At 51.1% G+C, this 116,160-nt stretch overlaps 2 protein-coding genes across 2 annotated transcripts; both read right to left on the bottom strand.

Moving 5' to 3' along the window:
- Positions 1-7,783: 7,783 nt before the first annotated feature.
- Positions 7,784-20,265, bottom strand: LOC144948890 (PDZ domain-containing protein 8-like). Its single transcript, XM_078878599.1, has 6 exons — positions 19,656-20,265; positions 18,273-18,616; positions 16,605-16,715; positions 14,928-15,030; positions 14,116-14,278; positions 7,784-12,657 (listed from the first exon to the last, which is right to left on the bottom strand). Exons 1-6 carry the CDS (start codon positions 20,241-20,243, stop codon positions 10,295-10,297), a joined length of 3,672 nt encoding a protein of 1,223 aa, XP_078734725.1. The 5' UTR covers positions 20,244-20,265; the 3' UTR covers positions 7,784-10,294.
- Positions 20,266-29,046: 8,781 nt separating this feature from the next.
- LOC144948791 (plastin-3-like) lies at positions 29,047-56,258 on the bottom strand. Its single transcript, XM_078878442.1, has 16 exons — positions 56,147-56,258; positions 54,276-54,439; positions 53,692-53,821; positions 52,073-52,205; positions 51,393-51,474; positions 48,067-48,232; positions 46,902-47,044; positions 45,094-45,189; positions 43,814-44,006; positions 36,449-36,577; positions 32,798-32,876; positions 31,955-32,069; positions 31,028-31,158; positions 30,624-30,747; positions 30,235-30,359; positions 29,047-29,182 (listed from the first exon to the last, which is right to left on the bottom strand). The coding sequence occupies exons 1-16, from the start codon at positions 56,211-56,213 to the stop codon at positions 29,047-29,049; spliced, it is 2,013 nt and encodes a 670-aa protein (XP_078734568.1). The 5' UTR covers positions 56,214-56,258.
- Positions 56,259-116,160: the final 59,902 nt, after the last annotated feature.

Below are 116,160 nucleotides of genomic sequence, written 5' to 3'. Positions count from 1 at the left end.
GCCACCCTTGATAACCAACGAAAAATGTTTAATCGCGTGCGCACAGTGAGATCGCATGTTGCATCACACACACACACCGCGCGCACACCGTTCTGAACTTTGGAATTTCGACATTATTCACCACTTCGCACACGCACCACGAAGGGGCCCACGTTGAGTAACGCGACATGAAGTTAGGTGCGGAAGGGTTTATTTTTAGGAGGTGTTCGTGAAACTTTAGGATATTAAATCTTGATTTGAAGCTTTCGTGACTGCAGGAATTCATACTCTTTGCGTCTTTCGGTAAGGTCACGTAGGTAGAAAAATAATAGATCACGACGTTTCGATCGCAACACAGGCAATCGTCTTCAGGTGAGAGAGAGACGGAGAGACTTTTGACTTTTAAACAACTTTTATTGCCGCCAGCAGCAACAGCACTGAAGGCGACTTCGGTATGAAATACACAAAGTCACCAGCAAACAAATGCAAAATAAACGCTACAGATCCACGCGCGAGAGAGAAAGATATTTACGTGACTTTACCTAAAGACTCAAAGAGTATGCAGTCAATAAGTTTCGGCGGGGGGGGGGGGGAGTGGTGGCGCAGTGGTTGGGGCACTGCGGCTCTGCACCTGGCCACCCACGTGACACACAGCGCGTGCCATCTTCCTCGGGCAGCATTCGTTCGAACCAAAACAACAACAAGATACATTTTCTGTTGGTATTCGGTTAAAATCAAAACAAGAACAACAACTTCTCAATATTTTAAGAGCCACACTGCAAGGTGGTGAACGCGAGACAGTCATATTCGAGATTGGAACCAACTCCACCCCCCTCCCACATTCAGCAATCACCTTCACTCACTAAAAATTCCACTCCGCACTCAAAACTCACTTATTTCGCCGAGCTCCACGCCCGACAACCCCTCAATCTCCACCTCAGACCCACCACCGTCACTTTCCCATCTTCACATTCGCACGAGACGTCTCTCGCTCATCAACCCCATTCATTCGCCCCCATTCATCATCACTTACCATCGTCGATTTCGCATCCGCGACGCCGGCGTGTTCCTAAGAGGAAGCAGTAACCAGACTCAACACTCGGGCGAATTTTTCGTTTATTTTCACCTTCCGTGGTTGGGTGTACGCTGTGCGATTTGTTAACCGGGCAAGAGGTTGCTAGGTTATTTAATTTTAGTGTGTCTTTCTCCTAAATTTCAAGCTTGCGTACCGTACCACGTCGTCGTCCACTCATTGACATGCTAATTTTTTATCTGCCCCTCCCTCTCTCCGCCCCCGCCCCCTCTCTATATTTAAGCCCTCGTCACAGAGACGATCCCTCTCTCTTTGTGTCGATACGTGTTCTCTCTCTGTGTATGTTTGTGATATCTGTCTGCTTATATGTCTGTCTATAGTTTTCTGGTTAGATTTTTGTTGCTATTTCTTTTATACCTGATGATGATTGCTTGTGTTGCAATCGAAACGTCGTAGTATGCTATTATTTAATTTATTATTTTATCTTTATACGTGACTTTACCGAAAGAACCAAAGAATAAAATAATCAAGTTACAATGACGGACTTGCGTTGCCCCCGTATCCTGTCAGCCCGTGCGGACGGCACGTGTAAGACACACGCGCACGAAGACCCCCTTCTTTGTGTATAAGAAGAATTTTTTGGGAGGTTAGATTGCGTGAATATAAATGCGTCGCTAAACCCGCCACCACCCGACACGGCCAATTAGTAAGGTTTGTCACGTAAACAAAACGTGGCAATTCGTTACGAGTACAGCACACCGCTTGTGTGTTGGAGATTAAACCCACTACCGTTTTTGTGGGTACACGAATTGACTGAGTCGACTTAGGGGAGGCCCAGGACCGGTTCAGATAATAATCGTCACTGGTTTGGGCCGTCAGCAGGAATCGAACTCACACTCACATACACACATCACACTCACATGACACACACATGACACACCCACCCACACATCACGCACACACCCACACATCACACATGACACACACGTAACACACATCCACACATCACGCACACACCCACACATCACACACAGAACCCACACATGACGCACACATCACATACACACATCACACTCACATCACACGTAACACACACGTAACACACACATCACGCACACACCCACACATCACGCACACATCACACACGCACACAAACATCACACACAAAATGGCTTCACTGTGAACATTTACAACTTTATTTTTTATTATGCAGAAATACTAATAAAGTTTAATATGCCACTGTTAATGACTTTTTTTGCAATCATGCTACAGAGCAGCATCTGGAAGTTGACATTACAGAACTATTATGGGACCTTTTTGCCAGTATCAAAGTACAAAAAGTAAGAATAATTTTTACCTTTTTATTAGCAGACAGGGTAAAACCTATTCTTATTTTTCATTACAAAAGTACTACTCCCGGAGGTTCATCCACTGCATCTTTGCTCGCATTCTATATGGGAACGTGGGTACATGTTGATGTTTTGGATACATTGTAAACACCTGCACGGTGGCATGTCTAAATGTGGCTTTAGAAGGAAGCGTAGTGCGTGTAGTCATTCACAGATCCTCGAGTGTAGCTTCGACTGTGGGCGCCACGGTGGCTGGGAGATGTTATCTCTCTCGCCTGCGGTGCAAGAGGGCCGTGGGTTCGATCCTGTATGTATGTTGAACTCCTTTTGCGCTGTACATAACCAACCGTGCAAATCGGAGGGTGATGTTGAGTAACGCGACGTGAATGTGATATGCCACGTGGACGCTGACGATGCCTGCTGTATATTTGGAGTTTGCGTGTCTCTCTCCCCGTGGTCGCGTGGATTTTTCTCCGGGTCCTCTGGGTTCCCCCCCTCCACATTTGGAATCAACATCACGCGTTTCGAGTGTTTGGCTGCTGTTATAAATTGACACACGTGACAAGCCACTTCGTTGAGCTTTCATTTGTGGCCAGCTCGCTTCTGCAAATACAGCTGGACAGCTTGGTGGGTGATCCCTGGCAAAATAAAATAAAGTTTAGTGTTTTTGTTTAGTTTAGAGATGCAGTCTGGTCAGCATTGCCGACACAAACATCCCATAGTAGCAATTTAAAAATAAGATAAAGTTCAAAGTTCATTTATTAGGTATAGCCCTGTGAGCCATTCGGCTCTTGAATTGGGTGCAACCGCAACAAACAAAAAAAACATGAACAAGAAAACATCTTAAAGTGACTCTGTGCAAACAGAAAATCCAAGAAAAGACAGCAAAATATTGCAGAAAAATCACCGTACACCAGCGCTGTGCAAATATCCCAGTGGGATGCAAGTCAGTTGATTTGCATTCTGTGAAAAATAGAAACATCAAGTCGACTTTCAGCAGGGGGCCTTGTGGCAAAAGCACGTCCCGCCGCCGCTGTGTGAAATAAATCGACAAGGTCACTTAAATTAATCTCAGAAAAAAAACAATCTGCCTCAATGGCCCAATCTATAACACAACGGGGGTTGCGAATGGGGTGTTACAATGCCAGGCGTGCGTTGCAGATCAATACAATTTCATCCCATAAATTCCACGAATAGCACAATTGTGCTGTAGTAACATTGCGACAGCAGCAATAACAATAAAATATTTTAAAATACTTTTTTTAAAAGCACGCTTTCATGAAATGTACTGCCCGAGCTGCCCCTCCCCCTGCCCCCTTCCCCCATCGCCCCTCCCCTCCTGCCACACCCCCCGCCCCTGGGCGTGGCTCCCTGAGGCTTGTCGTGACGTAAGGGACCACGTGGAGATTTACAGGCAACGTGAGTTGAGCGTGGACAATTACAGCCGTTAAAAAGATTGTTTAAAATATTTTTATTAATTTTTTTATGATAGAATATAGTATTGTCATCAGTATGACATAGCTATACGAAGTTTGCAGTCGATACGACATTGGGAATACGGTTTAAATTTAGTTACAAGATTTTTGGGTACAACACACAGCAATTAAAATAAAAGCGTGTCAAATGTTAAAAAATATGTTTTGGATTTTTTATGATAGAATATCGTGTTGTCATCAGTATGACATAGCTATTTCAAGTTTGCAGTCGATAGCACATTGGGAAAGTGTGTACAATTTAGTTACAATATTTCTTTTTTGAGGATACAACAGACGAATTGAGTGAAATAAAAAAAAATTAACCCGTAAAAACAAAGTTTTTCACTATAAATCCTTTATATGCGTGGCGGCTAGCGTCCTCTCGTCCTCTGGCTTGAGATGGCTGCCACCTATGGGTCAGATGATTGTCTGCCACCATTAAGCAATTGGTAATTAAATATAAAAAAAATTCCTAAAAAGTGTAAAGTTATGGAAAAAAATTTTCACGAAAATAAATTGTCACGCACAACGAGTCTGTGTGCAAAATGTCAGCTCGATTGGATCACGGGAAGTGGGTTAAAAAACGACCGAAAGATTTACACGGTCGTAAGCGCGCAAGTTAGCAAGCAAGTGAACTTAACATAAAGGATTTAAAAAATAAAAGCGTGTAAATAAAAACAAGAACACAGCAGTAGCGGCACACGTGTAAACGTGTCACAGACCAGCCCCTCCCCTCCCCACCCGGCCCCACCCCTCCCACCCCCCACCCAGCCCCACCCTCCCCACCCATACAACAGACGAATTGAGTTGAAAAAAATAAGAAAAGAAAATAAAAGCGTGTAAATAAAAACAAGAACACAGCAGTAGCGGCACACTTGTAAACGTTTCGCAGGCCAGCCTCTGCACCGGCGGCGGACGTTCCACCACAAGACACGCGTGACGCTGGGTTTGTCGTCCTTTGCAGGCTTCCTCCTCCATCCAAGGGGTCGACCGTTGACAGGATGGAACTTTCCTCCATCACGAGATGGGGAAGCTCCCGCTCTCGTCTTCGGCAGTTCTCATGCAGCGGCGTTGCTGCTGCTGCTGGGTCTGCGTGCCACGGTTGTGGAATTCCCGATCGTTGGAAATTTGTCCATCCGACAGCGTGGATACTTTTAAAGTCTCGTCTTAAACATCTTCTTAGGTCGGTTTATTGTATTTAGCTTCTCCGTCTCCGGTGGCCCTTTCCTTGTCCTTATTCTTACCAGGCGCCTTGAGACATGAGTGGTAGGCTCCTTACAAAACACATTCCTGCGGAGGGAGCTGGTAGGAACGTTGGGTTGCTCGGTCAATGGCCAGGGTCAACGTGGTGTATTCCGCAAATATGGCCGACTGTGAGGGCGGGCACAAGCCGGCGTGAGTAGGTTAAACGTTGAGTGTTATAAGGGCACCACGGGGTGACCAGCCCCTCCCCACCCAGCCCCACCCTCCCCACTCTCCCCTCTCCACCAGAGGTCGCAAACGGGTTTTGATTCCTTACCCGTACCCGGCCGCACCAGGGTCGCAAATGGGTACCCGTACCCTACCCGATACCCGGCTACCCGTACCCAGCCGGGTACGGGTAGGGTATCGGGTACCCAATTGCGACCTCTGGGATGAAGCCATGTTGCAGGCGCGGGTGGGTTGATTCTAGGAACTTGAATTGTGAGAAGAGACAAGACGTTGGGAAATGAGTGACAAACGGTGACTCACCAGTGACTCACGGCTTACCCGTACCCGGCCGCACCAGGGTCGCAAACGGGTACGGGTAGCCGGGTATCGGGTAGGGTACGGGTATCGGGTACCCGGTTGCGACCTCTGCTCTCCACCCAGCCCCACCCCTCCCATTTTTGAATGCACGACAGACGGACGGACAGAATAATCCCCTGTGGGCTGGTGTAACCAGGAGGTTCCTACCAGTATAAATGATTATTCTTGTTACCGCAACGAGCCACGTCCAATGGGCCGCAGCTCGGTCAGCCAGCGGCTCTCTTCCAGTTCGCTCGAGACCGCCGCCTCCTCTGGGGCAGTCTCCGGGTTTTGCGGAGGATGTGTTCCCCACGAAGCGATCATCAATCTCAAGGAAATTCCCTCTTGGGTACGGACGTTCCATCGAGGATTGTCGTATATTTGTCCAGCGGGGACGTCCGGGGTGTAAGTCCTTACACCTCAAAACGGCCTTTCCTAAGTGACCCTTCAACTAACGCAATCCGTGCGAAGCTAACGGGTCACACGAAACTGAATTGCAAGACCGAAAAAAAACCCCCAACCGAGACATTTATTACTCGTGGTTTATTGATACTGGTCGTATTGACCACGACAAAGGGATGACCACCAACGATGCTCACACCCAGAAAAAAAAATTGAGTCGGCAAAACAAATGGCTACATACGTACAATCACCGTTTTAAGATAGCCGGTGGGGGTGGGGGGGGCGGAATGAAATAAATTGAAGCAGAGTGTGTTCATCCTCGGGGAAACGTTCAAGCGAAGAGGTTCACCGCTTGCGGGTTTCCGAATGACTTCGACGGCATCGGTCGACGCGACGGCCGTGGGACTCCCGCCCCGAACGATTCCCGCAGATACCGCGATTATCCCGCGGGCGAATCCCACGTTGGTTCGTTCGCACGCGTCCACACGGGGAGAGCATCGGTCAGTCTGTGTGTCCGTCCGACCGTCTGGTAGTACTGGTGGTCCACGTGGCAGTACTGACAGACAAAGTGGTCCGTGTTGTAGTCTTAAGTAGTGATTCTGGTGGGTCACGGTGGTAGCCACAGTGGTATACACGAGTGGGCTTGGGAAGGGTGGGGGGGGGAGTTCAGTGCTTCGGGTGGTAGTTCTACTGGTCCCAGAGGTAGTCCAGGTGGTCCAGGTAGTAGTCAGGAGTGGCTCGCTGTGATAGTCCCAGCAGTCTGATTCATAGCGGTGTCTGTAGTCCGAGTGATAGACCAAGAGCCTCCCATGAGAGTACTGCTGGTGGTTCTTATCGGAAAGGACCAAGTGGTCGACCCGGGTACGAGCCGGCTACCGTCAACCAGAATTGCCATTGCAACGTATGGCCATTGCACGGGTCATACATTTGGCAAGGCCAGTCAAGACTCCCCAGACCACCACCACCCTCCCCCCCAATTTTTTAGCCACGATTTTCCCGAACCCCGTTAGGAATGGGATCACAATTGCAGTGGAGGAGTCGCACAATACCGCTCACCACGTGACATTTGAACACATTTCGGCACGTTTAACCGCAGCGTATACAGGCATATATTTGAAATGGGGAGTTTATGCTTGCATAACATATAAACAGCTAAACTAAAAAAAAACCACAAGACTTAAACATACCACAGTTTAAAATCATACGTTGGTGGCCAGCTTAGCCACAGTTTAAATCATATTACACGTCTTATGGACTTTGACAACAGCGATTCAACACCAATCGGATGCATTCAGAATGTACGTTGCATTTCTCTCGCACCGTACATAGTCAACCCTGCTAAATCGGTGGTGCGGTGGAAGGACAACAAACCAAACATAAAAATCAAGATTTAAAAAGTGCATAGCTCCAGTGGCTTCCTAATATCGGAAGGGAAGAGCGTTCCAGACGGCCGCAGAAGCACGTTCGAAAGCGCCGCGCGATGACAGCAACCGTCTCTGCGCGATGGCCAGCCAAAAGCTGCCGGTCATCACAGATCGATAGTACTGGTAGGAACCCTCCTGGTTACACCAGCCCACAGGGGATTATTGTGTCCGTCCGTCCGTCGTGTAGGGAGGGGCTGGGTGGGGAGGGTGGGGAGGGGCTGGGTGGGAAGGGTCTGGGTGGGGAGGGTGGGGCTGGGTGGGGCTGGGTGGGGGGTGGGAGGGGTGGGGCTGGGTGGAGAGGGAAGGGTGGGGAGGGGCTGGGTGGGGAGGGGCTGGGTGGGGAGGGGCTGGGTGGGGAGGGTGGGGCTGGGTGGGGGGTGGGAGGGGAGGGGCTGAAAGGGGCGGAGCTGGTCACCCCGTGGTGCCCTTATAAAACTCAACGTTTAACCTACTCACGCCGGCTTGTGCCCGCCCTCACAGTCAAGCCATATTTGCGGAATACCCCACGCCGCCGTTGACCCTGGCCATTGACCGAGCAACCCAACGTTCCTACCAGCTCCCTCTGCAGGAATGTGTTTTAACTCCCACCGAGGCCACCAAATGGATTTCCCCACACTCGCCACCAACCACAGCGAATCGTCCGCTCACCGGGCGGACTCGTAAAATCCCTGCGGCGTCGTCTTCTGACAAAAGCCCACGTCGTCGCGTGCCAATTGCCCGCTCACGCCACTGCCGGCGGAAGGGGCATCTGCGAGAGGCACCTCTCTAAGGAGAAGCACTCTAGGAGGGTATTCTTCCACGCTGGCTGGACATCTTGGGAAGAGTACCCAACACTTCCCACCCCTCGCAACGCGACCGACCTGCCGATCCGACTGTGGCGTATTGCCCACTTTCTACTTTCTGTTTTGTATTGAATTTGTACCGAATTTCAGCTCTGAGAAGATAAATAATATGCATCGGGTTTGATCGCCACACAGCGGAATGTCTGGGAAAGTGCCACCCACACTGCATGAAGGTTTACTCGGCCACTCGAGAGAAATACGGGAGAACTGTGATCTCTTCTGCAGCTTGTGGCGGCGAGATGCCATCTCCCGTATCTGTCGCTGCATTGATATGACACATTCAAAAAGTCAGTTCATCTTGAACCATTCATTTCTACTGAATTTACCTTCATTTTCCTGCAGCCCGTGTGGTTTGTATGAATGTACGTTGAGGGGAGAGGGGGGGGGGGATAACAGCACTAAACGCAAAAAGCAGTTCTGAAGAAATTAATTATCTGTAATTTCGGACTAAAGTGCAAAGTGTCCTTGGAATGATGCAGAGTGAAGAGAGTTCCCACGTGTGTAGAAGTAAAGCTTCTACACACGTTTGGGACTATTGAACGATCATACAGTGTTGTCCACAACATTCTGGGGTGGGGCTATCACCCCCCCCAACTCTATATATATTAACTATTTTTAAATCCTTTATATTAAGTTCACTTGCTTGCTTGCGTGCTTGCTTGCTTACGACCGTGCAAATCTTTCGGTCGTTTTGTAACCCACTTCCCGTGATCCAATCGAGCTGACATTTTGCACACAGACTCGTTGTGCGTGACAATTAATTGTGAAATTTTTTTTCCAAAATTTTACACTGTTTAAGGAAATGTTTTTAAATATTTAATTACCAATTGCTTAATGGTGGCAGACAATCATCTGACCCATAGGTGGCAGCAATCTCAAGGATTTATAGTGAAAAACTTTGTTTTTACGGGTTAATTTTTATTTTACCTGGAAAGGCCCACCCACCACTATACAGCTATTTTTCCGTTTCCTCAACAAAACTAAGTTAATTATAGTCACGCCGAACTTAGCGCGCTTACGGCTTGTAAATGTTATATATAGCTTTCTAATATTATAATAATTATACAAAAAACATAAACATTTAAACAAAACACTTCTGGAATCTGCAAGCCAATGCTATGGTATGGTACTAGACTGGGAGTGCGCACTGGTGCTTGAAGTTTCTGCGCTGGCAAGAGAAGCAGCTAGCCGGCAAATTCCACAAGGCTTTTGCTCACCGTTCAGCAGAGGTTGCAACCGGGTACCCGATACCCGTACCCTACCCAATATCTGGCTACACACTGGTGCTTGAAGTTTCTGCGCTGGCAAGAGAAGCAGCTTGCGGGCAAATTCCACAAGGCTTTTGCTCACCGTTCAGCAGAGGTTGCAACCGGGTACCCGATACCCGTACCCTACCCAATACCTGGCTACCCGTACCCGGCTGGGTACGGGTACGGGTACCCGTACCCTACCCGGGCGGGTACCCGTTTGCGACCCTGGTGCGGCCAGGTACGGGTACAGGTAAGGAATCAAAACCCGTTTGCGACCTCTGCCGTTCAGCATCTTAACTTTGTGCGATATTAAAATAAAAATTCCCAATTACATTTGTAAGCAATCGACCGAAATAAACCTCGTTGTTTCCATTCCAAATATAGTGACTCTTCTACTTACAAACGAGTTCGGTTCCAGAGGTCTGTTCGTAAGTCAATTTGTTCGCAAGTCCAACTTTACTCCTGTCGATTCCAAACACGCTGTACGGCGTGTACTATACAAACACGGGAAATGGCTTTAAAAGTTGTATCATCTTTTGTAGATGTAGATGCCACTGGTTATTCACGTTCTGCAGATGGAGATGCCACCACCGCCATCTATTGCGCGGCGGTTGAACTTACGGCTCTCGGTCCGCACAGACCACTGGTTTATTTGTATCTCTGAAAATTTGTAAGTAGAGGAGTTCCTGTACACAGAATCTGAAATTATTTAAACCCTTGTTTTACAAGTGAACCGGATAAGCCTACGATAGATTCGTCTCCCACGTTGACTTTCAAGTTTTCTCGCAGTCGGTATCATCGCCGACCTCCAACTCGGATGCCTCTTCTTCGGTTCCTTCAAGTCTTTGATCCGCGGCGGATGTTTCAACATCCGCTTCGACATCAACGCGCTCCAACGAAATCTGATCGTCGTCACCACCACCACCACCTTCTTCTTGCTCGGTCGCAGCAGCAGCAGCAGTAGCGCACGCGACGTCCGCACACGGGCCCTGCGGAAGCGCGTCGCTGGCTTCTGCGCAACGGGCCTTGCCGCCGAGATCACCGCAACGGGCCGACTCACGCCCGCCGCCTTCTTCCGCCTTGCCGTCCGAGAGCCGCGGGTTTCCCCCCCGCCGCTCCTCCCGCTCCTCCGAGTGAGCCGCGAGCTCCGGCGCCGCCTCTGGGGGGTCAACCTGCGCCAGCTCCAGGTCTTCGAGGCCCGCGCGGTAGTGCAGCATGAGCAGGGTGAGCGCCTGCAGCCGCTCGTTGGACTTCCTCACTTCTACGGCGATCAGCTCGGCCGTGGCGCGAGCCGGCTCGGCCGAAGCCGCCGCCGCCAGGTCTTGCTTGAGCGCGCTGTTCCTCTCCAGCTCGGCCTCGATCTCGCACTGCAGCTTCTCCAGCATCAGCTCGAGCTTCTGCTGCCGCTCGGTGCTCGGGAGGTCCCGGTAGAGCGCCCGCCCGATTTCCTTCACCGCCACGAAGACGCTGTCGTGCAGGCCGCCGCGGTTGGCGCCCGCCGACCCCCGGCACGTCCTGTCCGCCGCGTCGCAACCCTCATCCGCGCCGCCGCCGGCGCCGTCGGTTTCGCAGACGACGCCGTGAGCCGTCTCGGGCGGCCCGTCATCACCGGTCCGCTTGGCTCCCGGGCGCAGCTGCAGGCGTTTGCGGGCGTAGGGGATGAGGTTGCGAGCGAGCGCCGCCGCCTTGTGCATGCTCTGGGGCCGCTGCCGGTCCGCCTGCCGGGCCCTCGGGCCCGCGCCGTCGCGCGAGCACCGCGGCTTCTCCGTCTGGTACTTCTCGCGGCATTTCTTGTGGCAGACGTAGGCGCAGCTGCTGCACCTGGATGCCGAATTGGTCCAGATTTGGTTCTTGCAGTAGTCGCAGTTGGTCGGATTTTGAAAGAGCGCGTCCTTGAAGTCGTGCTTCGACGCCTCCCTCGTTCGCAAGGCGCCGTCGTCCCTCTCCGAATCCGAGGCGTCGTTGTCCGGCGATCCCGTCCTGCGCGTCTTCGACACCGCCTTTGGCCCCGCCGACGCCCCTTTGAAGTCATCGGTGTAGGTGTGCGAAAAGTGCAGAGTGACCTCGCCGAAGCACAGCTCCTCGTTGAACCCCTTGTGCGACGCCAGCTGCTTGAACTGCGGCCGACAGAGCAGGGCGGCCGGCTTGGGGTCCGGCGGACGCAGCAGGTAAGTGCGATAGAACTGCAGTGAGCCCGTGTCGAGGCACTCGGACACGATCTCGTCCACGCCGACGCTCGCGTGGCCCGCGCACGTGGCGGTGGCGCAGGCTGGCCGGGCCCCCGGGGCCGCCGCGCGCTCCTGGCACCACACCAGCACGTTCAGGTACTTGTGGTGGCCCTCCACCTGCAACTCGGCGCAGTCGGCGGCTTCGTCGGTCCAGGCGCAGGCGTTGTTGCCGTAGGCCGCCTTGGTGGACGTCCACTCGTCCGCCCTGCCGGTCGCCCTGGCCGACTGCGCTCCGTCTGCGCCGGCGGCGTCCGCCTTGGCCGCCGCCGCTTTCGCCGCCTGCTCCGCGAAGCCTTTCGTCGGCCTTGCCGCCGAGGGACCGCCGGCGTCGGCGTCGGGGGCGGATTCCGGCTTGTCCTTGGGCCTCGGCGGCACGGGCGGTTTGACGGGGCCGCTCGCGCCGCTTGCGTCTTGAGACTCGGACGTGTTTGCGTCCGCAGGAGCCCTCGGGCACTCGGCAGCGCAGCCGTCGCTCGCTTTGGCGGCCTTCGAGCAGTAGGCCGCCGCTCCTTCCCTCGGTTTAGCGGAATGCGACGGAGATCCTCCCGGGGAGGCGTTCTTTGCGGCGGCAACGGCGGCGGCGGCGGCACCGGCAGGAGCCGGAGGAGCCGGCGACTGTTTGAAGCCGCCCGCAGCCAAACGCGGAGCCTCGTCTGCCGCCTGCGCTTCGTTCGTCGCCGCCAAGCAGAGGTCCTCGAAGTCCGAATCGGGGTTGGCAGGGTCGTCGACCGGGAGGTTTTTTGTCGCGGATGCCGACGCCACCGGCGGCGCCGACAGCGAAGCTCCCGCTGGCGGGTGGCTCGAGTAGACGGCGCCGGTGGGCAGTTCTTCCCGTTGCAACACGATCCGGACAGGGTCGGCCGAAGCGAGCAGCTTTCCGGCGTGCACCAGGGAGTAGACGTTGTGACCTGCAGAAGCACGTCGGGAGGCAAGGTGTTCGTGTTTCACGGGAGCAACGTTTTGGCAGCGTGGAAAGTTATTACGAATAATAAAATATAATAATAGGGGTTTTTCCCCTTTTTTCTGGCAACAAAACCGAAACTTTTTTACGAGGATTCATGTCTGCATTAACCGCAATATTCTTGGTTCTTTCGGTAAAGTCACGTAGAAGGGAAATAATAAAATAATAAAAATATTAAACAATTAAATTCTCACGTTTCGACTGCAACGCAAGCAATCGTCATCAGGTGTGAAATCTACAGCAAGAAAACCCAATTGGGTCGAGGCTCAAAAGAAAGCCGTCCCTTGGTATGGACCAATCGGTTTCAAGGACAATGCATATATTATCATAGAGTGTTTTTTGTTTGCATTTGACTGCAAGTGTTGTGGTTAATGCAGACACGAATTCTTGTAAAAAGGTTTCAATTTTTTTGCCAGAAAAAAGGGGAAAAACCCTATTAATATATTTTGGTACTGCAAAGGAGGTCTATGGATGAAGTTATTAATAATTAATTGTTAACTAAAAAAACGAAAACATTCAACTACGTTGTATTTTACCAGGTAAGGCCCACTTAGCTATGCGCAGCTCTTTTATCAGAAACCACCTGGGTATCACAAATGAGCGCTTGACGAAGTAGCATATCGTCGCGTGGACATTTATCGCAGCCAATTGCTCTACACGCGTGGCGACGGTGAGTCTACATGGAGGGAAAAACCGGAGGGCACGGAGAAAATTCCACACGACCACAGGGATTGGAGACACCGCAAACTCCACGTATACGGCTGTCACAGTTGGGAACAAGCCCGCGGCCTTCGACATACCAGGCGGGGGAGTTAACATCTCGCCACCCGTAAACACTGCCATGTCCATAACACAGGTGTTTTTGGGTGAGATCGCGTAAATATATAAAAGTGTTATTAAACCCGCCACCACCCGACACAGCCGATTAGTAAGGTTTGTCACGATTTAAAGCTTTCGTGACTGCAGGGATTCATCTTCTTGGTTCTTTCGGTAAAATCACGTAGAATGGAAATAATAAAATGATAAAAATAAAACATATTTTATTATTTTATTATTTCCATTCTACGTGACTTTACCGAAAGAACCAAGAAAAATGTTTGTCACGTAAACAGAACATGCCAATTTGTTACTAGTACAGCACACCGGTGTGTTGGAGAGCAAAGCCACAACGTTCCGACACAAATCTGTCTGTCCACCTTATGATGCTAGTTGTAATTACTTGCGAAACGTCATACTCAGATTGTAAATGACAGAGCGACGATGAGAGAGCGGCCGTAGCGCTGAGGCCGCGGCGGCCACGTTCACGACAATGACGCCGTCGGAGAGATGATGTCAACAACGGGGGAGCGGCTGGTCGCGAATGAATTGAAGGGCGGTACCCGACAGAGCGACAAAAACACCGGACCTGCGATGGACACGACGCGATCGTCCTTGCGAACGTCGGCGCCCGCGGCCGGCGTGTTGGGAACCACCGTGGAGACCACCACAAGGTCCGGATCTCCGTCCGGCACGGAGATCTGGCGGAACGTGAGCCCTATGAGCGGCGAGGTCCCTTTCGATATTTGTATCTGCGTGAACGTGAGAAAAAGGAGAGAAAAAAAGCCACAGACACGTCCTTGTACACGCGCTCAATTATTGCCGGCAACCTAAACAGTCGCAGCACCGACTTTTGCGTAATTCCCGTACGGAGTTGACTCAGGGCTCAAGTTGCCTGCAAGGAACCAGAGACCTATGGTATTGATGGTGAGCGTTGTATAAACTACGTATTTTCAACTAGATAAAAATTAAAAGACAGAATAGATTATGCACACACCTGTGCTCCCCGCATGTGCCAATCTACGCCAACCGGCGTGGTGAAATATGGTCAAATAACCCCCATGACCTGCATGGCATGGGGAGGCCCTCATCCAAAAGGCTGTACAGATAAATAGATTTACAAGATGTACATATACTTCAGAGAGAGACCCACACATGTTAGAGAGCGGGCCTTTGCCGTTGACATTTGCCAGTTCACCAGAAATGGTTCAAGCAAGTGTGGCTGATGAGACAATGATGATCAAAACCGGTCCAGACTTTTGTTTGTGTCGAACCAATGCTACTGAACCTTATGCACTCCCAGAAGGCCTTGTGGTTCAATAGGAAGTGGAATTTTATATCTATAGATAGATATCCATATATATGTGGAAGGTTTCGAGATAAACGAAAGCGAATACACACCTCAATGAAGAGGAACCTCACACCTCCTGTACACTTGGTGGTCGCCAGCTCCAGGCTGCAGTAAACGTCGGTCTCTTTGTCTGGCGCGGTCGGCAAGAGGAGTCTGGAGCAAAGGGAGAAAAGGGGGCGATCAATTCTAGATTTTAAGTTTTCGTGACTGCAAGGATCCATAACTCTTTGGTTCTTTCGGTAAAGTCACGTAGGTGAAAATAAAGAATGAAAATAAAGAATAAAAATAACTTTATTAAATCACGACGTTTCGGACGCAACACAAGCTTCCGTCATCAGGTGGGACAACCACAGCAAAAAACTGAATTACAATAATTCTGTTTTTTGCTGTGTGGACAGTAATTCTGTTTTTGCTGTGTGTACAGTAATTCAGTTTTTTGCTGTGGTTGTCCCACCTGATGACGGAAGCTTGCGTTGCCTCCGAAACGTCGTGATTTAATCTAGTTATTTTAATCTTTATTTTTTATTTTCACCTACGTGACTTTACCGAAAGAACCCAAGAGTAGGGGGTGATCAGCCACACTGAACTATTTTTTTATTTAGATTTTTTCGGTAAAGTCACATCGGTAAAAAAAATATCACGACGTTTCGGAGGCAACACAAGCTTCCGTGTTCAGGTGGAGGTGAAATTTCTCCCCGTAGAGGGTATTAATTCTAGATCTGAAGCTTTCGTGACTGCAAGAATTCATACTCTTAAATTTTTTCGGTAAAGTCACACCTGAAGACGGAAGCTTGTGTTGCCTCCGAAACGTCGTGATATTTTTTACCTAAGTGACTTTCCAGAAAAAACCCTAAGAGTATGAATTCTTGCAGTCACGAAAGCTTCAAATCTAGAAACTAGTTTTTATTTCACCAGGTAAGGCCCACTTAGCTACGCAGCTATTTTTCAGAAGCGACCTGGTTATCACAAATAATAGCCCAACGAAGTGGGCTTATCATTGCGTGGAAATTTATAGCAGCCAAATAGTCTAAACGTGCGATGTTGATTCTAAAATGTGGTGTGAAAAAAACGGAGGACCCGGAGAAAAATCCACGCAACCACGAGGAGAACACGCATACCCTCCAGATATACAATAGGCGTCAGGGTGGGATCGAACCCACAACCTCCTGCATAACCGACTGTTCCTTGTCGGCAGCCATGCCACTTCCTTCACTTTAAGATGTTTTTTTGTTCATGTTTTTGTTTTTTTAAATCCTTTATATTAAGTTCGCTTGCTTGCTTACGACCGTGCAAATCTTTCGGTCGTTTTTTAACCCACTTCCCGTGATCCAATCGAGCTGACATTTTCCACACAGACTCGTTGTGCGTGACAATTAATGTTGGTGAACATTTTTTTTCCAAAATGTTACACTTTTTAGGACTAAAATATTATATTTAATTACCAATTGCTTAATGGTGCAATGCAATCATCTGACCCATAGGTGGCAGCCATCTCAAGCCAGAGGACGAGAGGACTCTAGCCGCCACGCATATAAAGGATTTATAGTGAAAAACTTTGTTTTTACGGGTTATACTTGTTGTTTGTTGCGGTTGCACCCAATTCAAAAGCCGAATGGCTCACAGGGCTATACCTAATAAATTAACTTGAACTTCCTATGACGTTGAAGCGTGTTAAATAAACGAAGCGGGTTGCCGATTTTTTTTTTTTACATCCCCAAAGTGGTTACCTGCTGCATCCTACGAGTTGAACTTTCAGAGTCCCTCGTTTGAGCTCGGCCATCGGGAGACTCGCACCGACGCCGTCGCCCTGAACATGCGATGGGAAGAACGGCTTGTACCTACGCAGAAAATGCGAAAGAAAAATGTGTCAAGCGTAAACTAGTTTCACATCGGTACGAATGTTGTCGATCCGAGATTGATTCCTGGACGGTGCTCACACCATCATCGGCGAGCAAGATAGATCTGAAACCAGTCCTCGGCACCTCGTCCCCATCAACATTTACCAGCACCAACGTGGTGAAGTATGGTCAGTTTTGTTGCCAGAAAAAAGGGTAAAAAAACAACTACTGGCAAAGGAGGTTCCAATGGTGTAAATGCTTACCCCGAGCTCTCATACTCTGATGGTGTATTGTCTTTGAGTTGTGCGCCTTTTGGCGTCATCTGGTCCAACACCATGTGAGACTAGGCTCTAAGGAAAGCGGTCTCGGGTGTGGACCAATCAATTTCAAGGACAGTGTATACATTATCAGAGTTGTGTTTTTTGTTTGCATTCCGACTTCAGGTATTGTGGTCAATGCAAACATGACTCCTTGTAAAAAAAAGGTGTCAGTTTTGTTGCCAGATAAAAGGGTAAAAAAAAACAATTATCAGCATTCATCCAGTAGTGGGCTATACCGTCATTAGCATGCATGACCAGCAGTGCACGTAGTCAGCGCACTTGGAATCGGAGTAATTCATATCACACAAGACGCTATCGCACAGGCGCTATGTTTTCCGCCTTTGGATTATTTACGGGACGCATCCACCGCAGAGTTGGCCGACAGCCGATGACAAATCCCGGCACACGGTGTAAAGCCGTACGCAGATTGTCCCAGCTTACACGTGGGCGTGGTGACGCGCACCCACGATCCAACCTTCATGGAGGTGGGGGGTTGGGGAATCACGCAGAGATCACTGCGTGCGAAACTCCTTACCCGCTGGGGCGAGAAGTATCCTAACAGACGGCGGTAAAAACACGTGGGTTGCTAACCGAACTCCTCCTCTGTACATACGTCGGATTGGTAAACAACCCACTTGCTTTTTTTTCGATTCAAAGCTTCCGTGACTGCAGGGATTCATCTGCTTGGTTCTTTCGGTAAAGTCACGTAGAAGGGAAATTATAAAACTAAAACGTAATAAAATAAAATTCTCACGACTTTCCGACAGACCTGTTCTTCACCCGAGGACGGCTGCTTGCGTTGTGGGTGGGGGGTGGGAGGGGTGGGGTTGGGTGAGGAGGGTGGGGCTGGGTGGGGGGGTGGGAGGGGTGGGGCTGGGTGGGGAGGGGCTGGGTGGGGAGGGGCTGGATGGGGAGGGTGGGGCTGGGTGGGGGGTGGGAGGGGTGGGGCTGGGTGGGGAGGGGCTGGTCACCCCGTGGTGCCCTTATAAAACTCAACGTTTAACCTACTCACGCCGGCTTGTGCCCGCCCTCACAGTCGGCCATATTTGCGGAATACACCACGCCGCCGTTGACCTTGGCCATTGACCGAGCAACCCAACGTTCCTACCAGCTCCCTCCGCAGGAATGTGTTTATTATTTTATTATTTCCCTTCAACGTGGCTTTACCGAAAGAACCAAGAAGTTGAACCCACTTGCTTTCCTGCCCTCCTCCCTCCTATGTAGGCACTGCACGCACCTGATCTTGTAGCTGGGCAGCGTGTGCTTTCGCCGCAGCACCTTCTTGATCTGGTTAACGATGACGGTGGTGAGCTGCGGCATGGGGCGGCCCTCGTAGCGGGATCGCACCTCGAGCTCGGCCCGCGGGTCACGCGTGAACGCGAAGCTCCAGTGGGCGAGGGGCGGCGCGCGCGTCACCCGCACCCGCAGGGGTCCGCGGACGCGCGCGATTCGCACGAACAGCTCGGCGCGTTTGCCGAACACCAGCTCGGCGTGGACGCAGACGTAGCAGCCGCCCGTGTACTCCACGTCCGCCTCCAGTTCGAGCTCGTCCGGTAGTTCGGCTGCGGTCTCGTCGCCCGCCTTGGTTCGTACCCCCCCACACACACAACCCCCGTAACGGACGGACAAACGGAAGGGGCAGCTCCTTCATGCGTTGTTCGTTTTGCTTTATACACCGGTTCTCTTTAAGACATCGGCGGTTATTCGCAGACCAGCCAGGCTCAGCGTGGAGTCGGTACCCAACTTAACAGACAAGAAGCTTCATCCTGCACCCACTTGCCCTGGAAAAAGTCCAAACTCATGGCGAGGGGCAGGTGACGGCAACAGCAGCAACAACAGCAGCTACAACAACAGTAGCAGCAACAACAGCACCAACAGCAACAACAGCAGCAACAGCAACAACAACAGCAGCAACAACAGCAGCTACAACAGCAACAACAGCACCACCAACAACACCACCCCTCACCTGCTGCCCAGCTGCGTTCCCTCTGCACGAGGGCAGCACGGTGCGCACGCCGTGGAAGACGGGCAGCACGCAACAACATCAACAACACCAACAACAACATCATCAACAACAACACCACCAACATCACCCCTCACCTGCTGCCCAGCTGCGTTCCCCCTGCACGAGGGCAGCACGGTGCGCACGCCGTGGAAGACGGGCAGCACGCAACAACAACAACATCATCATCAACAACATCAACATCACCCCTCACCTGCTGCCCAGCTGCGTTCCCCCTGCATGAGGGCAGCACGGTGCGCACGCCGTGGAACACGGGCAGCGCGCAACAACATCATCAACAACAACAACACCACCACCAACATCAACAACACCACCAACATCAACACCACCATCACCCCTCACCTGCTGCCCAGCTGCGTTTCCCCTGGACGAGGAGGGCAGCACGGTGCGCACGCCGTGGAAGACGGGCAGCGCGCAACAACATCATCAACAACAACAACACCACCACCAACAACAACACCACCCCTCACCTGCCCAGCGGCGTTTCCCCTGGACGAGGAGGGCAGCACGGTGCGCACGCCGTGGAAGACGGGCAGCGCGCAACAACATCATCAACAACAACATCACCACCACCAACAACAACACCACCCCCCTCACCTGCCCAGCGGCGTTCCCCCTGCACGAGGAGGGCAGCACGGTGCGCACGCCGTGGAACACGGGCAGCGCGTCTCCGAGGGAGACGTCCCTGAGACTGAGTCCCTCCACCACGCGTCCCGCGGTGCGCGACTGCAGCAGCTCGAGCATCTCCACGTGGATCTTGCGCGTGACCCACGCGCGCAGATCGGCAGAGCCGCGCAGCTCGGAGAAGACGCTGAGCAACAGCGCGTTCAAGCAGCGGCACGCCTCGTACGGGGATGGTGCTGATGATGCTGATGATGATGCTGATGCTGCTGATGATGTGGAAGTGGAGGATGAGGTGGTGGTGGTGGAGGAGGTTGATGAGAGCGGGGTGGAGGTGGAGGTGGTGGATGGGGAAGTGCCCGCGCCGCGGAGTAAGGAAAGCAATCGCGGGTGACGAGTGGTGACGGCACCACGTGGTGGGTAGGTGGATGATGATGAGGTGGATGATGATGATGAGGTGGATGATGATGATGAGGTGGAGAGGAAGCGCAGCAGCAGGAGGAACTGGATGGCGACGGTCGCGATGCTGGCGAGCAGCGCGGTGAGGATGGCGACTCCCAACATCGCCTCCTGCTGCGTGGGAGCCGGGGCGTGGAGGGAGCCAGAGGCAGGAGATGGGGACGAGGGGGAGGTGAGGGGGGGGGAGGTGAGGGGGGTGAGGGGGGGAGGTGAGGGGGGGGGAGGTGAGGGGGGGGGGAGAGGGGGGGAGGTGAGGGGGGGTGGCGGGGGGGGGAGACGGGGGGGAGGTGAGGGGGGGGTGAGGGGGGGGGGCGAGGGGAAAGACGGGGGGGGGAGGTGAGGGGGAGGTGAGGGGGGGGTGAGGGGGGGGGCGAGGGGGGAGACGGGTGAGGTGAGGGGGTGAGGTGAGGGGGGTGAGGTGAGGGGGGTGAGGTGAGGGGGGGGTGAGGTGAGGGGGGGGGTGAGGTGAGGGGGGGGTGAGGTGCGAGGGGGGAGACGGGGGGGGGGAGGGGGTGAGGTGAGGGGGTGAGGTGAGGGGGTGAGGTGAGGGGGTGAGGTGAGGGGGGTGAGGTGAGGGGGGGGTGAGGTGAGGGGGGGGGTGAGGTGAGGGGGGGGTGAGGTGCGAGGGGGGAGACGGGGGGGGGAGACGGGGGGGGGGAGAAGTGAGGAGACGAGGGGACGAGTGCAGAGAACGAGAGGAGGAGGGGATGACGAGGGGAGATGTGGCTACGAGTGTGAGGTGCGTGCGAGAGTGAGGAGGCGAGAGTGAAGGGGAGTGAGGGGGACGAGGTGAGGAGGGTGACGAGGTGAGGAGGGTGACGAGGTGAGGAGGGTGACGAGGTGAGGAGGGTGACGAGGTGAGGAGGGTGACGAGGTGAGGAGGGTGACGAGGTGAGGAGGGTGACGAGGTGAGGAGGGTGACGCGCCCCGCGTTCACTCGGCACGCTCCTCCGGCTGATGTTACGACGCCTTGATGGCGATTCCAATTCATAGAAAAGATAATTTTGGATCGATTCCTCATTAGACTATTGCGGTGAATGCAGAATTGATAGTGGTTGGGAATCGAACGCAGCGTATCGAATCATTCGTTCGCCATCAAATTCGATTCCAAAATCGATCTTATTCAATTCGATAAAATCGATTTTAACTAAACCCATTGCGGCTACTCTCACACACGATCATCCATAAGAAGTTTTTACTGGTGGGAACCTCCTGGTTACACCAGCCCACAGGGGATTATTGTGTCCGTCGTGCAGGGAGGGGCTGGGTGGGGAGGGGCTGGGTGGGGAGGGGCTGGGTGGGAGGAGTGGGGAGGGGCTGGGTGGGGAGGGTGGGGAGAGGCTCGGTGGGGAGGGTGGGGAGGGCCTGGTTGGGCTGGGTGGGAGGAGAGGCTGGGTGGGGTGGGTGGGGAGGGGCTGGGTGGTGAGGGTGGGGAGAGGCTGGGTGGGCTGGGTAGGGCTGGGTGAGGAGGGGCTGGTCACCCCGTGGTGCCCTTATAAAGCTCAACGTTTAACCTACTCACGCCGGCTTGTGCCCGCCCTCACAGTCGGGCATATTTGCGGAATACACCACGCCGCCGTTGACCCTGGCCATTGACCGAGCAACTCAACGTTCCTACCAGCTCCCTCCGCAGGAATGTGCTTATTATTTTATTATTTCCCTTCAACGTGGCTTTACCGAAAGAACCAAGAATATGAATCCTATGCAGTCACGAAAGCTTCAACTCAACATTTACAAGTCTGAGCTACGACGTTTCGTCAGTAATTGCAACCAGCTTCATCAGGCGGACGGCCACATTTGTGGAGAAGTCCACCCGTCTCGTCCCTTAAGATTAGAGGTGGAGATGCGACGGCAAAAACTCTTGTGAGCGCTTCTTGTGCGGGGAGATTCATGAATCAAAGTTAATTGTTGCTGGGCTCATCCGTGTAATCGATTATCGCAACTACCATTCGATTAGTGTCAATCGAGGAATCGTAACGTCCCTCATTGAAACCAAGCAGGACCCATCGATTCCACAAACCTCTGGAACCGATGGGGAAGCAGGAATCGTGATCGAAATCGGAATCGAATCGCGACACCTGCTGAACGAGGGATCGTGTTGAATTACCGCCGCTCGCTACCCGGATTCGTTCTGCAAGAGTCCGCGTCGATTTACCCCTCTCAGCTTCTGTTTACTCTCAGGAGTCTCAGGGAAACCCCTTGCTTGCGGATACCGTACCCCCACCAGCCCTATCCCTTATCTGTGTGGTTGATGAGTTCTAGGTCTGGGCTATAGAGTGGGTTGAATTGTGCGTTTGGGCTCTAGAGTGGGTGATGATTTATGGTTCTGGGCTATAGAGTGGGTGATGATTTATGTTTCTGGGCTATAGAGTGGGTGCTGAATTGTGGGTCTGGGCTCTAGAGTGGGTGCTGAGTTGTGGGTCTGGGCTATAGAGTGGGTGCTGAGTTCTGGGTCTGGGCTATAGAGTGGGTGCTGAGTTCTGGGTCTGGGCTCTAGAGTGGGTGCTGAATTGTGGGTCTGGGCTATAGAGTGGGTGCTGAATTGTGGGTCTGGGCTCTAGAGTGGGTGCTGAGTTCTGGGTCTGGGCTATAGAGTGGATGCTGAGTTCTGGGTCTGGGCTATAGAGTGGGTGTTGAATTGTGGGTCTGGGCTCTAGAGTGGGTGCTGAATTGTGGGTCTGGGCTCTAGAGTGGGTGCTGAATTGTGGGTCTGGGCTCTAGAGTGGGTGCTGAGTTCTGGGTCTGGGCTCTAGAGTGGGTGCTGAGTTCTGGGTCTGGGTTATAGAGTGGATGCTGAATTGTGGGTCTGGGCTATAGAGTGGGTGTTGAATTGTGGGTCTGGGCTATAGAGTGGGTGCTGAATTGTTGGTCTGGGCTATAGAGTGGATGCTGAATTGTGGGTCTGGGCTCTAGAGTGGGTGCTGAATTGTTGGTCTGGGCTATAGAGTGGGTGTTGAATTGTGGGTCTGGGCTATAGAGTGGGTGTTGAATTGTGGGTCTGGGCTATAGAGTGGGTGTTGAATTGTGGGTCTGGGCTATAGAGTGGATGCTGAATTGTGGGTCTGGGCTATAGAGTGGGTGTTGAATTGTTGGTCTGGGCTCTAGAGTGGGTGCTGAGTTGTGGGTCTGGGCTATAGAGTGGGTGCTGAATTGTTGGTCTGGGCTATAGAGTGGGTGCTGAATTGTGGGTCTGGGCTATAGAGTGGGTGTTGAATTGTGGGTCTGGGCTATAGAGTGGGTGCTGAATTGTTGGTCTGGGCTATAGAGTGGGTGTTGAATTGTGGGTCTGGGCTATAGAGTGGGTGCTGAATTGTGGGTCTGGGCTATAGAGTGGGTGCTGAATTGTTGGTCTGGGCTATAGAGTGGGTGCTGAATTGTGGGTCTGGGCTATAGAGTGGATGCTGAATTGTGGGTCTGGGCTCTAGAGTGGGTGCTGAATTGTTGGTCTGGGCTATAGAGTGGGTGTTGAATTGTGGGTCTGGGCTATAGAGTGGGTGTTGAATTGTGGGTCTGGGCTATAGAGTGGGTGTTGAATTGTGGGTCTGGGCTATAGAGTGGATGCTGAATTGTGGGTCTGGGCTATAGAGTGGGTGTTGAATTGTGGGTCTGGGCTCTAGAGTGGGTGCTGAATTGTTGGTCTGGGCTATAGAGTGGATGCTGAATTGTGGGTCTGGGCTCTAGAGTGGGTGCTGAATTGTTGGTCTGGGCTATAGAGTGGATGCTGAATTGTTGGTCTGGGCTCTAGAGTGGGTTCTGAATTGTGGGTCTGGGCTGTAGAGTGGGTTCTGAATTGTGGGTCTGGGCTGTAGAGTGGGTGCTGAATTGTGGGTCTGGGCTGTAGAGTGGGTTCTGAATTGTGGGTCTGGGCTATAGAGTGGGTGCTGAATTGTGGGTCTGGGCTATAGAGTGGGTGCTGAATTGTGGGTCTGGGCTATAGAGTGGGTTCTGAATTGTGGGTCTGGGCTATAGAGTGGGTTCTGAATTGTGGTTCTGGGCTGTAGAGTGGGTTCTGAATTGTGGGTCTGGGCTATAGAGTGGGTTCTGAATTGTGGGTCTGGGCTATAGAGTGGGTGCTGAATTGTGGGTCTGGGCTATAGAGTGGGTGCTGAATTGTAATTCTCAATAATCAGTCATTATTAAGTCATCAAAAAGTCATCATCATTCACCAGTCAATACTAATCGATAATAATAGTCGAGTCATCATCAATAAGTTATCATCAATAAGTCATCATCAATAAGTCCCTATACCAGGAAATGACACTTGACATTATATATATAAAAATAACAATTATCGTACCTTTCTCAAAATCACCTTCCGATTGAGTTGTATAGTTAAGAGGAGTGAGAATAATCACACAGGAGGTGCTTCATCTCATCCTGAGACGGTCAAACCTTAGCCCCGTTTCTAGATTCCGCGCACCTGAGATTTCGACATGAATTCACGAACTCGTGAATTTTCCCTTGAGCCGAAAAAAAAAATCTATGAACAGTTGGACATTGTTATTCTTGTAAATGTTTATTACAAGTCACATGCTTAAACCGAAGAAATATGTTGCTCCGGTTAATCCGAAATCCACGTGATCGCCCCTACAGTACAGTAGTTGCCAGATCTTTACAACAGTGGGCGGAGTTTGTTTGGCGTTGATTGACGTGGCTCTGCTGCTGTCCACTTACTGGGCCGAGTCTTCTGCTGGGCGGGAGCCGGGGAAGTCTTATCATCATCGATCAAATGTTTGCTTTGTTGATTAACAAACTCTAATTTCTTAACATAAACATGATCTATACCTATATCAGTGGTTTTTAGCATAGAGATCCGCGGAAAATGGTGACATTTTTGGATCATTCTCGAATTTGAATTATCACCGTCATTAGCGCAGATAATCGAGATGCTGCTGTGCGTTCAAAATCACCAGTAGCCCAACACCACACTGGGCACAGACCGTCATCAATACTTCAAATTTTGAAAAGTTTTTTGGTTTTGTTAAATACTTATTTCCCTCATTAAAATGCATAATCAATTTATAACATTTTTGACATGCGTTTTTCTGGATTTTTGTTGTTGTTATTCTGTCTCTCACTGTTCAAATAAACCTACCATTAAAATTATAGAATGATCATTTCTTTGTCAGTGGGCAAACGTACAAAATCAGCAGGGGATCAAATACTTTTTAAATCCTTTATATTAAATTCACTTGCTTGCGCGCTTACGACCGTGCAAATATTTCGGTCGTTTTTTAACCCACTTCCCGTGATCCAATCGAGCTGACATTTTGCACACAGACTCGTTGTGCGTGACAATTTATTTTCGTGAAAATTTTTTTCCATAACTTTACACTTTTTAGGGAATTTTTTTAAATATTTAATTACCAATTGCTTAATGGTGGCAGGCAATCATCTGACCCATTGGTGGCAGCCATCTCAAGCCAGAGGACGAGAGGACTCTAGCCGCCACGCATATAAAGGATTTATAGTGAAAAACTTTGTTTTTACGGGTTAATTTTTTTCCCCTCACTGTAGGCCGTGGCTGGATCGAAAAACTGAAGACCTCAGCGTGGCTGCCGGCTCGGCCACTCTGCGATTCCTTCCTTCGGAGCCGCTTGACCACCTCCTATGCTGAAAAGTTATTGTGAACAAAAAAGTTATACTGGCAGTAACCGCCTGGTTACACCAGCCCACAGGGGATTATTCTGTCCGTCCGTCGTGCATCCAAAAATGGGAGGGGTGGGGCTGGGTGGAAAGGGGAGGGTGGGGAGGGTTGGGCTGGGTGGGGAGGGAGAGGGTGGGGAGGGTTGGGCTGGGTGGGGAGGGGAGGGTGGGGAGGGGCTGGGTGGGGAGGGGGAGGGTGGGGAGGGTTGGGCTGGGTGGGGGGTGGGAGGGGTGGGGCTGGGTGGGGAGGGGCTGGTCACCCGTGGTGCCCTTATAATACTCAACGTTTAACCTACTCACGCCGGCTTGTGCCCGCCCTCACAGTCGGCCATATTTGCGGAATACACCACGCCGCCGTTGACCCTGGCCATTGACCGAGCAACCCAACGTTCCTACCAGCTCCCTCCGCAGGAATGTGTTAAAGGCGCAGCCCTGCAATTGCTGGCTCACGCCACTATGTATGTAGGTTATGTGGTCTGTATGTTGAACTTCTTTCGCACCGTACGTAGCCAACCGTGCTAATTGGAGGTGCCGGGAAGGGGGAGGAGGGGCGAAAGAGAACAAACTAAACACACAAAAAGCGATTCTAAAGAAATGAGTTTTTAATCACTGCTGGCGGAAGGAGAGTCACACAGATGTCACGCCTAAAATATTATTTTATTTTTGAAAGCATTTCCCCTTTTTATCGTGATTCACGTAAGAAAACAAAAAGCACAGGGACAGACAGCCGTTTCCGTGGAATGTGACACGATCGGCCCGTCGAGACGCGCGTGCGGGGACCGAAGAGGTTTTATCCAACGAAGAAGAAAAAGAGACTTTCACCCGATTGCAAATGAAATTAGCGGCTCGCACGCGACTTCGAGGCTGCGACGGAGGGCGGCATCTTTCCCGCCACGGAGAAAAGTGAATTTTGTAATGGGTAATGCGGCTTTTTTTTTTGGGTTGGATCGCGTAAATATATGAACGTGTCGTTAAAACCCGCCAAACACCCGACACAGCCAAGTACACGCGTATTTACGCAATCTAATCCGAGATGTTTACACGTTCCTACCCAAAAAAAACACCCGCATTATGGATTATTTGTCGCGAAAGCCTCCTGCGTGTTAAATTTGTCGTAATTAAATAATTGCACGCGCTTAAATATATATTTCATGAGTGGTACGTGTAAATATGCTAACGGAGAGGAGGGGGGGTCATGATAGAGGTTTTTGGTGTTAGAATATAAATGTGTCGTTAAACCTGCCACCACCCGACATGGCCAATCAGTGTGGTTTGTCACGGTAGACGCAAAATGTAGCGAATTCGTGACGAGTATAGCTCACACCGGTTGCGTGTTGGAGAGTAAACCCACGACAACATTTACAATTATAGTGTAGTGTATAGTGTAGTGTATAGTGTGGTGTATAGTAGTGTAGTGTATAGTAGTGTATAGTGTCATGTATAATGTAGTATACCAGTTCAGCACACCGGTTGCGTGTTGGAACGTAAACCCACGACAACATTTACAATTATAGTGTAGTGTATAGTGTAGTGTATAGTGTGGTGTACAGTAGTGTATAGTAGTGTATAGTGTCATGTATAATGTAGTATACTAGTTCAGCACACCGGTTGTGTTTTTGAGAGTAAACCCACTACAACATTTACAATGATAGTGTAGAGTATAGTAGTGTAGTGTATAGTAGCGTATAGTGGCATGTATAATGTAGTATACTAGTTCAGCACACCGGTTGTGTGTTTGGGAGTAAACCCACTACAACATTTACAATTATAGTGTAGTGCATAGTGTAGTGTATAGTGTGGTGTTTAGTAGTGTAGTGTATAGTGTCGTATACTAGTTCAGCACACCGGTTGTGTGTTGGCGAATAAATCCACGACAACATTTGTGGGCTTACGATTGCCTGATCTGAAAACGTTTAGGGCATTTTTTTATGGTTGTTTCTGCAACCGATTTCAAGCAAAGAGCGACACGCGGAGCAACTTATAACAACAACTGTGTTTGCGTGTTACTTCATTAATAACACTGGTCAATAAAAAAAAAATGTCTGGCCTGGACTTTTGCAGCTGTTATAGACTAATTTTAGGGTGCTGATTCCAAATCTGATCTCAGATTTGCTTTATCACATCTCATTTTTATGCTATCGGCATACCCCATTTTCATTGATTTTACCCGAAATTAACTCTGTCACTTACGATTGCAAGTTGTCGCGAGTCAGTGACTGCTTTAGTGTTAAAATATGGTGCTGTAATTTTAGGATAGTGTGTTTATAATATCATTTTATGTAGATATCCACATTTATTTAATATTTTTCTTCTGCAGTTTTTATTGAAAATGCAATATTTGATATCTCAAACCCCGATGTGATAGACAAAAACTGATTTGCCAGATTTGGAATCAGCACCCCAAAATTACCTTAAAACCGTTGGAATACCTTATGCCAGAAAAAGTGTGTTGACCAGTGATATTTAACGTTTACAGCACACGATGTCAATGTCGTATTTGACGAGACGTAGGCAACTTTGGTTTCGAATTCGTCGGCGTTGAACGTAACGCATCCTCGTCATCTCATGCCAGACAAAGTGTGTCGACCAGTGTTATAATCACAGATCCGCCGCAGGGCAAGAGATCCACACGTCGCACCGGGAGAAGCGAAAGCCGGGAGCGCGGGCAATTCGCCGCGACACCCCCGGCGCTGTGACGGGAGCCACGGTGAGGGACGTTCTTCTTTGCGCTCCGTCGCTAGAGAAAAGCCTTTGGTACAGGTTCACAGATTTGAAGCTTTCGTGACTGCAAGGATTCATACTCTTAGGTTTTTTCGGTAAAGTCACGTAGGTAATTTTTTTATTTATTTATTTTTTTACCTACGTGACTTTACCCGAAAAAAAACCTAAGAGCACAGGTTGACAGCTTGAGGGGGGCGCTTCGCTCGGAGGCATCGTGGTCGTCGTCGTCGGCGTTCGAGCGATTGGATGGATCTCAACGGCGCTGTTTCAGTGTCGGTTGGGGTCCCGTTAGCATTAGAACCCCCCCTCCCTCCCCCCGCTGTCACCCGGGGAAGGCCATTTAAAGAACAAAAAAACACGTGACGTGCGATGATGTGACACCCCCCCCCCCCCCCCAGGACATTCGTTTCCGACTTATTCTTTTTATGTTTGGCTAGGCTGCAGGGGCGGCTGCGGCGGTCACAGCCGTCGGGACCGCCCACAACTCCCCCCCCCCTCTCCCCTCCACCATCCCCCCCCCACCACCCCCCACCACCCCACTTCACTTGACGCGCTTCATGCCGCGGCCCATGAGACACGCGAACACGGTCATGACCATGCGCGGCTTCACTTCGACGAGGTCGTCGGGAAGCGCGTAGACTCGCGCGCCGATCTTCCGCGCCATCGAGATGGCGTACCTGCCGGCGACGAGGGAGGGAGACGAGAAGGGAGAGAAGGGGGGGGGGCACGGTTAAACATATTTTTTGGAGTTTCTGTTCCCACTCTGCCCCCCCCCCCTCTTCTGTTTTGTGATCGGCGTTTTGTGCCTGTATAAAATAAATACGGGTGCTTAAACACGTTTTTGAACACTTCTGATAATTTGCAACAACCATACCACATTTCCATTGAAAGCTTTCGTGACTGCAGGGATTCATCTTCTTGGTTCTTTCGGTAAAGTCACGTAGAAGGAAAATAATAAAATAATAAAAATAAAACATAATAAAATAATAGACAGACTCTGTCTACTTGACAGACCTGTTCTCCACCTGAGGACGGCTGCTTGCGTTGTGGCCGAAACGTCGTGAGAATTCTTTTGTAATGTTTTATTTTTATTATTTTATTATTTCCCTTCTACGTGACTTTACCAAAAGAACCAAGAATATTAAACTGTTCTTTATTTTACCAGGTAAGGCCCACCGTGCTACGTAGCTCTTTGTCAGAAGTGACCTGGCCACAAACGATATCCCAATGAAGTGTATCATCACGTGGAAATGTATAGCAGCCAAATAATCTAAACGCGTGATGGTGATTTCTCAATGTGGGGGGAAAAACCGGAGGACCCGGAGAAAAATCCACGCGACCACGGGGAGAGAGACACGCAAACTACAGCAGGAGTCAGGGTCGGTATCGAAGCCACGACCTCCTGTACACCAGGCAAGGGAGTTAACATCTCATAGCCACCGTGATGATGATGAGAGAGAGAGACACGCAAACTCCAAATATTCAGCAGCAGGCGTCAGGGTCGGGATCGAAGCCACGACCTCCTGTATACCAGACGAGGGAGTTAACATCTCATAGCCACCGTGATGATGATGATGATGAGAGAGAGAGACACGCAAACTCCAAATATTCAGCAGCAGGCGTCAGGGTCGGGATCGAAGCCACGACCTCCTGTATACCAGACGAGGGAGTTAACATCTCATAGCCACCACTTGGCCCGCCCTGGGAAGCCTGGAGTGTGGTCTCTCACTTGGCATTGTCCTGCTTCTCCTTGAGGTCGAGAAAGCCGGTCTTGATGATGTCGTAATTGATGGAGCCCGGTTGGATGGCATCGATGAGGTCCAGCACCGCATGGCTGCTGCTTATGCTGGTGTCCTGCAAAAGACAAAGATCCACCACACCACACGACCCCCACGTGTAGCCTTGAACGGTCTGTCACCACGGCGCCCGTGCCAGACGGGGTGCACCTTGAGGTCACGCGAAGTGTCGAAGGCTCGCCGGAAGGTGACCGAACCGGGGTGACATGGGTGAACTGTCTGAGATGGCGTTGCAGATGCACCACCGAGAGACACGGATACACAAAGGCAAACGACGGCGATGGTGATTCCGGGGATGGTGATGGCAGCGTTAGCGACGCACCCTGAAGCTGGAGATGAAAGACTTCTTCCTGGCCTCCTCCAGGCTCTCGTTCACCCAGCCGATGATGATCTCGTCGTTCACCTTCTGCCCATCACCCAGGTCCTCCAGAACAATCAGCGTGTACCTGGAGACACGCACGCGGCCAACTCAATCAATCAAACTTGATTTCTACGAAGCGCTATTCGTGCAAAAGCACATTCCTTGCGGAGGGAGCTGGTAGGAACGTTGGGTTGCTCGGTCAATGGCCAGGGTCAACGGCGGCGTGGTGTATTCCGCAAATATGGCCGACTGTGAGGGTGGGCACAAGCCGGCGTGAGTAGGTTAAACGTTGAGTTTTATAAGGGCACCACGGGGTGACCAGCCCCTCTCCACCCAGATTCTGACCGTTCACGCTGAGGCCTCACCGTCTCATGATCTGCCACACAAGCGCCAGGGTCAGCGTGGGGTTGCCTTCGTACAGGTCCTGCCCCGCGATACCAACCAGGGAGAAGCCCGAATCCTTGCCCAACGTCACCGCGTAGTTGCAGTTCTCAAGCTGCGGACAAAAGACAAAGAAGAAAAAATGATGATGATGATGATGAAAATATGTATAATAAAGTAATGTAAAAATGTGTAATAATAAAGTATTCTTGGTTCTTTCGGTAAAGTCACGTAGAAGGGAAATAATAAAATAATACAAATTAAACAATAAAATTCTCACGACGTTTCGATTGCAACACAAGCAATCATTATAATTCCGGTTGTTGAGGCTGAAGCACTTTTAAAATAAATCTAAAAACTTAATTTTTTTATACTCTTTGGTTCATTCGGTTCCTTTTTTTAAAATTGCTTTTTTAACTTGCTTGATGATGATTGTTTGTGTTGCAATCGAAACGTCGTGAGAATTGTATCGTTTAATTTTTATTATTTTATTATTTCCCTTCTACGTGACTTTACCGAAAGGACCAAGAATATGAATCCCTGCAGTCACGAAAGCTTTAAATCGAATAATAATAAAGTAATGAATGTATATTTAAAATATTTTTAACCATAAAAAAAAAATAAAAAACAAAAAAATTACACTAAATATATTATGTTTAAAAAACAATAGGGCCCTCTCTTTTTTTTCCACCAGCACACGTGACCCGAGCCAGCACAGGGCGCCCTCTCGCTACGCGGCGGGGACGGGTTCCCTCCGCTTATTTGCCGTGACCGTGACCTCACGAATTATGAATCCTCAATCTCAGGGCCAAGGGGGTGGGGACTATTGAAGCGATGTTGGTGGGGGGGTTTTGGGGGGGAGGGGGGAGTTTGGGGGGGGGGGGGGTGGCGATGACGTCACTGGGGCTCACCTTCTTCATGTGGGCACTCAGCTTGGCGTACGGCGCCTTGTTCACCTTGTCCCAGTTCACCTTCGCCTGGATCCTCTCGTACAGCTGGAAGATGACCTGCGCGTCCGTGAGGTCACTGCGGGGCACAACAAAGACAAAGATCCCCCGTGTGGCCTCAACGGACCGTTGGGGCAAGTGCTGTTGTGAAGGCCGGCGCCACCCCCAGTGGCGATGTTGTTCACACACCGCACCAGGTACTCATTTGAGGTTGAGTCGACCTAGGGGAGGCCCAGGGCCGAGTGTTGGTCGTGAATGAAACCCGGGTCGCCGGGTTCGAAGCGCAGCGTAGCGCTAACCGCTGCGCTACCGCTCCCCACACACACACACATACAAAGACAAAGATCCCCCGTATAGCCTTAAGAGACTGTAGGGGCAAGTGCTGTTAGCGAGCACCTATGAAGGCCGGCACGGCACACGAGGGGGTGGGTGGTCAGCACCACGCCCGTCCGCCTTTGTCTCCCTAGCGGCGATGTTTACACACCGCACCAGGTACTCATTTGAGGCTGAGTCGACCTAGGGGAGGCCCGGGACCGGTTCAGATAATCGTCACCGGTGTTGGAACGTGAGCGGGAATCGAACCCGTGTCGCCGGGTTCATCGCGCAGCGCGCTAACCACTACACTATCGCTCGCACACACACACGCACACATACTCGCACACATACACGCACACATACACACACATGCACACATACACGCACACATACACACACACACACACGCACACACACGCACACATACATACACGTACACACGCGCGCGTTGTGTCGCATCCAACCCGTGACCCAACAACGCCCGCGGCTCACCTGTACAGGTGGTTGACGAAGGGAATGACCCCGAGGGAGTTCATCCAATTGCGGAACTGCCGCTCCTCCCTCGTCTCGCCTGGCGACACGGCACACGCGCTCGGGGTTAGCGGGGCGAGGTGGCGGCTGCGTGGGTTGTCACTCCCACGCGTCACCCTCGCTCACCTGCTCACCCTCACCTCACCGCCGCTCACCCCATGCCCGCGCCGCATGCGTCCGTCACGCACAGAGAGAGCTGAGAGCGAAGAGCGAAGCCCCATGCCATCACCAGCAAGCATCTGCCACTGCCACATCCACAACTGTCGCCACTAATAAGCACTTGCCCCAACAGTTTGTTGAAGGCTATACGGAGCGGGGGGGATCTTTGTCTTTATCTTTGTGAGTGTGCGAGTGATGAGTGTGTCTGTGTGTGATTGTAGAACACTAGGGGGGAGCGGTGGTGTAGCGGTTAGCGCACTGCGCTACAAACCTAACGACCCGAGTTCGATTCCCGCTCACGGTCAGTGACGATTATCTGGGCCTCCTCCTAGGCCGACTCAGCCTCAAATGAGTACCTGGTGCGGTATGTGAACATTGCCACTGGGGAGGCAAAGGCGGCTGGGCGTGGTGCTGACTACATGTACTCGCTAATGGCACTTGCCCCAACAGTCTGGTAAGGGTATACGGGGGATCTTTGTCTTTGTAGAACACTGGGTGTCAAGACGCGTGACTTCCGTGGCAATTTGGATTCGTTTAACTCATCAATGTTACCACATTATTATGAATAATGTCATTATTGCAATCCTTGCGATCATTGCCATATTTAAAGTGTACACACGTGTTTCTGTTTAGTCTTTGTGTGCCGAGTCCAAATGTTAATTGAAGACAACGATAGCGTTCAGAGAGGCTGCGATGCCATGAACGTGCGAAGGTGGTTGGACATTGCTGCTGCTTCGTCTTCTGTTGTTGTAGCACAAATCCCCGAAAAGCCCATTTGAGACCACACGACATGGAAGAACATCTTCTTGGTTCTTTCGGTAAAGTCACGTAGAAGGGAAGTAATAAAATAATAAAAATAAAATATAATAAAATATTATTATTACTTCCCTTCTACGTGACTTTACCGAAAGAACCAAGAAGATGAATCCCTGCAGTCACGAAAGCTTTAAATCAAAATTTCATAATTTTATTATGTTTTCTTTTTATTATTTTATTACTTCCCTTCTACGTGACTTTACCGAAAGAACCAAGAAGATGAATCCCTGCAGTCACGAAAGCTTTAAATAAAAAAAAAATTGGAATAACATCTTCCCCGTGGCAACGACAGCAAGGGACCACCTCACCAGACTCGAGAGATCGAGAGGCGCCAGGAGGTGGCAGCGCAGACGAGGAGCGGTCCTCAGCAACAGCCACGTGGCGGTTGGTGGTGAGCCGGCGCTACCCAACAACTGCCCCGAGCTCTGCGATCCTGTATATATATGTCGGACCAATTAACGGGGATTTATATGTGCGTGTTACATGAAGAGCCACTTTATTTAGGGTTTTACAAAATAAGGAACCCTACTAAGGATTTCCACAATGAGGGACCCGAGGCTTCTTGACTGACTTCCAGCTTGTATCTTCCTCCGAACGTTCCCACTCCGCTACGTGAGTCTATGGCTCTCTGTGTGAGTTTATAGCTCTCTGTGTGAGTCTATGGCTCTCTGTGTGAGTCTATAGCTCTCTGTGTGAGTCTATGGCTCTCTGTGTGAGTCTATGGCTCTCTGTGTGAGTCTATGGCTCTCTGTGTGAGTCTATGGCTCTCTGTGTGAGTCCATGGCTCTCTGTGTGAGTCTATAGCTCTCTGTGTGAGTCTATGGCTCTCTGTGTGAGTCTATGGCTCTCTGTGTGAGTCTATGGCTCTCTGTGTGAGTCTATAGCTCTATGTGTGAGTCAATGGGTCTCTGTGTGAGTCTTTGAGTGATGGGAGCGGTAGGCGCGCTGCACTACGAACCCGGCGACCCGAGTTCGATTCCCGCTCACGACCAACGCCAGTGACGATTATCTGTACCGGTCCTGGTCCTCCCCTAGGTCGACTCAGCTTAAAAAAATTAGTATCTGGTGCGTAGTGTAATCATTGCCACTTGGGAGACAAAGGCGGTCGGGCGTGGTGCTGGCCACCCACCCCCTCGTGTGCTGTTCTGGCCTTCATAGTTGCTTGCTAGCAGCACTTGACCCAACATTCTTTTAAGGCTATACGGGGGATCTTTGTCTTTGTTCGCCTCCTAATGTTGGCGTCCAGTGGAACAATCTGTCAGTCGCCTCGCTTGCAAGGCCTTCTCTGGGGCGAGCAGCAGAGGAAACGCGACGTCCCATCTTCGAGTGCGGACGTTTGGGCATCCCGAATGTTCCAGGGCATTTAAAAAAAATTAACCCTTAAAAACAAAGTTTTTCACTATAAATCCTTTATATGCGTGGCGGCTAGAGTCCCCTCGTCCTCTGGCTTGAGATGGCTGCCACCTATGGGTCAGATGCTTGCATTGCACCATTAAGCAATTGGTAATTAAATATAATATTTTTGTCCTAAAAAGTGTAAAATTTTGGACATTTTTTTTTTTTTTGGACACGAACATTAATTGTCACGCACAACGAGTCTGTGTGCAAAATGTCAGCTCGATTGGATCACGGGAAGTGGGTTAAAAAACGACCGAAAGATTTGCACGGTCCTAAGCAAGCAAGCAAGCGAACTTAATATGAAGGATTTAAAAATAAGTGGCGGCCGAGTCTTCAGACTCTGCCTTCTCGACAGACCTGTTCTCCACTTGAAGACGGCTGCTTGCGTTGTGGCCGAAACGTCGTGAGAATTATTTTGTTATGTTTTATTTTGTATTATTTTATTACTTCCCTTCTACATGACTTTACCGAAAAAACCAAGAAGATGAATCCCTGCAGTCACGAAAGCTTTAAATCGAAATTTAGCGGCCGAGTGCTTTCACCGCCGCCACCACCACCATCACCGACGACAAAAAATAATAACTCCTGAGTTCCCACCACCCAAGCCTCACCGCCGTGCACAAGAAGCAACGGACCGATAAGCGCCCAAAGGCAGTCTGGCATCTGCATGCAGGGCAACGGTGGAGAGAGCAGAGGGCAAGTGGGCGAAACGTGAAGGCAGTAACCGGGTGACGAGGGACGCGGTCGCCACGTTGATATTCTTTTCTCGCAGAGATCCTATTTCCCCTGTCGCCTGTGAAATCTCAAAATGCTTATTGTCGGATGTGTCGAATATTTTTTAATTTTTTGAACTGTTTATTTTATTTACCGGCTTAAAAAAACCCACCGAGCTATGTAGCTCTTTCACAGGAGCGACATGACCACAAATGACAGCTCAACGAAGTGGCTTATCATCACGAGGGACAATATAGCAGCAGCAAACTACTCGAAACGTGCGATGTTGATTCTGAAAGTCGAGGGGGGAAACCAGAGGAACCGGAGAAACATCCACGCGACCACGGGGAGATGAGAGACATGCAAAACTCCAAATATACAGCAGCAGGCGTCAGGGTCGGGATTGAACCCACGACCTCCTGTATACCAGGCGAGGTAATTAACATCTTGCCACCGTAGCGCCCCCGAAACTTCACCAGGCGAGCCACCATAACCACCACCACCACCACCACCGCCGATTCCCACCTCGGATCCCAGCAAGGATCCCACTTCCCCGGGAACGAGCCCGAGACCCGGGCTTTTTCGTTTCATCACCATCATCACCATCATCACCATCATCACCAACATCACCAACATCACCGTCACCACATCCGCCTTGACAAAGAAGGCCCAACGCGTTAAACACAAAATGCAGGCACGCACGTTAATCCCGGCACGGGGGTCAAAAACAAGTCGCAGTTCGTACGGAGTGCGCTTGCACAACAACGTCTGGGTAATCCCGGCAGCGTTCGTCCAACGAGCCCTCGCTCCGCCGATGAGACCCGGGAGGTCGAAACCGATTCCAGAGTTCGTTCGCCGAAGCAAAGTGCCGCTTGGTAATGTTGGTCCTGAATGCCAGTAGGTCGATGGACTGCTCACCCACCGCTCTTATCCACGGTCACGGTCAAGGCAATTTCCCAAACAAAGCGACGGGTACGGGTCGGCGGATCGCGTCAGATCTGTAGCCTTGAGCCAGCGGTGGAAGATCCTGTGACGGTTCCACCTGAAGACGGAAGCTTGTGTTGCCTCCGAAACGTCGTGATTTTTATTTTATTTTTTATTTTACTTTTATTAATTTAAATTTAAAAAATTTTACCTACGTGACTTTACCGAAAAAACCCAAGAATATGAAGTTCCACGTCCCTAATGGATGGATCGAGTCCATCCGCACAAACCGGTGATCGAATTGTATAGGCTCTGGAGGGCCCACGACCGTGCCGAGTGGCGAGAACCCACGTCACGTGCCAATCAGGTGCAAAGCGTTGCCGGCGTTAGCACCGGATAGGCACGGGGCGGGCAGGAAACAAAGCTCCTCGTGAATGTGCGATTGTTCATTTACGTGACAAAGTGGCCGGGCGAGCATGATGGTGTGGCGGGTGTGAATGCGTTAATCGCGGGCGTGGGGCGTCTGGTGCATCGCTGTCATCTTCAGGGCTGCCACAAAGTCAACTTTTGCATGAAATGCCGATGTCCTTTGGCCACATTCTGCCCAAGCAATTCTGGAATTATTAAAATAATAATTCAGTGGACGATTGATGCATGGATTGGGAGGTGATCTGATCTGTGGTTGGTGGATTGGGAGGTGATCTGATCTGTGGTTGGTGGATTGGGAGGTGATCTGATCTGTGGTTGGTGGATTGGGAGGTGATCTGATCTGTGGTTGGTGGATTGGGAGGTGATCTGATCTGTGGTTGGTGGATTGGGAGGTGATCTGATCTGTGGTTGGTGGATTGGGAGGTGATCTGATCTGTGGTTGGTGGATTGGGAGGTGATCTGATCTGTGGTTGGTGGATTGGGAGGTGATCTGATCTGTGGTTGGTGGATTGGGAGGTGATCTGATCTCTGATTGGGGGATTGGGCGGTGATCTGATCTCTGATTGGTGGATTGGGAGGTGATCTGATCTGTGGTTGGTGGATTGGGAGGTGATCTGATCTGTGGTTGGTGGATTGGGAGGTGATCTGATCTGTCATTGGTGGATTGTTGGAATAGAGGGTAACGATATCCTTTTATCATGCAAAGGGACTTCGAGGTCATCCTGTACCGCCTCTGGGGTTGCCGGTTTAGTCATCGTCAAAGGTCATCTTTGCTTTCTTTCTCCACGTTCCAGATTTTCTTCTGCCATCTCCTTTCCAAAAAAGCGACGTGAACCGTTGCCTCGAGAAAATTAAGTGGGGGAGGAGGGGGGGGGGAAGCATCGGTAAAATCACGAGACATCTGACAGCGGGGAATGGGTACATGGTTATAACCGACGGAGCCGATGGAGATTTCCAAGGTACGCGATGAACGTTACTCGGGAGGACATTGCATAACCCAAGTGTCACCCTGGAACGACACCGACGGCGGTCGGCGTCGAATTGGGGCTCTTCCGTGAGGTGCCGCAGTGGCGAGATGCCAACTCCCTCGCCTTGTATGCAGGGGGTAGTGGGTTCGATCGAACCATGACGATGTCTGCTGTATATTTGGAGTGTGCGTATCTCTCTCCCTGTGGTCACGCGGAATTTTGTCTGGGATCCTCCGTTTTTTCCCCTCCACATTTAGAATCGACAACACCACGTGTTCAGAGTCTTTGGCCGCTGCTGTGAATTCCCACGTGATGATGACGAGCCCACTTTCGTTGAGCTATCATTTGTGATCGCCAGGTCGCTTATAAAAATAACTACGTAGCTTCGTGGGCCTTACTGGGTAAGATACAAGTCGTAATGAAGTACAAAAATATAAAAAGAACTTAGATTTAAAGCGTTCGTGACTGCAGGGATTCATCTTCTTGGTTCTTTTTTTTAAGTGACGTAGAAGCAACCATCCTCAGGTGAGGACGGCTGCTTGCGTTGTGGCCGAAACATCGTGAGAAGTATTTTATAATGTTTTATTTTTATTATTTTATTATTTCCCTTCTACGTGACTTTACCGAAAGAACCAAGAAGATTACTAGGTTTTGTTTTCATTCGTACCTGATGATGGGTTTAATGTATTATTTTCTCTTTCTACGTGACTTTACCGAAAGAACCAAGAAGATATAAAAAGAAGTGAAGAAAATTAATGATTGTTATTTAGTTTTAGTTATTAAACCGCGGGTCAGGGCGCGAGATTTCCGCAGGAAAACTTCTGCGACGGCGGTCCTCCCGAGGATCACTCGGCACTGCCGTGCTGTTCGGAGGAAGAGGTCAGAGGTCACGACGGCAACGCGGCCCAAAAAGAGTGCCCGCGGCCAGCGGCTCATAGGGCCAGGCAGCCTTGTGCCAGGCACTCATTTAAGGCTGAGTCGACCTTAAGGAAGGCCCAAGGGACCGGATCAGATGCTCTTCGCCAATGTTGCTCGTGAGCCGGGAGTCGAACTCGTGCCGCCGGTTTCGAAGCGGGCGGCGCTAACCGCTGCACCGCTGCTCCCCGCCAAGCCAACCCACTGCACTGGGCGATCTCTGCTGGACATCTGTGAAATAAACAGCCGCGTAGCTCATCGGATTCCTCCGGTCTAAATAAACATTCTGACCGCCACTGGCCCGCTCGCTGCCGAGCACGTGGGTTCACCACTGGCCTGCAGGGTTCACAAAATGGGATTCGTCGAAGTCTGGACACGACACCGATGGCGTGCGAGGAAATTCGCCGGGCATGCGACCGAGAAAAAAAGAGCAGAAAGACAACTTTTTAAATGATGGAGCTCGCACGACAAAGACGATAGTCACCGCATTCGCGAGGCGCTTTCAGATGCGCTCCTGCGGCCGTCTGGAACGCTCTTCCTTCCGATATTAGGATGCCGCTGGGAGCTATGCATTTTAAAATCATCTCAATTGAAAACTAATTTCTTTCGAACTCCTTTTTGTGTTTAGTTTTTCGTCGTCCCTCCTCCCCCCCTCCGAGCGGACACCTTCGATTAGCCTGGTTGGCTACGTATGGCGCGAAAGAAATTCAACGTACGTTACACGCACACGCACATTCTTGAACAGCGCGATCAGAAAACAAGAGGCTGAGCCACAAGGGTTGTTGCGACTGGGAAAATGGGAGGTTGGACGCAATTTGGGGGGAGGTGAATCCAATGTGATGCCCTCGAGCGGAGCTGCACCGTGGAGAAGAAAGGCCGACGATCGGCGCACTGCAGCCGGCGGTCGTGGACGTTTATGAAGTGGGGGACCCTCAAAGGAATGGCTCCACCCTCCCTGTGATCGCCCCCACCACCCCCCTCGCCACTAGCGAGACGCCGGTGTACGGCAGCTGTGAGCAGTGCGACGCGCGACGAGAGAGGTCACGCGTTCCGGCAGAGCAACGGTCCTTCGCTTGACTGTGCGCGACGGACGAAGGGTGAATGGATTTGAGTGGGGTACGCGACGCACGCGCAGAGAGAGAGAGACGCGTGGGCTGCGTGACGTCCCTAGGGATTAAACAGGCGACAACGCAGCGCATATTCTCACACCATTTACGGAAACAACAACAACAAACAACAACGGGTGGAACAACTGCAATAGAGCAGCACTCGGGGTTTGCAATCGCACGACGGATTTCTGGAGCCACTATAAATCACAAACACCCCGCGTGTTCCCCCCGTTGACGGGGGGGGGGCGGGGGGAGGGGAATGGTAACGACTCGTGCTGCTGCTGAGATTTACCGTCCCGGGAAAACATCCCACAAAGAATTCGCCACTTAACGGTCCAGGGTCTGCGTTGGTTGGCGCCCTGCGTGCGTGGTTTAGCTTACGTGAGCGTATTGTCCCTGGCTCTCTCCCAGGCTCGCCTTCTTCCCTGCTGCCAATGCCTGGGGGGGATGTTATCTCCCCCGCCTGGTATACGGGCGGTCGTGGGTTCGATGTCGTTAAACCCCAAGGACACTCGAGCAGACGGCTGGTACAATACACCGGTTTGGAGCCAACTCCTTTCCCAGCGCGTGTTGCGTACCCCAGGTACCAGGGGCCGACCGGTGTGACGACACCGGTCTCGGCACGTGTGGGAAAAGTCAACCTTCTCGCCATCGGGCGATTGCAAGTAGAGAATAGCGGTGGCCCAGTGGGCAGCCCACTCCCCCCCCCCACTCCCCCCCCCCCCCCATCTGCGTGAGCGGTTATGGGTAAGAGCAGGGTTCTTCAATTATATTTAATGGCGGGCCACGCAACAATAATAATAAAAGAGTGTGCTGGTCGGGGCTGGTCACGTGATACACGCTACGCGTGCTGGCGGGGCGGGTCACGTGATATATGCCACGCGACTGAAACCCCCCGTCCAGTTTCCGATGACGTACATCTACGTGTCCGTACATGCACGTCATCGAAAGTAAAACAACTTGATCGGTGCCGAGGCTCACCACGCAAGGCCACGCGCGCGCGGGAGGGCGGTGTGGCACAGTCTTGGCGCCGGCCATCGTATAGTGGCGGCGGTCGTGTCGCTACAGTTCTCTGCGGTGAGTAGCGACGTCCTTAAAAACAACGCCGCTACCGCACCTAACGCCTCTCTGGATAACGTCAATGCTGAGCCGCTCGCGCGTTCCAAGATTCGCCGGTGAACGGGACCCCCCCAACCCTGCAACTTGCGGTCATCTCGGAATGGTGAGAGGGTTATTAACGCCACGGGCATCAAACGCTACGGCCGTCGTGTTGCAATGTCGCAAATTCCGTGCACGCGACCTCATTTCTCTCCGGGTCTCTCATCTCTAGGCCTGGTGTATTTCGCCTCCATCTCACCGATCTTTTATCTCTTTTCGACGACTCTCACTCTCATCTCATCTCTGACCTCTACCACCATACGGGCCGGTGTGGCTACCTCATCCTGCCCTCCCTCCATACGTGGGAGATCGAACGAGTCACAGCCTAAGTGTGACTTCGGTGAAGGGCAACCCGTTGCTCACATCGCAACCCGTTGCTCACATTGCCTGTCGATCGCCAAAATGCACGCCTTTTGCAGGAGGCACAAATGGAATCCACGTGGCAACTGCAGATGCCATCGAATGGCTTTCCAAACTGAACATCTCGCTATAAACTCTGTCGACTGGTGTCACATTACAACTAACGATGCCTTTCAAGTCCCGCGTGAGATAAGATGACTTCTAACCCCCCCAGCCCCCCGTTGTTGATCTCTCTCCATGTTCTACGCCTCGCTCATCTGCCTCTCTCCTGTTTGTCGCTGATGAAACCCGATTTGAGAGCTTCTCGGCTCACGGGGTACTTCAAGATAAACTGAAGTGTCTCGCTCAGCCGACAATCTCCTCAGAAGGCCGCAGCTCGCAGGACCACGCTGAGGGGGAGACATCTCAACCGGTCCCTTGGGTCCCACGTGGGCCACCGCACGGGCCACCACGTGGTCCCCATGTGGGCCACCACGTGGGCCACCACGTGGACACCACGTGGACACCACGCAGGGCCACCACGCATGCCACCACGTGGGACACCACGTGGGACACCACGTGGGCCCCACGCAGGGCCACCACGTGGACACCACATAGACACCACGTGGACACTACGCAGGGCCACCACGTGAGCCACCACGTGGGACACCACGTGGGACACCACGTGGGCCACCACGTGGGACACCACGTGGATACCCCACGCAGGGCCACCATGCGTGCCACCACGTGGGCCACCACGTGGGCCACCACTTGGACCCCATGTGGGTCACCACGTGGGCCACCACGTGGGCCACCACTTGGACCCCACGTGGGCCACCACGTAGGCCACCACGTGGGCCACCGCGCAGGGCCGCCAAAAAACGAGTTGAAGAACCCTGACGCAGAGGAGGAAGCACGGGAGAGCCGCCACTCAAGGGGGAGACGCAGGCACGCGGCACAGTACCTACATTGCGAAGGCCAGCCTCGTCGCTCTCTATCTCTGAGAGGATGGAGCGGGGGGGTGGGGGGGGTTTAGAGAGAGAGAGAGACAAGCTCGCCGGGGGGGGGGGGGGGGGGGGCGCGCACCGTCAATGACAACGACGACGACCGTCTCAACCCACCGCGGTTGAGGCAACAGCAACAACAACAACAACCACTGCGGGGTGTCTTCTCTTCTTTTCCCGGCGGGGACGCGAGCAGAAATTGACAAATGCTCGCGACGCACGTTCGTCAAAACGTGTCATAAAGCGTGTAGCAGTAATAATTATAACACGTGTAGTAGTGTAATCATAAACCCCCCCCCCCCCCCCCGTCTTCAGTAGCTGGTGACGTTGCGGCTGACGGACTAAAACCCCGGGGGTCAATCCGTCCCCGACTGGACGCCCGCTGCGGCCCTGGGGTGTAGGCACGTGCATGCGCGGAACTTCTTTCGCACTCTACGCAGCCGACCGGAGGTGCGGGTCACTCAAAGCCCGTAAGCCTCTGGGTTGGGGGCCTTGGTTCACGCACACAGCCGGAGCAAAAGGGCCTGGCTTTGCTACTATGGCCCAGCGAGGCCCTGGGTGGGATGCTGACTTATTGGGCCAATACGCAGGGGTCTCGACGTCCTTGATTTGACTCTTTTTTTCACTTCCCCCGAGGCCATTATCGCTGATCCTCTGGGGCGCGGCCAAAAGCTGCGGTGTGCGGGGACATCAAGCCCAGGTCTTGGTGCATCCGTCTAAGGCCGGCCGGGTACGGGTACGGGTAGCCGTTTGCGACCCTGGTGCGGCCGGGTACGGGTACGGGTAAGCCGTGAGTCACTGGTGAGTAACCGTTTGTCACTCATTTCGGGTAGGGTACGGGTACGGGTAGGGAACGGCTACCCGTACCTGGCCGGGTACGGGTACGGGTACCCATTTGCGACCCTGGTGCGGCCGGGTACGGGTATGGGTAAGGAATCAAAACCCGTTTGCGACCTCTGCCACGGTGTCTATTGCCGTCTTCTCTCCGACGACCACCCCCACCCAGGCCACCGCCCGCTCCACACACACAGCGCAAGCTGTTACCTTCCAGCTGGCTCCAGTCGATGCCGCTCTCGGGCCGGCTGAGCGCCGGGTGCTTGCTGAAGAGGTTCGCCACGAAGGCCAGGTTGAGCTTGTAGTTGCCCCGCACCACGTCGGTGGGCGTCACGAACTGCCGGCAGTCCAGCCGGTCGGCCTGCTGCAGCATCTGCTCGGCGCGCTTCGTCTCGTCTTGCTCCTTGTGGTGGGGGGAGTGGCGGGGGGGGGGGTGGGGGGACAGCGGCCGCGGGCAACAGCGGTGGCGGGTAATCAGCGTCATTGTCGTCGTCGTACGCGCGTACGTGCGCGTTGTACGTCATCGGAGAGGAACGATGGTTGCGTACGCGCGAAAATAAAATAACTTCTCCTTGGTTATTTCGATAAAGTCACGTAGAAGGGAAGTAATAAAATAATAAAAATAAAACATAATAAAATAATTCTCACGACTTTTCGGCCACAACGCAAGCAGCCGTCCTCAGGTGAAGACCAGGTCTGTCAGGGAGACAGCGTCAGACGCTGTCTCCAAAACGTCGTTAGAATTATTTTATTATGTTTTATTTTTATTATTTTATTACTTCCCTTCTACGTGAATTTACCAAAAGAACCAAGAAGATGAATCCCTGCAGTCACGAAAGCTTTAAATCGAAATAAAATAACTTAATCGGTACCGAGGATACCCACAAAGCCATGCCGGAGGTCGTGTGGCACAGTTTGGTGCCAGCCTTCATAGAGTGCCCACTTCCTCTTTCGGCTCGGCGCCTTTCCTTTTTTGGACCCGCCCCTCATTTTCTAGGCCCCGCCGCTTTCATTTCTAGGCCCCGCCCCTTCCCCCCCCCGACACGGGTGTTGGGCCGGTTTGGGTAGTGTGTTGATGGGAGCATGGGGTGGAGTTGAACCAGCAACCTCTGAAATCTTCAGCTCACTAACCATTACACCACGCCAGTCTCTGTTACACCACCACCACGTACCTCCCCCCGCTAGAACCACGTCCCCCCCTCCACCCCATCCCCCTCCTCCACCACGTCCCCCCTTCCCTGTCCCCTCTCCACCACATCCCCCTCTGCGTGCATGTGTGTGTGCATGCGTGCGTGTGCGCGTGTGCATGCGTGCGTGCATGTGTGCATGCGTGCGTGCCTGTGTGTGTGCATGCGTGCGTGTGCTTGTGTGCGTGCGTGTGCGCGTGTGCATACGTGCGTGCATGTGTGCATGCGTGCATGTGCGTGCGCGTGTGCATGTGTGCGCACGCGTGTGCGTGTGTGCATGCGTGCGTATTCCCGCGGGCTCACGGTGAAGCCGGCCATGTCGATGTCGATCTTCTCCTCTCCCTCCACGTCGCCCTTGGGCGCGATCTGGTTGATGAGGTGGAAGTACGCCTTCGAGTCCTGGGGACGCGGTGGGGGGAGGGGGGTCGGTGGGGAGAGGCGCAGCGGCATGTTTAGTTGGGGGTCCCCAGCGTCGCGCTCGAGAGAGAGAGAGACAGCCGCGTTGATGATACATGTGTCGTCATTTAACTGTAAAAAAAACTATTAAACTATAATATATCTACATCATGGGACCTCCTTTGCCAGTACCAAAATGTGAGAATAGGTTTTCCCCTTTTGACGTCCTCTGGTCTCACACCGTTTTGAGACGAGGCTCAAAAGAAAGCTGTCTCTGGTGTGGACCAATCAGTTTAAAAGTCAATGCATTTATTATCAGAGTACGTTTTTTGTTTGCATTCTTACCACAAGCATTGTGGTTAATGCAGACATGATTCCTTGTAAAAGGTTTCAGTTTGGTGTTTTAACATCTTAACACCTGTTTTGTTGCCAGAAAATAGGGGAAAACCTCTTCATATATATATATAAATTTTACTAGGTAAGGCCCCACTGAACTGACCTGACCACAATTGATAGCTCAACGAAGTGGGCTGATCACGTGGAAAGTTATAGCAGCCAAATACTCAACATTCTAATCATGTTCAGAAACCGGAGGATCTGGAGAAAAATCCTCGCCACCACGGGCAGAATATGCAAACTCACATATACAGGCCTCAGTGTCGGGATTAAACCCACGACCTCCTGTACACCAGGCGAGGTAGTTAACAGAGGTGTGGACTCGAGTCATATGACTTGGACTCGAGTCAGACTCGAGTCATGAATTTGATGACTTGCGACTCGACTTGGACTTGCATAACAATGACTTTGTCCCACCTATGAGATGTGGACTCGAGTCATGTGACTTGGACTCGAGTCAGACTCGAGTCATGAATTTGATGACTTGCGACTCGACTTGGACTTGCATAACAATGACTTTGTCCCACCTCTGGTAGTTAACATCTCACCACCGTGGCATCCGCATATTATAACGGAACAAGATGACGGTAATGTCCACCTGTGCGTGCAGAATCTGGTGACAATGCGAAGAGTACTCAATATTAATACTGTAATCGAAACGTTCAATGCATGTATGTATGTTGAACTTCTTTCGCACCGTACGTAGCCAACCATTATAATTGGAGGTTCGGAATGATGATGATGATGATGTATGTTGAACTTCTTTCGCACCGTACGTAGCCAACCATTGTAATTGCAGGTTCGGGATGATGATGATGATGATGTATGTTGAACTTCTTTCGCACCGTACGTAGCCAACCATTATAATCGGAGGTTCAGGATGATGATGATGATGATGTATGTTGAAATTCTTTCGCACCGTACGTAGCCAACTATTCTAATTGCAGGTTCGGGATGATGATGATGATGTATGTATGTTGGACTTCTTTTGCTAGTTGGAGGTGCGGGGTCCCGAGCTAAATGGTGGGTCCAAGTTGTAAACCCCCAAAAAAACTAAACCATCCTATTAACCATGTAAAAGGCCCCCTGAGCGACTCATTCTCTTCCCAGAGGCGACCTGGCCGTCATCGCACGTGCGAATTCACAGCAGCAGCAGCAGCAGCCAAACGGTCGAAACGCGTGTTGATTGTAAATGTGGAGGTGGAGGAGGGTCGGGATGGCAAAACCGGACGACCTGGAGAAAAATTCACAACGATCGTGGGGTGGGGGTGAAGGGGTGGGTGGATTTGGGGGGGGAGGCGGGGGGGGGTGTGGTGCACCTGGATGTCGGTGGTGAAGTTGTTGATCTTCTGCCAGCCGGCTTTATCCAAGTGGTAGTTGACCCAGCGGAGGAGCAGCTCCTCTGGCGAGAGCTTCATCAGCTCCTCCAGACTCTCGCCGTCCATCAGCAGGGCCACCAGGGCTGCCATGAGGGAGGGGAGGCAGCGGGGAGCGGTGGGGGTGGGGGGCGAGGGGTGAGTTACGTGCACACACGCACACACGCACACGCACACACACACGCACACATGCACAAACACACACGCACACATGCACAAACACACACGCAAACGCACACACACACACACAAACGCACACACACACGCACACACACACGCACACACAAACGCACGCACACACACACGCACACACACACACACACGCGCACACACAAATGCACACAACCGGCGTGGTCATCGTTATGAGCGGTCGGTCCACGGGACCAGGACGCGACGGCAGCGAGCGACGGTGAGCGACGTTGCTATGAGATGGTGGGTGGCGATGAGCGACAGTGAGCGACGATGGTGAGCGACGTTGCTATGAGATGGTGGGTGGCGATGAGCGACGGCGAGCGGCGGTGAGCGACGTTGCTATGAGATGGTGGGTGGCGATGAGCGACGGCGAGCGACGATGGTGAGCGACGATGGTGAGCGACGATGGTGAGCGACGATGGTGAGCGACGATGGTGAGCGACGATGCTATGAGATGGTGGGTGGCGGTGAGCGACGGCGAGCGACGGTGAGCGACGATGGTGAGCGACGATGCTATGAGATGGTGGGTGGCGATGAGCGACGGCGAGCGACGGTGAGCGACGATGGTGAGCGACGATGCTATGAGATGGTGGGTGGCGGTGAGCGACGGTGAGCGACGATGCTATGAGATGGTGGGTGGCGGTGAGCGACGGCGAGCGATGGTGAGCGATGATGGTGAGCGACGATGCTATGAGATGGTGGGTGGCGGTGAGCGACGGTGAGCGACGGTGAGCGACGATGGTAAGTGGCGGTGAGCGACGGCGAGCGGCGGTGAGCGACGATGGTGAGCGACGTTGCTATGAGATGGTGGGTGGCGATGAGCGACGGCGAGCGACGGCGGCGAGCGACGATGGAGAGCGACGGTGAGCGATGGCGAGCGACGGTGAGCGAGCGACGAGGGCGTGCGCTCGCTCACCCTCGTTGCGCGTGAGCTCGATGTCGGCGAAGAGGCCGATCTTGATGATCTGCCACAGCAGGCCGAGCGCCAGGTGCGGCTTGCCCTCGCGGATGTCTCCGGCGCCGATGTTCACCACCTGGCAGCCGATGGCCGACGCCGAGTTGAGGGCCAGGTTCAGGTTCTCCTGCGGGGGGCGAGAAGGCCGTGGGGGGGGGGGGGGAGGTCAAGACGGGGTGAACCCCGGTTGACGTGGCCGACCAAGGGGGCCCACGGGAGACACGGTGACACGGAGAGCCGGTGACACGGAGAGCCGGTGACACAGAGAGCCGGTGACACGGAGAGCCGGTGACACGGAGAGCCGGTGACACGGAGAGCCGGTGACACGGTTAGCCGGTGACACGGAGAGCCGGTGACACGGTGAGCCGGTGACACGGTGAGCCGGTGACACGGTGAGCCGGTGACACGGTGAGCCGGTGACACGGTGAGCCGGTGACACGGAGAGCCGGTGACATGGAGAGCCGGTGACATGGAGAGCCGGTGACATGGAGAGCCGGTGACACGGTGAGCCGGTGACACGGAGAGCCGGTGACACGGTGAGCCGGTGACACGGAGAGCCGGTGACACGGAGAGGCGGTGACACGGTGAGCCGGTGACACGGAGAGCCGGTGACACGGTGAGCCGGTGACACGGAGAGCCAGTGACACGGAGAGCCGGTGACACGGAGAGCCGGTGACACGGAGAGCCGGTGACACGGAGAGCTGGTGACACGGTTAGCCGGTGACACGGAGAGCCGGTGACACGGTGAGCCGGTGACATGGTGAGCCGGTGACACGGTGAGCCGGTGACACGGTGAGCCGGTGACACGGTGAGCCGGTGACACAGTGAGCCGGTGACACGGAGAGCCGGTGACATGGAGAGCCGGTGACATGGAGAGCCGGTGACATGGAGAGCCGGTGACACGGTGAGCCGGTGACACGGAGAGCCGGTGACACGGTGAGCCGGTGACACGGAGAGCCGGTGAAACGGTGAGCCGGTGACACGGAGAGCCAGTGACACGGAGAGCCGGTGACACGGAGAGCCGGTGACACGGAGAGCCGGTGACACGGAGAGCTGGTGACACGGTTAGCCGGTGACACGGAGAGCCGGTGACACGGTGAGCCGGTGACATGGTGAGCCGGTGACACGGTGAGCCGGTGACACGGTGAGCCGGTGACACGGAGAGCCGGTGAAACGGTGAGCCGGTGACACGGAGAGCCAGTGACACGGAGAGCCGGTGACACGGAGAGCCGGTGACACGGAGAGCCGGTGACACGGAGAGCTGGTGACACGGTTAGCCGGTGACACGGAGAGCCGGTGACACGGTGAGCCGGTGACATGGTGAGCCGGTGACACGGTGAGCCGGTGACACGGTGAGCCGGTGACACGGTGAGCCGGTGACACGGTGAGCCGGTGACACGGTGAGCCGGTGACACGGAGAGCCGGTGACATGGAGAGCCGGTGACATGGAGAGCCGGTGACATGGAGAGCTGGTGACACGGTGAGCCGGTGACACGGTGAGCCGGTGACATGGAGAGCCGGTGACACGGTGAGCCGGTGACACGGAGAGCCGGTGACACGGAGAGCCGGTGACATGGAGAGCCGGTGACATGGAGAGCCGGTGACACGGTGAGCCGGTGACACGGTGAGCCGGTGACATGGAGAGCCGGTGACATGGAGAGCCGGTGACACTGTGAGCCGGTGACATGGAGAGCCAGTGACACGGAGAGCCGGTGACATGGAGAGCCGGTGACACGGTGAGCCGGTGACACGGAGAGCCGGTGACATGGTGAGCCGGTGACACAGAGAGCCGGTGACATGGTGAGCCGGTGACACGGTGAGCCGGTGACATGGTGAGCCGGTGACACGGTGAGCCGGTGACACGGAAAGCCGGTGACATGGTGAGCCGGTGACACAGAGAGCCGGTGACATGGTGAGCCGGTGACACGGTGAGCCGGTGACACGGTGAGCTGGTGACACGGAGAGCCGGTGACACGGTGAGCCGGTGACATGGAGAGCCGGTGACACGGTGAGCCGGTGACACGGTGAGCCGGTGACACGGTGAGCCGGTGACATGGAGAGCCGGTGACACGGTGAGCCGGTGACACAGAGAGCCGGTGACATGGTGAGCCGGTGACACGGAGAGCCAGTGACATGGTGAGCCAGTGACACAGTGAGCCGGTGACACGGAGAGCCGATGACACGGTGAGCCGGTGACACGGTGAGCCGGTGACACGGTGAGCCGGTGACACGGTGAGCCGGTGACACGGAGAGCCGGGCTACGGCAAAGGGTGGTACAGCGTGGAGGGGGTGGGGGGGGGCGGTTGATGGTGCTGGTGGGTGGCGTTGCCGGCTTGAGACGTGGCTTGTAAGTGAAACTAAAATGTTTTCAAGTTTTTATTTCGCCAGGTGAAGGCCTCGCTGAGCTTCGCGTAGTTTTTTTGGCAGAAGTGGCCACACCACGAAGTGAGAGGCCAAGGAAGTGACGGCTCATCGCCGTCGCGTCGATATTCATAGCAGAAGCCAAACACTCTCAACGCGTAGCGGCGTCGATTCTAAATGTGGAGGGAAAAACATGAGGACCCGGAGAAAAATCCACGTGACCACGGGGAGAGAGAGAGAGACACGCAGACTCCAATTATACAGCAGCAGGCGTCAGGGTCGAGATCGAACCCACGACCTCCTGTATACCAGGCGAGGTAGTTAACATCTCCAAGCCACCGTGGCAGGATGTGTGTTGAACTTCTTTTGCACCGTACGTAGCCAACCGTGCTAATCGGAGGTGCGGGCGGGGGGGGGGGGGGGGGGGGGGGGAAGGCCAACTAACTAAACACAAAAAGCAATTCGAAAGAAATTAGTTTTCAGATTTAAAAGTGCCCAGCCCCAGTGGCTTCCGAACATCGGAAGGGAAGAGCGTTGCGGACGGCCGCGGTGACAGCGACCGTCTCTGTTCGGTGGTTTCAGCAAGACGAGGGAAGTGATTAGAGGGCATCCACCGGGCAGGAGAGAGGTGAAGACGCAGGACAGGAGATCAGAGGGGGCAGAGGTGAGACCAGCGGGATAAGTCGACTAAAGGAAAGGTGAAGAGGGCAGACGTTGGTTGTGCGGTTGTGCGGATGTGTGGTTGTGTGGTTGTGCGGTTGTGTGGATGTGTGGTTGTGCAGTTGTGCGGTTGTGTGGTTGTGTAGGCGTGCGGTTGGGCGGCTGTGTGGTTGTGCGGTTGTGCGGTTGCTGCTCCGCTTGTTGTCGCCAGGAGAGCCTCGCCGAGCCTCGTGACCCGTTCCCAGCAGGGTCCTGCCACTCCTCACCTGGATGGTGAAAGCGGTGAGCTTCTTCTTGTTGATGGCTCTCTCGTCGATGGTGTCTGGACTGGAAATGTTGATCATTTTGCTGCGACGGACAAAAAAAATCAAAAAGAGGTCCCCTTGATCAGAGCCGCACGACACACAAAGTGAAATGTGGTCGACTAGCCGGACCGTTACCACCGTCTCATCCACACTGTGGTCACCCACCACACTGTAGGTGACAACAACACAGTCACCCACTCACCTACCCACCCACTCACCCAGCCACTCACTCACCTACCCACCCACTCACCCACCCACCCACCCACTCACTCACCTACCCACCCACTCACCCACCCACCCACTCACTCACCTACCCACCCACTCACCCACCCACCCACTCACCCACCCACTGACCCACTCACTCACCCCCCCGCCACCCACAAACTCACCCACTCCCTGACTCAACCACCACACTGCAGGTCACAACAACACAGTCACACACTCACCTACCCACCCTATCACCCACCCACTCACTCACCTACGCACCCACAAACTCACCCACTCCCCGACCCAACCACCAAACTGCAGGTCACATCAATTCCCTTCCCTGCTCCTTTCCAACGCACCCCCAGAGTGGTATCTGGCTAAGCAAGTCCTCCCCCACTGGCTCCACCACCAGGTTCTCTCTCTCTGTATCTCACCAGAGGATGATGCCGTCCCCCAAGGACCTGAAGAGCGACTCGTTGTCGGGGTTGACGGGCAACACGTGCTTGCAGTCGGGGTCAGGCTCCAGCGCCTTGTTGACCCAGCCGGCGAATGCCACGCGCTCCTCCACTGTGGACGCGCGCACACACACACGCACACACGCACTTACACACACGCACTTACACACACGCACTTACACACGCACTTACACACACACACTCACACACACACACTCACTCATACTCACTCACACTTACACTCACACACTTACACTCACACATATACACACACACACACTTACACACACACGCACACACGCACTTACACACACACACTTACACACACACACTTACACACATACACTTACACACACACACACTCACTCACACACACACACTCACTCATACTCACTCACACACTTACACTCACACATATACACACACACACACACTTACACACACACACTTACACTCACACATATACACACACACACACTTACACACACACGCACACACGCACTTACACACACACACTTACACACTCACACACACTCACACACACACTCACACACACACACTCATACTCACACTCACTCACACACACACTCACTCGCACACTTACACTCACACATACACACACACACACACTTACACACACTCACTTACACTCAACAACACACTCTCCGACTTACACATACACACACACACTTACACACACACACTCACACACACACTCACACACACACACACACACTCACTCACACACACACACACACTCACTCATATACATACACACACTTACACACACTCACTTACACTCAACAACACACTCTCACACTTACACATTCGCACACACTTACACACACACTTACACATACACACTTACACACACACTCACACACACACTTACACACACACTTACACACACACACTTACACACTCACACACATACTCACACACACTCACACCCTCACACACACATACTTACACACACACACTCACACACACACACTTACACTCACACACAATAACAACAATCGCCATTCGCCACTAAGTGGCGGTGACGTCACCACGACGCTTGTGCCAGGCCATGTGCACCTTGAGGCCACGTGAAGTGTCGAACGCCCGCTGGCAGGAGGTCACGGGGCAGACGCAGGTGCCACAGGTCGACTGACTGAGATGACCGAGATGACCGTGCGTGTGTGCGTGCGTGTGTGCGTGTGTGTGTGCGTGCGTGCGTGCGTGCGTGTGCGTGCGTGTGTGTGCGAGCGTATGCGAGCGTGTGCGCGCGTGTGTGTGTGCGCGTGTGTGTGTGCGTGTGTGTGGCTGCGTTTTCTTGCTGTGTGTGTGTCTGTGTGTGTGGTACAGCTGTGTGTGTGTGTGTGGCTGTGTGTGTGGCTGTGTGTGGGTGGTTGTGTGTGTGGCTGTGTGTGTGTGCCTGCGTGTGTGGCTGTGTGTGTGTGCGCCTGTGTGTGTGTCTCTGTGTGTGTGGCTGTGTGTGTGTGTGCCTGTGTGTGTGTCTCTGTGTGTGTGGTTGTGTGTGTGTGCGCCTGTGTGTGTGTCTCTGTGTGTGTCGCTGTGTGTGTGTACCAGCTGTGTGTGTGTGGCTGCGCTACCCGAATACGAGTGCTGGGTCCCTTCGCTGGAGATGTTGGAGGTGCCACCAATGGCCAGGATGCCATCCTTCTTGCTGATCGTCTTCCTGAACGTCTTGCCGATCTCCGTGCTCTTCAGCTCATGGTAAACCTGCAGGCACGTCGTCATCATCACCATCACCACCACAACCACAAAAACAACGGTCCCCCATATAGCCTCAACAGACTGTTGGGGCAAGTGCTGTTCGCGAGCACCTCTGAATGCTGGCAACGGCACACGAGGGGCTGGGTGGCCAGCACCACGCCCGGTCGCCTTTGTCTCTCCGGTGGCGATATTTACGCACCACACCAGGTACGGATTTGAGGCTGAGTCGACCTAGGGGAGGCCCAGGACCCGTTCGGATAATCGTCACGGGTGTTGGTGGTCCCCGAGCGGGAATCGAACCCGGGTCGCACGAGGTGTCGTAGCGCAGCGTGCTAACTGCTATGCAAAGACCCACCGTATAGCCTTCACAGATCGTTGGGGCAAGTGCAACACACGCGCACACACACGCGCACGCAGGCAGACACACGGACAGAGAGGCAAGAGAGGCAAGAGAGCCTACCGAGATGAACTCGTCGAAGCTGATGCGCCCATCCTGATCGGTGTCGCTCACGACCATGAGCTTCTGCACGATCTCGCGCACGCGGAAGCCCGGCATGGGCAGGTTGGCTTCGCGGAACAGGTCCTGCAGCTCGAAGTCCTGCACGTAGCCGCTGTTGTTCACATCTACGGGGGGGGGGGGGGGGGGGGGGGGGTCAGGGTGGTTAGGGTGGCGTGCAGAGTCGAGGTGAGGGGAAGGTCACGGGCGAGTCCGTGGGTGACCTCGATCGCCACCCTGAGGTTGATCCAGGAATATACAGGGTGTTTTAAAAAGATGGACCCGATTTGAAATCGCGAAATCTCTGCAACCACGAACCGCCCATGAATGAAACTGTTACCACTTGAAAGGGCGGGGCATAGAGAAGGCGGGGCATAGAGAGGGCGGGGCATAGAGAGGGAGGGGCATAGAGAGGACGGGGCATAGAGTGGGAGGGGCATAGAGAAGGCGGGGCATAGAGAGGGCGGGGCATAGAGGGGGCGGGGCATAGAGGGGGCGGGGCATAGAGAGGGCGGGGCATAGAGTTTCACATGATTACCGCTCGATGCCTCTCCCAGCGCACAAACAGCCCCTAGCCTCAGTCATTCGCAAGACGCGCTGCCTCAACGTTGGATAGGTCGCACGTGACCCCAAGACTTGGCCCTACACTCTTGGCCCCCAAGATCTCCAGACGTCACCACAGTCTGCGACTTTTTGTTGTGGGGATACGTCAAAGACCTGCCACCATTAGCGACTAATCTGGATGACCTCAAAAACAGAATCACGGCAGCGGTGACTTCAGTGGAAGAAGACACTTTGAGAGGCGTTTGGGACGAATTTAACCATCGTCTCGATGTTGTCCGTACAGCAGGCGGAGGGCACATAGAGCATTTATGAAATGGCTAGTAAAACTTGATAACTCATTAAACCGTTTGTAACTGTTTGTGTAATTGTAACATGTTTCCATCGTGAAATATACTTCGTTTAAATTGGGTCTATCTTTTTACAACACCCTGTATATATACGTATGCAACGGAGCCGTAATTCTGGCGAATCGCCTGATGGTGCTGTTTGCGTAACGTGAGCCCTCCTAACCACCAGCGTGGATCTTACGACAACAATTCCTGTAGCGACGTTGTCGATGGTGATCGTGCAAATGACAGTGATGATGATGATGACAGGTGATGATGATATACAGTATTTGACGATTGTTCATGGTAATAATCGATGATGGCGGTTGATGTTGTTGACGCGAATGATGATGACAGCGATGATTTTGGATGACGATGGTCGTGGTGATGATGATGGCATTGAAGGTGATGATGACAATGTTTTAATGATGACAATAATTGTAACCTTCTTGGTTCTTTCGGTAAAGTCACGTAGAAGGGAAGTAATAAAATAATAAAAATAAAACATAATACAATTTTATTATGTTTTATTTTATTACGTGACTTTACCGAAATAACCAAGAAGATGAATCCCTGCAGTCACGAAAGCTTTAAATCAAAATAATTGTAACGTTTTATTTTTCTACATTTGCGTCGTCGTTTCAGCAAAATGCATCTCACATTCGCCGAGGCACCACAGAGGGGCCGGAAGGCATCAGTCAGGCCGGTAGCCGGCGCAACCGGCGATTTCCCAAGCTCTGCAGTCCTCTATATATTAAGATATTTTCAGCCAATAAATTAGTGTATTTATGACGACGGTGACTATCACATTTATTTTGCTTGACAATCATGCCGCTGCTGCTGATGATGATTGTGTTTGTTGATGTCGACGCTGACGATGATGACGACGATGATTACTGGCGGTGATAATGACGACGACGATGACGACAGACGGTGACGAGTTACCGATCTTGTCGAAGGCCTCTCTGATCTCCAGCAGCTCCTCCTTGGAGATGTGCGCCGTGTTGGACATCTTCGTCTCTCTCGGTGAGCAGAGTAGCCGGCACCGCTCGTCACAACCAAGCCTCTGCGATGGAGATCACGAGACACGCGGGAGATTGAACACTTCATTGGTTTAGAACTGCCTTGCGTGTTTAGGTGTCCTTCCCCCACACCTCCGATTAGCACGGTTCGCTGCACACAGTGCGAAAGCAGTTCAACATACATACATAGACTCACACAGAGACTCATAGACTCATCACAATGAGACCCATAGACTCATCACACAGAGATCCATGGACTCACATGCAGAGACTCATAGACCCCTAACACAGAGACTCATAGACTCACACAGAAACCCATTGACTCATCACACAGAGATCCATGGACTCACCACACAGACACCCATAGACCCATCACACAGAGACCCATAGACTCATCACACAGAGACCCATAGGCTCATCACACAGAGATCCATGGACTCACACAGAGACTCATAGACTCATCACAATGACACCCATAGACTCATCACACAGAGATCCATGGACTCACATGCAGAGACTCATAGACTCATCACACAGAGACTCATAGACTCACACAGAAACCCATTGACTCATCACACAGAGACTCATACACTCATCACACAGAGATCCATGGACTCACCACACAGACACCCATAGACCCATCACACAGAGACCCATAGACTCATCACACAGAGACCCATAGGCTCATCACACAGAGATCCATGGACTCACACAGAGACTCATAGACTCATCACAATGACACCCATAGACTCATCACACAGAGATCCATGGACTCACATGCAGAGACTCATAGACCCATCACACAGAGACTCATAGACTCACACAGAAACCCATTGACTCATTACACAGAGACTCATACACTCATCACACAGATACCCATAGGCTCATCACACAAAGATCCATGGACTCACACAGAGACTCATAGACTCATCACAATGACACCCATAGACTCATCACACAGAGATCCATGGACTCACATGCAGAGACTCATAGACCCATCACACAGAGACTCATAGACTCACACAGAAACCCATTGACTCATTACACAGAGACTCATACACTCATCACACAGATACCCATAGGCTCATCACACAAAGATCCATGGACTCACACAGAGACTCATAGACTCATCACAATGACACCCATAGACTCATCACACAGAGATCCATGGACTCACATGCAGAGACTCATAGACCCCTAACACAGAGACTCATAGACTCACACAGAAACCCATTGACTCATCACACAGAGATCCATGGACTCACCACACAGACACCCATAGACCCATCACACAGAGACCCATAGACTCATCACACAGAGACCCATAGGCTCATCACACAGAGATCCATGGACTCACACAGAGACTCATAGACTCATCACAATGACACCCATAGACTCATCACACAGAGATCCATGGACTCACATGCAGAGACTCATAGACTCATCACACATAGACTCATAGACTCACACAGAAACCCATTGACTCATCACACAGAGACTCATACACTCATCACACAGAGATCCATGGACTCACCACACAGACAACCATAGACCCATCACACAGAGACCCATAGACTCATCACACAGAGACCCATAGGCTCATCACACAGAGATCCATGGACTCACACAGAGACTCATAGACTCATCACAATGACACCCATAGACTCATCACACAGAGATCCATGGACTCACATGCAGAGACTCATAGACCCATAACACAGAGACTCATAGACTCACACAGAAACCCATTGACTCATCACACAGAGATCCATGGACTCACCACACAGACACCCATAGACCCATCACACAGAGACCCATAGACTCATCACACAGAGACCCATAGGCTCATCACACAGAGATCCATGGACTCACACAGAGACTCATAGACTCATCACAATGACACCCATAGACTCATCACACAGAGATCCATGGACTCACATGCAGAGACTCATAGACCCATCACACAGAGACTCATAGACTCACACAGAAACCCATAGACCCACCACACAGAGACCCATGGACTCACCACACAGACACCCATAGACCCATCACACAGAGACCCATAGACTCATCATAATGAGACCCATAGACTCATCACACAGGGATCCATGGACTCACATGCAGAGACTCATAGACCCATCACACAGAGACTCATAGACTCACACAGAAACCCATTGACTCATCACACAGAGACTCATACACTCATCGCACAGAGATCCATGGACTCACTACACAGACACCCATAGACCCATCACACAGAGACCCATAGACTCATCACACAGAGACCCATAGACTCATCACATAGAGATCCATGGACTCACACAGATACTCATAGACCCATCACACAGAGACCCATAGACTCGTCACACATTTAAAGTTGTGCATTTTGATGTGACGTCACATTTCTAAACCCCTCGTAACACTGTCTGACCCCCTCAAGTGCGTGACGTCATTTATGGACCATCCCCAACCCAAAAAAACACTTCGATTATGTATAAAAACGATGCTACCATCCGTTAGCTGAGGTTGAACGAGTTAAATTTTTGTTTCTTAAATTTACGAACAGCAAAGAATTTAAACTGCCGGTTTTCCAAGAACCCGCGTGGGTCTTTATCGCGTTCCGCACGATACGAATCGAATCGCATTCGCTGGAGTTGCACATTCTGCTAAGAAGAAAATACCGCTTCGGGGCAACTTTACAGTGGAGCAAGGTCCACTGGCGGATGGACTTGTTGAGTGTTTCAGGGACCTATCAATGCGACTCGGGCAGCGCCTCCTGGTTACATCGCAACCGCCCGCAAACAGGCAGGATAAACACAAAGTCGTCTTCGTTTCGCCTTAGCAGTAAACTTGGTGGGCATTCCGATGATTACGTGCAAGTAAATAAGTGCGGATTTTTGTCGTTGTAAAAATGTTAGTCCAAGAATGACTTCCCCCCCCCCCCCCTGGTTTAAATTGTTGAGCAAACAGTTGGTGTCAGAGTCACAGGCGGATCAGCGAGACGGACCGGGCATATTCGTGCACACATAAAACACATTCCTTGCGGAGGGAGCTGGTAGGAACGTTGGGTTGCTCGGTCAATGGCCAGGGTCAACGGCGGCGTGGTGTATTCCGCAAATATGCCCGACTGTGAGGGCGGGCACAAGCTGGCGTGAGTAAGTTAAACGTTGAGCTTTATAAGGGCACCACGGGGTGATCAGCCCCTCCTCACCCAGCCCCACCCTCCACCCAGCCCACCCTCCCTACCAAGCCCCACCCCCCACCCAGCCCCTCCCCACCATCCCCACCCAGCCCTTCCCCACCCTACCCTCCCAGCCCCTCTCCACCCTCCCCTCTCCACCCAGCCCCACCCCTCCCATTTTTGGATGCACAACGGACGGACACAATAATCCCCTGTGGGCTCGTGGAACCAGGTGGTTCCTACCAGTAACAGAGATCTTTACAGACCTCTTATCCGCAGCCCTGCTATCCGCAACTCATAGCATCCACGGCAGCTGTTAGGTCAGCAGAAACTCCTATTATCCGCAGCTATATGTCTTCCTGTTACCCACGGTTAGCAGTGATTTTTACCTGCGATGTTTAGCGAATTGGCTTCCTCATAGAGACCCAGAGACTCATCACACAGACACCCATAGACTCACCATACAGAGACCCATAGACTCACCACACAGACACCCATAGACTCATCTTCTCCACACAGAGACCCATAAACCCACCACACAGAGACCCATAGACTCATCACACAGAGACCCATAGACTCATCACACAGAGACCCATAGACTCATCACACAGAGACCCATAGACTCATCACACAGAGACCCATAGACTCACCACACAGAGAGTCATAGACTCACCACACAGACACCCACAGACTCACCACACAGAGACCCACAGACTCATCGCGCAGAGACCCATAGACTTACCACACAGAGACCCACAGACTCACCACACAGAGAGTCATAGACTCATCACACAGACACCCATAGACTTACCACACAGAGAGTCATAGACTCACCACACAGACACCCACAGACTCACCACACAGACACCCATAGACTCACTACACAGAGACACAGAGACTCACCACACAGAGACCCATAGACTCACCACACTGATACCCATAGACTCACCACACAGAGACCCATAGACTCATCACACAGAGACCCATAGACTCACCACACAGACACCCATAGACTCATCTTCTCCACACAGAGACCCATAAACCCACCACACAGAGACCCATAGACTCATCACACAGAGACACACAGACTCACCACACAGATACCCACAGACTCACCACACAGAGACCCATAGACTCACCACACAGAGACCCATAAACTCACCACACAGAGACCCATAAACTCACCACACAGAGACCCATAGACTCATCACACAGAGACCCATAGACTCATCACACAGAGACCCATAGACTCATCACACAGAGACCCATAGACTCACCACACAGAGACCCACAGACTCACCACACAGAGAGTCATAGACTCATCACACAGACACCCATAGACTTACCACACAGAGATTCATAGACTCACCACACAGACACCAACAGACTCACCACACAGACACCCATAGACTCACTACACAGAGACACAGAGACTCACCACACAGAGACCCATAGACTCACCACACTGATACCCATAGACTCACCACACAGAGACCCATAGACTCATCACACAGAGACCCATAGACTCACCACACAGACACCCATAGACTCATCTTCTCCACACAGAGACCCATAAACCCACCACACAGAGACCCATAGACTCACCACACAGAGACCCATAAACTCACCACACAGAGACCCATAGACTCACCACACAGAGAGTCAAAGACTCACCACACAGACACCCGTAGACTCACCATACAGAGACCCATAGACTCATCACACAGAGACCCATAGACTCACCACACAGAGAGTCATAGACTCATCACACAGACACCCATAGACTTACCACACAGAGATTCATAGACTCACCACACAGAGAGTCATAGACTCACCACACAGACACCCACAGACTCACCACACAGAGACCCACAGACTCATCGCGCAGAGACCCATAGACTCATCGCGCAGAGACCCATAGACTTACCACACAGAGACCCACAGACTCACCACACAGAGAGTCATAGACTCACCACACAGACACCCACAGACTCACCACACAGAGACCCACAGACTCATCGCGCAGAGACCCATAGACTTACCACACAGAGACCCACAGACTCACCACACAGAGAGTCATAGACTCATCACACAGACACCCATAGACTTACCACACAGAGATTCATAGACTCACCACACAGACACCAACAGACTCACCACACAGACACCCATAGACTCACTACACAGAGACACAGAGACTCACCACACAGAGACCCATAGACTCACCACACTGATACCCATAGACTCACCACACAGAGACCCATAGACTCATCACACAGAGACCCATAGACTCACCACACAGACACCCATAGACTCATCTTCTCCACACAGAGACCCATAAACCCACCACACAGAGACCCATAGACTCACCACACAGAGACCCATAAACTCACCACACAGAGACCCATAGACTCACCACACAGAAAGTCAAAGACTCACCACACAGACACCCGTAGACTCACCATACAGAGACCCATAGACTCACCACACAGAAACCCGTAGACTCACCATACAGAGACCCATAGACTTACCACACAGAGACCCATAAACTCACCACACAGAGACCCATAGACTCACCACACAGAGACCCATAGACTCACCACACAGAGACCCATAAACTCACCACACAGAGACCCATAAACTCACCACACAGAGACCCATAAACTCACCACACAGAGACCCATAGACTCATCACGCAGAGACCCATAGACTCACCACACAGAGACCCATAGACTCACCACACAGAGATCCATAGAGTCACCACACAAGTTATATCCTAAACACATATTTGGACACACGTGTAGGATGGACGACGACAACGGGACAATTGCAAGTGTGTTGTTCGGAAAACAATGGAAGGAAGCGGACCGTGGGATGAGCATCACGAAGTTTAGCATCGTGTATCCTTGGTAGTATGATTTGACTTTTTGTCGAGAAGAGGGAAATTATGTCGAAGAGAGGAGATGGAACAGGGCCTATGTGCGGAGGCTCGTGAAGGACGCTGCTGCTACTGGGCAGTTGGAGGCAGTCGCCCTCCAGCAACAACGGAGGGCGGAGGAGCGACGCTCACAACAACGAGCGGAGCGTAGCAAGTTGGCACGGTAGGGGGGCACAGGTGGCGCATTGGCCAGTCGTCTCAGTCGACTCAGTCAGTCGACTCATGGGCACCCGGGTCTGCCCCGTGACTTCCTGCCAGCTGGCGTTCGATACTTCACGTGGCCTCACGGTGCACATAGCCTGGCACAGGCGTCGTGGTGACGCCACCGCTACTTAGCATCAGGGTCGAGATCGAACCCACGATCTCCTGTATACCAGGCGTGGTAGTTAACATCTCCTAGCCACCGTGATGATGATGATGATGATGATAAGAGAGAGAGACACGCAAACTCCAAATATACAGCAGGCGTCAGGGTCGGCATCGAACCCACGATCTCCTGTATACCAGGCGAGGTAGTTAACATCTCCTAGCCACCGTGATGATGATGATGATGAGAGAGAGACACGCAAACTCCAAATATACAACAGGCGTCAGGGTCGGCATCGAACCCACGACCTCCTGTATACCAGGCGAGGTAGTTAACATCTCCTAGCCACCGTGATGATGATGATGAGAGAGAGACACGCAAACTCCAAATATACAACAGGCGTCAGGGTCGGCATCGAACACACGACCTCCTGTATACCAGGCGAGGTAGTTAACATCTCGGTACCACCGCCGCTCCGATAGAATGCCAGGGCGACCGTTCTAGGCTCTCCGCACCCCTCCCCACCACCCCCCAATTCAAAACGCGGCTCTGAAACCCAAACTCCCAAGCGCCACGCGCTCTCCCGTAAAGCGATACGCCCTGGAACTTGGCGTCCAACACAACGGCCGGTTCGTCGCTCCCGGCCGTGTATATTTCATCAGCGCTTTGCTCGCAGGGCCACAGAAAACCCCTCCCCCCAACTCCACCACCCCCCACTCCACCACCCCCCCACTCCACCCTTCCTCACTCTCCCACCCCCCACCACTCCACCCCCCCCTCACTCCCCCCCCCACTCCACCTCCCCTCACTCTACCCCCCCCAACTCCACCACCCCCCACTCCACCACCCCCCCAACTCCACCACCCCCCACTCCACCCTTCCTCACTCCCCCACCCTCCCCACTCCACCCACCCTCACTCCACCCCCCCTCACTCCACCCCCCCCACTCCACCCTTCCTCACTCCCTCACCCCCTACCACCCCCCCCCAACTCCACCACCCCCCCACTCCACCCTTCCTCACTCCCCCACCCTCCCCACTCCACCCCGCCTCACTCCACCCCCCTTCACTCCCTCCCTATTCCACCTCCCCTCACTCCACCCCCCCCGCCACTCAACTACGACGTTTCAATCGCAACACAAGCGGTCACCAGGAAAAGGGGGTTAGCTTCTAAAGGCAACCTATTAATGAAGGTTACAAATGGGCGTAGCCCAAATGTCAGCAGCATGGACGGGGCAGCTAAAGTTAACGTAAGTGGAATGTTGAGCGTTCAGTGTTTTAAATAAAATCCGACACGCGTCCACCAGATTTTCCCCGCACAATGCAGACGGCTGGGCGAAGGCTGACCTTGGCTGGCCTGGGGGCGAATGGGAATTCCCTAGGAGTGTGTGCGTAGCAGTGTATCGTGTAGTAGTATATTTAGTATTGGTTGGAACTACCTGGTTTAAAGCTTTCGTGACTGCAGGGATTCATATTCTTGGTTCTTTCGGTAAAGTCACGTAGAAGGGAAATAATAAAATAATATAAATATAAAACAATAAAAAATTATAAATATAAAACAAATAAATTATTTTTAATTGTTTTATATATATATTATTTTATTATTTCCCTTCTACGTGATTTACCGAAAGAACCAAGAATATAGGAACCACCTGGTTCCACCCGCCCACAGGGGATTATTGTGTCCGTCCGTCCGTCTGTCGTGCATCCAAAAATGGGAGGGGTGGGGCTGGGTGAAGAGGGGAGGGTGGGGAGGGGCTGGGTGGGGAGGGTGGGTGGGGAGGGGCTGGGTGGGGAGGGTGGGGAGGGGATGGTCACCCCGTGGTGCCCTTATAAAACTCAACGTTTAACCTACTCACGCCGGATTGCGCCCGCCCTCACAGTCGGCCATATTTGCGGAATACACCACGCCGCCGTTGACCTTGGCCATTGACTGCGCAACCCAACGTTCCTACCAGCTCCCTCCGCAGGAATGTGTTAGTGTATAGTCGTGTATAATAGTGTATAGTGTAGTAGTGTATAGTAGTGTGTAGTGTATAGTGTAGTAGTGTATAGTAGTGTATAGTGTAGTAGTGTATAGTAGTGTATAGTGTATAGTAGTGTACAGTGTAGTAGTGTACAGTGTAGTGTATAATCGTGTATAGTAGTGTATAGTGTAGTGTAGTAGTGTATAGTGTAGTGTATAATCGTGTATAGTAGTATATAGTGTAGCGTATAATCGTGTATAGTGTAGTAGTGTATAGTGTAGTAGTGTATAGTAGTGTATAGTAGTGTATAGTGTAGTAGTGTATAGTAATGTATAGTAGTGTATAGTGTAGTGTATATTAATGTATAGTAGTGTATAGTGTAGTAATGTATAGTGTAGTGTATAGTAGTGTATAGTGTAGTGTATAGTTTAGTCATGTATAGTGTAGTGTATAGTAGTGTATAGTGTAGTGTATAGTGTAGTAGTGTATAGTGTAGTGTATAGTGTAGTAGTGTATAGTGTAGTGTATAGTGTAGTAGTGTATAGTGTAGTAGTGTATAGTGTAGTAGTGTATAGTGTAGTGTATAGTAGTATATAGTGTAGTATAGTGTAGTGTATAGTGTATAGTGTAGTGTATAGTGTAGTGTGGTAGTGTAGTAGTGTATAGTGTAGTAGTATATAGTGTAGTGTATAGTGTATAGAAATATATAGTGTAGTAGTGTATAGTTTAGTAGTGTATAGTGTAGTGTATAGTGTAGTGTATAGTGTAGTATATAGTGTAGTAGTGCTAGAGTCTGTCGCCAGGGAAAGGGAGGTGTGGACCGTCACTACTCAACACGCTGCCACCACGACCCTCACCAGGACAAGCGGACTGAGAAACGAACGAATCCAGATGGCGATCGCCGGGTGACAGGCTGAGTTTGTGACTCGACACGAAGCACAAACTCCCCCGGCCCCCCCCCTCCACATTGATCGAGACTCGGCACCAACATCGGGCACTGTCAAAACATTGCTTGAGTGGAAGGGTTGGACGCGACGTCGGTGTTTAAGTGGAGGACAAAGGACCCTTCGGATAAATTATGCACCGGTGGTGGTGGTGGGCGGGGGAGGCGAGGGGCGGGAGGGTGATCAATCCCGAGATGGGGGATGGAATCGAGCGCTCCAGTGTTGGCTGGGAACGCCTCTTCGTGGCTCTCCGCGCCTGGGCTCGGAGCCAGCAAGCAGCGGGCACACGCCTCGTCCTGTGGACTGCCGCAGGGCTGGGCGTGAGTTTCCGACTTGGGTATTAACCTCATGAACAGAACCGGCCCTAGACCTTTGGGGGCCCTAAGCAAAATGTGGTTGGAGGCCCCTTTGATGTATGATTTTTTTCACCCACTAGCTAGCAGTGACTCTAGGGGGCCCTCTGCTGGCCACGGGGCCCTTTGCAATTGCAAGGGTCGCTTAGTGGCTGGGCCGGCTCTGCTCATGAACCACCACCACCTCCACCACCCGCCCAAAATTATTTTTTATATTTTTTTAGCATCATCCAAAACGGCGCTAACTTTGTATATTAATTGTCATTGCCATTGTCATGGTAATTACCATTATCATGTTATTATAATAATTTCCCTTCTACGTGACTTTACCGAAAGAACCAAGAATATGAATCCCTGCAGTCACGAAAGCTTTAAATCAAAATTTATATTATTATACTAATATTATTGCGCTGGTTTAACGAGGGAATGCCTCACTGAGTCTGTTGACTCTTTTTCAGGAGCGTCCTGTCATGATCTCGCAGGACAAGGAAAGGAGGGGGGCGGGGGGTGATGATCGCTTGGTAGAATCCCAAATTGAGTAATTTGTCCAGTAATGTCTTCGTCAAATGCAACAAATTCTGTACCATGACGTCAGCGCACGATGGCCTGCTCTTGCTGCCGATGAGGGACGTCACGGCATCTTTCACGTCCGCGGCAACGAGTGAAGTAAGACGGGCTTAAGTTTTAGGACGGCTTCACGAGACCCGCAGTATTAATCAGGGCGGCCGCTGGGATTCGAACCGCGCGCATATCTGCTTTCAGCAATGACATCATCAATTCGGTACGTAAAAAAAAATACCTAGTCAATGGAACTTGGTTTAAACACGCAGAAGGCTTTCGCGACCAATACTATGGTGCTGGGTTAGATCGCGTAAATATAAATGCGTCGCTAAACCCGCCACCACCCAACACAGCCAATCAGTCAGCTGTGTCACGTGAACAGAAAGTGACAATTCGTTACGAACTCAACACACCGGTGTGTTCGAGAGTAAAACCCACAACATTCACAATTCGAGTACGACGTTTCGCCAGCAGATACAACCAGCATCATCATGCGGACTGCCGGAATTGTGGAGAAGTCCTCCTGCTTCGGTCTTCAACCTTACTGATAGGCTGCGTCGGGTGGTGGCGGCTTTGACGACACATTTATATTTACGCAATCTAACACTCCACCCCCCACCGAAAAAAAACCTCGATCATGAATTGAAACTCAGCTTTGCACAGTTTATCTAAACAATGACGTAAACACACACACACACACGCACGCAAACACACGAGCCGTATTTGTCAGCGTATCCCATACTCCCCGGCACCCCCCCTACCACCCCCCCCCCCCATTGCTATTGTGTAAACCCAGCTGCTTCGTGCATTGTTAAAGGTGCCCGAGTGTGTGTGTGAGTGTGTGTGAGTGTGTGTGAGTGTGTGAGTGTGCGTGTGTGTGTGAGTGTGACGTGCGAAAGTTTAAACTTGAGACGCCGGGTGCCGCTCGCTGATGCCTTTTAAGGACCACGGACAGCAGCTGGCGGCAGGTGGTGGCGGTGGTGGCAGTGGTGGTGGCAGTGGTGGTGGCAGTGGTGGCAGTGGTGGCGGCAGTGGTGGCAGCAGTGGTGGTGGTGGTGGTAGTGGTGGTGGCAGTGGTGGTGGCGGTGGTAGTGGTGGTGGTGGCAGTGTTGGTGGCAGTGGTGGCAGTGGTGGCAGTGGTGGCAGCAGTGGTGGCAGCGGTGGTGGCAGTGGTGGTGGCAGTGGTGGCGGCAGTGGTGGCGGCAGTGGTGGTGGCAGTGGTGGTGGCAGTGGTGGTGGCAGTGGTGGTGGCAGTGGTGGTGGCGGTGGTGGTGGCAGTGGTGGTGGCAGTGGTGGCGGTGGCAGCTTCTAAAGCTATCGCGGAAATGAAGATGCAGTGTCCACACAGGCAACGACGGGGATGTTTGCGTGTCGCGAGACCCAATTAGATCACAAACAGAGCGCCCAGGGATATAACAACCTAGACAATGAGGCTGCGTCCGTGGCAGGGTAAACAGAATTTACGTCCTTCACTGGAATAAAATAAACGTCGTCGGTGTCCTTTCAGAGTGGATTGCATGCCGCAAAAATTGAATTACAATGTGACCAACAAAAAAGGTGTCACTGTTCTCGTTTGATTTTACTTGGAACTAGAAGCCGTATCTCAAAGAGAAGACGCCCTAACGTGTGCAAACATTCGACAGCTCGCTAGCAATTGGATTCAAGCGAGCCTGAGGCTGCGGACGAGACGCTGGATGATGTCGAAACCGGTCCAGAGTGTTGCTTGTGCTGAACCGATCCGATCCTGCTGATGGAGCTTTCGCTCCCAGGTGTTCCTTGCTTTTGACTCGAAGAGTCAAACGATACTTTGCATATTTTTTTGTCAATTATTTGTACGTGGAGGGACAGATAGAAGGAGATAATATTAAGTCTTGCACGGTCATTCCCTCCACTCAATTGGTTCATATGAAAGAGATTTTTGTTGTTGTTGGGTTATATCGCGTAATGTGTTGTCAACCTGCCACCACCCGACACAGCCAACACAGTAAGGGCTCGTCACGTACACACAACGCGCCAATTGGTTGCTTACTTTAGCCCACCGGTGTGTTGGAGAGTAAAGCCCACAACACTTGACAATTCGAGTACCGTGACGCTTCGCTGGTGACTATATCCAGCCTCATCGGCCGATTTTTTTTGTTGCTGCCAAGAATTGTGTCGGGTGGTGGCGGGTTAACGACACACATTGATACTTACGCGATTTAACCCAACCCCAACCCTCCCCGCCAACCCACCCAAACCTTTGCGATGAATAATGCTGGTCGCGAAAGTCCACGTGTCAATCGGTTCAGTTGCCGATTGTGACACGCGCACGCAGACGGTGGCTGAACACGCCTGGGCCGCCGGTGGCAAGTCGAGTGCACCGCTAAACCATTGCACCATCGATTTAAAGCTTTCGTGACTGCAGGGATTCATCTTCTTGGTTCTTTCGGTAAAGTCACGTAGGAGGGAAATAATAAAATAATAAAAATAAAACATAATAAAATATTTTATGTTTTTTATTATTAAATATTTTATTATGTTTTATTTTTATTATTGTATTATTTCCCTTCTACGTGACTTTACCGAAAGAACCAAGAAGATGACATTGCATCATCACTCTGGCAGCATGCCTCCTCCGTCGTTATAACGGTGTCGTTATAACGGCGTCGTTATAACGGCGTCGTTATAATTGCGTCGTTATAACGGCGCCGTTATAACAGCGCGTGGTCCCCGTTATAACGGGCGGGCGTTCTGTGTTATAACGGGGCACGTCCCGCGTTATAATGGGCCGGCTCGCTGTCTTATCTTCCAAGATACGCGCCTCGTTCTATCGTAAATACGAGCACGAGAAAATGGCGCCACCATGACGTCACTCCCATGACGTCTCCGCGATGCCACGCCCATGTCTTTGTTTTAAAGTACAAAGGTGCTGCTGAAAAATGAGTCGTTTCATAAAATGTCTCCCGTTACATACACACACACATGTATCGTTCCTTTTTAAGGTCACAGTGTTATCGTGACGATTGTGTTGAGTTTGCTGTTGTTAATTGCGCGCCACTGCCAAACGCAGCAGAAGCATCGGCATCATGGTAAGATTATGATTATTTGAATACAAAGTCACTTTTCGGGAGCATTCAACAAGATGGCTATGAACAGAGCACCTGGCTATGAGTTTAAAGCAAGGCCGTAGCCATGGAGTCAACATTGGGGGGGACCAAATCTTCCAGGGGGTGTGGGGGTCCCCCCCAGAAAAAAAAATCTAAATTTGAAAAGAATTTCCTGCCTAAAATATTAAAAAATTCACTCAGACATAGGATGGACTTTTTTTTAAACAATAACATCTAATAGTGTATTGTATTACATTGCTCTGTTTTTTTCTTTTCTTGTTTCATTGTATGTAATGGCAGAGATTAGGGATTAAAAAAGTACAACCGTAACCACAATCATATAAACATAAATCTATTTTACAGCAATATATTGGGGGGGACATTTTGAGCATATTTGAATATTGGGGGGGGGGGGGAGGATGTGTCTCCCCCAATATATATTAAAGTAATTTCTTTCACACGACCAAAGTCTTAAGCTCTTGCCGACCTGCTGTGCGGTCCAGGTATCTAAAGGATAACAAAAACAAACCTACTTTAGGTGGCTTTCTCCCTTAGCGGAAATGATAGTGGCACTCACGGTTCACAATGATAGGATCATTATCAGGATCGCCAGTATCAAGTACCACTCAACACTTCGCCTGCATCAGTAAGCCCTTTCTTTGATCAGCGTTCTGGGAGTGAGCCTCGCGGCGAGCTCGCTAGCTTTGGGGGGAGGTGGGTGAGGGGAGTTCCAGACAGTGGGGGGCAGCAGAGGGAAAGGAGCGACCCGCTCAACCGGGCGGTCGGTTGATTGGCAACGTTGAGGGAAGACCTCAGTTGTCGGAGAGGAGAGTTCCTGCGTGAGGGGGGGAACGGTGGGTGGTTTGTGAAGTTGGGCTGCTGGGGAGAGCGTGGGCAACTTGACAATGAGGATCAGAAAGGGGCCGTCCATAAATGACGTCACGCGATTTTGGACGATTTTTGACCCCCCCCCCCCCTTCGTCACACGGCGTCACAAAAAGTCAGACCCCCCCCCCCTCAAATATGACGTCACAAAGCTCTGCCCCCCCCCCTAAAAATAAATAAAACATGCTTCAAATCGCTTTAAACTATTGTGCGTATTTAATGTGGCGCTGGACTCTGATTTTGTAGGAGGAAACATTTATTAATAAATATATTTAATTAAGTAGAACGTGTTGTCTATATTCATTTAAAGTTGTGCATTTTGATGTGACGTCACATTTCTCAACCCCCCCCCCCCCATCGTCACACATCGTCACAAATGTCTGCCCCCCCCCCAAGGTGCATGACGTCATTTATGGACGGCCCCTAATCTTGATTTATTACCGGAGGAATCCGATGAGATATGAAGCTCTGTTTTCCCACAGATGTCCAGTTGAGGCAGGCCAGAACGTGGCAGCAACAAACAATACAAAAAACACGAAATGGGTGCAAAGTATGAGAAATGTAAACAAATTATTTAAAATATATATACAAATAAAATTAAACTGTGCATATATACTTGTTTTTATCTTACCAGGTAAAGCCCACTGAGCTATTAGCTTCTTTTCAAAAGTGACATGGTCTGCAAATAATAGTTCAACGAAGCGGCTTATCACGTGGAAATTGATATCAGAGAGTTAAGCTGAGATGATGCACGAATGAGGTTCACTTATAGGAGGCAACAACTGCACGCATGTTGAACTTCTTTCGCACCGTACGTAGCCAACGGAGCTAATCGGAGGTGCGGATGCACTCGCCTGTCCCCCCCCCCCTCTCTCTAAAAGCAATTCAACAACAGAGCCATCTCCCAACTCCCGTCCACCCTGGCGTCGATCTTGCGCGAAGCTTAACGGACAAACCATGGCAGTAGCCAGATGCGGATACTGTGACGACGACGATGATGACGATGATGGTGAAGCACAAATGTGGAAATTGAACTCTTCGGTCAGCGTGTCACCAGCCAGAGCAGAAGCGCGGAGCAGATGACGTCAACTCCACGGGGCAATTCACAAATACGACGACGGAATGAGGATGGAGGATGACATCAGAACGGCGACGATTCACCACCCCGCTACGCCCGACTGCCGATAATTTAGCTCAAAAGCACCTCGATGTCAAAAAGTGACGGTTGATAAATAATGAAATGACGTAACATAAAAAAAGGCTTTACCCATCTTTCTTGGCAACGAAATTCCGAGTTGTGTTAAGATGTGTTCAAGAAGCTAATGGACACCTATTACGATGTACTAAGTCTGCATTGACCACACGTGCTTTGCGGTAAAACATGCAAACACGTTTTGATAATATACCTATCCGTCCTTGAAACTGATTGACCTGTACCAGAGACAGCCTCTTCTATGGCTTTGTCTCACCAGCGCTCAAGGCCAAAAGATACCAGAACGGGGAACAGTTCAAGGACGATTGCAAACGCCAAATAATTACGAGCTCGGGTGAAGCAGTGCCATCTACGTCCAGGAGATTCATCGATAGTTGTTGCCCCGCATCTGAAATTATTTTAAGAACTATTGTATTTATTTCACCAGGTAAGCCCCCTCTGAGCTATGCAGCTAATTTTCAGAATCGACCTGGCCGGTTGGCTCTGTACGGTGCAAAAGAAAGTTCAGCATGAGTACATTTGCAAATATATTTCACCGCTCGCTGTCTCTCAGTGGAATTGTAAAAGCTCTTGCCCCACAGTGGAGCAGGGTAACACCGCATTTTATTTACGAGATGTTTGTATTTTATTTTGCCAGGTAAAGGCCCCCTCTGAGCTAAGCAGCTATTTTTCAGAGGAGGCCTGTCCGTCACAAATGATGGCTCAACGAAGCGGCTTACCATCACGTGGAAACTAATCGCGGCCAAATGTTCTAAACGCGTGATGTCGATTCTAAATGTGGAGGGGAAAAACGGGAGGACCCGGACAAAAATCCACGCGAACACGGGGAGAACATTAACTGCGGCGATGGGCGCCACGGTGGCTATGAGATGTTAGCTATCTCTTCTGGTACACAGGAGGTCGTGGGTTCGTTCCCGACCCTGACGTCTGCTGTATATGCGAAGTTTGCGTGTCTCTCTCTCATCATCATCATCACGGTGGCTAGGAGATTTTAACCACCTCGCCTGGTACACAGGAGTTCGTGGGTTCGATCCCGACCCTGACGCCTGCTGTATATTTGGAGTTTGCGTGTCTCTCATCATTATCATCACGGTGGCTAGGAGATGTTAACTACCTCGCCTGGTACACAGGAGGTCGTGGGTTCAATCCCGACCCTGACGCCTGCTGTATATGTTGAGTTTGCGTGTCTCTCTCTCGCTGTGGTCGTGTGAATGTTATCTCGGGGTCCTCCGGTTTTTCCCCTCCACGTTTAGAATCAACATCACGCCTTTCGATTGTTTTTGGCTGCTATAAATTTCCACACACAACGATAAGCCCACTTCGTCGAGATGTCATAATTTGTGGCCGGGTCACATCTGGAAAAAAGAAAGAAAGCGACAGCAGCTTTGTGGAGCCTTACCCGGTGAAATAAAAAAAATAGTTTGGTTTTAGATTTTAATCTTTCGAGCTCGGGTTAAAGTCCGACTAGGACTCGAGAGAGAGAGAGAGGCACTCTGACTTGTGACAAGGGTGGAGGCGTCAAACCTTTCCGTAAGAGCGTCTGCTCCGGGCGCCAGACTTTAGACCTTGTCCGGGCAATGGCAGCAGTAAACGATCCCCACCTATTCTAACAACGACGGCGGGGGGAGCAGTCTTTCTCTCTCTCATCTCTCATCTCTCTCGCTCTTTCTCTCTCGACTCTCTCGCTCTTTCTTCCAGTTGGCAATTACAGAGAGCAAACCATGGACCGTTTCAAAATGAGCTTTTGAAGGACGACGGGGTGGGGATGGTGTTCAGGGTGTTTATGGGACGCGTGGCCGTCATAGGTGCTGCTACTCGCTAACAGCACTTGCCCCAACAGTGTGTTAAGGCTATAATAAGGAGGGAGGGTTCTTTGTCTTTGCATGGGCGTGGTACTGCTCACCCACCTCGTGTGCCGTGCCGGCCTTGGTAGGTGCTGCTTGCTAACAGCACTTGCCCCAACGTTCGTTTATGCTATACGGGGGATCTTTGTCTTTGTGTATGGGGAGAGGTGGTGTGGCGGTCAGCGCGCTGCGCTACGAACCCGGCCACCCGAGTTCGATTCCCGCTCACGACCCAAAAACGAATATTTGAACCGGTCCCGGGCCTCCCCTAGGTCGACTCAGCCTCAAATGAGTACCTGGTGCGGCGCGTAAACATCGCCACCCACACACGTTCGCGTGCGGTGGCTGCCTACTCGCTAACAGCACTTGCCCCAACAGTCTTTTGAGGCTATACCGCGGATGGTGGAGGGAGGCAGGGAGGGCGGGGGTGAGCTTTGGCTTTGGTGTGCACGCACAATTAATAATTAACCCGCAGGGTTGACGCCACGGCACCAGATAGCGAGACGCAATGAAGGAAGGAGCCCGTTGCAGATTTCACCACCACCTCCACCCCGCCTCCCTCCCTCCCTCCTCCACACCCTCACCCGCCACCGCTCCCCCGTGGACTCTGGCAGTAATAATTGCCCTTGAGTGGTGCCTACGTTGCTGCCTTATATGGGCAAAAGTTAGGCATTTGTAACACGACAAGAAAAAAAGAAGCTGCCGTTTGGGGAGAATTCGTCGGACTTTAGCCGGAGCCGCTCGCTGCTGCGATGTAGAGCCACAGCCGAGGTCACGTCTTCGACCTTTTGCGTCGTTTGGCAAATACGTCATCGCTTCATTGTCAACGTTAATCGCTGCCGTGGCTTCCCCCCCCCCCCCTCTTCGCATTCCCGTGGCATTCAATTCGCTCATTAAACCACCACCACCCGTGTTGTTGTTGTTGTTTTTTGACACTGTTGTTGAAGACAAATCTCACGGTGGTTGTCAAGGGCCCCCATCCCCCCAACTCGTAGCTTTGGCCACCAGGGTGGGAGAGGAGGGGGGGGGGCAAAGGACCCCCCCCTGCCTCCCACGGAGAACAATCCACGTGACCACGGGGAGAACACGCAAACTCCAAATTCACAACAGCATAACAATTATATATTAAGTACATTATAAAAAAAATAATTTACTAAAATAACAGGCGTATGAAAAGGGTTTAAGGCGCATTTTTAAAATGTCCACAAACTCAGAGTTCTCTGACGTGTCCGGTCATCGTTGTGATTCACCGTCGTCGAATTTCGCTCTCACTGATGTCACTCGTCGTCGCAGATTTGCCCCCGTCGCTTCCCCCCCCCCCTCGTCAACTTCATTCGCCTCGTCTCCACCGTCTCACCGTGCGCGTCTGCCGTTGTCAATTTCCGTGCGAAGCGTCTTGGTTGAGGCGCCTTACAAATTCCTTTCAGATAAGATAACGCCGTTCCCCGATTCGCTGTCGCATCAACCCCACGCTCACGTCGCTGACAACGTCATCCGTCCTGTCTCGATATCCATCGCCTCTCAGCCTTCGCCTCCACCTCCACCACCACCACCACCATCTACTACCGTAACAATTCTAGATTGGAAGTTTTCGCGACTGCAAGGATCCATACTCTTTGTTTTTTTCGGTAAAGTCACGTAGGTAAAAAATAAAATAGATCAAAAATGAAAACAACTAAATTACCGTAACAATTCAAATATCTAAATCAAATGTCGAATCCAGTCCCCATCGTGCACCATTGGCCGCTCGACAATGAGAGCTGAGCTAAGCCGGGGCCACCCCTAGGTTGACTCAGCCGAAACAGTGTGTGCGGTGGGCAGGTGTGGTTCTGGCCCAACTTTACCCATAATGCACCGCGTGCGTCAGCCTTAATGGGTACTTTCTGACATCACTTGTTATCTATACAGTTGAAGAGGGGGGTGTGTGGGTTGGGGGGATCTTAGGACATTTATTTAATTGTTATGTTGTGGTTCTTGACCTCTCGTGGTATCTTACTGGCAGGGTTGCATCGTGGTTTGAAGATTGTGGGTTCACATTCCTGGCAGTGATGAGCTCGGCCTATATTATTGTCATCATCATCATCATCATATCTCTCGAGGTCGGATATAAATAGCAACCACCTTGTGGCAGTCAACAATGGTTCTCTTATGGAAAAAAAACACGTGACTCATGCCATAGTAACGTGGAGTGTACAACTACGAGCTCAGCGTACACCAGCATAGATGCTCGCTGCTGTGTTCCTGTTTGGAGGAAGACGCTACATCACCTTGTGCCTTTCATTTGCTAGTCCTGAATGAAACGCGCGAGAACTTTGGCGCAATGATTAGCGGCACTGCGGCAATGAGCCCGGCGGACCCGAGTTCAATTCCTGACTAACGTCTGTGGCGAGCGATGTCTGGACAAGCTGTCTGCGATATCCCGACTCCGCCAACCCGCACAGAGGCAGCTTGGGTCTCGCTCAGCCATCCACAGAGTCGCCCTGCACTAGCCCGTCGTGTCTGATGTATGCTCACCAGTACACAGGGTGGTCCAAAAGTCAGGACGCATGTGGTTATTATCATACAAGGTGGGCCAAAAGTCAGGAGACACAGGGTTATTATTATATAAGGTGGGCCAAAAGTCAGGACACATAGGCGAGATGTTAACGACCTCGCCTGGTAGGCAGGAGGTCATGGGCTCGATTGCTTGCTGTGAATTTGGAGTTTGCATGTTCTCCCCGTGGTCACGTGGATTGTTCTCCGGTTTTCCCCTCCACATTTAGAGACACGTTTTTAAAGTATTTGGCTGCTATAAATGTCCATGTGATAAGCCACTCCGTTGAGCTAAGCATTTGCGCTATTAACCAGGTGGCTTCTTCAAAAGAGCTTAATATAGCTCATGTGGGCCTTACTTGGTAAAACAACAAAATAGTATTTTTTAAAAAAGATTTGGTTATTGGCTACGCACATTCATACTCCATCGCGGTTCATCGTGCGTACTGCAACGGAAGTCGTGATTGTTTTTGCCGCGTGAAAATAAATACACAAATGCCTCTTGACTTTTCTCGTCTTGGATGTCTCTTTCACTTTTACTGTCCGCCCGTGGGATTCTTTTTTCTTGCGTTATGGGCGCCGATTCACCTTCGAGTCAGATTTACCGCAGTGCTCAGAGAGGGAATCCAATCCGGGTTGTGTGTTGTAAACCGGCTAAAAGGCGGACGAGTGCGCAAAAGGCCATTAAAAGCCATCTGGGCCAAGCTCATCCATTTCAAGTAAAAAATAGCCACCTTATTTAGTTATTTACCGATGAAAGCTTCACTTAAGACCCTCTTGCTTGCACGATGGGGCCTGATAGATATTGGGATGTTTGTAAGGAGTTAAACCTACAAATCAAATGGGGCGGGAGGTGTCTTAAAAAATAACTCCGCACGGATAGATTCAATAATCCATTGTCCTCTGTTGGCCACCTCGCAGCCAACACGTTACAACACCTGGTATTCCAAGGAAGTCCGTCACCATTCACGGTCTAACCACGCTCGAACCTGTTTGGTTCACGATATTTTGACAACATCGGGTGCATTTAGGATGATGTTTGTGACAGCAATTGTCCAATTTTTGAAATGTATTAACAATTATGATATTCTACCTCTCGTACGGTGTATCGTCAGCGTGGAAGAACAAGCTAAAATATCCTCCGGAGGAGCTCTCTAGCATTCCCTTTAGTTGGAGGCTCTTCTACCAGTGGTGGCGTGAGTGAGCAATTGCTGCTCGCCTCTAGCTTCACATGTGCTATCGGTCACGTGGGAGGAGTCACGTGAGGCGAGATGACCAATGCCCTTCTGGAATGCCCGCAAAATCCCAGCATCACGTGGGTTTTGTGGCAAGGTACCTGCGGAAGATGACACCGCAGAACTACTTCGGGAGTCAAATTGACACCAGACACACGACAACACCCCTCCACTCGTAAAAATCCGAATAAATATATATTTCTGATAAAATTCTAGTATTCAAAGCTTCACATTCTATGCGCTTGTTTCCCTTTCACGTCGGCGTTAACCAGGCCGAGGCCTACCGATTTTAACAATAAGACTTGAACGGACATATATATATATTCTTAGGTTTTTTGCGGTAAAGTCACGTAGGTAAAAAATTTAAATTAATAAAAGTAAAAAAAAATCACGACGTTTCGGAACCAACACAAGCGTCCGTCTTCTTTTTTTTTTACTTGACACAGCTGTCGTGGCGGTGACGGTTCCACCTGAAGACGGTGGCTTGTGTTGCTTCCGAAACGTCGTGAATTTTTATTTTATTTTACTTTTATTAATTAAACTTTTTTACCTACGTGACTTTACCGAAAAAACCTAAGAATATGAATCCTTGCAGTAACGAAAGCTTCAAATCTAGGACATATATATATATTACGATGTTACAAAGGCGTCAGTGTCAGGGGCCCTCAAAACAAATCAGTAAACTTTTTACGGCCAACGTAGAGTCGGCTAGAACACCGCTCACCGCTATTATCGTCCAGTGTTCATAGGGGGGGAGGGGTTAAAGGTCGGCACTGCGGGCCAGGTACAAGCACTATATCCTGCCACCACCCTATCCTCGCACTCTCGCTTCCGCCTCGAGGGTGGGTTATCAAAGTCTAAAGGCACCACCCATTTCAAGGAATACGCTTTAAACAACGAGAAATCATCTCCTGGTTCGGTGAAGGCTTCAATTGCTCGATTGATCGTCCCGTTGATCGATCGAGCAATTCAGTCCATTGCCACGTGGATTTTCAGGCTTGGCACGGATGATTGGGTCTGGTGCTTGAGACTGTAAGAAATCAGAGTTGGAAGTCGGAAGATTGATTTTGCTTAACCAGGTGAAAACTCAGGAGGTTGTTATGCCAGAGTGACCTGGGGCATTCGTGGTGGCTATGAGATGTTAACTACCTCGCCTGGTATGCAGGAGTTCGTGGGTTCGATCCTGACCCTGACGCCTGCTGCTGTATATTTGGAGTTTGCGTGTCTGTCCCCGTGGTCGCGTGGATTTTTCTCCGGGTCCTCCGGTTTTTCCCTCCACGTTCATAATCAACATCACACGTTCAGAGTATTTGGCTGTGATACAATTCCAATTGAGGATGAGCCCACTTCGTTGAACTATCATCTGCGATAAAAAGCGCTACGTAGCTCAGTGGGGCCTTAGCTGGTCAAGTAACAAAATAGTGTCATTGTTTATTGTATCGTCCCAACTGAGTAATGTCCACGTTTGGAAAATGTTAACCCTGACACCGGCACATAATGGCCTCCTCTTGGCCATGACATCAGGCAATCTTTAACGCCTGCTGTAAAGCGCACATAGTTACGGTCATTACACCCGCAGTCAACAAGCAAGAAATGTGGTTTTGACATCAGAGGCGCTGCCACAAGCCGGGAGCGATGGGGGGCAGTGGGGGAAGACGGCGAATGAAGTTGCACCACCACGTGCGATTCCAACGATCGGGATGCAACCGGGAGGCGGGAATCCAATGCGGAGTCGTTGAGTAAACGTCGCAAGAGCTGAGGTCAGGGCCACGAAGGCCACCGACGTCTTTGGGAAAGGACGCGGCTCGATCGTAAATCAAGCGACGTCGAATCGAGACCGTCAAGGCGCGTGCCGTGAGCGGTGGCGAGGGTGGGAACCAGAGCGAAGCGAGCGTGGGGGGCCGGGGGGGGTCCTTTGCCCCCACCCTCCTCTCCCATCCTGGTGGCCAAAGCTACGAGTTGGGGGGATGGGGGCCCTTGACAACCACCGTGAGATTTGTGTTCAACGTCAGTGTCAAAGAACAACAACAACAACAACAACGTGGTTTAAATTTAATCTTATGCAAAGGCTTTCGTTTACCCTTTGGCGACAGTCCGAGCTAAAATAAAAATAGCGGGGGGCCCCGCGTGACCGATTACCGTACCCCCCCCCAAGCTTTTTCCCGTGTAGTCCCCAGGCTATGGAACGCTCTTCCACGACACGTCAGAAAACTCTGAGTTTGTGGACATTTTAAAAATGCGCATTAAACCCTATTTATACGCCTGTTATTTTAGTAAATTATTTTCATATAATGTACTTAATATATAATTTTTATGCTGAGTGTCTGCTGCTGCTGCTGTGTCCCGTACAGCGCTTTGAGATCCTTGATAAAGAAAGTGCAATATAAATGTCATAATAATGTAATCAATAATAGCAGCATCATCATCATTAGCAGCAACAGCATCAGCAGTATTATCAGCAGGATCATCATGAGCAAACAACATTATTATATGTATATATATTATAATAATTATTATTATAACGAGGCTACTGCTGACAATGGCAACCGGTGGGACCTATCGCTGGCAGGACTTGGTGGCCGGTGGGACAGCGACGGGGGCGAGCTTCGTGTCAGCGCCATGTGTACCCCTTCGAACACAAAGATCCCCCGTGTAGCCTTAACAGACTGTAGGGGCAAGTGCTGTTAGCGAGCACCTATGAAGGCCGGAACGGTACACGAGGGGGTGGGTGGCCAGCACCACGCCCGACCGCCTTTGTCTCCCCAGTGGCGATGTTTACACACCGCACCAGGTACTCATTTCAGGCTGAGTCGACCTAGAGGAGGCCCAGGACCGGTTCAGATAATCGTCACCGGTGTTGGCCGTGAGCGGGAATCGAACCCGGTTCGCTAGGTTCATAGCGCAGTGTAGCGCTAACCGCTACACTACCGCTCCCCTCTAACACGAGCACAGAGTCACACTCGAAGTTTTAGAGTTATCAAAGTCTAAAGGTAAACAACAACACCTCTCCGGGGTAATCTATATATATAAAATCGCAAATCTGTCTGTCTGTGTGTGTGTCTGTGTGTCGCCGGACCATATGCAGTTTCATTGGACGGCGGTTGCCCCTGGCAACGGGTAGCGACGCATTCGCTGCGGGGTGGACGCCATTTTTAATTCCCGTTAAAAATATGCGCACGCATTAACACGCGACTCTGAGGTAAATTCATCAAAGTTTCACGTCCTCTTCACTCCCCTCCCACCCCAATGTGTGCAATTACTATCATAGGGTCGGTAGATAATAAAATTATAGCGATTACACAGTATTATTGTAGCGCGGGGGGGGGGGGGGGGAACGGCACCCATACCCAGCCTCAGCCGGGTGGGCAATTTAGGCGAGGCCGGAGGCTCTGCACGGTACTAGGCCTCGACACCCACCACGCGACTCTGAGGTAAATTCATCAAAGTTTAACGTCCTCTTCACTCCCCCCCCCACCACAATGTGTGCAATTACTATTATAGGGTCGGTAGATAATAAAATTATAGCGATTACACAGTATTATTGTAGCGCGGGGGGGGGGGGGGATAACGGCCCCGGTACCCAGCCTCAGCCGGGTCGGCAATCTAGGCGAGGCCGGAGGCTCTGCACGGTACTAGGCCTCGACACCCCACCCGTGTCAAGCGACGACTTTGTGGTATAAACTCGATATACCCAGCGTTGCCCGGGGGGAAGATACATTTAAAATCTTATGAAAACTTTCAAACTTTACATACCAATGAAAAAACAACTGTCTAATTAGTTTTCAACCCGACGCGCCAAGAATCGATTCTTTAAATGTTGACTGTACAAATAGTCATTAAGCTGGGTGAGCGTACTGCCAGTCTATAATGTAGACTGTTGCCTGCTTATTAAATTGGGTGAGTGTACTGCCAGTCTATAATGTAGACTGTAGCCTGGTTATTAAGCTGGGTGAGCATACTGCCAGTCTATAATGTAGACTGTAGCCTGGTTATTAAGCTGGGTGGGTGTACTGGCAGTCTATAATGTAGACTGTAGCCTGGTTATTAAGTAAAGTTAGTCAATTTGTAACACGTAGCCTTTCGCGACCATTATTCATAAACAACGTTATTGGGTTTAGATCGCCTTATTTATTAATGTTGTAACCCTCCACCACCCGACACGGCCAATCAGTAAAAAAGTGTCACGTTGATAAAAGACTAATAGTTGGTAGTGAGGGGAACATTTTATTTTGCGTGAAAATGCTTTAAAATTACACTAAACGCTCAGGTAAATGCTTCACTGCGTGATGTCCCCCCCACCCCGATGCGTGCAGTGATTACTACTATACATTTGCTAGATGCTACCACTATAGGCCGTAGATTTTACTGCACAGCGGCCGAGGAGATCGTGGCTGGGGGGGGGGGGTAGCAGCCCATCTGTGTATATATGTAAGGTTATTAAGAAATATATTTTTCACCCGGGCAACGCCGGTACTTCTGCTAGTATTATATATATACACACACAGTATATTTGTTTTAAAGAGACACTCTTTCCAGGTTGAACGAAGCTCGTGTACAATTCATTGAACAGAAGAAGAGATGTCACGGTCTAAAGGTCACGGGACCACACCTAGTGAGCGCCCCTATTAATAAAATAAACCCCCGTAGCTTTGACACAACGATTTACCGGAACGAACCCTGGGCCAAGGACCATCTGCTCGACCACTTGCAATAGCCCGGAGCTTGTGGGCAAGCCCTTCTTCATTAGCGTGCACGTGTTTACAACGTGGACGCACCGTTAAACAATTACCGCATTACATCCGTGCCAATGAAGAAATGCCAAACGACAGTTCGTAATGATAACTGGCAGCCCGATTACAATGGTCAACACACTTTTTCTGGCATAAGGTATTCCAACGGTTTTAAGGTAATTTTGGGGTGCTGATTCCAAATCTGGCATCGGTTTTTGTCTATCACATCATGTTTTTGAGATATCAAATATTGCATTTTCAATAAAAACTGCAGAAGAAAAATATTAAATAAATGTGGATATCTACATAAAACGATATTATAAACACACTATCCTAAAAATACAGCACCATATTTTAACACTAAAGCAGTCACGTGGCGGCGTCAAATGATCGCCGCGCCGGCCGGATGAAAGTAATGTGTGTATGTGTGTGTATATGTGTATGTATGTGTGTATGTGTGTGTATATGTGTATGTATGTGTATCTTTGTGTATGTGTGTGTATATGTGTATGTATGTGTATCTTTGTGTATGTGTGTGTATATGTGTATGTATGTGTGTATGTGTGTGTATATGTGTATGTATGTGTATCTTTGTGTATGTGTGTGTATATGTGTATGTATGTGTATCTTTGTGTATGTGTGTGTATATGTGTATGTGTGTGTATATGTGTATGTATGTGTATCTTTGTGTATGTATGTGTATATGTGTATGTATGTGTATATTTGTGTATGTGTGTGTATATGTGTATGTATGTGTATCTTTGTGTATGTATGTGTATCTTTGTGTATGTGTGTGTATATGTGTATGTATGTGTATCTTTGTGTATGTGTTTGTGTCCGGCAAAAAAACAACCCCCTACCTCCTCGTGGTGCCGGACGGCAACGCTGTGGTGGGCAGTGCCGTGGGAGGAGGGCCAATTTAGATCGGCCTTTCCCTTCATGACAGTTGTAACCACCACAGTGGCCAAATGGGGGCTCTGGACGGGTGGGGTGCGAAGGGTTGGTAACCCCTCCACTTTCAATGAACTACCACCAAACTACAATGAAAACAAATAATAATTAAGCTTATGCCGGAGCGCAGCGCGGTGACCGCCGCCTTTGCTCGATGGCCAAGCCAAAAATAGCAAAAAGGTTAAGACTGAAAACTTCCCCAGGATGTTGGGACCCCCCCCCCCCCCAACGACACCCCGCAACGACCCCCTCCACGACCCCCACTTCCATACCCCCCCCCCCCGCCGCACCTCTACGCTGAAGGAATCTGTCAACTCTCATTAAAAGTTTTCCACCTGCGTGCCGCAGTTGAATAATTTACAACGACGAGGCGTCGTGCCGTTCGCTCCCTTCTCTTCTTCAAACGATCGGCGTCTCTGACCCCCCCACACTCCCCCCCCCCGCACGCAGTACTTGAACCTCAGACCTCACTAGTTCTGGTTCAACACCCAGACATACGCCCGCCGCCTTTCTCTCTCTCTCTCTTTTTCTGTGTCACGTTGGCCACTTGGAACGCTTTCCGCGACTGTATTGAAGCTTCGTTCGTACATTGAAGCGTCGTATATCGAGTAACTTCTAACATCAGTATGGTGGGGATGCGTTCCCAGCTGTTGTAACGTACCATTGCATTCCATAAATACTGCGTAGTTTACCATTCAATATTTAAACAAAGACAATTAATATTTTAAATAATATTACATTTTAGACTGTAAAGTATTAAAATTAAAGCTGAAGTTAATAAAATTAACAGAGTTCTTCTTAATCTATATCCTATTATTTTATTATTTAGATATTATTGTAAATCGCTTAAGGTATTTTTTAAAATCTCACTTTACTATTTAACTTGCTGTGTAAAATAATGGTTATAAAAACAAAGTTTGTGATACTGAAAATTCGTTAATTGAACATACGCACTCTACCCCCTTTAGGGCCGCAAAGACAAAGATGACCCGTAAAGCCTTAGCAGGCTGTTGGGGAAAGTGCTGTTAGCGAGCCGGAACGGTACACGAGGGGGTGGGTGGCCAGCACCACGCCCGACTGCCCGCCTTTGTCTCCCCAGTGGCGATGTCTACACACCGCACCAGGTACTCATTCGAGGCTGAGTCGACCTAGGGCCGAACAAACACACACAAACACGGTGTTGTTCTTCACATACGTGTTGAGGTTGTTGTTGTTGTTGTTGATGATGTTAATTGTGCCTGTGCATCACTGCCAATGCACGAGACATCACGCGGGCACGATACAAGAATCCGCTGCTCCTAACGCCGTTATATCTGGGCTCGACAACCAGCTGAATGTGAGATCTTGTTTGCTGTCTCTGCGTCTACATCAGCAGCCGTACAAAACAAGAAGGCACATTGGGGGGTCAAGAGTCCAGGCGAGCCGAGTTCAACCCCCGGCCACGGCTAAAGTCGCCGGCAAGTGATGCCACGTGCTCATGTGATGTTGCCACCGAGTTACTATGCAGATTGTGTTCACTCGAGTTTCAATCGTTTTAACGTTCAGCTTAACCGGGTGGCGGAACTCCAGGGGACAGGACAGAGTCTCAGGGGGCATCAGCATCGATGGAAGTTAAAATTACTGAGTACACAATTTAACACGTGGCAGACTTTCGCGACCAATATCATCCGTAATAGAGGGGGTTTTATTGGGGGGTTAGATCGTGTAAATATATAAATGTGTCGTTAAACCCGCCACCACCCGATACTGCCAATTGTAAATGTTGTGGAGTTGCTCTCCGGCGTAACGAATTGGCACGTTCGGTTTACGTGACAAACCTTGCCGATTGGCTGTGTCGGGTGGTGGCGGGTTTAACGACACATTTATATCTTTACACGCTCTAACCCCCAAAAACCTCTATTATGGATGAGTACACAAGCTCTTCTTCCCGAAGGTGTTCGTTGATTGTTGCCTGCTCTTGGAAGGAACGCAGGCAACAACATTAGCAACGACAACAGCAGCAGCAACAACAACAGCAGCAGCAACAACAACAACAACAGCAGCAGAAGCGACTCTCCACACTATAGACAAAGGTCCCCCGTAAAGCCTGAACATACTTTTTGGGGCAAGTACTGTTAGCGAGCAGCACCTGTGAAGGCCGGCACGACACACGAGGGGGTGGGTGGTCATCACCACTCTTACACCAAAGATAAAGATCCCCCGTATAGCCTGTACAGAACGTTGGGGCAAGTGCTGTTAGCGAGCAGCACCTATGAAGGCCGGCACGGCACACGAGGGGGTGGGTGGCCAGCACCACTTTTACACCAAAGACAAAGATCCCCCGTATAACCTGTACAGAACGTTGGGGCAAGTGCCGTTAGCGAGCAGCACCTGTGAAGGCCGGCACGGCACACGAGGGGGTGGGTGGTCATCACCACTTTTACACCAAAGATAAAGATCCCCCGTATAGCCTGTACAGAACGTTGGGGCAAGTGCCGTTAGCGAACAGCACCTGTGAAGGCCGGCACGGCACACGAGGGGGTGGGTGGCCAGCACCACGCTCGCACCACCACCACTGTAACCGCAACGGCGGCTGATGGTGACACAATGGGGAAACGTCAGTGGCGTCTTTAAATATTAATCCGGACTGTAGGGGCACGCTCGCCTTTGCGACGACACACAAGTCGCCCAGTGCTGAGTGCAACGCAAAGACAAAGATCCCCCGTATAGCCTCAACGGACTGTTGGGACAAGTGCTGTTAGCGAGCAACTTTCAAGGCCTAGAACGGTACACGAGGGGGTGGGTGGCCAGCACCACGCCCAACCGCCTTGGTCTCCCCAGTGGCGATGTTTACACACCGCACCAGGTACTCATTTAAGGTGGAGTCAACATAGGGGAGGCCCAGGACCGGTTCAGATAATCGTCACCGGTGTTGGCCGTGAGCGGGAATCGAACTCGGGTCGCCGGGTTCGTAGCGCAACGTAGCGCTAACCGTTGCACCACCGCTCCCCGCTGTGAGCAACACACACGCGCAGCCACACGACACACAAAGACAACGATCCCCCGTGTAGCCTTCAACATAATGTTGGGGCAAGTGCCGTTAGCGAGCAGCACGTGTGAAGGCCGGCACGGCGCACGAGGGTGAGCTCCCGTGCCGATGCTGCCTTGCACACCGCATATATAAACGGAGTGGTAGCTTTTGTAATCTCTCATTTACTTGATACAGCTGTCGTGGCTGTGACGGTTCCACCTGAAGACGGAAGCTTGTGTTGCCTCCGAAACGTCGTGATTTTTATTTTATTTTACTTTTATTGATTTTAATGTTTTACCTACGTGACTTTACCGAATAAAACCTAAGAATATGAATCCTTGCAGTCACGAAAGCTTCAAATCTAGAATGGATTACAAAGGTCGTGCTGCGTCGATGCGATCTCCAGGCGCGGCGGTTGGAACAACGCTGCAGGTTTATTAAACATGCCACTCTCTCCGCACCGCCTCTGTCCCGCCTAGCAGTGTAATGATACACCCAGCAGTATCATACACCTAGCAGTGTGATGATGCACCCAGCAGAGTGATACACCCAGTAGTATCATACACCTAGCAGTGTGATGATACACCCAGCAGAGTGATACACCCAGTAGTATCATACACCTAGCAGTGTGATGATACACCCAGCAGGCCTTCCGATGCTGTATCGGTCACAATCAGACGCTATGTACGTTCAATACAAACACCCGTGTGAATCGAACCGAGGCCATATTTTAAATACACGCAATATCAATAATAATAATAATGCACAATCCTCTGTTCGAATCAGAAGCAGAATATTTTATACTGGAGGAATCCGATTAGTTTTGAAGACCCATAGATTCACACAGAGACCCATAGACTCACACAGAGACCCAGAGACGCACACAGAGACCCATAGACTTACACAGAGACCCATAGACTCACACAGAGACCCATAGACTCACACAAAGACCCATGGACTCACACAGAGAGCCATAGTCTCACACCGAGGCCCATAGACCCACACGGAGACCCATAGACTCACGCAGATACCCATAGACTCACACAGAGACCCATAGACTCACACAGAGACTCATAGACTCACACAGAGACCCACAGACTCACACGGAGACCCACAGACTCACACAGAGACCCAAAGACGCACACAGAGACACATAGACTCACACAGAGACCCATAGACTCACACAGAGACCCACAAACTCACACAGAGACCCATAGACTCACACAGAGACCATAGACTCACAACGAGACCCATAGACTCACACAGAGACCCATAGACTCACAACGAGACCCATAGACTCACAACGAGACCCATAGACTCACACAGAGACCCATAGACTCACACATAGACCCATAGACTCACACAGAGACCCATAGACTCACACCGAGACCCATAGACTCACACAGAGACCCATTAACTCACACACAGACCCATAGACTCACACAGAGACCCATAGACTCACACAGAAACCCATAGACTCACACAGAGACCCATAGACTCACACACAGACCCATAAACTCACACACAGACACATAGACTCACACACAGATCCATAGACTCACACAGAGACCCATAGACTCACACCGAGACCCACAAGCTTACACAGAGACCCAGAGACGCACACCGAGACCCACAGACTCACACAGAGACCCACAGACTCACACAGAGACCCACAGACTCACACAGAGACCCACAAACTCACACAGAGACCCACAGACTCACACAGAGACCCACAGACTCACACAGAGACCCACAGACTCACACAGAGACCCATAGTAGGGCTACTCACGGCGCGACAGTACGTCAACATACATACACAGAGACACACTGCACGGGTCTGTAGAGCAGTGTGTCAAAGCAGGTTGCGTCCAGAGAGAGAGAGAGCGACTCGTACCTGTGCTGTTAGCCTGCAGCCGGGTGTACAGGTGTAGAGTGCGCGTGGACCAGGTGAGCCCAGGGGAGTCGGGGGGTGGGTGGGTGAGGGCGGGGCGGTGTGGGGGAGGTGAAAGGCAGGTGAGGGGGGTGGGCTGGCCGCAGGGTAGGGAGTGGTGAGCGGGCGAGCGAATGAGTGGGGCGTGTCGAGATGGTTCCCGGGGAGACGGAAGAGAGACTTTTGACTTTTAAACAACTTTTTATTGCCGCCAGCAGCAACAGCACTGGAGGCGATTTCGATTCGAAATACACAAAGTCACCAGCAGAACAGATGAAAAGAAACGCTACGAATCCACGCGCTGTGGCGTTAAATGCACCGCGCACAACACGAAATAAAAGTCACGTGGTGGTGGTGGTTGTGGTGGTGGTGGTCATCGCGCACGCCACGGTGACGAGCGAGCGCTTCAGAAGGTGAACACGAGGGTGCCGTGCACGCTGGTACAGAGAGGGGCTTGTCCGGCTCCCCAGCGTTCGAAGAAGATGTGAGAGAGAGAGCTGCTACCATTGCCGGATTATCCAAGTAGCAAAAGTAGCTACACATGAAGTCGCTACAGGCCTCGCACTTTTAAGGGCCCTGCGCTAAATGCTTTCAAGCTATCAATTCCGGTTCAGTGATTCTGCACTTGCTCTATTACTATAGTACTATACCGCCTTCAACTTTTATGAACGACTGGGTGTTCAAGGTTAGCGATTTGTCGTATTATCTGGCTGTATAGCAAATGGAAAAATACAATTACTTCACTATGCATGTTAAACATGTGCGTTTTTCATATTTCCGTGTTTGTTTTTAATTTAGGGACCCTTTCTAACATATGCTGCAAGCCCAGCACTCGCTTATTCCGGCACTGCCGGGAGCAATGGGTGTGTGTCGTGATCGCGCCCGGGAGCTGTCCAACACTCACACGAAGAGAGAAAAGGCGATCTATGCAAACATATCACGTGCAATGAAGATGACTCATTTACCAAAACGTCGCCAATGTTTTCTTTAAGGCCACAAAGACAAAGCTCCCCCCGTGTAGCCTGTAACAGACTGATGGGGCAAGTGCTGTTAGCGAGTAGCACCTATGAAGGCCGGCACGGTACACAAGGGGGTGGGTGGTCATCACCACTCTTACACCAAAGATAAAGATCCCCCGTGTAGCCTGTAACAGACTGATGGGGCAAGTGCTGTTAGCGAGTAGCACTTGTGAAGGCCGGCACGGCACACGAGGGGGTGGGGGCCCAGCAACCACGCCCGGCCGCCTTTGTCTCCCCAGTGGCGATGTTTACACACCGCACCAGGTACTCATTTGAGGCTGAGTCGACCTAGGGGAGTAGGAGGCTCAGGACCGCTTCAGGTCATCGTCACTGGTGTTGACCTTGACCGGGAATCGAATTCGGGTCGCCGGGTTCGTAGCGCGTCGCGATTAGTGCGATCTGGCAATTCCGAGTGGTCAGTTGGCTTGCCAGATCTTGCTGGCATGAGCAACTCCATATTACACGTCAGCTGGTGTGTCATCTCAAGACGACTCATTGAAGATAAAGGGGGCTGAAGGCGGACACGCTTCATCTGGGTACAAAAGTTGCATCGACGGGGATCGTGTGAGGAGCGGTGGTGCAGCGGTCAGCGCGCTGCGCTACGGATCCCGAGGGCCCGAGTTCGAATCTTGCTCAAGGCCAGCACCGGTGACGATTATCTGAAGCGGTCCTGGGCCTCCCCCTAGCTTCACTCAGCCTCAATTGAGTACCTGGTGCGATTGTCATTGGGGAGACAAAGGCGGCCGGGCGTGGTGCTGGCCAACCCACTCTCTCGTGTGGCGTTGCGGCCTTCGTAGGTGCTCGCTAACAGCACTTGCCCCAATAGTCTGTTGAGGCTATGAGGGGTATTTTTGTCTTTGTGCAGTGTGTTTCCCTACAAACCTGAGTGCGATTCCTGGCCAAGGCTAACATCAGCTGGCGGTGCAATATCGGAATTTCCCCCAGGGTTTTTTCTTGTTTCCAATGGGGTGGGAGAGGTAACGGCGCAGCACTGCAATTCCTCACGCACGCCACTTGCTGGCGGAAGGGCAACTTCTAGAGAGAGCGCTGGAGAGGAACCCTCTGGAGTGGACAAACAAGAAGGGACATTTAAAGCAAAAATTCGATGATAAAAAAACCCCTAAATATTTCAAAAGAGCCGCAATGCAAGTTGGTGAATACGAGACGGCGGTGGTTCTTAATAATTAACTTCAGGAAATAGTCCCGTGGTAAACTGGACTTCCACGGTGAACTGGACTTTCGTGGTAAACTGAACTCCCACGGTGAACTGGACTTCCATGGTAAACTGGACTCCCATGGTAAACTGGACTTCCATGGTGAACTGGACTCCCATGGTGAACTGCACTCCCATGGTGAACTGGACTCCCATGGTGAACTGGACTTCCACGGTGAACTGGACTTCCACGGTGAACTGGACTTCCATGGTGAACTGGACTTCCACGGTGAACTGGACTTCCACGGTGAACTGGACTTCCATGGTGAACTGGACTCCCATGGTGAACTGGACTTCCATGGTGAACTAGACTTCCATGGTAAACTGGACTCCCACGGTGAACTGGACTCCCACGGTGAACTGGACTCCCATGGTGAACTGGACTCCCATGGTGAACTAGACTCCCATGGTGAACTGGACTCCCATGGTAAACTGGACTCCCACGGTGAACTGGACTCCCATGGTAAACTGGACTCCCACGGTGAACTGGACTCCCATGGTGAACTGGACTTCCACGGTGAACTGGACTTCCACGGTGAACTGGACTTCCATGGTGAACTGGACTCCCATGGTGAACTGGACTTCCATGGTGAACTAGACTTCCATGGTAAACTGGACTCCCACGGTGAACTGGACTCCCACGGTGAACTGGACTCCCATGGTGAACTGGACTCCCATGGTAAACTGGACTCCCACGGTGAACTGGACTCCCATGGTAAACTGGACTCCCACGGTGAACTGGACTCCCATGGTGAACTGGACTTCCATGGTGAACTGGACTCCCACGGTGAACTGGACTCCCATGGTGAACTGGACTCCCATGGTGAACTGGACTCCCACGGTGAACTGGACTCCCATGGTGAACTGGACTTCCATGGTGAACTGGACTCCCATGGTGAACTGGACTCCCACGGTGAACTGGACTCCCATGGTGAACTGGACTTCCATGGTGAACTGGACTCCCACGGTGAACTGGACTCTCATGGTGAACTGGACTCCCATGGTGAACTGGACTCCCACGGTGAACTGGACCCCCATGGTGAACTGGACTTCCATGGTGAACTGGACTCCCACGGTGAACTGGACTTCCATGGTAAACTGGACTCCCATGGTGAACTGGACTCCCATGGTGAACTGGACTTCCATGGTGAACTGGACTCCCACGGTGAACTGGACTCCCACGGTGAACTAGACTCCCATGGTGAACTAGACTTCCATGGTGAACTGGACTCCCACGGTGAACTGGACTCCCATGGTAAACTGGACTCCCATGGTGAACTGGACTCCCATGGTGATCTGGACTTCCACGCTGAAATGAACTCCCATGGTAAACTGGACTCCCATGGTAAACTGTACCCCTAGAGCCGCAGGCTGCCGACCCCCCCCCCCCCCCCCCCTTTGCTCTGGAGGGCCCGTGGCCTCACTTTCTCCACGCTGGGTGAGGCGAGCGTTACCCACGCCTTGCCTCACCCGCATGGGATGTGCCTATAGGCCGCTGGGTGAACCGAGACAGGGGGGGGGGGGTGTAAATCCAAGGCGGGTTTTCAAGATCGTTTTCACTGCCACGCCTCGAGATTTGATTAAGCCAACGAGTCACGCGCACCACAAGCCACTGATTACACGGTGACGGCCGTCCCTCTCCTAGGCTGACTCGGCCTTAAATTCTCAGGTTTCTGTGGAATCAACGGAAGAGCCTCGGGCTAAAGTGGGTCACACCCAAAAGGCAACCGGACAATTTGCAAGGCACACAGACCGCGTTACGGGAGACGAGACACCCACCGCCTTACATGGTGAGGTGTGTTCATTTGTGTGTTTCACAGGCTCGCGCGCGTGTACACGATCAGGGATCACAAAATTGAGCAAACGAAAACACGCCCTTCAAGATGAGAAGAGGTTCTACCCTTAGCTGGCAATGAAACAGGAGGTAGAATAAAAGAATAATAGATCACGACGTTTCGATCGCAACACGATCAATCGTCATCAGGTGAGACAACCACAGTAAGCCAACTGCTGAACCAAACTGCTGAAGTCACGTAGGTAGTAAGCACATTCCTCCTGCGGAGGGAGCTGGTAGGAACGTTGGGTTGCTCAGTCAATGGCCAGGGTCAACGGCGGCGTGGTGTATTCCGCAAATATGGCCGACTGTGAGGGCGGGCACAAGCCGGCGTGAGTAGGTTAAACGTTGAGTTTTATAAGGGCACCACGGGGTGACCAGCCCCTCCCCACCCAGCCCCACCCCTCCCACCCCCCACCCAGCCCCACCCTCCCCATCCAGCCCCTCCCCACCCAGCCCCTCCCCACCCAGCCGCACCCCTCCCACCCCCCACCCAGCCCCACCCTCCCCACCCAGCCCCTCCCCAACCTCCCCTCTCCACCCAGCCCGACCCCTCCCATTTTTGGATGCACGACAGACGGACGGACACAATAATCCCCTGTGGGCTGGTGGAACTTGAGGTTCCTACCAGTAAAATAATATATCACAACGTCAGCAGTGTCCTTGCTGCGGTTGTCCCACCTGATGACGATTGATCGTGTTGCGATCGAAACGTCGTGATCTATTATCTTTTCTACCCACGTGACTTTACTCAAAGAACCAAAGAGTATGGATTCCTGCAGTCACGAAAGCTTCAAATCAAGATTAAAAATAGGAGTTGTTAAGATGTTCAAACACCAAACAGAAACCTTTTAGCAAGGAATCATGTACTCCATTAACCACATGCGGGACTTGCGGTGAACATACAAACTAACAACAACGCTCTGATAATAATGTGTGAATTGTCTTTGGAACTGATTGGCCTACACTAGGAACATCCTTCTTCATGGCCCAGTCTCACTATCAGTGTTAGTCCAGAGAACGCCAAAAGGCGAACAGGACCAGGACAATGCCACACGTATCAGAGCATTCATAGCTCGGGAGGAGCAGCTCTATCATGGGGCCTTTTTTGTGTGCCAAGTGTTGTTTAAAGATCCACCTATTCTAACTTTGCGTACTTTGATACTGGCTAAAAATAAAGGCCCCAGGATACAACTCACGTCCGTTTACTGGCGCTCATCAGCGCTGGGGAGACAAAGGTGGTTGGGTGTGGTCTCAGCGCCATACCGGGCTTTATTGGTGAGTCTTCAAACCACACTTGGCCCGTACTCTTAGTTTTTTCGGTAAAGTCACGTAGGTAAAACGGCATCTGTTGATAAAGGCCAGCGTCTCGAGAAGCTGTGACTTCTTGTCTCGTTGTCTGTTAAAAATTCTAACAGATAGGTGAAATTCCTCCCCGTAGAGGGCATTAGCTAAGAGTATGAATCCTTGCAGTCACGAAAGCTTCACATCTAGAATCAAGATTTCACCACCACCACCACCACAACAACCAACACCACTATTATCTGGGTCTTTCAGTAAAGTCACATAGATAGGTTCAAAGAAAATAACACATTTTTTTTTATTTGGAACCTACCACCGTGGACTTTACCGAAAAAATCTAAGAGTATGAATCCTTGCAGTCACGAAAGCTTCACATCTAGAATTAAAACCCTCTGCGGGGAGGAATTTAACCTATCTGTTAGAATTTTTAACAGACAACGAGACAAGAAGTCACAGCTTCTCGAGACGCTGGCCTTCCTCAAGAGATGCCGTTTTACCTACGTGACTTTACCGAAAAAACTAAGAGTATGAATCATTGCAGTCACGAAAGCTTCAAATCCACACTTGGCCCGTCACTCTGTAAAGGCGATATAGGGCATGTTTGTCGTTATTTTTGTGTGGAATTGGTGGCAAAGTGGTTTACGCACCGTGCTCACAACATCCCGTCGTAACCTGGGTTCAATTCCCCGCTCAACAAGTACCGGCTATGGTGCTACGGTGGCGAGATGTTAACCGCCTCGCCTGGTATACAGGAGGTCGTGGGTTCGAACCCGACCCTGACGCCTGCTGTATATTTAGAGTTTGCGTGTCTCTCTCCATGGTGAGATGCTAACTGCCTCGCCTGGTATACAGGAGGTCGTGGGTTCGATCCAGACCCTGACGCCTGCTGTATATTTGGAGTTTGCGTGTCTCTCTCCGTGGTGAGATGCTAACTGCCTCGCCTGGTATACAGGAAGGTCGTGGGTTCGATCCCGACCCTGACGCCTGCTGTATATTTGGAGTTTGCGTGTCTCTCTCTCCCCGTAGTGAGATGTTAACTACCTCGCCTGGTATACAGGAGGACGTGGGTTCGATCTCGACCCTGACGCCTGCTGCTGTATATTTGGAGTTTGCATGTTCCTCCCCGTGGTCGCGTAGATTTTTCTCCGGGTCCTCCGGTTTTTCCGCCCACATTTAGAAACATGCGCTTCCAGTATTTGGCGACTGCTCTACATTTCCCCGCGACGATAAGCCGCCTCGTTGAGTTATCATTTGTGGCCAGGTCGCTTCTGAGAAAAGAGCTCAATGGGCCTTGCCTGGTAAAATAAACAAAGTTGAAATAACATATACACCTGAAGCAGCCCCCTGAGCATTGCCTCGGTCAACTCGGACATTAAATGCTTACACGCATACGGTGTGCACACATCGGTCACAAAGGTGGCAGGGCGTGGTGCTGGCTCCATCACTGTCGCTCGTCGCTTTTGGCCTTAATAGGTGTTCAACAGCACTTGGCTTCGTCGCAGCCTGTAAAGTGTTCATATTCTTAGGTTTTTTCGGTAAAGTCACGTAGGTAAAACATTAAAATTAATAAAAGTAAAATAAAATAAAAATCACGACGTTTCGGAGGCAACACAAGCTTCCGTCTTCAGGTGGAACCGTCACAGCCACCACAGCTGTATCAAGTAAATGAGAGATTGCAGGAGCTACCACTCCGTTTATATAATGGTTGGAGAAGGTGGTGGGGCAAGGGCCAAGTACAGCACACTGTTTATTAATATGGTAAGGTGAGGCTTAAGAGGGTGAGCCTTTGTTATGGAGAGGTACGGTTTGTGACTCAACCTGTGACAAGGAGAAAACCACTAAACATGGTAAACCTGTAATAGTTGTCCGTCAAATAAGATTGGCAAATAAGTGTAGTTAAATCTTTTTTGCATGGTTAATCACATCTTTCCAATGATTACTCAGTTTGTAACCGTCATCACGGTTGAAATTATGTCTGTGTTTGTATATTTGTATGGCTTCGTGTACAAACCTTTTATCTAGAACTGTAAAGTGTTTTTTTTGTCGACCTGCGTGGGGGAGTTGTGGTTGCGAGCGTCTATCTCACCGTTTTAACGATCTCCATTGTCCATGTTAAACACCGGGCCAAAGATGCGCTAACCGAGCATTGTACTGCGGCGATCTGACCTTTGCAACCCCTGGTTCTCGCCCTCAGATTGAAATGAGCACGTGGTGGACATGGCCCTGCAGAGGTGTGGTCAATGGAGACGTGATGCCTTGTAATAGGCGCCTACATTTGGTATTTGAACATCTTAACACCGCCTGTATTTACGACAGAAAAGATACAACTTAAAAAAATATATATAAATAATAATAGAAATATTAATGAGTGTACGTGTGATAATTGTTTTTTTACACTTCTATCTGGCAACAAAACTGACACCTTTTTACAAGGAGTCATGTTTGCATAGACCACAATACCTGCAGTCATAATGCAAACAAAAAACACAAAACACATTATGACTCCTTGTAACAAAGGTGTCAGTTTTGTTGCCAGATAGAAGGTTTAAAAAACAATTATCATATTTTTTACTGGCAAATGAGGTTCCAATGGAGTGTACGTGTGATGTGAAACCGGAACACACGGATCAAAGCCCATGCGTGCGAGCGAGGGAACAACACTCTATCCCCACACACAAGGGACAGGTCAATATTAACTTTCACTTTGCCGTACCGCCTTCTTCTGGCGAGCCAGGGTACGGAACCTCCTCGTCCTCCTCCTCGACTCCCCCAACCCCTACGGGAAGGGAAGTTTTTAAATCCTTTATATTAAGTTTACTTGCTTGCTTGCGCGCTTACGACCGTGTAAATCTTTCGGTCGTTTTTTAACCCACTTCCCGTGATCCAATCGAGCTGACATTTTGCACACAGACTCGATGTGCGTGACAATTTATTTTCGTGAATTTTTTTTCCCTAAATTTTCCACATTTTAGGAAAAAATAAATTCATATTCAATTTAAAATACCAATGTGATAAAAATGAAACTCTTACTCAAGAAAAACAGAAATGAATAATAAAATCAAACCGATGCCACGCATATAAAGGATCTATAGTGAAAAACTTTGTTTTTACGGGTTAATTTTTTTACACGCTTTTATTTATTCCAAATTTCCAACGATCTGGAATTCCACAACAATGGCACGCAGACCCAGCAGCAGCAGCAACGCCGCTGCACGAGAACTGCCGAAGACGAGAGCGGGAGCCTCCCCATCTCGTGATGGAGGAAAGTTCCATCCTGTCCACGGTCGACCCCTTGGATGGAGGAGGAAGCCTGCAAAGGACGACAAACCCAGCGTCACGCGTGTCTTGTGGTGGAACGTCCGTCGCCGGTGCAGAGGCTGGCCTGCGAAACGTTTACAAGTGTGCCGCTACTGCTGTGTTCTTGTTTTTATTTACACGCTTTTCTTTTCTTTTCTTATTTTTTTAAACTCAATTCGTCTGTTGTATGGGTGGGGAGGGTGGGGCTGGGTGGGGGGTGGGAGGGGTGGGGCCGGGTGGGGAGGGGCTGGTCACCCCGTGGTGCCCTTATAAAACTCAACGTTTAACCTGCTCACGCCGGCTTGTGCCCGCCCTCACAGTCGGGCATATTTGCGGAATACACCACGCCGCCGTTGACCCTGGCCATTGACCGAGCAACCCAACGTTCCTACCAGCTCCCTCCGCAGGAATGTGTTATGGATAATATTGGTCACAAAAGGCGACTACGGGATAAACTGGTGCCCCCCTTTTCCTGATGACGACTGCTGGCGTGGCGATCGAAACGTCGTGATATTTTTATGCACTTTATTTTTATTTTTTGTCTGCGTGACTTTACCGACAGAACCAACGAATATGGTGCCATCTGCTGGTGCGACGTCTCTCTACAACGACGAGGGATGGATTCTGATGATAAATGCCTCCTGTAATTTGTATTTTGTTAACCTGTCCAGTACATAGCACTGGGTCTCACAAGCCACTGTCTTGTTCAAATAAACGATGTTTACTCAACGAACGCTTGTCTCGAAGATCGATCGATAGGACGATTACAAATGTATCGGTCCTCGAAAAAGGGACTAACCCCGTTTGCCAACAGGTTAAACGTTCGCGCGACATGCCAATGTAGTTTCGCTCACTTGTCAACCCCTTATCAGTGCCCCACCTTATTACAGACCAATTCAGACCGTATTGGTCACCCCGTGCCATTATAAATCTCCAAGTTCATCCTACAGAGTCCCATCACACGGGAGAAACGCAAACTAATAGACCACACATGTGTTTTGCCCGTATTGAAACGGCTGCATGCCGGAATGGACCTTAAAACTCAATTTCCCTGTACAAGGATAAACCGTATGGGTTGACACGGTATGGTTTGGATTGATCGCGTTTTGACAGACGGTGACCAGATATTTAATTGAAGCGACGCGACACGTGATAGGTCCACGTGTAGTGTAAAACACGTGTTAATAAAACACACTTTTTTTATTGCCAGAAAGGGTTCAACTTTTTCTTTTTTTTTACCTAATTTTTACTACCGGCAAAAAAGTCCCGTAGATATAACTGCACGACCCGAGCTACAAGTGCCCTGGCATTGTCTTTGGGGCCGTCCATAAATGACGTCACGCGATTTTGGACGATTTTTGCCCCTCCCCCCCTCGTCACACGGCGTCACAAAAAGTCAGACTCCCCCCCTCAAATATGACGTCACAAAGCTCTGCCCCCACCCGCCCCCCCCAAAACCATATTTCCATTATGAAAATAAAACATGCTTCAAATCGCTTTAAACTATTGTCATTGTAGTGCGTATTTAATGTGGCGCTGCACTCTGATGTTGTAGCAGTGTTGTTATAACAACAATTAGTGTTGCTATAACAGAATAAAACATAATAAAATAATAGATAGACTCTGTCTACTTGACAGACCTGTTCTCTCCACCTGAGGACGGCTGCTTGCGTTGTGGCCGAAACGTCGTGAGAATTATTTTATTATGTTTTATTTTTATTATGTTATTATTTCCCTTCTACGTGACTTTACCGAAAGAACCAAGAAGATGAATCCCTGCAGTCACGACAGCTTTAAATCGAAAAATAATATTGTTATTAGTATGCTCAAGCATTGAACTCGTTTACCCACGAAAGCCTCACCGAGTCTCATTGCTGCTCTTCAAGAGGGCCCTGCCACGCACTTGGGGGTGATGATCGCAGCGAATGGGCAGCATGGTCCAGATGTCTTGTGACCCCTCCACTTGATTTCCAAGTATTGTTCTATACTTGGGTTGATTTTAAACAGAGATGAATTTGCAAAGAAAAAGAAAATAAAAACCCCGTCAGGGTTCAATTAATTGTGTATGGGTGGGTGGAGGTGGGTCACAAGGCGCGTTACATCAATGACAAGGGGGGTTCAAGTTCAAGTTCATGTATTAGGTGTAGCCCTGTGAGCCATTCGGCTCTTGAATCGGGTGCAACCGCAACAAACAAAAAACAAAAACATGAACAAGAAAACATCTTAAAGTGAATATGTGACTATGTGCAAACAGAAAATCCAAGAAAAGACAGCAAAATATTGCAGAAAAAGCACCGTACACCAACGCTGTGTGCAAAAATCCCAGTGGGATGCAAGTCAAACAACAACAACAACCACAAGACAACTTAGATTAAGGCCATCAGTCTTTCTCCGTACTACAACAAACAAACATGGCCAAACCAAATTTTTTTTCGAAATCACCAAAATAAAGCCATGAAAGCAATGAAACAGTGATCATAGGACTGTGACGGAATTTTCACAATAAACGACATAAACAACATGCACTACCAAAACCCTGCAGCCATAGCTGGCTGCATGAGTCACTCCACAACAGCAGCAGGTGCATCAGTCGGAGTGTCATAATTTTTCAATGCACCTTTAAGAAGTGGTTCTTAAAAGAGGAAACGCCTCCTTCTGAAAGACACATCTTTTTTCATATGGACGGACTTGAAGATCCCTGCCGAACCGGTCTCCGTGACAGCCTTCGGGAGAGAGTTCCGCAGTCCAGGGGTCACGGGAGCGAAAGCCCGATCGCCCATATATAATGCAATCCCAAGCGAGAAACTTGGCCTCCTTTTGCCGAACGACGTCAAGGAATTATTGATTTGAAGTTTTCGTGAGTGCAGGGATCAACACTCTTTGGTAGGTAGAAAATGCCGAGAATTTGAGCATTTTCTTGCTGTGCGTGTTGCACCTGATGAGGATCGCTTGTGTTGCGATCGAAACGTCGTGATTTGTTTTAATTTCATTTCTACCTTCGTGACTTTATCGAATGACGTCAAGGCATCTTTCACGTCCACCGCGAGTGGCGCACTAGAGGGTGCGCTTCGTGTTCGTGCGGGATGACCACTCCCGCAGTGTTAACCAGGGCGTCCTCGCGAGTCGAACCGCGAACCCCTGCAACGAGGGCCGAGCGTGCTGCGTGAGCCCCCCATATGCCTCGTGAACCCACTGACATTGAATCGCCAAAACCACGGTATTTATTGCACGACGTAACGTGGTCAAAGTGTACGGAATTCATACACAAATATTTTTTCCCGTAAGTACGATGTGGGAGGGGGTGAGCATTGCATTTTTGGTTTTTAATAAGCGCTTATAAATTAATGTCTCCCCATGTGTAAGCACGCAGTGAGTTCACGCGATGAGGATGGGAAGCCTCATATGGTCTTGTTGATACTCGCCACTGAGTCATCTTGCTAAGAGCAGAGCGGCTCACTTCTGATCCTATTTTATAGCAACCGTTTAAACGAAAAACGTAAACTATTTTATTTTTTTATTTTAACCAGGTAAGGCTTCACTGAGCTCTGTAGCTCTTTTTCAGAAGAGACTTGGCCACAAATGACGGCTCAGCGAAGTGGGCTTATCGCGTGGACATTCACAGCAGCGAAAACATCAAGAGCAGCAGCCAAACACTGATGTTGATTCTAGAGAGTGAAGGGAAAAACCCGAGGACCAGGAGATGAATCCACGCGACCACGGGGAGAACACGCAAACTCCAAATAAATAGCAGGCGTTATTAGAGTCGCGATCGCACTCACGACCTGCTGTGTACCAGGCGAGGCAGTGAACATCTCGCCACCGCGGCACCCACATTAAGTTTATGAAGCGGTAAGGGGCCATCCATTTAGTAGGTACGCACAAATTTGTCCAAACTTGACCCCTCCCCCCCCCTCCCTGTACGCACGCGAATTTTCTACCCCCTACCTGCGTACGTACCCCTGACGCACCCCCCCCCCCGAATCCTATAGAACGGCCGATATTTAATCCACGCAGAAACGATCAAGGATGAATAATATTAACTTGTTTAAGCAAGCAGATTGTCCACCGCCGGACTATCTAACTCATTTGAAGGCCAATGTAGACAAATTATTATCGAGGCTTCACCCCCCTCTCCTGTTTCCTATGCGTATGTACATTGTCAATTGACCCCCCCATACGCAAGCGTACACATTTGGGTTAACCCCCCCCCCCTCTCACTACATGCGTACGGACTAAACGGATGGCCCCTAACAACAAGAGAGTGTACAATTTCGATTTAAATATTTCGTGACTGCAGGGATTCATCTTCTTGGTTCTGTCGGTAAAGTCACGTGGAAGGGAAATCATAAAATAATAAAAAATAAAACATGATATTTAATATTTTATCACGTCTTATTTTTTACATAATACAATATTTTATTATGTTTTATTTTTATGATTTTATTACTTCCCTTCTACGTGACTTTACCGAAAGAACCAAGACGAAGAACAAGAGAGTGTTTTAGGTGGCAGGGCCAGACGCAAGGGCCGAGCAGCGAGTGACCACAACAGAGAGGTCACTTGGGGGTCACGGGAAGGGCAGGGGAGGGACGAGTGGAGGGACAGCGAGGGGAGAGAAGAGGAAGCGAATGTGCGATGGAGACAAGGCCGATGGCTTTACGGGGGATTATCAGACACGGGAAGAACGGTAACCAGGCCACGGATAGGATGGATGGTGAAATGGTGGAGGTGGGGGGAGTGGGTTGGGGGGTGAGGATGGGGGGGGGGGTCAACACTGGAAGGTGCCCGGTGAAGACGAACGTGCCGATCAGCGTTGAGCCCAAAACGTCGAACACCGGACGTGATGGAAGGGCCTTCTCGGTTGAAGGACGCAGCTGCGAGCACGGCGCAGGTGGAGAGAGACCAGTATTCGTATTTTTTATTTTTATTTTTAAATTTTTATTTTTTTTCACCTACGTGACTTTACCGAAAGAACCAAAGAGTATGGATCCTTGCAGTCACGAAAACTTCAAATCTAGAAGGCACAAAGAGGTGAAAACACTCCCCCGTCACCATCATCATCGTCGTCGTGTTGCTGTAAAACCCAACAGTGGTTTCAAATGGTGTGACGGCTCTCTCGCACTGATGATGTCTTATGGACGCAAGTGGCCCTGCCACCCTCTGAAAATGAGTGAAGAACACACTGGTCTCGAGGTGGGGGTGGGTTTATTGTAATGGCAGAGACAATTAGCCAGGATCTTGGGTTCAAATCTGAGTTCTCAGCCATCCGCGAGTACAATTGTGAATGCAAAAATAAAAAAAAACAAGATCTCTGCTACAAACCCCACGTACAGTATGCGTCAGCAACACTCTGTGCGCGCGCGTGTGTGTGGTCTTAGAACGAAAACGTCTATACGAGGCGACGTTTCGGGCAATGCCCCTCATTCACGGCTCGTGTAGATGCCAGGGAAGCAGAGTGATCAATAATATCGTGGAAGATAGCGCGCGACAGAGTGTCAATGCCAGGGTTTTGAAATCGTGGTGCTCTTGATACCTATCTTAAAAGAATACAAATATTCATATTACTTGAGACAGAGATTTATTTCATCACAAGCCTTTCGTAAACACCGAACGCTCCACGCACATAATCCCCGTGTCTTAGGAACGAGGCGGTTGAGGAAATTAGATTCAAATAGACGGGCGCCTGACGGATCAAGGCATGGGTCTCGGGAGTGAACCACTCAAATCCCCACGCCGCTGTTGTCTTGACTTCACGAGATCTCTCACAGGGTCCCATGCCATCGCTGTAGCCGAAAAGATCTAAAGGGAGACTGTGCGTGCCTCTGTGTCTGTGCGTGTGTATCCATGTGTGTGTGTCATCGTGTGTGTCCGTGTGTGTGTGTCACTGTGTGTGTCTCTCTAGCGGTTAGCGCGCTGCGCTATGAACCCGGCGACACAGGTTGGATTCCCGCTCACGGCCAACACCAGTGACGATTATCTGAACCGGTCCCGGGCCTCCCCTAAGTCGACTCAGCCTCAAATGAGTACCTGGTGCGGTGTGTAAACATTGCCACTAGGGAGACAAAGGCGGTCGGGCGTGGTGCTGGCCACCCACCCCCTCGTGTACCGTTCCGGCCTTCAAAGGTGCTCGCTAACAGCACTTGCCCCAACAGTCTGTTAAGGCTATATGGGGATCTTTGTCTTTGTCTTTTGTGTCTCTGTGAGTCTGCATGTGTTTTCGTCTGTGTGTACGGGTTTTCGTGTGAGTCTATGGGTCTCCACATGAGTCTATGGGTCTCCTTGTGAGTCTATGGGTATCCATAGAGTCTGTACATGTATAGAGACCCATAGGCTCACACAGAGACTCATTGACTCATCAGACAGAGACCCGTGGACTCACACAATGCATCGTGCGCTTTTATACGCGCTTCTGCGGCCGTCTGGAATACTCGGAAGCCATCAGAGCTATGCACTTTTGAGTCATCTAAATATAAAAACTAATTTATTTAGAACAGTGTTTTTTTGTGTTTAGTTTGTTGACCTTCGCCCCCCGCCGCACCTCCATTTAGCACAGTTGGCTACGTACGGTGTGAAAGAAGTTCAACACATAGATTAATCACGGTTGGCTACGTACGGTCTAAAATAAGTTAAACACACATAGACGAACACGGTTGGCTATGTGAGGTGCAAAAGAAGTTCAACATACACGCGTACTTTGGTGTGCCGGACTCATCATACTTTCCAGTAAATTTTTTTAGGAATGTGGAATTTCCGCCACTGGCTCGCTGGGAGCTCTTTAACGGGAGTCAAAGCACTGCCCACCCATCCACCCACACACCCATCCACCCACCCCCCCACACACACACCCACCTACACACCCACCTACACACCCACCCACACACACACACCCACCCACCCACACACACACACCCACCCACCCACACACACACCCACCCACACACACACACACCCACCCACCCACCCACACACCCACCCACCCACACACACACCCACCCACCCACACACACACCCACACACACACCCACCCACACACACACACACCCACACACCCACCCACACACACACCCATCCACCCACACACCCACCCACACACACACCCACCCACCCACCCACACACCCACCCACCCACCCACCCACACACACAGCCACCCACCCACACAACCACCCACCCACACACACACCCACCCACACACACACCCACACACTCACCCACCCACTCACACACCCACCCACACACACACCCACACACCCACCCACACACCCACCCACACACCCACCCACACACCCACACACCCACCCACACACACACCCACCCACACACCCACCCACACACACACCCACACACACACCCACCCACACACACACCCACCCACACACCCACCCACCCACACACACACCCACCCACACACACACCCACACACACACCCACCCACACACGCACCCACACACGCACCCACACACACACCCACCCACACACGCACCCACACACGCACCCACCCACCCACCCACACACACACCCACCCACACACCCACCCACACACACACCCACACACCCACCCACCCACACACCCACCCACACACACACCCACACACCCACCCACACACCCACATACCCACACACCCACCCACACACACACCCACCCACACACACACCCACCCACACACACACCCACCCACACACACACCTACACACCCACCCACCCACCCCCCACACACCCACCCACCCACACACCCACACACCCCCACACTCACACACCCACCCACACACACACCCACCTACACACCCACCAACCCCCCCACACACCCACCCACACACCCACCCACACACCCACACACTCACACACCCACCCACACACCCACCCACACACACACCCACACACCCACATACCCACACACCCACCCACACACCCACCCACCCACACACACACCTACACACCCACCCACACACCCACCCACCCACCCACACACCCACCCACACACCCACACACCCCCACGCTCACACACCCACCCACACACCCACCCACACACACCCCCACACACCCCCACACACACACACCCACCCACACACCCACCCACACACCACCCACCCACCCCCCCACATACCCACCCCCCCGTGCTCATCTGGAGGAGGAAACCACATAAACATAAACTAATTCCACCCGGACGCAGACTTTGACTAAAACACAACAAGAGAACTTGCAATTGGACCCGGATGTGGTCTTCCACAGAGAGACAAAGATCACCCCCCACCACCCACCCACCCACGCGTATAGCCTCGGCAGACTGTTGACGCAAGCGCTGTTAGCCAGCATCGCCTGCGAATTCACAACACGGCACGCGACAGGATGGGTGGTTGGCCAGCACCACGTCTGTTCGTCTCTCTAGTGACGATGTTTTTACTCGAGCGCACCGTGGACTCATTCGAGGCTGAGTCGACCAAGGCGAGGCCCAGGACCGGCTCGGATAATCGTCACTGGGGTTGCGTCGGCGGTGGCCGTGAGCGGGAATCTAACTCGGGTCGCCGGCTTCGTGAGAACGCGGCGTTGTGCGGAACCGCCACAATGCCGCTCCCAGCGAGGAGAGTCAAACACGCAGACGCACGTATGGATTCAGTTTTTTCATTTCATGTATTAGGTATGACCCTGTGGGCCATGCGGCTCTTGACTCGGGTGCAACCGCAATAAACAAAAACTTGAACAAGAAACATCTTCAAGGGACTACACGCAACAAAAAAATCCAGGAAAAAACAGCAAAGTCAACAGTGGTGCCGTTTGGCCCTTAAGGGCCCTAGCAAACCATACATTTATTTTGGGAGGGGCGGGGGTGGTGGTGGCATTTTTCCATTTCAATTCATCAAATACTCGTGAGATGACAGAAGAGACATAGGCAAGGAGGCAGGAGATTATTGTGAGATGAGAGAAAGCAACAAAACTGGACGTACTCTTAGGTTTTTTCGGTAAAGTCACGTAGGTAAAAAATTAAATTAAAAATTAATAAAAGTACTTGATACATCAATCGTGCTGTGACGGTTCCACCTGAAGACGGAAGCTTGTGTTGCCTCCGAAACGTCGTGATTTTTTATTTTACTTTTTATTAACTTTTACATTTTTATTTTTTACCTACGTGACTTTACCGAAAAAACCTAAACGTATGAATTCTTGCAGTCACGAAAGCTTCAAATCTAGAATTAAAAGTGGACGTATGGTTAAGATGCTTTCGAGGTCCAAAATCTCACGGAGTATTAAATCCGGGGCTGCTGGGAAACCGCGCGGTGGCACGCGACTCGTTGTGGCCACAGCGACGGGCATACTGGACGTGGTGTGCCGGGCGAAGGGGGAATATTAACCGGACGGCTGAAACACGCGCACGGGGAGATGCAGTGAGTTGAGAGGAGAGAGATGCAGACAAGGTGAAAGATAATCGGTGAATCAGGTGGCTTTGTAATGTTGGGGCGCCACTGTGGCCGTATGTCAACTCCCTCGCCTGATATATAGGACGTTTGGGTTCGATCCCGACCCTAACGCCTTGCTGCTGTATATTTGAAGTTTGCGTGTGTCTCTCTACACGTGGTCGCGTAGATTTTTCCCAGGGTTCTCCGGTGTTATCCACCACATTTAGAATCGACATCACGCGTTTAGAATATTTGTTTTCTATACATTTCCACGTAATAAGTCACTTCGCTGGGCTAATAAACTTGATGCAGCAAATCTGGCTGTGACGGTCCCACCTGATGACGGAGACTTGTGTTGCCTCCGAAACGTCGTGATTTTATTATTTTAATTTTTATTAATTTTAATTTCATTTTTTACCTACGTCACTTTACCGAAAGAACTAAGAGTATGAATCATTGCAGTCACGAAAGCTTCAAATCTAGAATTAATGAACATGCTCTGATAATATACAAGCATTGACTTTGAAACTGATTGGCCTACATCAGAGGCAGCCTTATTTAGGGCCCAGTCTCACCAGTGTCAGATCAAAGAACGCCAACAGGTGAATGCTACAATGACAATGCACGATCCGAGCATTTATAGACATTCATATAAGGCTGTCTCTGGTGTGGGCCAATTAGTTTTCAAAGACAATGCAGATATTATAATCAGAACGTGTTTGTTTGCATGTTCACCATAAGTACGTGTGGTTAATGCAGACTTGATTCCTTGCAAAATCTATTTGGTGTTTCGTCATCTTAACACCTGTTTTATTGGCAGAAAGGGTAAAACCTATTCTTATTTTTTTTTTCAAATAAAATAACGAGAAGAGAAGTTTACTTCGAATTAGGTAAAAATAAAAAAATAAAACCCACCTCAATATTTCAAGAGGAGCCGCAAGGCCACGTGGTAAATACGAGGCGGTGGTGGCCCTTTAATGAATGACGTCAAGAGCTGCACGCGGCTCCCGGAGTCGTAGAGCCACTGTGTCTGGGCTGGCTGGCTCTTAGCAGGAGCCACTGTGTCTGGGCTGTCTGGCTCTTAGCATTAACTACTATGGCTGGGCTGGCTGGCTCTTAGCAGGAGCCACTGTGGCTGGGCTGGCTCTTAGCAGGAGCCACTGTGTCTGGGCTGGCTGGCTCTTAGCAGTAGTCACTGTGGCTGGGCTGGCTGGCTCTTAGCAGGAGCCACTGTGGCTGCGCTGGCTGGCTCTTAGCAGTAGTCACTGTGGTTGGGCTGGCTGGCTCTTAGCAGGAGCCACTGTGTCTGGGCTGGCTGGCTCTTAGCAGGAGCCACGGTGTCTGGGTTGTCTGGCTCTTAGCAGGAGCCACTGTGTCTGGGCTGGCTGGCTCTTAGCAGGACCCACTGTGTCTGGGCTGGCTGGCTCTTAGCAGGAGCCACGGTGTCTGGGTTGTCTGGCTCTTAGCAGGAGCCACTGTGGCTGGGCTGGCTGGCTCTTAGCAGGAGCCACTGTGTCTGGGCTGGCTGGCTCTTAGCAGCAGCCACTGTGTCTGGACTGGCTGGCTCTAAGCAGGAGCCACTGCGTCTGGGCTGGCTGGCTCTTAGCAGCAGCCACAGTGTCTGGGCTGTCTGGCTCTTAGCAGGAGCCACTGTGTCTGGGCTGGCTGGCTCTTAGCAGCAGCCACTGTGTCTGGACTGGCTGGCTCTTAGCAGGAGCCACTGTGTCTGGGCTGGCTGGCTCTTTACAGGAGCCACTGTGTCTGGGCTGGGCTGGCTGGCTCTAAGCCACAATCACTGTGTCTGGGCTGGCTCTTAGCAGGAGCCACTGTGTCTGGGCTGGGCTGGCTCTTGGCCGTAACCACGGTGTCTGGGCTGGATTACTCAACCGTACCCACTGTGGCTGGGCTGGCTGAGTCTCGGCCAGCCTTGGGTCGCTGGTGGCGATCCATTCCCAGACGGGATCAAGGAATGCAGCCCGCTGCGACGAGGGGGCCTTTGCGAGGGCAAGAGAACAGCGCCAGTGGCGTGTTCCCACACTGCACCAAAGACAAAGGTCCCCCGTGTAGCCTTTAAGATAACTGCGCTATGCCACTCGGCGACCCGAGTTCGATTCCCGCTCATGGCCACCAACACCAGTGGCGATTATATGAATCGGTTTTGGGCCCCCTCCCCCCTAGGTCGACTCAGCCTCAAATGAGTACCTGGTGCGATGTGTAAATATCGCCACTGGGGAGACAAAGGCGGCCGCGCGTGGTGCCGGTCACCCGTCCCTCATGTGCCGTCCCGGCCTTCATAGGTGCTCGCTAACAGCACTTGCCCAAACATGTTGTCTTTGTATGTGTGCGAGTTTATCTGGCCGTACATTCGTTGAAGTGCACTGTGCTCTTGAGAGATGTAACCTGGGTTCAATTCCGGGCAACGGCTGACACCAACGATTGTGGTGTGTTGTGTGATATGCAACATGGTTCTGGTCCTCCCCTAAGTTGACTCGGCAGGTGTTCGCTCACAGCACTTGCCTCAACAGCATACTCAAGGCTATACGGGGGACATTTGTGTCCGTAGGGGTTGCCAACCGTGCCAGATTGGCAGGGAGTCTCGACTGGATTGGCATCGATCCTCCCGGGGAACTATCGAAAGCCATCCGGGAGATTTTAATGATCGAGGATACTTTGAAGAAAGTGAATCAATGCGTTGAATGAGTATACTTCATACAGAAGTTCGTTTTAATGAATGGCACGTGTTACATCCGCGCACTATAAAACGATGGCTCTATGGGTCCAGTGACAGTCTATGGGTCCGGTGATAGTCTATGGGTGCAGTGGTAGTCTATGGGTCCAGTGACAGTCTATGGGTCCGGTGATAGTCTATGGCCCGGTGATAGTCTATGGATCCAGTGATAGTGTAATAAAGGACTCGATCCTGGGTCTGTCTCCGTTGTCCTTTATTCGGGTTCTTACACTTTTCCCACACGGCCCTCGCTCAGAGCTCTCCCCTTGGCAGCTCCATAGCTGCCCTCGCTCCCGTAGCCTCCACACCTCTGCAGCACCGCTGCAGACTCCTGTACAGTCCTCCGGCTGCACTCACTGCTGCTCCACCGCTGCCCTCACTGCAGCTCCACCGCTGCCCGTCGTTCCTCCGTGCTTGGTCACCGCTGGCCGACGGTGCCAAGTCTTACTGTGTGTGGCGATCTCGCCACTCCCCAACCTCAGCCCTGCGTGGCCTCTGTGGCGATCTCGCCACTCTCCAACCTCTGCCCTGCGTGGCCTCTGTGGCGATCTCGCCACTCTCTGTCTCTATCCCCAACTCTCTCTTCCACCCCGCTGGCTGGCGCCGTCATGAGCCCCTCAGCCACCAGGCTGAGGCACGGCGACCACCCAAAGTGTTCTCCACTCTTCACTCCCCCGACTGACCCAGATGTCTTCCTGTCTCCCCGCTATACCATCTCCCCCCACGTGACCCTGACTCCTCCCTCTCAGATCGTCACATCCGGCCCGCCCATTTACGCCCGCATTACAATAGTCTATGGGTCCAGTGTTAGTCTATGGGTCCAGTGATAGTCTATGGGTCCAGTGTTAGTCTATGGGTCCAGTGATAGTCTATGGGTCCAGTGTTAGTCTATGGGTTCAGTGTTAGTCTATGGGTCCAGTGATAGTCTATGGGTCCAGTGTTAGTCTATGGGTCCAGTGTTAGTCTATGGGTTCAGTGTTAGTCTATGGGTCCAGTGTTAGTCTATGGGTCCAGTGATAGTCTATGGGTCCAGTGTTAGTTTATGGGTCTGGTGTTAGTCTATGGGTCCAGTGATAGTCTATGGGTCCAGTGATAGTCTATGGGTCCAGTGTTAGTCTATGGGCCCAGTGAAAGTCTATGGGTCAAGTGATAGTCTATGGGTTTGGTGATAGTCTATGGGTCCAGTGTTAGTCTATAGGTCCCATGATAGTCTATGGGTCCAGTTGTAGTTACTATCGAGCACTGTTCTTCATTGCAAGGCTCGCAAGCCACTGGCGGCCCCCTGGGTGGCTTTAGTGCGGCCCCTGACGACAATACACAAAGCGTGCAAACTCTCCCCCCCCCCAATCATCATCATCATCGTGCTGCTGTCAAACCCAACAATGGTTTCAAATGCGTGGCGGCCCTCACACTACTGATGATGTCTTATCGGTGAAAGTGCCTCCCTCCCTCCCCACCCCCCCCTACTGAAAATTAGCGAAGAACGCAGCTCTAGAGCAAAGGCTGCCAACATGCGACCAGTACAAGGGCAATGCAAACACCCACGCATCGATAGCTCGGGTCAAGCAGTTCACTGGCAGCTCTGCTCATTCGGAGCTTTGAGTGAGAGTCGAACATTTTCCCCGTTCTCCTCGGGAGCGGTAAAACCGCTTCGGCGATTTGACGCGGAATTTAAGCGGAAAACAAAATTGGGGGATCGTCATTCAGACTCTGTCTTCTCGACAGACCTGTTCTCCACCTGAGGACGGCTGCTTGCGTTGTGGCCGAAACGTCGTGAGAATGATTTTATTATGTTTTATTTTTATTATTTTATTATTTCCCTTCTACGTGACTTTACCGAAAGAACCAAGAAGATGAATCCCTGCAGTCACGAAAGCTTTAAATCGAAAAATTGGGGGATCGTTCTCGAAGTAAACGTCGAGCGAGAACTCCTCTCGCAACCAGATGGACCTCCGAGACTGCCGCTTGACACACACAGCGAGACACAGAGAGAGAGAGAGAGACGCACACGTGACTACGTTTTTTATTTGGCTGTGTCGGGTGGCGGAGGAGTGGCACGAGCAGGTCCGGATTAAGATTGTGTAGGCCCCTGGAGCTACAGGCCCCCAGTAATATTTTCAAAAGGAAAAGAAAGTTAAATAAAAATAAAATTTATTTTTTACAAGGCTAACAAACAAATAAAATTCAGCATTCACAAGTGAAATAATCTTCTTGGTTCTTTCGGTAAAGTCACGTAGAAGGAAAATAATAAAATAATAAAAATAAAACATAATAAAATAATTCTCACGACGTTTCGGCCACAACGCAAGCAGCCGTCCTCAGGTGAAGAACAGGTCTGTCGGAAAGACAACCCAGCTTAAAAATACGCTGCCAAGCAGGGTGGTGTTCATTCAGTCGCTGTGTTTCCGACAGACCTGTTCTTCACCTGAGGACGGCTGCTTGCGTTGTGGCCGCAACGTCGTGAGAATTATTTTATCATGTTTTATTTTTATTCTTTTATTATTTCCCTTCTACGTGACTTTACCGAAAGAACCAAGAAGATGAATCCCTGCAGTCACGAAAGCTTTAAATTGAAAAGTGAAATAACTTTTCACTTCATCTCTGGAGGCCGCTACAGCTGTCGGAGGCCTCTGGGCTTGCAGCCCCTAAAGCCCCCACGCCTTGATCCGACCCTGGGCACGACACAACCATTGGCCCAAGAAATAAAATAAAAAAAACCTAACCAATTGCAAATCCTATAACATTGGTCGCGAATGCCTTTTGTGTTATAACTTAGCAGTGGCGTTAGTTTCTCTTTTTGAAAAACCACGCGCGCGCACACACACACGCGCACTCACTCTGGCACGAGTCTGCCCCATCATCATCATCGCCCGCACGCCCCTTCAGTCTGAGCCGTCACAGATGCAAGCCGCGTGCCGGTCGCGCATCACGTCACATTACGGCGTGCCAACACAAACCAGGGGTGGTGTGGTGGAGGGTCGGGGGGGGGCTGGTGGTAGCCTCCCCCCCCTCTCACACCCTCCCCACCCCATCTCTCAACTCAAACAGCACCACCGGATTTATTTGCAGACAGACGATTTCCTCCCCCCCCCCGCCTCTGGCTCAAGTGAGTAGCAGTCGCCTGCCAAGGCGATGATGATGCGGTCCTGGTGCTGCGTGCGGTGTTTATTTGCTCTCGAATTGTCATCAATGGTACGGCCCAACTCCCAGGGGTTAACACAGCCCACCCCACCTCCTCCTTCCCCCCCCCCAAATCCTCCACCACCCTCACTCTCAATGCCCCGTCCAGTGGAAAATCGTGGCGCAGTCCACGTTTTATTATGTTGTCAGTTCTCGCCGTTGCAAGTGTCAAGTATGCAAATTTGAATCTTGACTTAAAGCTTTCGTGGCCGCAGCAATTCATATTGTTTGGGTCTTTCAGGTAAAGTCACGTAGATGGGTTAACACGAAAAGTAAAACTTACTATTTTAAAATAAAAATATGTTTTGAGCCCTATCTACGTGACTTTACCGAAAGACCCAAATAATATTAAAATTAAGTAGAAAAAATGGGGGGGGGGGGGGGGTGGGTGGGAGGGAGGGAGGTAAAGGCTCAGCCCTGCAACATGCGCACGCGTCAATGTACGAGTCTGAATGACAGAGTCTGAATGACAGAGTCTGAATGTCCGTCTTCTCGACAGACCTGTTCTCTACCTGAGGACGGCTGCTTGCGTTGTGGCCGAAACGTCGTGAGAATTATTTTATTATGTTTTATTTGCATTATTTTATTATTTCCATTCTACGTGACTTTACCGAAAGAACCAAGAAGGTGTTAAGATGTTAAAACACCAAACTAAAACCTTTTACAAGGAATCATGTCTGTATCAACCACAATACTTGTGGTCAGAATGCAAAGCAACAACCAAAAACATTATTCTGATAAAGTCACGTAGTTAGAAATAAAATAAAATTAAACAAATCACGACGTTTCGATCGCAACACAAGCAATCTTCATCAGGTTGGACAACCACAGCAAGAAAATAATTCTGAAGAGTGCGAGAGAATTTTTATTTTTTATTTCTACCTACGTGACCTTTTCCGAAAGAACCAAAGTGTATGGATTCCTGCAGTCACGAAAGCTTCAAATCGAGATTATACTCTGATAAATATAATAAATGCATTGTCCTTGAAACTGATTGGTCCACACCAGAGACAGCTTTCTTTTGAGCCTCGTCTCAAACGGTGTTAGACCAGAGGACGCCGAAAGGCGTAAAAAAAACAACCTATGATCATATTTAGGTCCTGGCAAAGGAGATTCCATAATGTAAATAATGCATAGTTTGTAAAAGTTGGATCGCGCCGATTTTATGTATCGCGTCCGCTACGAAACCCACCCGCGCCTCGCCGTCACGCCCCTTGCTCTCACGATGCATTCCGTGGACGTCGAAACTGCCTCCTGCGGCGATGGCGCATTGCGAAAGTACCGCAGCTGCAGCAGTAGCGGCAGTAACAATAGCAGTAGTAGCAACAGTAGTAGCAGCAGTAGCAGCAGTAGTAGCGGCAGTAGCAGCAGTAGTAGCAGCAGTAGCAGCAGTAATAGTAGCAGTAGTAGCGGCAGTAGCAGTAGTAGCGGCAGCAGTAGCAGCAGCAGTAGTAGCAGTAGTAGCGGCAGCAGTAGTAGCAGTAGCAGCAATAGCAGCAGTAGCAATAGCAGCAATAGCGGCAGTAGCAGCAGTAGCAATAGCAGCAGTAGCAGCAGTGGCAGTAGTAGCAGTAGCAGCAACAGTAGCAGCAGTAGCGGCAGTAGTGGCAGTAGCAGTAGTAGCAGCAGCAGTAGCGGCAGTAGCTGCAGTGGCAATAGCGGCAGTAGCAGCGGCAGTAGCAGCAGTAGCAGCAGTATCAATAGCAGCAGTAGCAGCAACAGCAACAGTAGCAGCAGTATCAGCAGTAGTAGCAGTAGTAGCAATAGCAGCAGTAGCAGCAAGAGCAACAGTAGCAGCAGTAGCAACAGTAGCAGCGGCAGTAGCAGCAGTAGCAGCAGTAGTGGCAGTAGCAGCAATAGTAGCGGCAGCAGTAGTAGTGGCAGTAGCAGCGGCAGAATAATTCCTCTGGACTAACTCGCCCTGATCGATGTGCGCTCGGGGTGCAGTTACGAGCGCGTGTCACAGAGGGCTCAGCCAAACCTTGCTCACGAACTTGGGCCTCCGACTCAAGCAAGAGGAAGAGATACAATAACAACAACAACAACACATTAGGTTGCAATGGTTTCTCTTGATGATGATGATGTTGTTGTTCTTCTTGGTTCTTTCGGTAAAGTCACGTAGAATGGAAATAATAAAATAATAAAAAGATATATATTATTATTTTATTATTTTATTTTATTATGTTTTTTAATTTTTAATTTTATTATTTCCATTCTACGTGAATTTGCCGAAAGAACCAAGAAGATGAATCCCTGCAGTCACGAAAGCTTTAAATCGAGATGTTGTTGTTATTGTTGTTTACCCCCCCTCCCCTGCATCTCCGATGATGTTCTGAGCGGTGGTTACGGGCGTGAAACGTCATATTGACAAGGAGGGTTCCACATTGGTAGTTTGTCGAAAGCAATGGCATTATTACAAACAAAAATGATGATGCTGATTGTTCGCTGCTGTTGCTGCTTTGTTGACACTGGAGCACAAGCACAAATAACAACAACAACAACAGCAGCAACAGCACTACATAGTTTAGTTTAATCCGAATTAAACGTAGCGGGATCGTGAACAGATCTGACGCGCGACTCGCAGGGAATCTGCCGCTTAAACATCAACACCGCCACAACCACCACCACCACCACGGCCACCACCACCACCACGGCCACCACCACCACCACCACGGCCACCACCACCACCACCACCCACACAGCCACCACCACCACCCACAGCCACCGCCACCCCCACCACCACCACCACCCACACAGCCACCCCCACCACCCACACAGCCACCACCACCCCCACCACCACCACCCCCACCACCACCACCCCCACCACCCCCACCACCACCACCCCCACCACCACCACCCCCACCACCACCACCCCCACCACTACCCACACAGCCACCCCCACCACCCACACAGCCAACCACCACCACCACCACCACTACCCACACAACCACCACCACCACCACCACAACCACCACCACCACCACGGCCACCACCACCACCCACAAAGCCACCACCACCACGGCCACCACCACCACCACCACGGCCACCACCACCACCCACACAGCCACCACCCACACAGCCACCAACACCACCCACACAGCCACCAACACCACCCACACAGCCACTACCACCACCACCACCCACAACGACAAAATACAAAGATACCCCTTATAGCCTTCATAAACTGTTTGGACAAGTGCCGTTAGCTAGCACCTATGAAGGCCGGCACGGCACTCGAGGGTGTGGGTGGCCAGCATCACGCCCGGCCGCCTTTGTCTTCCCAGTGGCGATGTGTACACACCGCACCAGGTACTCATTTGAAGCTGAGTAGACCTAAGGGAGGCCCAGGACCTGTTCAGATAATCGTCACCGGTGCTGGCCGTGAGCGGGAATTGAACCCGGGTGGCCGGGTTCGTAGCGCAGCGCGCTAACCACTACACCACCGCTCCCCACCACCACCACCACCACCAACACCTCCCCCCCACAACCACCCCCTCCACAATCACCCCCTCCACCACCACCGCCACTACCCACACAGCTACCACAACCCCCACCACCACCACCCACACCACCACAACCACCCACACCACCACTACCCACACCACCACTACCCCCACCACCACCACACACACCACCACAACCACCCACACCGCATAAACCCTGCACAGTTGTGGGTCGATGGGGATGGGGGGTGAATTTGTCGCTTTGTGTAAACATCGTGAACGATTACGGCTGGTGGAGTGGGGGAAAGGGACACATTTATTTTTCCCTCTAAAATAGTTCTCCTGCAAACGATATTTGTGTTCTGTGTTGTGTGTGTTGTGTGTGTGCTGTGTGTGCTGTGTGTGCTGTGTGTGTTGTGTGTGCTGTGTGCTGTGTGTGTTGTCTGTGTTTTCTGTGTTCTTGTGTGCTGTGTGTGTTGTGTGTGTGCTGTGTGTGCTGTGTGTGTTGTGTGTGATGTGTGTGCTGTGTGTGCTGTGTGTGTGCTGTGTGTGCTGTGTGTGTTGTGTGTGTTGTGTGTGATGTGTGTGCTCTGTGTTGTGTGTGCTGTGTGTTGTGTGTGCTGTGCGTGTTGTGTGTGTGCTGTGTGTGTTGTGTGTGCTGTGTGTGTTGTGTGTGTTGTGTGTGTGCTATGTGTGTGTTGTGTGTGTGCTGTGTGTGTTGTGTGTGTTGTGTGTGCTGTGCGTGTTGTGTGTGTGCTGTGTGTGTTGTGTGTGCTGTGTGTGTTGTGTGTGTTGTGTGTGTTGTGTGTGTGCTATGTGTGTGTTGTGTGTGTGCTGTGTGTGTTGTGTGTGTTGTGTGTGCTG

The sequence above is a fragment of the Lampetra fluviatilis genome, chromosome 51 (genome assembly GCF_964198595.1).
Source record: "Lampetra fluviatilis chromosome 51, kcLamFluv1.1, whole genome shotgun sequence".
NCBI classification, from domain to species: domain Eukaryota; kingdom Metazoa; phylum Chordata; class Hyperoartia; order Petromyzontiformes; family Petromyzontidae; genus Lampetra; species Lampetra fluviatilis.
Note: the sequence above shows the minus strand (reverse complement) of the source record. Positions and strands in the feature narration are given on the sequence as shown.

What these genes read in the sequence shown, in the direction of transcription:
- LOC144948890 (XM_078878599.1), bottom strand. Translation starts at nt 20,243, where the DNA reads ATGTTGGGAGTCGCCATCCTCACCGCGCTGCTCGCCAGCATCGCGACC. An exon ending in CTGCCCAGCTACAAGATCAG is followed by an intron (nt 16,716 to 18,272) that starts GTGCGTGCAGTG and finishes TTTTCTGCGTAG; the next exon opens with GTACAAGCCGTTCTTCCCAT. An exon ending in CAACTCGTAGGATGCAGCAG is followed by an intron (nt 15,031 to 16,604) that starts GTAACCACTTTG and finishes CCTTTGCTCCAG; the next exon opens with ACTCCTCTTGCCGACCGCGC.
- LOC144948791 (XM_078878442.1), bottom strand. Translation starts at nt 56,213, where the DNA reads ATGTCCAACACGGCGCACATCTCCAAGGAGGAGCTGCTGGAGATCAGA. An exon ending in CGAGCTCACGCGCAACGAGG is followed by an intron (nt 47,045 to 48,066) that starts GTGAGCGAGCGC and finishes CCCTCATGGCAG; the next exon opens with CCCTGGTGGCCCTGCTGATG. An exon ending in TTCGTCAACCACCTGTACAG is followed by an intron (nt 32,070 to 32,797) that starts GTGAGCCGCGGG and finishes TGTGCCCCGCAG; the next exon opens with TGACCTCACGGACGCGCAGG.